The following is a 142990-nucleotide window of genomic DNA, read 5'->3' as shown; positions in this document are numbered from 1 at the left end:
TTGTATTACTTCATTTATCCTTGTAACTATCCTATGAGGATAGGATAGCTACGCACTCATTTATCGCCATTCACACATAAAGAAACAGACACAGAGGTGGAGAAAGTTGCCCATAGCAAGGAAGGGCAGAGTACGGATTTGAAGCCAGAAAAACCAGGCAAGTAGGTGTGAGATGCCCGACCCCTACCCCAAGATAAACAAATGGGGATCAAGGAGGCAGGTGGATCTAGGCTGGGGATGGAGTAGGGGGCTAGGGGGGGCACTCGGGCTGGAGGTATAGGAGCAGCCCCACACAGGGGAGGGCCTTGATTTGCCTGCAGCCAGTGCTGGTAGCAGGTACACACTGGGGGTCACTGTGTCCAGAAGGGGATCAGAGCTTTAGACCATGCCAGCATTTAGATGAGTTTGAGCAAACTCCAGGAGATAGGGAAGGACAGGGAAGCCTGGGGTGCTGCAGTCCATAGGGTCGCAAAGAGTCGGACATGACTTAGTGACTGAACACACGCACATCAGGGAGATTGAAAAGGCAGGGAAGGGGCTTTCCTGGTGGTCCAGTGGCTAGGTCTCCATGCTTCCGTTGCCCAGGTTCAATCCCTGGTCGGGGAACTAAGATCCCACAAACCGAGGGGCCAGTTTGTGTGATCTTAGGACAAAAGAAAAAGCAGGGCCAGAGGGTAGATAGGGTAGATGGGGATTCAAAATTCAAAACCTACAAAGGAATGGATGTCAGGTGACAAAGTTCCCTCGGGCACCTCTCCCCTTGTCTGTTCCCCTGGTCCCCTCCGTAAAGGCGGCCAGCATCTCCTTCCAGAGGCAGAAAAGAAAAAGTCACCATGTGGAATTTTGGAATTCACAGGAAAAAGAAATCTCAGAGTATGGAAACTGAAGGGGAAGGACGCCTTGCCAAGCCAGTGATGGAGCAGAGGGACACAGGAGCCGGGGGTCCCACAGGGAGCAGGGAAATTAGTTTTGGACGAGAACGCGTGTTTCATTGAATGGAACAAAATTAAATTGTCCTCCTGCTGCCAAGTACCGTGAGCTCAGCCTTCTCCCGGCTGTCAGGGCGCCCGCCCCCGGTGGCTGCTCCCGCTCCCCAGAGTCTGTCCTGACCCACAGCTGGAGCTCCGGCCCTGCCTTTGAAACACTCCACACCTGGCGGCCAAATTAATCCCGCCAGCTGCTCAAGAAACGTTTTCTGACATGAAATGAGAGGTCTGAAAGGCAGCTCAATCTTCTTTTTTAATTACTGAAACCAATTGGAGTGTCAAGGGCACATGAATGGAAGCTCTAGGGCTGAGGGACAGGAGGTGGCGGGGGCGGGGTGGAGGGGGAGAAGCAGGGCAGAGACCGGGCTGCCCACCCGGAAAGTTCCTGAAGCTCTGGCTGCCTGTGGTCTCAGAAAGTGAAGCTGCAACTGCAGGGCCATCATTCCCAGAGTTGCCAGGCCCTTCTCATGGTGAGTAGGGGTGTTTGCCCCCCTCACCTTAGCAGATCCCCCATTCATCAGGGGCAGGGGCTACACTGCTGGGAGGCCCAAAGGGTCGAGATGCACTTAGAGTTGGGGTCACTGTGTCCCCTAGTGCCTTCCCTCAGCCTCCTTCTGTGGCTCCCAGTGATGCCCCCCACCCACGGGGCTTCAGTCCTCTGGTTGTAGAAACTGTGAGTGGGGTGTACAGGAGAGCTGGCACTGGGTGACCTCTCATTACTTGCTTCCATCATTTTTGCCCTGACCATGTTGGACTCCCAGCATCCATCTCTATCTCTAGTGATGCCCTGGTGGCCACTTAGGACCCAGGTCACGGTCCATAGGACCCCATTGTCCAATACATTCCAGCATCATGGCACCAGAGCAAGGGGGCACACGGGGTCAGTGGGCCTCCCCAAAGACAAGCTTCTGGTAGGGTGAAGGGGTGAAGGCTGGGCCCTGGGGTCCTCCTAAACCTGGCAGGGGGTATATCCTTGGGGAGCCAGGAGTTCACAGGTGAGCCTTGCACAGCCTCACTGAGTGATGAGAGCTCCATCCAGTGTGGTCCCTGCCACCCTGGCAACGCCTGGTCCCCTATTCCTGCTGCCCGGAAAGTGGCTTTCCAGGGCCTCATTAAGTGCTGTGACCCCTGAGATGGAAGAACCTGAGAAACTGTTCCGAGGCACTAACATTTTTTTATGTACATTTTAAGCTTGTTTTGTTTTTGGCTGCACTGGGTCTTAGCTGTGGCTTGTGGGATCTAGTTCCCTGATCGGGGTTTGAACGTGGGCCTCCCCCATTGGGAGTGCAGAGTCTTAGACACTGGAACACCAAAGAAGTCCCCATGTTAGTATTTTTAACTGAAAATAAATACCTGCACAGAGTGAGTGCCCCGGTTTCCCTCCCCAGCGACCTCCCCTGTCACCCAGTTGTCATGAATCTTTGGGACCCTCACCAGGCTGACATCAAAAGGAGGGGAGTGGAGGGACTGGAGGTGCACAGAATGAGTTGACCCATCAGATGTGGGGTGCCGGAGGGAGGGCAGTGGGGTGCTTGAGCCTGGGCTCCCACCTGGGCTCCCATCAGTTCCTCAGCATTCAGCCTTCTTTATGGTCCAAGTCTCCTATCCGTACATGACTACTGGAAAAACCATAGCTTTGACTATATGGACCTTTGTCGGCAAAGTGATGTCTCTGTTTTTATTACACTGTCTAGGTTTTCCCCAGTGGCTTAGCTCATAAAGAATTTGCCTGCCAATGCAGGAGACACAAGAGACATGGGTTTGATCCATGGGTCAGGAAGATTCCCTGAAGAAGGAAATGGCAACCCACTCCAGTATTCTTGCCTGGAAAATTCCTTGGACAGAGGAACCTGGCTGGGTACAGTCCATGCGGTTGCAAAGAGTCAGACATGACTGAGCACACATGCCTAGGTTTGTCATAGCTTTTCTTCCAAAGAGCAAGCATTTCTTAATTTCATGACTGTTGTCATTAAATCAACAGTGATTTTGGAGCCCAAGAAAATAAAGTTTGTCACTGCTTCCGCTTTTTCCCCTTCTATTTGTCATGAAGTGGTGGGACCAGATGCCATGATCTTAGTTTTTTGAATGTTGAGTTTTAAGCCGGGTTTTTCACTCTCCTCTTTCACCCTCATCAAGAGGCTCTTTAGTTCCTCTTCGCTTTCTGCCATTACAGCGGTATCATCTGCATATCTGAGGTTGTTGATATTTCTCCCAGCAATCTTGATTCCAGCTTATGACTCATCCTGACATTTCTCATGATTTACTCTGCATTTCAGTTAACTAAGCGGGGTGACAATATAAAGCCTTGTGGTCCTCCTTTCCCAATTTTGAACCAGTCAGTTTTTCCATATCCAGTTCTAACTGCTGCTTCTTGAGCCACATAGTGGGGTGCAAAGTGGCCTGCTATCCCCATCTCTTCAAGAATTTTCCACAGGTTGTGATCCATGAAATCAAAGGCTTAAGCATAGTTAATGAAGCAGAAGTAGATGTTTTTCTGGAGCTCCCTTGCTTTCTTCGTGATCTAATGAATGCTGGCAATTTGATTGTTCCTCTGCCTTTTCTAATCCCAGCTTGTACATCTGGAAGTTCTTGATTCACGTACTGCTCAAACCTAGCCTGGAGGATTTTGAATATAACCTTGCTAGCATGTGAAATGAAAGCAATTGTATGGTAGTTTGAACATTCTTTGGCATTGCTCTTCTTTGGCACTAAAATGAAAATAGACCTTTTCCAGTCCTGTGGCCACTGCTGAGTTTTCCGAATTTGTTGACGTATTAAATGTAGCGCTTTGACAGCATCATCTTTTAGGATTTGAAATAGCTCAGCTGGAATTCCATCACCTTAAACTAGCTTTGTTTGTAGTGATGCTTCCTATGGCCCACTTGACCTCACCTTCCAGGATGTCCGGCTCTAGGTCAGTGATCACACCATCATGATTATCCGAGTCATTAAGATCAATGGTTTACATCAAAAAAAAAAAAAAAAAAGCCCATCGACACCACACTGCCGATTCCCAAACATCCAGCCTACCCAGCCCAGCACTGGACTCCACATCCAGGTAATAGCACCCACCTGATGTCAACTGTCCAACTCATGCTGAAATGTGGGGTTCATTCCCAACCCCAGTCCTCCCATGCCTCTCCTGACAATCAGAACCAAGTCCAGCCTGTTCAGTCTGGCTGACATTTCTTAGACCTGCCCCCTGATTTCCATCCTCACTGCCTGGTCCAGGTGCTATTCTCACTCTGTTTAGGACTGCAACAACCCCTGACCTCTGCCCCCAGGCTCACTCTGGCTTAAAACAATCTCCGCTGCTTCAAACAATCAGTGGCTCCTCACTGCTCTTAGAATAAAAACCCTACTGCATGATTCTGCCCTCTGCCCTCTTTTCCGGCCTCATTGCCCACTATTCTGCCCTTCACTCACTACTCTCCCACTACAAGGGCCTGTTAATCCCTCACATGTCATCCTCTACTTCCTGCTTCAGGGCTTTTGCGCTTGCTGTTTTTGCTCTTGAACTAACCTCCCTTGCAGGAGGAAATGGCAACCCACTCCAGTATTCTTGCCTGGAGAATCCTGGGGATGGGGGAGCCTGGTGGGCTGCCGTCTCTGGGGTTGCACAGAGTCGGACACGACTGAAGCTACTTAGCAGCAACCTCCTTTTGTGGTGTGTGTCTCTCTCTCATAGTCAAAGCTATGGTTTCTCCTGTAGTCATGTTTGAATGGGAGAGCTGGACCGTAAAGAAAGCTGAGCACTGAAGCATTGATGCTTTCGAACTGTGGTGCTGGAATAGACTCTTGAGATTCCCTTAGACTGCAAGGAGATCAAACCAGTCAATCCTAAAGGAAATCAACACTAAATATTCTTTGCAAGGACTGGTGCTGAAGCTGAAGCTTCAATACTTTGGCCATTTGATGAAAAGGGCCAACTCACTAGAAAAGACCCTGTTGCTGGGAAAGATTGAGGGCAGGAGGAGAAGGGGATGACAGAAGATGGGATGGTTTGATGGCATCACTGACTCAAAGGACATGAGTTTGAGCAAACTCCAGGAGATGGTGAAGGGCGGGGTAGCCTGGGATGTTGCTGTTCATGGGCTTGCAAAGAGCTTGCAACTGAGCAACTCAACAACAACTCTGTCTACTTCAACCTGCTAACACCGGTGAAGGTTCTGTCTCAGCTCAGACATCACTTCTCGGGGAAGTCTTCCTTGAAGGCCACTGTAAGCACCTGGTCTGTCTCCCTCATTGCTTATTTTTTGTAAGATTGCTTGTCAATAAGAGTCTTTTCCCCTGCAGATGGGATGCTCTATGAGGACCAGGATTGGGGCTGTTCTATTCCCCAGCATAGAGTCTATTTTCTTCTGTTGGCCATGCCACATGGCATGTGGGATTTTAGTTTCCTGATCAGAAATCAAGCCCCTGCCCCCTGCAGTGGAAGTGAGGAGTCTTAACCACTGAACAGCCAGGGGAGTCCCTCTCACTAAGTATTTTCTGATTGGCTAAATGTATCCAAGTGGAGATATTAACCAGCAGCCCCCCGTGCCAGGCAAAGATGCAGGAGATACAGCTGAAGATGCCAAACACCCTTGACCACATGGAGCTCACAAGCAAGTAGAGGAGACAGCCAGCGAACAGGCACACAAATAACAACATCCTTGCCTTCAGTGACCATAAATGTGATGACAAAATGCAGGATGAGGGCAAGAGGCTGTGACTAGTCAGAGTTTTTCCTTGCTTATGCGTTGGAGGAAGGGTCGGGCTATTTAGATGGGATAAGCAGATAAGGCCTGTCTGAGGAGTTGGCATTTGGTCAGAGATGTAAATGACACGAAGGAGTTATATAAGGACCCGGGGGAGGAAGTATGCCAGAAAGAGGGAGTATATTAGTTTGCTAGGGCTGCATAACAAGTACTACAATTTCAGCAACAGAAATTCATTGGCTCCCAGTTCTAGGGGCGAGAAGTCCAAGTTTAAGGCATTGGCAGGCTCAGCTCCGTCCCAAGGCTGCAATGGAGGATCTACCCCACATCTTCCTCCTGCCTCTGGAGGTTCTTTGGCGTTCTTTGGCTTGAAGACAGAGCCATCACCCTGATCTCCACTATCATCTTCACCTGGTTTTCTTCCTATCTGCCTATCTGTGTCTAGATTTCTTATAAGGACATCAGTTGCACTGGGTTAGGGGACCAGCTGACATCACTATAACCTCATTTTAATGTATTACATCTGCAGTGACAAATTTGGAGATGCTGGGGGCTGTGACATCAACACATGAATTTGGGGGGACTCAATTCAACCCATAACAGAGAGACTTTAGAACAAGGGACCTGCAGTCAGTCAGGCTTGGTGTGCTCCCAGAATGACAAAGGGGTCAGTGTGGCTGCAACAGAAAGCGAAGCTGGGGTGAGACAGGCAGGCACCCCAACCTCATTGGCGTTTATTCCAAGTGCAGTGGGGAGCATCGTGGGTCTGAGATGTGATTTCCGTTTGTAAAGGCCCTTCTGGGGACTTCCTTGGTGGCCCAGTGGCTAAGACTCTGCACTCCTAATGCAGGGGGCCCGTGTCTGATCCCTGGTCAGGGAAATGGATCCCACGTGCAGCAACTAAAGAGTTCTCATAGCCACAACTAGAAGACTGGGTGCAGCCAAATAAATATTTTAAAATATATATGTTCTGGCTGCTGTGTGGAGAGGGATGTGGGGGCCCTTTCAACCAGAGAGGGGGCAAGGAGGCCCAGCTGGAGAGCAGGGGGAGACAAGACACCATTACAGAAGGACAGGCTGCAAGTGTGAGCTGGAAGAGCCGGAAAGCCAGCAGCACTCCTGGAGTCAAGGGTTCTGGGGACCAAGGAGGAGACGCGCCAGAAGACCTGAGCCATCTGTGTGCACCCGAGTGGGGAGGGGACTGGGAGGCATCTGTCATGGTTGGCATCTGGGGGGCTTAGGTGGCTTGGCCTACAGCTCAGAGACCAAATCTAACCCAGAACTCAGGCAGAGAAGGAGGAGACAGTCCACAAGGCAAGGACACACGGAGGAGAGGAATCCAAGAGCCTTACCCTGGAACTCACCGCCAGAACAGGGCGCTGGATACAGGGAGAGAAGCCCAGCAAGGCTACTCAGGCAGGGCTAAGTGGGGCCCAAGGGGACACGAGAGGGTGGTCTGCCAAGCAAGGGAGCAGGAAGGTTGGAATGCAGAGATGAGGAGAGAATGGTGACCTCCAGGCTTGGCAAGCTTTGGGAAGCTTGGGGGGACCTCTGTGAGAGAAGCTTGTCAGGAGAGGGGGTCAGGGAACAACCAATTGAGAATGCATACACCCGCCACCCCGAGAAGGGAAAGCAGGAAAGGGAGAAGAGGGGAGGCAGGGGCCAGGGGGGCCCTATTGTCTAGAAAGTGAAATGTAATATACTAGTTTTCTGAGAACACACGTCAGGGACATTGAGCTAGTGGGGATGTGACAACTAGGGAACAGATGGGGCCAAGGGTGTAGGTGAGGGGATTATCATCAGACATGTGTTAAGTTCGACATTTAATTAAACTGCCTCTCTTCCCAGAAAGCTTGATCCCTTCTGTGTTCCTCTCCATGGTGATGGGGCCCCACGTAGGTACCAGTTTCATCTTTCATCATGGCTGGGGGCACATGTTCCCCACCTCCTGACACCCTTGCCCACTCGCCACGGTCGATAAAACCAATGAGTGCTGAATATATGTGTGTTCAGTGCTCAGTCGTGCCTGACCCTTTGTGACCCCATGGACTGTAGCCGTCCAGGATCCTCCATCCATGGGATTTCCCAGGCAAGAACACGAGTGGGTTGCCATTTCGTACTCCAGAGGATCTTCTCGACCCAGAGATTGAACCCACATCTCTTGTATCTCCTGCATTGCCAGGTGGATTCTTTACCACTGTGCCACTTATTTAGTTTTGTATTAAAGCTTAGTACACAAGAAGTACAGCAGGCAAATCTGAGGTGCGCAGTTCAGTGATTTTTACCATTCCCTTCTCTAAGAAATCTTCCCGACCCTGGGATCCAAGTCAGATCTTCTGCATTGCAGGCAGATTCTTTATCTTCTGAGCCACCAGGGAAGTCAAATGATGAACACATCCATGTAACCATCACTCAGGTCAAGATAAAAGCAATTTCAATCCCCTAGAGGTCTTAGCACCCACCACCCAGTGTGCAGTGTGGCCAGAAAACAGCTACAGCAACAAAGCTGTGGTACATCCACCAATGGAACAGTTCTCAGCAATAAAAAAAAGAGCAAATACTGAAACACACAACAACGTGGATGAATCTCCAGCACATTATGATAAGTAAAAGAAGCCAGAACCCAAGAGCTAGCCACTCTGTGATTCCATTTATATGATGTTCTGTAAAAGGCAAAAGTATAGGACAGAGAACCATAGTAATGCTTGAGGGAATTTGGGGAGGTGGATGAAATGTTTCATATCTCAATTATGGTTATGTAACTATATGTAACTACTATGTAGGGTGAAAGTGAAATTGCTCAGTCGTGTCTGACTCTTTGCAACCCCATGGACTGCAGCCTATCAGGCTCCTTCGTCCATGGGATTTTCCAGACAAGAGTGCTGGAGTGGATTGCCATTTCCTTCTCCAAGGGATCTTCCCGACCCAGGAATTTAACCTGAGCCTCCAGCATTGAAGGCAAACGCTTTTACCATCTGAGCCACTGAGCCACCAGGGAAGACCACTGTGTAGGGTAGTAATTACTATCCTGACTTCTCTATCACCCGAGAGCGGTTTTGCTTGTTCTTGAACTTCACATGAATGGAACTGGTGTATACAGTTTTGACAAATGCATATAGTTGCATAACCACCACCATAACCTACAATCCATAAGGTCGCAAAGAGTCGGACGCGACTGAAGCGACTGAGCATGCGCGCGCACACACGGGTGTGCGGTGGTTCCTGTCTTTTGCCTGTATTTTTGTTGGGCCAATTGGGAGGGTTTTGAGTGGAGGAAAGGCACGATCAGATGTCAGATATGTGTTCGAGGGCTGGCTGGAGGGGACCAGAGTGGATGAGCCTGTGCCCTGGCACCTGGGAGGAGTTGGCGCGTTGGATGATAAGGCCACAACCGGGGTGACTATGAGGATGGGGGAAGGAGAGAATCTGAAAGGGGTTTGAGTGTATTCAGGAGGGGCTGGTAAGCCTTGGCTGTTGTGATGCCCACTGACCTAGATCAGGGTCCCCAGAAGCAAAACATAGGATAAGCATTTAGAGACATATGGCTTATTAAAGAAGTGATCTCAAGACAAACTGGTAAGGGAATGGGGACGTAGGACAGGAAAGGGGAGGAGACCCATCTCAGATAGGTTCTAGAGTGGAGTCCTGATCCTCTGGGGAGTTCAGGAGGGTTAGGCACACGTCCAGGTTATCGCTTCTGGAAGGAAGGCAGCTGGACTTGCGCACGCGTGCACCAATCAGGCATCGGCTGAGGGGCTTGGGGGTGCAGAGTGGGGCTGGAGGATGGAGCCCTAAATCCCCATGCACTTTTGGTTCTTAATATCTGTGGGGTGAGTAGCTCCTGACGGATGCCTAAGAATAGTCACCCCCTAAACGCAACTGCACGTGTGAGTTGTGGGAAACCAGACACACCAAAGATGAGGATTGAAGGGCACAAAAAAAGCTGGTCAAAAGGGATCAGGAAGGATTCAGACAGAGTGTCCACACTGTCCAGTCCCAATGATGCATCATAGCACCGAGATCAAGGCAGGCACCTTGCCGATGCTCAACAAACCCTTCAGACTGAGTGAGACAGACGCTCAGGAAGAAGGGCCGATTCAAGAGGGAAAAGGAAGGGTTTGGCTTGAGGCCTGATGCCCCTGAGGCAGTGAGGGGGCAGTGGGTGCTTTTAACTAAGGGCCTGGTGCTCGGTTGGAATTCCAAATGGTTGGAATTCTCTTTATTTCAGCTTGCTAACCTGGTGTCTCAGTGGGTAAAGAATCCGCCAGCAATGCAGGAGACACAGGAGATGCGAGTTTGATCCCTGGGTCAAGAAGATCCCCTGGAGGAGGGCATGGCAACTCCAGTATTCTTGCCTGGAGAATCTTGTGGACAGAGGAGCCTGGCAGGCTTCAGTCCATGGGGTCACAACGAATCAAACACGATTGAGGCAACTGAGCACGCACGCACTGGTGCTCGGAGCTGGGCATAGGAAGGGGCGTGGAGAAAGGGGAGGCAGAAGGAAGACTTCACCTCTGGAAGTGCAGGGAAGAGGAGCCACAAAGGGTGAGAAGGTGGCCAGAGATGGGAGAGGGAGACCAGGAGAGATGTTGATGCTGAGGAAACCCAGGGGCGACGAATTTGAGGAAGTAAAGGTTGTCGGCCATCTGGGTTGAAGCCGCTGGCTGGGACCCCATGCACCGGGCTGATGACACCGGCCAGGAAGTTTTCACTTGCCTGGAGGACTTGGAGCGAGCCTGGAAGGGGCAGCCAGAGACAGGCCTGAGAAGGGGGGCGCTGCAGGCAGAAGGGGCAGGAGAGAGGCGGCTGTTGTAAGAGGGAAGAAGTAGGCGGGGAGGGGGGCGGGGGCGGGATGTTGACAGGATCCAGGCCAGGTGGCGGGATTAGTTTGAAACAATACCTCAGTGTTGGGCTGAGCTGCCTGAGGTGAATTAATTAAGTCCTCAGCAGGAAACTTTATCCCCGTGTCCTGGGTGAACTTCCTGGGGTCCCGAATCCTCCCGGGGAAGGCAGGTTGCATCCTGCCTGGGGTCTCCACTTAACTGTGACCACCGTTGGAAGCCCCTCAAGTGGGCAAGTGGGCCAGCGAGTCCCTGGGAGCCCTTGGGAACACCAACCCGAAGGGAAGAAGATGAGGATGGCAGACGGCGGCTGCAGAAAACAGCTCGCCCAGGAGGGCGAGGAGAGGGATCTGGGGGAGGCCGCGGAGGCGGCCGGGGGCTGTTGAGGATTCTTATGGGCAGAGAGAAAAGAGCCGATAAAGAGGGAGGAAACGGAGGAAGAAGAAGAAAGGGGGTGTGAAGGCCAAGAAGAGAAGGGCAAGGGACAGCTGACCTGAGTCGTGAGAAAGGTGCTGGCAGAGCGCTCCAGAGACGATTGGGAGGGGAGTTGGGGTGGTGGGGGGGGCCGGGGCCTCCACAAAAAAGCCTCTGTTTACTCCACAGAGAGGGAGCCCAGGTTGTCTGTTGAGCCTGGGGAAGAAAGGGGCACAGGGGTGGGGGTGGTTCAGGAAGAACAGCTGTTGCAAAGGTGGAAAGGGAAGGAGTTTGGGGACCACTTGAGGGGGTGCTGAGCTGCATTTAAGACCTAGCTAAGGTTGGAGAAAATGAATCTATGTTGGCGCCAGTCAGCGTGGTGATGTGATTTTCGCCTGTGATTTGGCAGCCCAGAGGTGGAATGGAGAAAACAGATGGTTTTCTGAGCTCCTGCTCATCCACCGTCTAGTTTAATCTGCGGGCATCCTTGGCCGCCTCTGATTTACAGATGGGGAAACTAAGGCCCAGGGAGAGGAGACCACGTGCCCAGGGTGTTACAAGGAAGTAAGGTTGAGCCCAGCCTGAGGACCTGGACCCTCTGCTTGGGGCAGACCCCCCAGTCCTGGTGCCTTCTGGTTTGCAGCTCCTTGCCCCCCACCACCCAAATACTAACTGAGCCCACTATGTTGTATGCTCAGAACTGCTCAGCTCAGCTTTGCTTGCTCCCTGAAACCTCTCTGCCAGGGACCAGGAGGAAACAGAGGCTCAGAGATGGCACATGATTAGTCCAGGACCACACAGTATGCGACTCAACATCAGTAAGATGTCTCCCCAAACTGATGTATAAATTCAACACACCTGCAGTCAAAATCTTAGTAGGCTTTTTGCAGACATTGACAAACTGATTATAAAGAAGATAAAGAAATGCAAAGAACATAGAATGGTCTAAACAATTTTATGAAACAAAGAACAAAGTAGGAGGACTTGTGGGGCTTCCCCGGCTTCTTAGTGGTAAAGAAGCCACCTGCAATGCAGGAGACCGCGGTTTGAGCCCTGGGTCGGGAAGACCCCCTGGAGGAGGGCAAGACAACCCACTCCAGTATTCTTGCCTGGAGAATCTCACGGACAAAAGAACCCGGCAGGCTACAGTCCACAGGCTCACAGAGTCAGACACACCGCAGTGACTGAGCGTGCAAGCACACATGCGGGAGAATTTGCACTACCTAATTTTGAGGCTTGCTATGAATACACAGAATGGACTATGTGTGGTTCTGTTCAATCAAATGGAATAGAATCACACATACGTAGTCTATTGATGTTTGGACAAGAGTGCTGAGACAATCAATGGGGAAAGGATGATTTTTCTCAAATGGTTTGGGAACAATTGGAAACCCACATGAAAAATAATTAACCTCAACTCTTACCTCACACTATGTTCAGAATACACAAAGAACTTCAAAACTCAATAATAAGATTGTCAAGCTTTTTTTTTTAATTGGCAAAGATCTGACCAGTTACTTCAACAAAGGAGATATATGAGTGGCAGGTAAACATATGATAACAACATCATTGGTTATTCTAAAGAAGTAAATTAAAACCACAAGGAGATACCGCTGCACACCCACTAAAAGGCTAAAGTTAAAAAGACTGACAATATCAAAGTTTGCAAGACTGGGAAACAACTGGAAGTCTCATGCACAGCTAGTGGGAAACATTTTGTCAGTTTCTTATAAAGTGAAACATGCACAAACCATTCAGTCCAGCAATTCCACTCCTATGCATTCATCCAAGAGAAATGAAAAATGTGAATACAGTGAAACACACAATGACCAGCTCACAAACTTTATTTGTAATAGCCTAAAACTAACAGGGGAAAACAAACTTTCATCAACATGCAAAAGGTTAAGCAAAATTTTATCTGTTTTCACATAGGAATACTACTCAGCAATAAAAAGGAAACGTATACATCCAACAACATGGATAAAATCTCAAAAACATTCAGTTCGGTTCAGTCACTCACTTGTGTCTGACTCTTTACGACCCCATGGACTGCAGCACGCCAGGCTTCCCTGTCCAACACCAACTCCCGGAGCTTACTCAAACTCATGTCCATTGAGTCGGTGATGCTGACCAAAATCAGTCAGATGCAAAATAGTACACACTATATGATTCATATAAAATTCAGGAAACTGAAAATCTAATCTATAAATGATGGAAAACAGATGATTGATTACTTGAGGTGGAGAATGGTGGGAGAGTGACTGTCAAGGGGCATTGAGAGGAATTTCTGGAGGGATGGAAACCTCTATACCTTGATTATAGTGATGGTTACATTGCTGTAATACTTTGTCAAAGCTCATCAAAATGTACACTTAAAATGGATGCATTTTATTATATATAAATGTTATACCTCAATATTTTATTATTCTTTATTATACTATATAAATTTTATATATTTATATATTATAATTTTGTTACAATATAAAAATTATACTTCAAAGTATTATTTAAATTGTCAATATGCAAAAAATTAGAACTCTGCAAACCTCATATTTACTTCATGGTTTTTCGATTGTTTTATTTATTGTCTGGGTAGATGAATCATATTTTTGAAGACCCTGAAGGCCTTAAGCCAGCCCTGAAGGCTGGGAGATGCCAGCACTGAGAGCAGGGAGTCAGTTCACCCAGGGAGTGTGTAAGGATTAGAGGAGGGGGAGGAAAGGAAGACACAGGACAGACAGACAGACAGATCTTACTCAGAGCTAACACATGCTGTTGTGGAAGGATAGATGGGCAGACAGATGGAGTGTCTGCTAGAGTGGCTGTGTGTGGGAGCCAACCCAGACCAGGCCTTGGAGAGACGGGACCCACTGGCAGGTACACACGTGACACACAGAGACACACACAGTGAAGCACACAGAGCGAAACTCTGCAAACTCCAGAAAGAGAGGAGTGAAGCAAGGGCCCCCAGACACACACGCACAGCAGGAATGATTCGCAAACAGAAATTCAATAAGGCTCCTCTGGAAAGCGGGAAGGAGAGCGAGCAGCTGAGCGAGGTGAAGCCAGACACAGCGAGAGGAGGGGGAGAGGGGCCCAGACACACAGACAGGCGAGGTTCCGACACAGCCCACGGGAAGAGCATAAACACAGACCCGCACATGCCAGCCTGCCCAGGCTCCAGCACCTGGAAGATGTCCGAGGTGTCCGAGGCCAGTGGATGAACTCACGGGAGGCGAAGTGGGTTTGAAGTCACTGAGCAAATTAGAATTAAAATGAAAAAACCCATAAGTGTGACCTGTGAGACACACAGCCACAATTGCGACATGGCGTGAGGACCAAATCTAGAAGGACAATGAGACCGTAAGAAAGACAGTGGGAAAAGGAAGGAGACTCAGAGTCAGAGGCTCAGAGAGGCGGATGCCTGCACACGGACGGACAGACGAACAGGTGCTCCGCAGCCTGACATGGGGACCCCAGCCAAGCGAGACACAGAGGGAGGCTGTGCGTAGAAGCCTGCCTGCCTTCTTTCCTTCCTTGCTCCCTCCCCCTTCCTTCTCTCCTTTCTTTCCTCCTTCTTCCTTCCATCTAGCTATCAGAATAATTCACAGCAATCTGATAATATGGATCCATATGGGAGAATATGTTAGAAACCAGGATTTAGGGTAATCCTTCCTGCAATGTTTTACTCTTTTTTTCAAGTTGAATGTATTCACACTATCACTGGATAATTAAAAATTAATTTTCCAAAGAAGGAGAATGAAAGAGGAAACAAAGACAGAGTCGGAGAGAGGAGATACCCACAGACAGATACGGCTCCTATTTGTCCATCCATCCTCCCCCCAAGCTACAAACATTCCTCAGCCTCTCCTCTGTGCTGAGAGGCAGTGAGAACTCAGAGTCCGTCCCTGCCCTCCAGATGTTCATGGTCTGATGGGAAAGAAACACGTGCCTCCAACACACCCACATGCCTTGTTGTTCCTGGAGACGTCTGTGATACTGTAACATGGGGGCTCTCAGGGGAGAGGGGACACTGGACTTCATCAAGAAGGATGAGATGCCCGAGTCCAAAGCAGCTTTGCTGTTTGTCTGGCAGACCAAGAGAAAGGGCATCTGTGCAGAGGGCCAGCTTGAGCAAAGATGGGGAGTTGGGAAACAGCCCGTGCCTTCCTGCCACTGCAAGAGGGAGCTTGCCAAGCAGGGCAGCTGGGGGTACCGACCCAGCATGGGTCAGGCCAGTAAGGGAGAATTTTGCCAAATGGGAGATTTAGGGAGGTGGCTGGGGCAACTGCGCCCAGTGTGGCTAGGAGGGGCAAGACTGGAGGTCGGCATTCAGATAAGACAGCGATGGACTCCTGGGGACAGAGGAGGGGCCCCGTTTGTAACAGAAAGGACCTGACAGCCCTATGGCAGGACTGGGTGTGGCCAGGACTCAAGAAGACGGCTGTGACTTACTCGGGACTGAGAAAACCAGTGTGGAAATGGCAGGGAAGAGTCTTCAGATGTCCATAAGGAGCCCCCATTGCCTACTCCCCTGCTCGGGTACATGGATGAGCAGGTTCCTGTTCAGGGAACTGAGCTCTGGAGAGCATCAGCACTGGGTGTGGGAGGGTAGGGGTAGATGGAGGAGAAACGGCGGAGAAGTGGCCCGAGGGATGGGAAGAAAGCCAGGCGCATCCAGTGTCCTGAGGAAAGACAGAGTGTCCGGAAGCAAAGCTAGGCACCACAGGCTGGACTTCTGATGGGCCGGTGGAAGTGAGTAGACAAAGGGGACATGGGGCTTGGCAAGCAGGAGTCTATGAGGGCTCACTTAAGTACCACGATGGACTCAGAGCCGCTGTGGTCAAGCGCAAAGGACTGAGTGGGGTGGGGGCGCAAATAGAGGCAATCAGATCCAAGGGTTCCTTTCCTGGCTCTTGCATGGCTGGAGAAAGAGAGGATGGAGCAAGAGAGAGAAACAATGGACAAGGTCTCTGCTCATGTTGGAGGAAAGTGGACCCCGAAAGAGGGGAAAGGATGGCTGTTGCCAGGGCAACCGTATAGGCCACGGAAAGGAAGAGGAGCCAAGGAAAGCTGAGAGACTTTGGAGGAGAAGCAGCCAGCCTTGAAGGATGGAGGCAGAGAGAGAGTAAGGCTTGGATTCTTGTTCCTAGGATGGAGGGTGGGGAGCATAGATGAGCAGTGGAGAGGATAAAGTCTGGTCCAGCTTGGTGAGCCTGTGATGCCGGCGTATGACTGAGTGGGGCTGGGTGGGGACTGCAGATGTATGTGGCTGGAGCTGAAGGATCTGGGAGAGGGGGAGGCCAGCACAGAAACGTGGGGCATTTGTGTAGAAGTCTCTGAGGTCATGGAGTGGACAGTGTGATACATGAGAGCACTTGGAGGGGGACACACAGTCCTGGGAAGGCTCAGCCCTGGACAGATACAGTCCCAGGGAGCACTGCTAGGGAAGATCAGGAGGAGGGAGGCGAGAGACTGGTCTGAAGAGGTGGCCAGAGCAGACCATACACTAGCATGCACACATACACACACACAAGAGTGATGCTAAGAGTGACTTAGAGACTTCAGAATTCCCCATCTCTCCATCATCTAGCATTTGATCACTGGTCTTTCTTCCCCTGGGATTCCTTAGAACTCATCCTGGGGCTTTGGAGCTCCCATCCTCAGAGTGCTCAGGTGCCTGATGGATGCCTGCTGGTGGATAGATGGATGATGGATGGATGGATGGCTGGTTGGCTGGCTGGCTGGTTGGTAGAGTCATCCAATCATCCGGGCACACGATGCCACAGCAGGGGCCGAGAGGATGGGGGACTTGAGGAGCCTCTTGGACGGAGAGTTGGCAGGGAGGGGGAGCAGATGGGCTGTGGGTAGCTAAACAGGAATATTCAGAGACAACTCAGGGCTCCTGGCTGCGGGACGGCACGGGAGAAGCAGCGACATTCTGTGTTACTGAGAACAGGAAAGAGGCTGGTTGGGGGGCATGGAGATGACGAGAGGAGTGTGAGGCACCTATGGTGGGGACCGGTCCACACTGGCTCCAATCTGTGGCTAGAGGGAGAGAAGGGGATTGGGCAGTCCTGAGGTGCAGGAGGAGATTGGGGTGTCCTCCCAGAGGGCAGTAGGTAAGTTTGGACACAGGCTAGGTGGTGTGAGAGGAGGGGCATTGAGGAAGGAGAGGAGGAAAGACCAGACAGACAGATCCTGGTCCAGAGGTCACCTGACATTCTGCGGACAGATGGGTGGGTGTGCCATCAGATGAGGAGTACATAGGAAACCAACCCTGACCATCTCTGCAGAGATGGGACTCACAAATGTATACAAGCACACACGTACACACACACACACACACAAAGAAACACAGAGAAAGAGCAAAACTCCACAGGCTTCCAGAAAGACAGAGAAGGAGCTGGAGGGGAAAGCAGCAGGCGTACATGTGCGTACACACAGCCACACACACGCGCAGAGCAGGAATGACAGAGACTCTCGAAGCAACATTCAGTGAGGCTCCTCAGGAGAGCGGAGCGAGCATGGCGGAGGAGATGAAGACGGAGGCGGGGGTGGAAGACATCAATAACAAAGTGAAAAGCTAACATGAAGCGGGAGGGTGGGACCCTCAGGGCGACAGAGGCAGCCGATGCGAGATACAGGCACACGTGTGTGCACACACGCGCACACCCGCACAGATGAGCAGGTGAGGGAGTGAGGAGTGGGAGGAAAAGCCTGCCATGGAGCCTGAGAGAGAGGGCCCCATGATCCTTGGCCCACACCGAAGCAGACACCACGTGTGACCCTCAGGGCAAGGACCAGATCTGGAAGGAAGAAGAAATAAGGCAGATGGAGGAGACAAGGAGAAGGGCAGGCCCGCGGACCTCCAGACAGGCAGCCATGTGCAAGCTCAGACAGACAGACAGAAAAGGACCCACCTACTGGGGTCATACGGACGCATCCTGGAGGACAACCCCGAAACCAGAAGAAGCGAAAGCAGCAGGAAGGGATGTCTGAGCACAAACTTCCATGGCAACTCTACCTGTCACAGTGAAAAAGAGAAAACAGCCTATATGTCCTTCCACAAAAGGGGAGCTTATCAGATGCATGTAACTGTATTCTGGATTATGCTCTGGAGCGGATTTTCAAAAGAGGATACATCCTGGACTGGGCTAGCGGACTAGTTCTCTGGGTGGGGGCGTGGAGCATTCCCAGTCTGTAGCTTTTGTTGATTTCTGTGGCATAAGTACAACTACCAAGGCCAATCTCAAGCTACGAAAGAGCTATCACTGGACAGAGTTGGGAAGAGATGGCTGGTGCTGGCCGTTGCAGCCGGAACAAATCTCCAGCACAGGGGCCATGGGCCAACGTGTTCATGAAAGAGCTCGAAGACTGGCCATTGGTTAAGAAAACTTGCTGGCGAAACCTGGGAATGGTAAATAGCACGTGTATTTTAAACACTCTGCCCCTCCTCCGCAGAGCAATTCCATTTTATGTAAGTAAGACGAAATGGGCAGCTGCACACAGACTGGGTCCCAGTGACTCCTCTAGAGCAGGCTGGGGGTGGTGGAGGGGCAAAGAGACTTCAGTCTTTCCCATCATGCTTTAAATTTTTGCAAAGAAGACACCTTCACATATCACATGTACAATTAAAAACTGCTAGGTTGGCCAAGAAGTCCATTCAGGTTTTTCCTTAAGATGTTACCAAAAAACTTGAACAAATTTCTTGGCCAACCCAGCATCGTTTTAATCAGAAAAGGAAGAAAACTGGGGAGGGGAAAAGGGAGAATGAGAGGAAGGAAGAGGAGGAGGAGGTATTGACATCTTTGGTCTGTCTGTCTGTCTATCCAACTACAGTCCTCAATCCCCTCCCCTGTGCTTAGACACAGAGAAATCGGATGCAGGCCTTGTCCTCAAGGAACTCACAGCCCTGGGAGGCAGTGGGTGAGGGTGCGGGGAGGTTGGGGGAGACGCCCAGATGGTTAGACACGTGCTCCTGTGTGCCCTGGGCATGTGGAATCCTCAGTCAATAAAGTGGGGTCCCCAGGGAGAGGCTGGCAAAGATTTCTGTAAGGAGGATGTGGGCCTCCTGGAGAGCACTCGAGACTCTGCTCAGCAGAGCTCCAGCGAGAAGGAGGGGTATTGGGCATGGTCAGCAGGAGGCCAGCCACCCAGGCCCTCCAGAGAGACCACCCAGGGGAGCAGACAGAGTGAAGGGCGAGGATGGGTCCTAGGAGAATGGGCACAGAGGGGTGGACGAAGCCGAGGAGGCCGCAAAGGCAGTAGAAGAGGCCCCCACCCAGCCACCCCAGTGAGCAGAATGACTGCCATGGCGGCTACAGAGGACCAAGGGCTGCGGAAGGGATAGGGAGGGGGCATGGCCAGAGCCGAGAGCCCCTCTTCAGCTGTTCCATGGATGAAGAGAAAGGGCAGGAGGGAGTGGGGAGCACAGTGCCAAGGGACAATGTGACTCTCAGGTGGGAGAGATGTGAGCATGTCCACCTGCAGAGGGAGCCCAGGGGAGGACAAGAGAAGGGGAAACTGTTGCCAGGGCAACCACATTTACCGGAAGGATGGAGATGGGACTTTGGGGTAAGAATCAGCCATAAGTTGGACATGGGAGGCAGATGGAAGGGAAGGGGCTAATCTACACTTTCGGACATGCAGGGAACACAGAGCTGGTAGCAGACAGTGAGTCGATGATGCTGGTGGGGTCTGCAATGCATGATACTTCAGAAGAGGGGCCTGGAGGGGACTTGGAGATGTGAGGGCGTCTCTTTCACATATAAAGCCACACACGCTGATACTCGGAGTGACAGGTGGCAGAGCCCCCTGTGCTGTTCGGTAGGCCCCTGTTTGTTAGATCCATCTAAACTATAGCGTGTGTGCCTGTCCATCCCAAAGTCCCTAACTAGCCCTTCCCTCCGCTCTTTCACCAGGAAACGTAGGCTCATTCCCTAAGCCTGGTGCGCTTACCCCTATATTTTTATTACAGATAACTGCTTCCTCGTGGACTCAGCTCCACCAGGATGTAACCTGGGTTGTAAAGTCTGTGTCCTCAGCAGAGCATCCAGCAGGTGTTCAGTTCATGCTTGTTGGATAGATGGATAATGAACGGATGGATGGACGGGAGGAAAGCAGGAGGGAAAGAGAGAGGGAGGGAAGGAAGGGAGAAAAACAGATGAATGGGTGGATAGAAGAAAGTGTGGAGATGCCTTGAGATGCTCCAGGTCTGCGTTGGTTTCAAATATGAAGCTGCATCTGGGCAGAGTCCAGGCGGTGGGAGAGAAACAAGGGTGTCAGCAAGAGGGGCAGGGCCAGGTCAGGGAGCAGCGGCCCCGTCCACGGGCAGAGCGGGGAGGTGGCCAAGAAGGAAATGTAAGGACAAGGACTGACCGTGCCTGGAGCTCAGTGAGCACTGTGTGTGCAGACAGGAAAATGGATGGACAGATGTGGTTTACATGAGGGACGCTGGCCACATCCTAGGGAGGGAATGGGTACGGACACATCCATAAACCACACACACACAGTGAAACTGACATGAAGTTAGAGAAAATACCACAGATCCCGAAAGAGAGGGCTGAGGGGGTGGGTGGCACGTGCGGACAGTCACACCGCTGGGAGGATGTGCAGACTCGGAGCAAAATTCACGACCCCTTTGGAGAGAAGGAGGGAGCCTGGCTGACAGAGATGAACACAGGGCAGAGAAAGGATAGAGGGCAGAATCCTCTGTGAAGCAAAGAGGAAGGAGGTGGCATGGATGTAGGAACCTTGGGGGTGCACACATATGGTGGCACATAGGAGGCGATGGCTGGAAGCGGATGGATGGATGGACATTTGGGGTGACAGGGGAGACAGAGTGACTTAGAGACACAAGTGGCTGACATGTGTGTGCCCAGACAGACAGACAAAAAGGGACACATGTGCAGTAGGCTAATGACAAATGCTGAGAACCCTCTAGAACTATGCTAGCACGGGTGTCAGTAGCCACATGTGGTTCTTGAGCTCTTGAAACGTGACTAGTCTGAATCGAGATCTGATGCAAGTGCAAAAGACACACTGGATTTCAAAGACTTTGCACCTTAAAAAGGTAAAATAATTCATTAATGAATATTTACATTGATTGCATGTGGGTGCAATGATGTGTTGAATGCATTGGATTAAATAAAATATTTATTAAAGCAAATGTCATCAACAGACTGGTTCCAAATAGGAAAAGGAGTACATCAAGGCTGTTATGTTGTCACCCTGCTTATTTAAATTATATGCAGAGTACATCATGAGAAACGCTGGGCTGAAAGAAGCACAAGCTGGAATCAAGACTGCCGGGAGAAATACCAATAACCTCAGATATGCGGATGACACCACCCTTATGGCAGAAAGTGAAGAGGAACTAAAAGCCTCTTGATGAAAGTGAAAGAGGAGAGGGAAAAAGTTGGCTTAAAGCTCAACATTCAGAAAACGAAGATCATGGCATCCGGTCCCATCACTTCATGGGAAATAGATGGGGAAACAGTGGAAACAGTGTCAGACTTTATTTTGGGGGGCTCCAAAATCACTGCAGATGGTGACTGCAGCCATGAAATTAAAAGACGCTTACTCCTTGGAAGGAAAGTTATGATCAACCTAGATAGTATATTCAAAAGCAGAGACATTACTTTGCCAACAAAGGTCCGTCTAGTCAAGGCTATGGTTTTCCAGTGGTCATGTATGGATGAGAGTCGGACTGTGAAGAAAGCTGAGCATAAAAGAATTGATGCTTTTGAAGTGTGGTGTTGGAGAAGACTCTTGAGAGTCCCTTGGACTGCAAGGAGATCCAACCAGTCCATTCTAAAGGAGATCAGTCCTGGGTGTTCATTGGAAGGACTGATGCTGAAGCTGAAACTCCAATACTTTGGCCACCTCATGCAGAGTTGACTCATTGGAAAAGACCCTGATGCTGGGAGAGTTTGGGGGCAGGAGGAGAAGGAGACGACAGAGGATGAGATGGCTGGATGGCATCACCGACTCAATGGACATGAGTTTGAGTAGACTCCGGGAGTTGGTGATGGACAGGGAGGCCTGGCATGCTGCGATTCATGGGGTCGTAAAGAGTCAGACATGACTGAGTGGCTGAACTGAACCTAACTATTTCTTTTTACTTTTTAAAAATATTTTTATTTATTTATTTGGCTGTGCCAGGTCTTATTTGACCATCTTTGTTGCAGCATATGGGATCTATCTAGTTCCCTGACCAGGGGTTGAACCCAGGCGCCCTGCGTGGGGAGTGTGGAGCTTTAGCCACTGGTCCACCAGAGAAGTCCCTCTTTTTACCTTTCCACGTGGCTGTTAGAAAATGCAAAGCTCTATACATAGCTCGCATCATATTCCTACTGGACAAGGCTGGGCTAGACCCTTAAAGAGGGAGACAGAAGAGGAGGCAAGGGACCTGGAAGTTGGTGTCAACCTTGTATGGAATGGTGATTAAGTGAAAAGAGTGGTAACAAGTTAAACCATCAACAAGGGATCAGCCAAGCAAACGCTCTTGTCAGAGTCCTCGGGACACTTTGCTTTGGATCTAAGAACAGCAGGGCCTCCCCATGAGCTGCCAGGGAAAGTAATCGGAGCTGGTCATCGAGTGAAAACCCCATACAGAACCGTATACACTTACAGTCACATTTAGATTTCAGGGTAAAGAACTAAAAACACTGCATTCCTATGAGCACCTAAGGAAAAGGGTCAGAGGACTTTCCCCCGACCCAACGATCCCTTCCATTCCCTGAGTGTTCAAAGAAAACAGCCTTGTCTGTAACATGTTAATATGTAAAAAGAAAATCGTTCAGTTGTGTTATTTCTGTAATGAAAAGTTAATTATTTTTTAGAGAAAGCGAGGGCAAGATGGAGAAACTAACATGGAAAGATGGAAAGCCGCAGGCAAACAGAACTTCTGTGTCGATCTGTCTGTTTATCCTTCTGCCCAAACATCCCACAGCCTTGTTGAAAGAATCACACCCTGCCCTCAGGAGTTCACAGTCCAGTTTGGGGCAAGACCTCCCCACACAGGTGTCTGGCCTTCCCGGGTGGTGATCACGCGGGCTGGGGATGTCGCCAGAGGAAAGGGGTCAGCAAGGCTCCTTCAGGGACGACAGAGTGCTGGGTCCCCAGGGATGCCAGGCTGTAAGTCAGACCCAAGGGAAAAGCATTCCTGGCCAAGATCCAGAATGAGGAAAGGCCCAGAGATGGGAAATAGGTTTTCTAAGGACTGTAGGTGGTTCAGGGAGCTGGGCTAAGAGAGCAGTGCCTCCAAGAGGCTCAGGAATGAGGGAACTGACACCTGGTCAAGGGAGGCCTTGCAGCTGGGCCAAGGGCCTGAGTGTGGTGGAAGGACCCTGGGTAATGACCAGGCTTGGGAGGGGCAAGCTGGCCAGGCATAAGTCTTAGAAAGGGTGCCCACTATTCACAGTAGCTGAGACATGGAAACAACCTCAATGTCCACTGACAGATGAATGGGTAAAGAAGACATGGTACCGAACACACACTGGTACTCAGCCACGAAAAAGAATGAATTTGTGCCATCGAAGCAACACGGCCGCAACTAGAAATTATCGTACTAGTGAAGCAAATGAGAGAGAGAAAGATAAATACCATATGATAAAACTTGTACATGGAATCTAAACTATGATACAAATGAATGTATCCACAAAGCAGAAACAGACTCACCAACATAGGAAACAGACTTGTGGTTGCCAAGGGGAAGGGGTGGGGTGATGAAATCGGAGTTACATACTGGGGCTTCCCTGGTGGAGCTAGCGGTGAAGAACCCGTCTGCCACTGCAGGAGACGTAAGAGACGTGGGTTTGATCCCGGGGTCAGGAAGATCTCCTGGAAGAGGGCATGGCAACCCACTCAGGTATTCTTGCCTGGAGAATCCCATGGACAGAGGAGCCTGGAGGGTAAGACTACATAGGGTCGCAAAGAGTCAGACACGTCTGACGTGACTTGGCACAACACAGCACATTGGTGACTCAGAGGGTTAAGCATCTGCCTGCAATGCAGGAGACCTGGGTTCAGTTTCTGAGTTAGGAAGACCCCTTGGAGAAGAGAATGGCTACCCAGTCCAGTATTCTTGCATGGAGAATTCCATGGACAGAGGAGCCTGGTGCAGGGTCTGGCATGACTGAGCAACTAACACCTTCACTTTTTCACTTTCATTAGCAGATGCAAACTATTGTATATAGGATGGATAAACAGCAGGGTCCTACAGTCTAGCACAGGAAACTGTATTCAGTATTCTATGATAACACCATAATGGAAAAGAATATGAAAAAATATACATACATGTATAACTGGATCACTTTGTTATGCACCAGGAAATAGACAATGTTGTAAATCAACTATACTTCAATTAGAAAAAAGTTTTCTAGAACGAGTACTCAGGTATTTGAGTGGGCATGGCAGGAGGAAACTGACCTTTGAGTTTAGGGATCAGGCTGGTGGCCTGATGGGGGGCAGTGCCAGGAGAACTGGGAGAGCTTTAAGTTACTCAGAGGGTAGAGAGGCTGAGTTGCAATGGGATGGATGGTGTAAGGGGAGGAGTAGCCTGGGATTCTGGACCAAATTGGATAGTGTTCCCCCAAATCCACATCCTTCCCAGAACCTCAGAATAGGACCTTGTCACAGAGAGGGAAGTTGGCCACGTGAAGGCAGAGGCAGAGACTGGAGTCTGATAACTCAACCACCAGAAGCTGGGAGAGAGGCATGGGACAGATTCTCCCTCTGTTGTTCATTCGCTAAGTGGTGTCCGACTCTTTGCAACCCCATGAACTACAGCACCGCAGGCTTCTCTGTCCTCCTCTGTCTCTCGGAGTTTGCTCAGATTCATGTCCACTGAGTTGGGTGATGCCATCCAACCATCTCAACCTCATTGCCTGCTTCTCCTCCTGCCCTCCATCTTTCCCAGCATCATGGTCTTCTCCAGTGAGGAGGCTCTTTGCATCAGGTGACCAAAGTATTGGGGCTTCAGCTTCAGCATCAGTCCTTCCCATGAATATTCAGGGTTGATTTCCTTTAGGATTGACTGGTTGGATCTCCTTGCAGTCCAAGGGACTCTCCCTCTGAATCCCCAGGAAAAAAAAAAAAAAAACAACAATCCTGCACACAACTTGATCTTGGACTTCTAATTTCCAGAACCAAAAGGGGATGCATCTCTGCTGTTTTAAGTCACCCAGGTGTGGTACTCTATTATAGCAGCCCTAGGAGATTAACATAGATTCTGACCAGGCAGGTGGGCAGGTGGGCAGGTGGGCAGGTGAGAAGGGGCAGGAGCGCATGGATTTGGGGAAAGGAAAGGATGAGGTCTGTGGTGGTCACACCAAGTGTGAGAAGGTGCGTGTGGATGTCCATAGTATTGTTCCATGTGCCGCTGGGGCTCTGCAGAGCGTCTGGAGCCGAGAGAGAGAGTGTGCACTCACTGGGAGGTCAGCATGTGGACAGGTAGTGCCACCTAGGGGGCGGGAATGTCCTGCAGGGGATCAGGCAGTGCATGAAGTGCAGAAAGAAGAGAATCAAGTCCTGGAGAGCAACACAATGAGGAGTGGACGGATGCAGAAACAAACAAAAAGGAAACTTAGGAGGGACTGCTCAGATATGGCCAGCTGGTGGTCAACATGGGTGCCAAGACAATTCGAGAAAGATTAGGCTCTTCAACAAATGGTGCTGGAACAAACTAACATCCACCTGCAATAGAAGGAACTTGGACCCCTATCTCATACTATATCCAAAAATTGACTTAAAATAGATCGTAGACCATAGCTCATGAAAGAGGCTATAAAACTCTCAGAGGGAAACACAGGCATAAATCTTCATGATCTTTGACCACAGTGATTTTCTTAGATATGACACCAAAAGCACAAGCAATGAAACATTATAATATCATATAAGAAACGAATCGCCAGTCCAGGTTCGATGCAGGATACAGGATGCTTGGGGCTGGTGCACTGGGATGACCCAGAGAGATGGTGTGGGGAGGGAAGGGGGAGGAGGGTTCAGGATTGGGAGCACGTGTACACCCGTGACAGATTCATATTGATGTATGGCAAAACCAATATAGTATTGTACAGTAAAATTTAAAAAAATGATAATAATAATAATAAAAAGAAAACACAGATAAATTGGGCGTCATCAAAATTTAGTATTTTTGTGCTTTAAAAGTCACCATCAAAAAGAGAAAGACAGCCAATGAATGAAAATGTATTTTTTGCAAATTATATATCTCACAAGGGACTTGCATCTAGAATATATATATATATAATTTAAAAAACTATTACAACTCAATAATTTTAAAAAGTTGAGTAGCCCAATTTAAGAGATGGGCAAAGGATCTGAACAGACATTTCTCCAAACAAGTTATAAAAACAGCCAGTAAGGACATGATGAGATGCTTGACATCATCAGTCATCAAGAAAATGCAAATCAAAACCACAATATGATACCACTTTACACCCACTAAAATAACTATAGTCAGAAAGAGATATAACAACAAGTGGTGGTGAGGCTGTGGAGAAATGACCAATCTCAGTGAAGGTACTGGAATCCTCAGCACCAGAAGGACTGCTGCTTTGGAGAACAGTCTGGCAGATCCTCAAAAGATCAAGCATAGAGTTATCATATAGCCCAGCCATTCAATTCCTGGTCTATACCCAAGAGAACATAACAGGCCCACACAAAAACTTGTACATGGATGTTCATAGCGGTATTATTCATTAAGAGCCAAGAAGTGGAGACAAGCGAAATGCCTCTCAACCAGTGACTGGAAAAATTGTATGAGGTCTATCCATGCAGTGCAATAGTACTTGGCAAGAAAGGGGATGCAGTGTCTGGTACCTGCTACAATGTGCATGATGTCATCCATATGATGATGGAAAGCGAAAAGAGCCAGTCACAAGGGACTACACATTGCATGATTCCACTTCTACGAAATGTCCAGAATAGGTAAATTCACAGGGACAGAAAGCAGATTGATGGTTGCCTCAGGCTGAAGGGGATGGGGAAGGAATGGAGGGGATGGTTGAAGGGGTGGGGGTGTCATTTTTTCAGTAATGAAAATGTCCTGAAGTTAATTGTGATGAAGGATGCACAATTATGTAAACATACTAAAAACCATTGAATTGTATCACTTTAATGGGTATGTAAATTAGCCTCAATAAAGTTGTTTAAAAAACAATAAGAGGTAAGGACTTCCCTGGAGGTCCGGTAGTTGAGTCTACCTTGCAGTGCAGGGGAAAGGAAAGGAAAGTTAATCGCACCATCGTGTCCAACTCTTCGCGATCCTATGGACTGTAGCCCACCAGGTCCTCTGTCCATGGAATTCTCCAGGCAAGAGTACTGGGAGTGGGTTGCCATTCCCTTCTCCAGGGGATCTTCCCAACTCAGGGGTCAAACCTGGGTCTCCCGCATCACAGGCAGATTCTTTCACCAACTGAGCTACTAGGGAACATGGAGTGAAGTGCAGAGCAGAGGACGTGGGTTCAGTCCCTGGTCCTGAAACTAAGATCCCGCCTACACAGGGCAACTAAGCCCACACGCCGCAACTACCGAGCCTGAGCTCTAGAGCCCACAGCACACAGCTGCTGAAGCCTGCTCCCCTAGAGCCTGTGCTCCGAAACGAGAGAAGCCAAGCAATGCAGCTAGAGAGTAGCCTCTGCTCACCACAGCTGGAGAAAGCCCGCGCGCAGCAGCAAAGACCCAGCGCAGCCAAAAATAATTACTTAATTTAAAACATGGAGCCATAAGAGGGAGTGCCCAAGAGGCGGGGTCGGGGTGGGGGGTGGAATGTGAGTACAGGGTGTCCCACAAGGAGGGAAGGAGGCAAGATAGGAAGGGCATCCAGATGTGAGGTTACGAAGGCAGAGGCCCTCGGTGGGCTGGGAGGTGAGTGGGGAAGCAGGGCCACGGGACCCCAGAAATGAGAGGCCGGTGGGGTTCTCCTCCCACACTGGGGTGGGCTCAGGACCAACTGCATGCACAGTGGGAAGGCTGAGGGGAGGGTGGTCCTCCCCAGATCCTCTGGGCCTGGGGGTGGGGTAGGGGAAGGGGGCAGGTGCCCGGTGGGACAGGCACTGGGGAGAAAAATTCTTTCTCCAGGAGAGAGTTGAGTGTTCATCTGGATGTTGGATGTTGCCTTGGGGACGGAGAAGAGAAAAGGACTCCGGGAGAGACAATCAAGGGAGGAGTTGGCAGGAAGACTGGAGGGGGAGGGGGTCAAGGTGTAGCAGGGGGAGAGTCTTGGGATTTCTTGCCCTGGAGCTGGGGCCACAGGGAGGCTGCACGGGGAACGAGAAGGCGAGGAGGCTGACTGCACTGGTGTGCATTGCTGGGGCTGAGGAAGTTTGCGTGGGTGTGCGGGTCTAGCGCGTCCTCCACCGGGGCTGGAGTGGACGCAGAAATGAGGCAGCCATCTCTGTGGGGAGAGGCTCTGAGAGCCGTGGGGCTGGACGATGTGGTCCCGCAGAAGAGGAGGGAGGAGGGCACAGTTCTGGGGAGCACAGTGTAATGGGAGTATAATGGGAAGATGGGGGAAAATCCAGTGAGAAGGGAGCAAGACAGGAAACAGGTTCCCCCTTTTCTCTCTTTTTTTTCCTCCCCTTCCCCATGTATGTACACACACACACACACACACACACACACACACACACACCTGCAGCTCAGGGTGACAAAAAGATTTGAGACTGCTTTATCACTGTCTTCTCATGGTGTGTTAACTTACCTGTGTCCTCTGGGGCTCTGAGGTCCTCAGCAAAGAACCCAGTGGATGCTCAGTTAGGTTAGAAGGAAGAAAGGAAGGATGGATGGATGGATGGATGGATGGATGGATGGATATAACCCAAGCATAAAATTCTTCCATCTGAGCTGAGGCAGGGGCTCAGGGGATGAAGAGGGAGTCTTAACCTGTGCTTTGGAGGGAGACTTGGCAGGAAGAGGGGAACAGGTGGGCCTTGGAAATAAGAATAGGAACAGTCAGAGCTGACTTGGGGTTCCTGGCTGTGGAGCCCGGGGTGATGGTGATGCACAGTGCTCGTGAGAACAGAGGTCACCAAGGAGGTGTAGACACAGTGCGTGGGCCTGAGGAGCTGGGTAAGGGCTTCCACAAGCTCACATCTGTGGCTAGAGAGAAAGAAAAAGAAGGTCTGGGCTGCCAGTGGGAGGAATCCACACAGAGGACAGTGGACAAGTGAGTCCAGGAATGTAAGTGGAGTGAGCAGAGATCCTGGGAGGTGAGAGAGCAGGAGGAGGAGGTGGGGAAGGACAGGACAGACAGACACTGCACTAATGAAGCAGTTTACGGATACGTAGAGGAGCCAGCTGATAAACAGACGAGGAAAGAGACAAAGAGGGTAGGAGCCAACTCCAGTCATGTCTCGGAGGAAAAGACGAGACCCACACGTGTTCACACACGGTGAGACGGAGCAGAGAAAAGACGTGGGTACTGGCGCCTGCTGCAGGGCGCTTGCGGATGATGGATGGGTGGCTATGGGCGGGTGGATGGATGGAGAGATAGATGGAGTAACTCGGGGAGTAAGAATAAAATCAGGTAACAGAGCCTGAAAGAGAGACCCATGCGTGGCCACTCTGCTGGTCACTCTCCTGATAGATCTCCTGTGGGGAAGGGGTGGGGGAACAGGATGGGGGCGATCAAAGAGAATATCAAGGCTTTAGAACAAAACTCCACAAGCCCCCAGAAGAGAGAGAGAGCTGCGGGGGAAGGGCAGGCAGCCCAACCACGCACACACATATCCACAGCAGGAATGACGCACAGCCTCAGAGCAAAATTCAATAATTCTCCTCTGGAGAGAGGGAAAGAGCAGAGATGAGCAAGACACAGTCAGATACAGGAAGAGAAGGGGGATTAGACATCAATAAGAAAGTTGAAACGAAGCGGGGGTGGCAAGACACGCGGGCAGACAGAGGGGGAGCAGGCAGAGACCAAGGCAAGGGCTCACATGGGCGCACACACACCTCACCAGGCACCCCAGCCCACTCAGGACTCGGGGAGACATGTCTGATGGTGGATGGATGAATGGATGGATGAGTGGAGGGGGATGGGCAGATGAATGGATGGAGCAACCCGGAGACCAGAAACAGAAGCTGACAAACGGCCCGGACAGAGAAGCATTTAGATGTCTTCTGCTGGCTCCTCCAGTTCCCCGCTCCACGCTTCTCTGCTCCAAGAGGCTGACTGCCCTGGCTATCGCCAGTGGCCTCCCTGCTCTCTGGGTTCCAGTTGGGTTTGGCCCCTGGGCTGCCCTGGTGGAGACTAGTGGAGGAGGAGAGAGATTCCCTGGGTCACCTCCTGCCTGCCAGTCCCTAGACTGATGTCGCAGCTCCTCTCAGGGCAGCCCCGCTTCAAAACTATTGCCTCCAGGTTCTGGTCGTTGCGCCCCCCCACCTCTCGCCCCCTAAAGAGCAGAGCTGGTCACAGCCTCACTGCGGTTGTCTCCAAGTCTCTGTACAATCCCTCAGGGTTTTTCTATGACCACACTTGGCAGCGTAGAGTCTCTGTAAATAAACTCTCCTCGAATGCTCCTAACTGTGAATGTTCCATTTCCTTCCTGCTGGGACCCTGACTAATACAAACCCACAACGAGAGCAGACAACATAAACGTGTATATATGTGAACACTCACATCCTCATTCACAGGGACACAAAGTAATGACACATCCAGAAGGAACAGGGAGATTGGAGAAGCTGAGCAAATGAGGAAGGCAAAGAGAGACAGTGACTCAGAGACCACGAGGCAGACAGAGAAGGGACGTGGGGACACGGATGTCCATGGTGATCTTGTTTTAATGGCAAAAAAGTATAAATCATCTAAATGTCTTTTATCAGAAGAAAGGCTAAATAAACGATGATATGGCTGTTCTCTGGGCTTCCCCTGTGGCGCAGCTGGTAAAGAACCCGCCTGCAGGTTCTTTACCTGCGGGAGACCTGGGTTCGATCCCTGAGTTGGGAAGATCCTCTGGAGAAGGGAAAGGCTACCCACTCCAGTCTTCTGGCCTGGAGAATTCCATGGACTATGGTCCACGGGGTCGCAAAGTGTCAGACATGACAGAGTTTCACTTTCACTTTCAAGGTTGTTCTCTGGGATACCACGCAGCTAGTAAAAAGGCTGGTGTACATCCTTAGGTACTGAGAGGGAAAGAGATCCCCTAGAATTGTTTAGTCAAAAATCTCATAGCTGGTGAGGGGAGGTCTTCCCTTGTGGCTCAGTGATAAAGAATCCACATGCCGATGCAGGAGACACGTGTTTGATCCCTGATCCCGGAGGATACTGCATGCCTCGGGGCACCTAAGCCCGTGCGCCACAACTACTGAGCCTGTGATCCAGACCCCTGCAAGCTGCAATTACTGAAGCCCACATGCCCTACAGCCCGTGCTCTGCAACAAGAGAAGCCCAGGCCCTGCACCTACAGAGCAGCCCCCACTTGCCACAACTAGAGAAAAGCCCGCACAGCAGTGAAGACCCAGCACAGCCAGAAATAAATAATTAAAATTATTCTTAAAAAGATCTCACTGGGAAATTCCTTGGAGGTCCAGCAGTTACAACTCTGCACTTCCACTGCAGGGGGTAAACGTTTGATCCCTGGTCCAGGGAGCTAAGATTCTGCAAGCCACCAGTAAGACCCCCAGCCACAAAAAATGTCTCACTGAACAATATACATAGCTCAAAATAATTTCTATTGGGAAAAGGGCCCTAAATTGAAACCTACCAAAAACATTTTCCATTTCCATAGGAAAAAAGCATACACATACATAGATACGTATCGTATATATGCATATGTGTGAATCTAGGAATGTGTGTATATGTATCTAGGATGGAATGATACCTGCAAAAGTAAGGACCTGTGGTCTCCCCTAGAGGAGGTGCTTGGAGAACAGGATGGGAGGAAGTTCAAAGGGACCCCTTGGCCTTATCTGTGAAACTTCATTGTTCATATGAAGATGATGTGTTCATACGTCACTTAGGTAATTAAATACTGATTTTAACAGGAGAGGAAGAAGCAAGGGGAGCAAGAGAACAAGAAAGCTGAAAGAAGAGAAGAGACCTCTAGACAGACACAACTTCCATCTGTCTGCCCCCTCATCCTCCCCTCCTGCCACAGCTATCTGTCAGCCCCTCCTCTGTGCGAGACATGGGGACCTTGCCCCAAGACATCCAAGCCCAGACTGGGTGTCTGGCTGCTCCAGATGCCCTGGGGGTGCTTCCCCCTGGGAAAGGTCAGCAGGCGTTTCTAGGAAGGACACAGGTCTTCTTCTGGATAGACATTGGGAGGGGAAGGGGAGGCCCGCGGTGGCCATGCCAAGGGGAGCCATTCCCTCCAGCCAATGGACATGGGGGGCCCGGCTCAGCAGGATGAGGCTGGACCACAGACACAGTCGTATGTGGCCAAGGTAGGAATGGTCCTCAGGCCCTGGGAGGCGGGGAACTGACCTGGAGGGAGCAGGCAGAGCAGACGAGGAAGGCAGGGAAGGGTCGAGGAGAGCAGAGATGGTGCATCCCAGGGAGGAAGAGAACCTTCCATCAGAAACGGAGCAGAGACAGCTTGAGAGGTGGGAGGAAAATCAGGACCCACGCTGTTCCCGGAGCTGAGGGAAGAGCAAGGGTCCAAACGGCAAAAACAGTCTCCAGAGGCAGGGTCCCTCTGGACTGGCAGGGGGCAGGGGGAGAAAAAATCAGATTCTGTTTAAAGGTCAGTGGAAGCCTCAGTGGAGCACCATGATGGGCTCAAGTTCAGCTGCAGGTGGTTGCAGGGAGGCGGGAGGATGGAGAGAAAGAGCCTAATGTTTTCTCAAACCAAGCTCTTTTGTGGACTTAAGGAGAGAGCAGACAGGAGGTATTGGGAACAAAAGGTCAATGGAGGGAGGTGATTGTGTTTGTCTCGGAAAAACCCAGGAGAGGGGAAACATGGTGTTGCCAAGGCAACCACACTGACCAGGAGTGATGGAGAGAAGCGAAAGGGAAGATGGGAGTGGGGGTTCCGAGGAAGAATCAGCCAAACGTAAGTGTGGGAGGCAGGATAGGAGAAGGGGGCTTCGATTTCTGTTCCCGGAGACTGGGGGTTCGGGGAGCGGTGCATGATGAAGTTTGGAAAGTCAAGGATTTCCTCCCATACTTCGGTGAGTTTGTGATGCTGGTGGGACACCCACGTGGGGATGAAAAGATGTTTAGATACATGGGCCTGGGTGGACACAGACATGAATGAGGGGAAGTTAGTGGCCCTCAATGTGGATGACGTGGCCCAGGGACAGGCGGTGAGTGGAGATGAACAGAAAGAAGAAAGCACAGCTTGGGGATGTGATACTAGAGAGGTACAGTCTGGAGAAGTAGACACCAAGAAAGACCCCACTACACCCCGAGTGTGAGACTCAGAGACCACAGCTGAGGGATCCTTTATTCCCCTCCTCATTTTCTCTCGATGGAATAACTGTTTTGTCTCCCCTGGACTCGAGTCTCCTCAGGTCGCAGCTTGGGACTTTGAGCTCTTTGCCCTCAACAAACCACACGGTAGGTGTTCCACTGGCATTTGTTGAATATCTACTGGGTATGTGGGTAGGTGGGTGGGCAGCTGAATGGGTGGATGACTGTCATCCAAGACCTTGGGTCCTTGCTGAGGCAGGGCTGGAGAATCAGGCAGGGGTTCTTGAGCAGTCTCCTGGAGGTTCACTTGAAAAGAAGGGGGGCCATGTGGATCGTGAGTGGTAAGAGAGAGAGACAGAGATCATTTGGGGTTCCAAGCAGGGGAGTGACATTCAGTGCTGATAAGAACATACAGCAATGACCCTGTGGGGTTTTGGAGATGCTGTGGGAATGTCGTGTTGCTCTGGATTTTAGACACCCGAGGGGCATCCCAGCCAGTGTTGGCTCAGAGAGGCTCACATCTCCAGGAGCACAGTGGGGGATGCACACAGGAAAGGCATGGCAAGACAGTCCATGGAATATGTACGGACTAGAGAAAGGAGCCACAGGAGTGGACCAAGGCACCACAAGGTGGGACAGTGGGTGGAGGAGGAGCAACAGTTAGAGAAGAACATGGCGAGACGCAGGACACCCTGGCTCAGAGCTCTCCAAGATCCCCAGTAACAGATGGGCGAGTGGATGGATGGATGGATGAGTGGATGGATAAATGGATGAGTGGATGGATGGATGGATAAGTGGATAGATGGATGGATGGATGAATGGATGGGCAAGTGGATGAGTGGATGAGTAGATGGATGGGTGAATGGATGGGTGAGTGGATGGGTGGATGGGTGGATGGATGAGTAGATGGACAGATGAATGGATGGATGGATGGATGAATGATGGGTGAGTGGATGGATGGATGAGTGGATGGATGGATGAATGAATGGGTGAGTGGATGGATGGATGAGTGGATGGATGGATGATGGACAGACAGGGAGACAGATGAAGCTGGACAGAAAAGGTGGGCATCAACTCAGACCATGAACACATATGTACACACACACACACATAGTGAGACACAGAGAAAGAAAGACCGCCCTCCCACCCCCAAGCCTCAGAAACAAGAGAGAGAAAGCTGCAGGGGAAGCAGCAGCTACATGCGCGCGCGCACACACACACACACACACACAGCAGAAATTATGCACAAACAGAGCAAAATTCAATCAGGCTCCTCTGGAGAGCTGAAGGAGATGAAGCTAGAGGCAGCAAGAGAGCCAACAGCAAAGTTTTAAAATTCAAAGAAAGGGAGCAGAAGCCCCAGGGAGGTGAGGCGGTGAGGGTGTGAGGCACGGACACACCAGTCCAGGACCTCCTCCTCCGAGGAGACGCTCACTTGTGTCTTCAGGGAGAGAGATGAACCCAAAAGGGCGAGAACCAAGCCTGAGGAGGGCCCCAGACAGAGGAAGACCCTGTGGCGCCCCAGGGCGCAGGGCAACTCCCCAAAGCTCCACTCTCAGCCCTCGGCCTCCTCCTGGCTCTCAGCCCCCAGGAGGCTGGGCTGTGCGAATGGAGGCAGTGCCTCCCAGCCTGGGACCCCAGCTTCCCTCTGAGTTTGGCCAGAGGGGCCATCCGGGGAGGTCGGTGTGTTCGGTCCCCTGGACCTCAGGCTGCTGTGTCCTCTTCCTCTCGAGGCAGCCCTCTCTACACAATTCTGGAAACTTCTCCCAGTGATAGTAACAATTCACTGCCACCATCCCTAGCTTCCTGCCTGGTGGTCCCCTAATCCACTCCTTGGTACCTTTGTCAACAGAGACTCCTCAAATTCCCTTCATTGTGGGGAGTCCTGCTGGGACCTGGCTGAGGCCAGGATGGGAACAGGGGTCAAAGGAGACTTCAGTCTCGTATGCTGTGCTGTGCTGTGCTTATTTGCTCAGTCGTGTCGGACTCTCTGCAGCCCCATGGACTGTAGCCCACCAGGCTCTTCAGTCCCTGGGATTCTCCAGGCAAGAATACTGGAGTGCGTTCCTCCCAACCTAGGACATCTTCCCAACTCAGGGATGGAACCCAGGTCTCCTGCATTGCAGGCAGATTCTTTACCAGCTGAGCTACCAGGGAAGTCTCAGTATTGTATAGGAAACTTTAATTTTTTTCTTTTACAACTAAAAATCAGTTATTTTATCACCTATGGAATTTTAAAATTATTTTCGAAAAGAAGAGATGAAGCCAGAGAGGAGAGAGAACAAGAAAATGGAAGAGGAGCCCACAGACACCTACCTGTCCAGCCTCCCTTCAGAGCAGACCCCAGGAGAAAGCCGGCCCAGCCCCAGGGAGCCAGCCACCCAGCAGGAGAAAGATGACCACAAGCGTGGGGCTGGGTGCTGCCCAGGGAGCACTCACTGAGCCCCCAGGGCCCCAAGGGAGGGGTCAGCAGGAGCCTCTCTGGGGAGGACCCTGAACCCAAGGCCTTTTCCTCTGCACAAGGTGGGAGTTGAGAGAAGGAGAGGGCCTATAACCCACTCCAAAGGGAGCCTCCCTCAGCCAGCATGGGGGTGCAGGCTGGGCAGAGTGGCCTGAGCTGGGCAGAGCGGCCTGAGCTGGGCAGAGCTCAGCACAGCCCCAGAGAGGCAGGAGCCGGGGAGGGCCCTGGGGAGCACTGAGACCCCACAGAGGCTGGCAGGGTTGTAGGGGAACCATCCAAAGGAAACAAAGGGGGCATGGCCTGAGAGGTGGGGAGAAACCAGCTGTCTTCGGTATGGGCAATGCTGGCCTCCAGCATCAGGGGCGGAGAGGGTAGCGAGTGAAACCGGCTGGCTGGTCATCAATGAGCAGATGGAGGAGGCCTTGCTGGGGGGCTGCAGGGTTCATAAGTGGGGGCCTAACTGCAGAGGACCAAAGAGAAAATGGCCAGAGCCTGACGTTCCACCACCAGCTCATCTGCAGATGGAAGGAGAGAGAAGACAGGAGGGAGACAGGACTTCTCTCCTCAGGTGGGAGGGAGGCAAGCAAGCCCACCTACCCAGAGGATCTGGGAGGAGGGGGAGAGGATGACTGTTGCCAGGGCAACAACACTGGCCCTGAGGATGGGGACGAGCAAGAAGAAATGGGAGAAAGCCTTTGGGGAAAGAATAGTGAAGAATTGGGGGCCGATTAGAGGTGGGGACAGAGAGAGGGGCTAGAGAGTCAGATTTCTGGCTTTGAAAATGAGGGGGGTGAAGAATTTGGTCATGTTTTGATAAATCTGTGATGCTGGTGGATGTACTTGGAGCCGAGGAGGGAACCATGGATATTTAGGGTCTAGATATTTAAGCTGAACAGAGGGCCTGGGTTGGGGGTAGGGAGGAGACAGGAGGTGAGGCAGCGTCTTGTGGAGGGGGCCCTCGAACTCCCAGGAGTGGACAACAAGGCCAGGAAGGAAGAGGTTGCAGCTTCGAGGAACATCAATGCTGGACCCACACAAGGAGGAAGGAGAAGGATCTGGAAAAGTGGCCAAGATACACACATAGACATACACACACAACAGTGCTGAGACAGTCATGGGAAGCCCTGATCATCCACGTTGCCTCAGAGTTCCTGGAGGATGCGGGCTTTAGGACCCGGGTCCTCAGTAGAGACCCAGTGGGTACTTAGGGCAAGTTAATGGTATAGGTGGATGGATGGATGGATGGATGGATGGATGGATGGATGGATGGTCCAGGCAGCAAAGAGCTGATGACTGTAGCTCTGAGAGGCTGAAGGGATGTGGGGGGAGGGAAGCGCTGAGCAGCCCCTCAGAGGGAGTCTTGACAGGAAGAGGAGACAGATGGGGGTGGACGGCAGTAACGAGCGAGTCAGGGATGACTCCAACTCCCGGCTGTGAAGCCCCAGGTGGTGGTGATGCACAGCGCTAATGAGAGCGGGGAGAGAAGCACTTTGGGAGGACTGGGAGATGATGCACCGGGTTTGCATGTGAGCCCAGAGTCGGAGGCAGGAGAGGGGAGAGGATGAGCAGGGAGGGGGCCGCAGGAAGAACACTGGGGTGTCCATGCCAAGAAGAACTCTGTGAACTCATCCAGGAAGCAGGTGAAAAGTAGGAGAGAGAAAGATCCAGGACAGGAACCTGGGGGTCTGCCATGTGAGGGCGTGTGAAGGAGGAGGACCCAGGGAGGAAAAACGGTCAGGACAGACAGACCGTAGTTCGCTCAGCAGCAATGTTGTGGATAGACAGACAGGTAGACAAACAAACAGTCGTGGAGGATGGCAGAGAGGGTGGGAGCCGATGATGACCCTGCCTCAGAGAGAGAAGCAGGACCCAAACACGTGTACACATGTGCCTGCTGCATACCCACGGGAAGACAAGGAGAAAGTAAAAAAACGTTACAAGCTTGAGAAAAAAGAGACGGAGCTGAGGGGGCGGGCTGTGTGCATGCGCGCACATACACATACTCGCAGTAGGAATGACGCACGAAGGCAGAGCAAAACTGGATAACGCTTTCTCAGGAAAGTGGGGAAGAGCATGGCTGAGAGACAGCGATCAAGACAGAAGCAAGAGGAACAAGATGCTGTGTAAGTTAGAAAGAAAAGAAAAAGAAGGAAGGTGAAACCTTCCGGGGACCCGCCGGCAAGCAGGTAGAGGCACCAGCACACGCGCCAGCACACATCCCCTGATACACACACTCTCTCTCCCTCTCTCTCTAAGCTCTGCTTCTAGAACAGCCTCCATGCGTCTTTCTGGATGGATGAGAGGATGGAGTAGCCCAGGGGGTGAGAACAAAACTTAAGAAAGTCCCCAGAGACAGGAAAGGTCCTCAGATTATCCTAATTTGATTGTGGCATCAATTTCCTGATGGGACCTTTACTGATCCACATACAGAGTGGGGAAATAGGCAATATGGAAATACACACACACACAGACACACACGCAACAACTAGGGCCAAGTCCAGAAAGAAATGGGAAAGATGAAGAAGAAACTAAGAGAGAATGAAGCAAGGAAGAAGGTACATAGAGCTCTCAGGGAGACAGGAGAGAGACGAATACACAGCCAAGATCTGGAGTGCCCCTAGGACCTGGAGAAGTGGGAGCCAGAAAGAGACAGCACAGGTTCAGTACGATCTCATCTGTAATGATGTGAAAGTGAAAACAACCAGAATGTCCATCCTTGGTGGGGAAGAGCAGCTCTTCTCAGGAATCCCATGAGCAGAGAAAGAGAACTGACTGCGATATACTCTCTAATAAGGAGAAGGAGCCCTCGGAGAACAGCTCAGTGTAAAAGCCCACAAGAGAATCATATGCACAGTACGAGACAACTTCTTTTAAAAACAAGAACAGCGACAGTATTTTGAATACTGTTTACCAAACTATTCTCTGAATTTCCTAAAGGAACATGCATGCTTCCATTTCCAGTTATTCACTGATTTGTATAGATTGACTTTGTATCTTGTGACCTTGTAACTCACTTAACAGTTCTCGGAGTCCCTTTGGTAGGTTCTTTAAAAGTTCGTATGTAGACAATAATGTCATCTGCTAAGACAGAGAGTTTTATTTCTTCCTCTACCATCTGTATGTTCTTTTACTTCTTTTTTCTTGCCATATTGCACTGGCTAAGACCTCCAATGGGAGGTGATAAGAGTGATAAAAGAGGTAATAAGAGTGAGAAAAAGAGGATGTCCTCGCCATGTTCTGATCTTAGGAGGAAAGAAGTCTTTCATCGCTGGGTATTATTTTGGCTGCTTTGGTACTCTGTGTGTGTATGTGTGATTTTTTTTTTTTTTGCACTACTTTGATAATGTTAGTTTCCGCTTGGGAAGGGAATTGAGAACCAAGATGTAGGCTGAGAAGGAAAAGGGAAGGGAATTTAGTTTTATATGTAGTGTCTTAATATTTTAAGATAATATATTTGTATATCACAGAAGAGACCAAAATGTAATTTTTATTAAAAGATAAAGTGAAGGGTGGCTGAGAGGGGAGAAGGAAACTGATGAAGAACAAGGAGAAAGAGGAAACTCACAGGTACAACTCCTATCTGTCCACCTCTCCTCTTTCCCCAGGCCTAATGTTCCCTAGCCCTACCTCTGTGCTGACATCCAGAGAAGAAATCAGATGCAAGGCTCAGTCTGGTGGGGAGAAAGCCACTCAAACCAAAGGCCTGCCTGGATATTCCTGGGATATGATGGGATATTGGGAGGGAGGCTGTCAGGGTCTTCATCAAAGAGAATATGATGCCTTATTCTTAGAGATGAGCTTGAGAGGGGAAAGGATCGAGGCCATTGCAGCCTTGCTGACAGTGAGGAGGGACCATCCCTGGGAGCCTCTCTACTGGGCAGATGCATGTTCTTTTTGCAATAGAATAGACTGCAGATCTGGTGAACAGGAGGTCAGTAGAGGGATCTGCCAAGCATCATGGTGGACCCAGAGGAACTGGAGGTGGCTATGCTAAAGCTAGGGCTTCCCAGGTGGCGCCAGTGGTAAAGAACCCGCCTGCCCATGCAGGAGATGGAAGAAAAGTGAGTTTGATCCAGGGGCAGGAAGATCCCCTGGAGAAGGAAATGGCAACTCACTCCAGTATTCTTGCCTGGAGAATCCCACGGGCAGAGAGCCTGGCGGACTACAGTCCATAGGGTCACAAAGAGTCGGACACGACTGAAGCGACTTGGCACACATGCACGCGTGCTAAAGCCAAGGTTCTGAAGATGGAAGGAGAGAGCAGCCAGGAGTGAGACAGGACAAGATGGAGTGTTTCTCCACAAGTTAGAGGAAAGTGAGCACGTTCCCCTGCTGCGAGCAGCCTGGAGAGAAGGCGAGCATGGCCGTTGCTAGGGCAACCACATTGGCCACGAGGATGGGCAGGAACAAGGGGAAAGGCTGGAGAGAGATGTTGAAGGAAGAGTCAGCAAGAAATGGGAACTAAATTGGAAATGGAAGGCAAAGGAAAAGAGAAGGTGATGTTTAGATTTCTGATCTTGAAGAGGCAAGGCAGGAACAAGGGAGAGGGTGGGGATACTGAGGAGCTTGGTCTTGTGTTGGTAAGTCTGTGATGTTGCCGGGGCATCCAAGTGGGACTGAGGAAGGAACAGCCAGTATGCACAAGGGAGTTTCTGCATGGAGGAGGGTCTCGGAAGCCCTGGGCATGGAGAGCACTTGGAAGGAGAGAAGCAGGAGGACACAGCCCTGGGGAGCACCTAGAGCCTAGTCTGGAGGGCTGGAAGGAAGAAGAAGGTCTGAAAAAGTGGCCAAGGCAAAAAAGACAGATGTCACCCCCAAAACACAGAGCGTAGTGACCAAAGTGACAGAAAATCCTGGGATGCTCCATCACACGTCTCACAGAGCAGTGGTGACTGGTCTGTTTTCCCCCTGGACTCTGATGAGCTCCCGCAAGACTTGGGCTGGGTCTTTGGGGTCTGTGTCCTCATCAGAGACCCAGAGGTGCTTGGGGCTACTTTGTGGTTGGATGTATGAAGGCAGTGGTCCAGGCTTCAGTTTTCTGGGCCCAGCTGAGGGAGGGGCTGATCAGACATTGGGGGGTGGGTGCTGAGCAGCTTTTGGAGGAAGATGCTACAGGAAAGAGAACAGATGGACTGTGGGTGGCGGGAGAGTGAGGATTCAGAGATGACTCGGGGCTCCTGGCTGCGAACCCAGGCAGGCAATGACACTCAGCGCTAATGAGAACAGGGAGAGAAACCCATTAGAGGTGAGGAAATGATGCGGTGAGCTTGTCATAGTCTACATTTGAGGTACCAAAGCCAGCTGGGAGTTGGCTTTGAGTTTTCAACATGTGAGCAAAATGGGAGTCTGTCCCAAGGGCAGGAGCCCATGATGAGCAGTGGGTGGGGCCCAGTACCTACACCTGGGGGCCCTGATTGCGAAGGCAGGTGGAGGGACAGGAGAGTGGGGGTAGGGCAGTGGACAGCAGACTGCCACGTGCTTACACCACACAGACACACACACACATCCCCGGCATGAAGCAGGTGTTTAATAAACCTCTTGTGGATGAATCAATAAATAGTTGGACAAAGTGTGAATGACAGTGACCTAAAGACTGGGAACCACCTAAGCCCCAGCCCCCAAGGGAGAAGATGTGAGAGACCAACGGATGTTCACACACACACACACACACACACACACACACAGAGTGAGAGCGTCACAAAGAAATGGCAAAACTACACAAGCTCCAGGGAGAGAGGGAGCAGAGAGGGAAGGTCAGCAGATGCTTGCACATACACACACACACACAGAATTGCTCACAGACTCAGAGCAAAAATTCAACAAAGCTCCTCTGTAGACAGAAAGGAAATGTGTCTTTGGAGTGAGATAAAAAGAAAGGCCGTGAAGGAGGGGAAAGGGGCCCTCAGACAGTAGGGACACAGTTGTAGGCACACTGCACACACACTCACATTCTCGCTGATTGGCACAGAATCCAGCACTTGTTAGATGATGGATGGCTGGATGGACGAATGGATGGCTGGCTGGCTGGCTGGATGGGATCAATAAGTAAATAGATAGGTAAGGGGATGGATGAATGGATGGGTAATCCAGAGATGAGAACAAAATTTAATAAAGGGCCCTGAATAGGAGTGATTCATATATGTCCACACACCCACATCACACAAATACATTGCCTAACATAGTATCCACCACAAGGTATTTAAAGATGGAATAACTAAATAAAGTAGTAAACTAACAAAGGAATGAATGAATGAAGCAAACCAGAAATCAGATTAAAGCTCAATAAGAATAAACCACAGTGAGACAAGCATTCCCAACATGGGTGTGAGTTCACACACACACACACACACACACACACACACACACACAGAGGATGATCCACTCACAGTGGAGGGCCAAACCTGTGGGGGCCTGGAGAGAGAACTCAGAAGCTAGGAGAGAATGACAAACACAGCAGAGCCGAGCAGGGACACCGAGGGGTGAGCTGGAGTGGAGGGCACAGGAGGAGGGCTGAGAAACAGCAGACTTGACAGGGATGTGGTCACCAATCGGGTTCATGCTCGTGACCCATGAGCATTCATGGAGCACCTACTATGTGCCAGACACTGTTGAATGAGTAGATTAAACAGGGAATTTCTAGTGTAGGAGACACAGCTCCTCTTCTCCCAGAACTGATCTTCTAGTACAAAAAGACAGGAAAAAGCCAAGTAAGTCAGTGAGATGTGAAAGTGTTAGTCTCTCAGCTGTGTCTGACTCTTTGTGACCCCATGGACTGTAGCCTGCCAGGCTCCTCTGTCCGTGGAATTCTCCAGGCAAGAATACTGGAGTGGGTGGCTATTCCCTTCTCCAGGGGGCCTTCCTGACCCAGGGATCGAACCTGGGTCTCCCACATGGCAAGCAGATGCTTTACTGCCTGAGCCATCAGGGAAGCCCCAGTAACTAACTACTAAGTCTCACGTGATCAGGGCCAGATCATGTTAGACTTCGGCTCAAAGCTTGGGTTTTACAGTCAATGCAATGGGAAGCCATTAGAGGGGTCTAATCAAGCTGTGGCCCAATCTGACTTATAAGATTCCTCAGGTTCTGCATTCAGGAGTAGAAGCAGCGAGCCCAGGAAGGAGGCGGAGCTATTATTGTCTCAGAGAAACGGTGGGTGCTTGAGTTAGGATGGAACAGATGGGGTGAAGAAAGCAGAATAATTGTGGGTCCTCTGGAAGTTCAGTCTGTGAGACTTAAACCAGTGAACTAACCGTGAGTATGTATGAATGATGAGGGTCACAAGGGACTCCTGGAGAACTTCCAGGGTTTCGGGGTGGGGTCACCTATTGATCTGGGGGAGAAACTGAGGCAGGAACAGGTTTTCAGGGAAGATGGGGTAGTTTCAGCTTTGGGGACAGTGAATGTGAAATGTGTGTTGGCCATCCCTGCAGAGGTGCTGGATGGGCAGTAGAGCCTGAAGTTAAGGGAAAGGTAGCGTCTGGGAGTCACAGAGAGTATGTGAGACTGTTGAATTGGAGCGACTGTGCAAATGAAGACGAGAAGCGGGCCATTTAGAGGTTGGGGGAAGTGGGAGGATCCAGCAAAAGAGACCAAGAAACCAAGAAATCAAAAGAATGTCATATCATGAAAGTCGAGGAAAGTGAATGTTCCAAGACTGAGGAAGGGTTCAACCATATCCAATACTGCTGATGGGATGGGAAGATGAGGACTCAGAGCTGACCCCTGGACCTGAAGATGGAGGTCGCTGTAGACACTGCCAAGAGTAATGGCAATAGCAAGGTGGGAGCAGAAAGCTAACTAGAGGGGTTAGAGAAAGAATGGTGGGGGATGATTTTCAAGGTCTTGCTGAGATCCGAGACATGCTCGAGTATATGAGATGGAATGACAACAGGTGATGAAGGCTTGGGAATAGGATGGCTTGAAGTTGGGATTTTGGAATTGGAGCTGTTGTTGCAAGGTCAAAGAGAGACCATGGTTAAAGTCGAGTGGAGGACAAGATTGTTGGCACTTGGGAGACCATGGTAATGGCTGCACCATCCATGGGCTTCCTTAAGGGGTCAGTGGTAAAGAATCTACCTGCAATGCAGGAGAGCTGGATTCAATTCCAGGGTCAGGAAGAGCCCCTGGAGAAGGGAATGGCTACCCACTCCAGTATTCTTGCCTGGAGAATTCCATGGACAGAGGAGCCTACCGGGCTACAGTCCATGGGGTCTCAAAGAGTCGGACATGACTGAGCAACTAACACACTCCCCATCCATGTGGGTGGTGAGGTCATCAAGGATGACCACAGCACTGGGGACAGAGAGAAGAACCAGGAAATACAATCCTCAGGGACTGAGAGGGCACAGTGGGAAACTGGAAGACGACCACCCCAATGAGAAATGCTGGTGGAGTGAGCAAAGCAGGACTGAAAGCGATATGAAGGTACCAGCCTCCATGACAGGACACATCCTGTTTGCAGACCCGGGGACCCCAGCCAGAGAAGGACATGTGGGGAAGATGCTGAGTCCACTTTGGGACACAGGGAGTGGCAGGCGCCTGGGAGAACATCCAGGTGGAAGCATCTAGAAAATGGCTAACCACACTGATCTGAGGCTCAAGAGAATGATGAGGCAGGAAGTTAAAACTTGAGAGTCATAGCGTTTGGGTCATTACTGAGATAAGGGGCAGGGAAACAGGTAGGAGGAGAAATGGGAAGAGCTGGGGACACGGTCTTGGCAAGGAGGGAGGGCAGCTCGTCGTTTTTTTCCGTTCTGGTGGTGGGTGTGTCAGTTACTGAAGTGAGGGAGGCAAGGTGGGGAGGGGGGTCAGGCTTGGGGAATGGATGTCAAGATCTCATTAGGAGCATGTTAGAGCTTAGTTGCCCGTAGACTCCCACATGAAGATGTGGGTTTGGTGGTCTAGGATTTGGGCTCTGGCTGGAAGTCATGAGCATAAGGCTTGCTGGGACTGGATAGGATAGGACTGGATGAATCAAGATTCCTAAGGAAGCAGGGAGAGAGAGACAGAGAGAGAAAAATCTCCAAAGACTGAGCCATGGGCTTGCCAATATGTCATCCACACTTACAAGGTGTTCTCCAGCTTTCTCCAGCAGCTAGTCATAAAGGACACAAGGGGCGGGGGGTGGTGTTGAATGTCCTATGAACTGAGAACGGCTATGAAATGTGGCAAAGACTAAAATTTAAATGTCCATTAAATCTGGCAGCAAGGAGGTCACACCAGTGACCTTGCTGGGGATGGATTGCTGATCCCAGCGGAGGTGGAGGCAAGGGCTAGCTGGGGTGGGGTCAACTCTTTACCCCAAGCTTTGCTGAGAAGAGAGGAGAGAGACAGAGCTGTAACTGGGGGAGAGATGGGGGTCAAGAGAAGGCTCTTTTGCTAGGATGGGAGAGAGGCGCATGCTGGCTGGAGGGATCCAGAAATGGAAGGGTATTCATCCTTCCAAAATACAGCCTGTGAGACAAGGAGGTGGAAGGTGTTACTGAGAGCAGGACAAGAGAAGGAAGGAGCAGCCACTGGGTCATTCATTCATTCATTCAGAAAATCTCTAATAACAACTATCCGTTTAATCCTTAATAACAGCTGTGGATGGTGAGCCTGGCCCTGCCGTAACAGCTTTTCAAAATTCATCTAATCCTCGTGACACCCCACGAGGAACGTGCTGTCAGCGGCTTCACTGGCAGAAGAAGGGACTTGGAAAGGTGACAGGTGTTGGAGCAAGAAGTGGAGGGATGAGCGCAGAGGTAGGGGGCCAGGGAGGGGGCTGCGCCGCAGGAGGGGGTACACGGGGGCTGCCGAGGGGCTCCCGGAGGGACAGGCAGCAGGAAGCCAGCAGATGGCTGTGGGCGGAGGGAGTTGAGGAATCAGAGATGACTCCAGACTCCTGGCTGCAGCCCTGGTGGGCACTAATGAGAATAGGAGAAAAACAGGTTTGGGGGCTGCAGAGACAAGGTGGTGGGTTTCAAGCATCCAGGGAGAGGCCCAGCCGGCACTGGCATCATGTCTTTACCCTTGCGGACTACAGAAGCAGGGGACGTACTGCCCAGCAAGAAGGGGAGAGTGAAGAGACAGCAGGCTCTGGGCAGGACAGGAGAAGCTGAAAAGAGAGAGATTTCAGGGCCCTGGAGAAAACTGCTGAGAGAAAAAGTGCTGAACACGTACCACCTTGTATCACTTAGAGGATGACTCTGGACCCAGGTAGCCTGGTTCAAATCCCACCTCCACTACTTACTTGCTGCGTGAGCTGGGACGAGTCACTTAACCTCTCTGAGTCTTGGTTTCCCCATCTGCAAAATGGGGATAAAATAGTATCAAGAATCATATTGTAAGGATTAAATGCGAAACACCTGTGAGGCATTTAGGACAGTTTCAAGCATGTAGTAAGCACTGTACAAGATGAGCTGTTATTCTTTCAGGCGTGGTTATATTCTGTCTCACTCTGCCCCTGAGCACCCACAGCCCTTCGGAAGGCAGATATACAAAAAGAGAACAGTGATGTGACCTGAGATTTTTTTTAACACCCACACTGGTGAGAGAGCCCAGGAAGCCACTTACTAATAGGGGATCAGGAAAGATGTTAGTGAGGAAGGGTCATTTGAGCTGGGCCTTAAAGGAGGCATATGAGTCTACAGATGGAGAAGAAAGGTTTGTTCATTCTTTTAGCCACTCTCCAGCATTCCCTAGGTGCCTCACTCATGCCTGGCCTTGTGTGAATGTTGGCGGCCAAAGCTCCAGAGAGGGGCTGAGTACCAGACCAGTTCCTCTCCGCGTCACGCCCAGTCTCACGGGGAAGGCAAGCCTGGGAGAAACAGATTGTGATCAGAGAACGTGGTACCAGCAGCCACAGGGATGTGCCCAGAAGGTTATGGGAGGGACACCATAAAGGAGCAGAGGAGAGAGCCAGGTAAAGGGACTGACAAGGGAAGGAGAACGGCAGCCCAGGCGGGGCGCAGTCACAGCCACAGCCTTCGAGGCGGGCACCCGTGTTAGGAAGGTCACTTGTGTCCCCAGCCTTCCCTCCCCCGTCCCTGCTGCCCACAGGCCTCCGTGATTCCCCGCGCTCCCTAATTCCTAGAGTATTTATTGGACAACTCAGAAGAAGCACTCCTGGGTGGGAGGGTGGGAGGGAGTGAAGGAAAGAACAGATAGAAGGGACCTATAGTGTGGGGTGAACTGCCCCAAACAAGAGACAGGATGTCAACACAGCGGCAGCAGAGCTGACCAGCATGCACTGGGCGCTGCCACATGCCCACCCGTGCTGAGCCTCCCTGACATGAGCCATCGCATGGAGCCTCTGAACGCCTATTGTCCCCATTCTGCAGGTGGGGACACCGAGCTCTGAGGACCAGTGTAAGATGTGAACAGGTGTCGAGCACCAAAGTCCAGAGGCTTGTTTATCTACTGTGTCCTGATGACAGGCAGGAGACAGAGGCAGAGCCCAGGGGAGAAGAGACGGCTGAGTTCTCTGAGCTGGCTGCAGGAAGAGGCTGGGAGGGTTCAGACTGCCCCACTGCTGCTGCCCTCATCCCACTTTCCGGCCCCCAGCCCCTGCAAGGCTGAAACAAGAGTGAGGCCCCTCCGTGCCCAGGCCCCGGGTCCTCTGCCACCCTCCTCTCCCCAGCTGCACAAGGAAAGCTTCTAGAAACTCCGTCCCGTTTCCCAGCTCCACTGGCTTGTGGAACCTGTGCCCTCCACCTGCGCCATCCACCCAACCCCTACCCCACCCACCAACTCTCCTACATTCTTAATCAAAGTCGCTCAGTCATGTCCGACTCTTTGCAACCCCATGGATTGTATAGTCCATGGAATTCTCCAGGCCAGAATACTGGAGTGGGTAGCCTTTCCCTTCTCCAGGGGATCTTCCCAACCCAGGGATCGAACCCAGGTCTCCCGCATTGCAGGCGGATTCTTTACTTAAGAAACCCAAGAACAAATGGACAGGCCAGGAAAAGGGTTGGTGGGACACAGAAGGGCCCCAGCATCCTGATGGCGGCAGCAGAAGAGAGAGAGAGAAGGGAGAGGAAGGGAGGATGGGTCTTTCTCTGTCTCTGCCTCCAATCTAAATGCCCCCTCAACTCCCTTCTATTTTTTTCTCTGGGTTTCTCTGTCTAGCTTCCTCTCCTCCCCCATCTTGTATACAAACACACACACACACACACACACACACACACACACGGACACACATCTGATAAAGCCCCAGAAGGAGGAAGGAGCGGAGGGAGGAGACTGCCAGACAGACAGACCTTCCCAGACAGACATTCAGACCATGCAGACCAGCTGACAGAGACACACGGGGGTGTCCCAGATGGGGACCCCCCCAAATGCTTCCGAAGGAACAGGTAGGTAAGAACAGAGTGAAACTGAATCTGCAGAGAAAGACACACACGGAGCAAAAAAAAAGGTTCACAGATACAAGGAAGATTGTGAAAAGATCCCCAAGTGTTAATAGTGGTTCCTTTCTCTCTAGGAGCTGGGATTACAGGGGATTTTTATTTCATATTCTTCTGCACGTTCTTTCTGGTATTTTCCACCTTCTCTGCGGTGAACACATATTACTTCTGAAACCAAAGGAAAACAATAAATGTCATTTCTGAGCGGGAGAAAATGTCCTCGGGGTGGGGGGAGGAACAAAGCCTGCCAAAGCTGCAGAGAAGCAGCGAGACCGTGGACCACACGCGAACACACACACTCCACACCAGCCTGCACACTCACGGGCTCACACACCGCCCCACGCCCCTTTCCCCATGGGGGCAGGTATCATTCACATGTACTGCCCCCAACAGGCACACACACAAGCCCATTTTTTATGCTCAGAGCATGAACAACCAGAGTGAAATTCCAGAAGTCTCCAAGGAAGGAAAAGGATGGAGAAGGGGAAGAAGGAGAGGCAGCCAGGGAAGCCCAGAGATGGACGGACAGACACACAGACACACAGACACACACACATGCACACACGACCCTCTAGCCCAGGACATGACTCAGCACGGCCACTGACAACAGGCCCCTAACACCTGCGTTACTCTGATGGTGGCTGTGGTTATAACTTCCACAAGGTTTTCTTATTACAATGGTAATAACATAATTTGTGTCGCTGGCAGACAATTTAGAAAAAAAAGATGCTCTATTTTTTGAATGAGCAAAAGAACTTATGAATGGGAGTGACCAACGGAGACACAGGGAGAACAAGCTGTGAGGAAACCACAGAGAGGAAGTGAGAGAGGCGAGAGCCTGCGGAGGGGGCCACACACATCCGCGAGCGCACGCACAAAACAGGGCAAGAACGAGACGGGAATTTTACAAGGCTGTGGAGCGAGGGCGGTGGCACGCAGACAGTCAGGCAGATGGGTGTCAGGGAGCCAGACACAAGGACACGAGCGCGACACGCCTCCCGCCCCCCCAGCTCACAGAGACTAGGGGTAAAATTCCAGGAGACCTGAGCAGTGGGAGGGGACCTGCCATCCCATAGACACACGCTCTCCGGGGCGTCTCCAGGACCGGCTTCATGAATGAATGAGCGTGGATGTGGGAGATACCTGCCCCCATGGGGAAAGCAGAGCCCCTGCAGACAGAGGCAGGCACCCAGAGACAGAGGAACGGACGGGAAGAGACAGAGAGGAGCTCTGAGTCCCACCAGAGACAGCAACACAGGCCGAGAGGGGCAGGGAGTGTGAGACAGAGGGGGCAGAGGAAGGGGCGCGGGGGCTACAGTTCGGCCCTGGGGGCGGGGCCCCGCCTCGGGAAATGGAATCAATAGGAGACTTCTACTGCTTTCTCTGGGCTTGTCTGTATTTTCTAATCGCTCAGTCGTGAAGATGGATGTATGACTTTGGGGATCAGGAGAAAACATGTGCCTTGAAAGAAAAAGAAACGAAAGAAAAATGGTACAGAGATTGAATGGAAATGAAGCTACAGGAACAAGCAGGGTAGTGATCAGACACGTCCACGTGCGCACACACACGAGCACACACACACCATCCCTCCCCATCCTGGAACTGAGGACAGCCCCCCCACCCAGCCAAGGGGAGCAGGGAGCAGTGGGGGCAGGGCAAACAGGCAAACTGAGGCTCCGAGCCCCAGACCTCCACACACATCTCATACAGGGAGAACAAACTCCTGGAGGAGATTGGAGAGCATTTATTGATCACCTACTGTAAGTCCAGGGTTCAGTTGGTCCCCTCAAGCCTGCTGCAGTCTTGGGGGGACATGTCTGGGCTGACCCCGAGGCCTGGGCAGGGAGCATCTCCCAGAGAAGGGTCCCAGAGCCCAAGAGCTCAAAGCAGGGTCCAGGGTGGGGTGGGGGGAGGAAGCAGAGTTTGCCAAACAGATGGGGCAGAAGGCCTGCGGTAGAAGGGGGCCTTGCTTAGCAGGCAAGGGGAATGCTTGAGCACAGGGCAAAAGCTTGGAGGAGCACAAGTGCCTGGTGAGAGAGAGGCAGAGACAGCAAAAAACAGAGGGAGAGAGAGGCAGAGACCAGAAGGAGGCGGCAGCGCCCCTGCAGCCTGAGCAGAGGGCCTGGAAGACCTCGGAAGCTGGCTTTGTTCTTTGCACGATGAGATTGAAGGGATTTGGGGTCTAGGGGTTGGGGGTTGTTTCTGATCCCTGATGGGAGCAGAAGCAGGAAGAACAGAAAGGAAGCCAGGGGAGCCTTCCAGAGAGAAACAAGGTGCCCTGACCAGGGAGGGAGAGGGGCGGGTGAATTGAGAGCTGCTTGGGGGACAGTGTCTACAGGGTGGGTTACTATGGGGGGAGAGGGACCCAGCTGACCTGGACAACTAGAGGAATGATGGAGAGCCCCAACTCCAAAAAGGCTTGGGAGGGAGGGGTTAGATTGGTGGCACCTGCCAGATGTGAGGGTGTAAGGACCCCATCAAGCATGATGCCCCAGGAGGTGGTGAAGTCACAGCTGGGGGTGCCATTGGGAAGACACTGGTCCCCAGGCAGGGCACCCCTGGGAGTTCCAGCAGGGGATGGTGGAAGGAACAGGAGACCCAGGTGTGAAGACACACTCGCGGACACACATCCGTTCACACACAGAGACACAGAGCCCTGGAGGGAGCAGAGCCCGTGAGGAGGAGGCTCACAGGGAAACACGTGGCATGAGACAGAGTCAGACATGGGCACATCTGGAAAAGTTGAGGAGGAAGGAGAGGGAGGCCAAGAGATGGACAAAAGGCCGAGTGTGGCGGGAGCAGAGAGGCAGAGAGGGAAACGGTGCTGGGCAGACGGGGAAGTGGGATGAAGAGCCAGCAACCTGGGAGAGACCCCGAGTTAACGGAGGCTGAGAGATGGACAGTGGGGACAGAAAGACCAGAGCGGGAAGGGAAGCAGGGAGGGGCGCCCCTACTCTTTCCACCTCCTGCTCCCAGAGCCCAGACAGACTCCACTACCGCCTTAGAGACAGAGAGGGAACCGGCTGGAGGGAGGGGAAGAGAGAGAGTCACACACACACACACACACACACACACACACACACACACACACACAGAGCCCAGCGAACAAGAGAGACTGGAGCCGTGTTGATTGAATAGAGGGCTGAATGACGGAGACTCACAGAATAAACACAAAAGCAAGAACCCTGCAGAGAGGGGGGCCGGGACGAGCAGGGGGCGCCTCTGTCTCTGTCTCTCTCTCCCTCTCTCGCTCTGTGTGTGTGTGTGTGTGTGTGTGTGTGTGTGACACACGTTCAAAGAATGACAATGACCCCCGGGGCTGAAGCAGACAGAAAGCAAGGAGTACAGTGTGGCAGGCAGTCATACGGACAGACAGACCAACACACACACACACACACACACTCACACACACACAACAAAGCATCTGATGCTTGAAAGGAGCATAAAGCCACCTAATGCTTCAGAGAGAAAGGTAGGAGAGAACACAGGGCAGGAGGCTCTCAGAGCAGTGGGCAGGGGTCCCCCCAGGGGGAGGCACCATCCTGGGCACAGGTGACCCAGAGCCTGAACTGACGAAGGGATGCCATCAGCACACAGTGGAGCAGGAGCTATTCAGGAAGCCCCTTCTTTCCTAAAGATACTCCACCAGCGGTAGGGGGGTTGTGGGGGAGATGACTTGGATCTGATCTCTGGAGCTCTGAGGCAGGTCAGGGAGCAACACTAGGGACACAGCGGTGAGAACTCCACAGGAGGGGTCTGGGCAGCTGGCGTGGGGGAGCTGGAGGAGTGACAAGGCTAGAGAGACAGTGGGAGCTGAGACCTGGACTTTGATGGCACGGGGGATGAATGATGCTGGATAGATGTGGGAGGACAGACGTGCTCAGAGGCGTGTTGGAGAAGGAACTGGTGTCTAGAAAGTTTGACCTGGGGGAACCGGGGATGGTTGGCCAGCCAGGGGGCAGCAGGAGGCAGGCTGGCAAAGGGGAAAGGCAGTGAGATTCAAGAGGTGGCCACGGTAGGCAGCTCAGGGAGGAGGAAGGGAGACATAGCCTGGGGCGTCCAGGGTGTGCAGCCAGCCCGGGGAGGCCCAGATCAACCGCAGGAACAGGAGGGCCAGACAAGTGAGGGTCAGTATCCCAAGACAAAGCAAAGTGAACAAGGTGTGGTCTCTCCTTACACTGGAATATTATACAGCCATAAAAAGGAACAGAGTCCTGACACACAGAACACATAACCTCAGAACCATTACAGGAAGTGACAGGAATCAGACTCAAAAGGTCGCATATGGGAGGGTCCCATTTATCTGAAATATCTGGATTAGATAAATCAGTAAAGACAGAAAACAGATTGGTTGTGACCGGGGACAGGAAGGGAGACGGGAAATGGAGAATAACTGCTTGATGGGCAGAGCATGTTCTTTCAGCAGGCGAGGGGGTGGGGGGTGGCGGTGATTAAAAAAAAATTTTGTAACTTGGTAGAGGTTGCACGAAATTGTGGAGATACTAAATGCCGCTAAATTGTTCACTTGAAAATGGCTCATTTTATACACATTTCACCTCAATAAAAAAGTTTGTTTTATTAAAAAATAAGGACTTCCCTGGTGGCCCAGGGGCAAGACTCCACGCTCCCCACACAAGGGGCCAGGGTTCGATCACTGGTCAGGGAACTAGATCCCACATGCTGCAACTAAGACCCAGTGTAGCCAAATAAATAAATAGAATTAAAAATAGTAACAAAAATAGTTCACCAAGCAGGCATGTGCAGAAAGGGATTTCCAGGTGGAGGGAACAGCACCTGCAAAGGTGAAGAGGCATGCTGCACGTGGTGGGGGTGGGAGGTGTGGCGGGGAAGGGGCTTAGAAGCCAGAGGAGAGGACAGGACAGGGCAGGGAGGCGGTGGGCAGATGTGGGGGGTTGGGGGAGTGGGGGGGGGCGGGCACGGGCTTGAACGCTTCTTGGAGGCAAGCACCATAGAGACCCATGAGGCAGGAGAGCACATGAGCAGAGCTGCTTTGCAGAGCTGTGACTGGTCCCCCAAGTGGGCAGAGGGGGTCCCCAGGGTAAGATCAGATCCTGGAGGAGACCAGAGAGGATGCGGGCATCAGTCACTCAAGTGGGGGATGATGAGCTCTGAGCAGCGGGCACTGGGGTGGAGGGAGGACTCAGCCAAGGCCCTGGGACTTGGGGACCAGTTAGGCACAGGTGACAGCTGATGGGGTCCCCAAGGCTGGAGCTGGGGCTGCCTCCCTGGAACTGGATGAACAAGAAGAGGCACTTCCCTGCATCCCAGCCAGGCAGGACTCAGACATTAGGTTGTTCAATGAGTCAGAGAACATGTACTGAGGGCCTTCCCGGGCTGGGCAGTGTTCTTGAACCTGCAGACACAGCAACGAACAGACAGTCCCTGCCTCTTCCGGGGGCCTACAGCACAGTGGCAGAGAGGATGGTGTGAGAGAAAGAAAATAAACCAAGTAATGCATGGATAAGATGATAGCTGCAGGACTTGGAGAATGAGCTTATGGTTGCCCAGAGGGGAAGGACAGTTGGGGTGTTGGGGATGGGCATGTACACACTGCCGTGTTTAAAATGGATAACCAGCAAGGACCTACAGTATAGCACATGGAACTCTGCTCGATGTTATGTGGCAGCCTGGATGGGAGGGGGCTTTGGAGAGAAGGGATACATGTGTGTGCATGGCTGAGTCCCTTTCCTGTTCACCGGAAACTATCACAACATTGTTGGTTAATTGGCTATGTGTGTGTGTTAGTCATTCAGTCGTGTCCAACTCTGTGACCTCATGGACTGTAGCTCATCAGCGGCTTCTGTCCATGGAATTCTCTAGGCAAGTACACTGGAGTGGGTTGCCATGCCCTTCTCCAGGGGATCTTCCTGACCCAGGGATCGAATCTGGGTCTTCCACATTGCAGGCAGATTCTTTACCATCTGAGCCACCAGGGAAGCTCCTAATTAGCTATACCCCAATATATATAAGTTTAAAATAAATAAAAAAATTTTAAAAGATGACAGCTGCAGTGAAGAGTGCTCTGAAGACAAAGACAGCAAAATAAGGTGAAGAGTGAAAGTGAAGTCGCTCAGTCGTGTCCGACTCTTTGTGACCCCATGGACTGTAGCCTACGAGGCTCCTCCATCCATGGGATTTTCCAGGCAAGAGTGCTGGAGTGGATTGCCATTTCCTTCTCCAGGGGATCTTCCCAACCCAGAAATCGAACCCAGGTCTCCCGCATTGGAGGCAGATGCTTTTCCTTCTGAGCCACCAGGGACACCCTAAAAGTGAAAGTGAAAGTGAAATAAGGTAAGGAAAGCTAAACTGGAGGATTCTGTGTGAGGCTCAGTCATCAGGGAGGCCTCTCTGAAGAGGAGACAATGGAGCAATGGCCTGAGAGGTGAGTGAGCACACAAATCTCAGGAGAGAGCGCTCCAGGCATGTGGAACAGCACGTGCAAAGGCCCTGGGGTGGGGCAGCACGTCTCAGTCAAGGAAAGGCAAGGGCAGGGTGGCTGGAGCAGAGGGGCAGCGGGCAGGGGCTGGGGGAGTAGGGGGTAGCGGAGCCATGCCTGCAGCAAGGCCATTCCTGTAGGTGCCAGTTGGTGCCTGGGTTTTGAAGGGGAGTGTCCCCCAGGGAGAAGGACCCTAATGAGAACAGGAGCAATAAGAAGGACAAGGAGGACCTGTCAGGCCCCAGCCCTGCTGGCTCTGCCCCCTGCAGGGTTGGTTGATTAAGACTTGATTAAATCCTTAAAGTTTCCCCAACAGACTCCCTTAACAGAAAAGCAACAGGAGGGGCGAGAGCAAGGTGCTTTGGAGAGACTCACAGAGACTCAGGCAAGACGCAGAAAGAAAGGAGAAGAAAGCTCGAGAAAGGCTCCAAGGGAGAGCAGGGAGGCAGAGGGAAAGCGGAAGCAGCCAGGCGAGACCCCCATGCCGCCGGGGGCTCAGGATGACGCGTGCTGCCGGCCCACGCGGCGTGAGGTGTGACACACAGCCCACGCTCAGGCCACCGGGCACAGACCGTGACGTGATAGCTCATCAAAGCCCCCAGGAGCAGGGATGCAGAGAAGGGAGAGGAGGGTGAGGGAGACACGCGAGCTGGATAGCCCAGCACTGGGGGGATCTGGGGCCAGACAGACAGACAAGGAGCCCCCAGACAGAAAGGGAAGGACACATGGACAAAACCATCCAGACAGACCCCTCCACTCATAGAGACAGGCCAGAGACACAGTGATTCTCACAACACATGGCGACACAACCAGGAAGGACTGTCCCTGAGACACACAGATGGACATCTGGCACACACGCAACGCCGCACACAGACAGGAGACACACACACACACGGAGACCAGCACACACTCCCATTCTCGGGGCAGAGACATTCAGAATTCCAGGTCAGGACACACAGACCATCAGATGAACACACAAACCCAGAGAGACAGATGTACATATACACACAAATACAGACACCAGACAGTCAAATAAATACACACACAAACGCATCCACAGACACACAGATAGGACGAGCAGATAATCACACACTCCGGTGCACGGGGACAAACAGACAGACCTCACAGGGAGAGATACACAGACCTTCAACCTGAGTCAGACGGGAACACACACACACTGACATGTGGAGAGACGAGAGGGACACCCGCAAGGGCGAGACGGAAGGACAGGGAGGTTGGTGGAGACGAGAAGATGGAGATGAGGCCAGGTGCCTGAACCGCAGCCTAACCAGGCTCGGGGGCTCCCCTCCACACCAGGGAGCCCGGCCACGGATACCCTTTTGACTCTAAGGTCTACCCCACAGCAGGGGGACTGAGGGGTGGAGGGGTCTTTTGTCTCCCTCGAGCGCCCCCCACCAACACCCCATCACGGAGCAGCAGCCATGTTTGTTGACCACATTATCCTGCAGTCAGATGCAGGCTGGAGCACGGCAACAGGTGACAGGGGACAGGACCAGACACGGAGAAGGAGTCAGCAGGGAGGGAGGGGTAAGGTCAAGCGACGCGGTGTCCTCGGGGTTCAGAGAATGGGCTTGTCTGCACAGTCAGACCCGAGTTGGCTGGAGAGTGGGAGAGGCCACAGCAAAGCCATTTCAGGGGGTCAGGAACACAATGCTGACAACCAGGGAATGAGAGGGAGGTGCACGGAGAGAGCTCTGGGACGGGTGCTCTGTAGGATGGGGGAGACGGATCAGTGGTGGGGGGACGGATCTGGGGCTCAGCTCGGCTAGAGACCCCGATGGCAGCTAGTTGCGGAGCAAACAGAGTTTGCAAAGAGGTCTGGGGAGCTTCGAGGGGCAGGATGTGAGGGGGTTAGGCCAGGCACACACACACACGCACACACAGCACTGGCCAGTGCTTACCCACCCTCCGAGACAGCGAGGGAAGAAAGGAGAGAGAGAGGGAGAAACAGAGCCAGGCGCACCTGGAAAATTCTAGATGGAGCCCACAGGAGTGGGAGAGGAGGAGAGAGAGGCAGAGGTGGGGGAAGCAAGCAGGAGAGAGGGGGAGGTGGTGGGCAAGCAGGACACACACAAACACACTCTCACGCACACATACACTCCTGCAGTGACGCATGGAACAGAAGCAGAATTCAATAATGACTTAGAGCGAGCGAGCGGGAGGGAGCAGCCAGGGGAGGGAGGGAGGGAGTGGGTTAGACACACACAGCCCGTCTCAGGAGGTATTCAATAACTGTTGATCGAATGAAGGAACAAAGATGAGGGACTCTCAGAAGGAAAGCTATGCCTGAGAAAGTTCCGAAGCAGATAGACAGAATGTCACATGTATACACAGTGAGGAAAAGAAAAAATTCCCAATCGCGTGTTGGATTTAAAATAATGAGAATAAACAGTAAGAGAGTCAGAATAACCGGTTCGCTTGGCAGTTGGCGGTGATCCTGAGCGAGAAGGGGGCTGCTGGGGGCTGAGATGATTTGTTTCTTGCTCTGGGATGTGGATCCACAGGTGTAGACCCATGTAAAATTCATCGAGGTTTTTCATTTAAGATTTGTACATTTATGGTATGCAAGTTATACCTCAATTTTTTCTAATGAGAGAAAGAGTTTATGGGAGAGGGAAGGAAAGATGAATGTCAGACGACAACAGAGGAACAGATGCACGTGCGCACACACGCTCGCACACACACACACACACACACACACACACACACACACTGTAACAATGTCCAGGTAAGAACAAACCTGACAAAGTCTGATGAGAAACGGATTAAAAAGCTAATGTGATGGAGAGAGAAAGCCCAGTGCCTAAACCCTCACATGGAAGGAGAGAGAGACCCCAGAGAGACCCAAATTGGGAGCAGGGTCCCCAGGGCAGGAAAGAAATCGCCAACTTTGGCCCTTTGAGCTGGAGGCGCCAGGGGTGGGGGCTCCCGGAACAGGTGTCCACCACTGGCTATGAAACGGCCTGGCCAGGATGGGTCATCGGAGGTGGGGTTGAAGCAAGCAAGTGGGGGAGAAGGAGGCGAGGAAGGTGCTGAGTCTGGGGTGGACTTGAGGGGTGCAGGGGCCAGGCTAACTCAGAGGCCGAGAACGAGGTGTGGGCACCGAGACAGCCCAGCAGGACAAGGACCACAGTAGAGCCAGGCATGGGGGTAGGTAGGAAAAGGGCCCAGAAGTAACAATCAGACAGGCAGATGGATAGATGGACGTGCTCAGGCACGGAGCGAAAGGAAACTCTGGACAGTCTCAGAGGCGGATAGAGAAGGAGAGAGAGAGCTATAGAGCGGAGTGGGGAGAGAGACAGGTCAGCATGTGTGCAAAAAGCAAAATGGAGCCGGAGAAGAGGGGGAGCAGAGAGCAAGGGGTGCAAGGGAATCTGTCACATACACTCACTCACACACACACTCACACTCACGGGAGGTGTTCAGCGTGTGCTGACCGAAAGAAAATACAAAGGAACTACCCCTCAGCGTGGGAGCAGAGGATTCAGGTAAAGTGGCCGAGGGGACACAGGGACAGATGGCTTGTCACACACAGATACACACACACACACAACCTCTCTCTCTGCGAATCCACAAGCAGGACCAGGGCGGCTTTCAGAACCGCCTTAGAGACTGGGCAGCTACACACTCACACCCAGCAGAGTGCTGGCTGAACAGAGGGGCAGATGCAAACCGCTCAGCGAATGAGCACAGAAGCAAGGACCCGAACGGGAGGGGCCCGGGCAGGGGCGACTGGGCCCCGGTCAGTCACTCCGTGTCTCACGCATACCTGCCAGGGAAGGAGTCATCTAGGAAGAGCCTAGATGTGAAAGGAAACAAAGCCCCCTCCGACGGCAGGGACCCCCAGAGTAGAGTGAGGGAGGCGGCCGCCCACACTGGGAATTCCGCAAGAGGTTCAGGGGTCAGACGAGTTAGAGCCTGACTCGGCCACACAGACACATGCACAAGCCTGAGGGCCCCGCACACGCGTTTGGGGAAGGGTGGTGGGTAAGTGAGTGGGGGGATACGTCTTGGGACCCAGACACACAGGCACACAGACAACCATGAAGTCACATCTTGGCAGAAAAAATGAATTAATGTGGGTAACACAGAGTTAACCTAAAACTCAGAGGATGCAGGGAACGTAGAGCATGCGTGCTCGGTCACTTCAGGCGTGTCTGACTCTGCAGCCCTGTGGACTGTAGCCCAGCAGGCTCCTCTGTCCATGGATCTCCAGGCAAGAATACTGGAGTGGGTTGCCATGCGCTCCTCCAGGGTATCTTCCTGACCCAGGGATCGAACCTGTGTCTCCTGCATTGGAGGCAGATTCTTTCTCCACTGAGCCACTGGAGAAGCCCGGGTAACATGTAGAGCTAACCTAAAACTGAGAGGCAGAGACAGAGAGAGACAAAGAAAGAAGAAAGCAAACAGAAAGCCAGAGACACAGAGGCAAAGACAGGAAAATAGAGAAAAGGAGAAAGGCACCGAGGCGGGGTGTGGATGCAGAGGCGACCGACAGACACGGACGCAAGAGGGGCCCAGACGCCATAACCAGAAGAGCAGCCCAGAGCGGGGTTGGAAAGAGAAAACGGAGATGGGGGCCAAATGGAGGAGGAGAGGAAGGTCAGCAGGAGACGGAGAGGTGCCGGGCCACCAGGGCGGCAGAAGACGCAAAGGAATGAGTGAGAGAAAGCCGCCTGAATGGACGGGAGGGACCCTCAGCACAGCCCTGGCGGGCTTCAGGGGGCGGCCAGGGGGTCAGCAAGGGAGGCATGTGCCACACCACACACACACACACACACACACATCACACCATAAAACACATCACACACCATACACACACACCACACCATAAAACACATCACACACCATACACACACACACATATCACACCATAAAACACATCACACACACACACATCACACCATAAAACACATCACACACCATACACACACACACACATCACACCATAAAACACATCACAAACCATACACACACAGACACACATCACACCATAAAACACATCACACACCATACACACACACATACACATCACACCATAAAACACATCACACACCATACACACACACACACATCACACCATAAAACACATCACACGTGACACACACCACACCACACACACATCACACCATAAAACACACATCACACCATAAAACACATCACACGTGACACACACCATACCACACACACACACCCCATACCATAAAACACATCACACACCATACACACACACACACATCACACCATAAAACACATCACACACCATACACACACACACACATCACACCATAAAATACATCACACATGACACACACCATACCACACACACCACACCACACACACACATCACACCATAAAACACACATCACACCATAAAACACATACCACACCATAAAATATATCACACATGACACACACCACACTATACACACACACACATCACACCATAAAACACATCACACATGACACACACCATACCACACACACCACACCACACACACACATCGCACCATAAAACATACATCACACATGACACACACCACACCACACCCCCCACACACACACATCACACATGACACACACACCACACACACAGATATACCACACCCTACAACACACATCACACATACCACACACCACACCCCACACACCTCACAAATACTACACCATATAACACATCACATGCTGAACTACATACACAACACACGCATAGCCCATACACACCACACAGGTGTGTGAACATATGAACAATCGCAGGAAGCCCAGAGAGAAGACGAGGTTTCGAGAAGTCCCAGAGAAGCGGGGAGGGCAGGGCTCCGGGCGCCTCTCTCCCCTTCCTGGGGTCGATCTGTAAGTCTGTCCATCTCCCTCTCACTCACTCTCGGCCCCTCCTCAGACTCCCCCCCCAGCACACAATCACACTCTCCAGAAAAGGGGCAAACCAGGGGCAGAGAAAAGAGGGGCTTGGTGACTGTCCTGCCCCCGGGAGCGCTTCCCCTTCCTGCATCTCCTCCCTGGCTTCTGCACCTGCTGCCCTGGGACCTCACTCAGCCCCCTCCTGGGGGCGCGGTGCACTCTGAGCCTCTGTTCAAGCTCCGGACCCCAGCTCTACTCTCCTGGGGGCGCGGTGCACTCCGGGCCTCTGTTCTAGCTCGGGACCCGGGCTCTACTCTTCGCGGACAGTGGGCCTTTCTGCATCTGCTCTGCTCATCTGTCCTTCTGGACACTAAGTGCCTGGTCAACAGCTGCTCCACAGCAGATTTTTCTCACCCCTGAACCCCAACCCCCAACCAGGATCAGGCACACAGTAGGTGCAAAGTGGCCACGTGTACAATGAAAGCTTACACACCTGAGTGACAGCAGAGCTGGAAGGCGTTAGGATGAATGAGGAAGGGAAAAGCCAAGGGTAAAAGAGGAGGGCAGAGGGAGTGAGAGCCCTGGGTGGGGGACAGAAAGATGTGGCAGGCACATCTGGAATAATCTAAAAGGAGGTACAGGGTATGGCGGAGCCCTGGAAGCTGGCGGGCAGTGGGTGAGGGGTGAAGCACTTGGTGGGTACAGGCTAACACACGCACGCACGCACACACACACCCAGGCAGGGCAGCTGCTTCATGACAAGTGCTTTATGAAGAGCCTAAAGAGCCCAGGGAATGAAATGAAACACCCACCCCCAGCACTCAGCAAAAGGGGGGCTGCGGGGAGAGAGCCCACACTGGAAATTCAATAAGCCTGTAGATGTGGGAGGCAGTTGGCCTGGGGGACAGACAGGGAGCTAGACCCCTGCTCCCTGGCAGACACACAGATGCCAGGGCCACGCATGTTTGTTGGGGGAAATGAATAAATGAACAGGGGACCCCAGAGCAAAAGACAAACTTGTCAAGGTGAGAGAAATGGACAGGGAGGGACAGAGACTCAGGGGGCAGGGGTGCTACACGTACCACAGGGCTTTGATGCTCTCATATGGAAGTCAGGGGCAGACCTCAGGGGGCAGGGTGGAACCCATAAGATCCAGAGAGGGTAGAAGGTGCAGAGGACATAGAGCCTGCCAGCAACAGCTTTTGCCCAGGGTCAGCACAGAGAGGGCACTCAGTACATCTACAGCCCACAATACCTTTAGGAGCCCATGAAAAATGTTTTAATTTCTTTCAAAATCAGGAGAAAAAATGAACTTTAACACAAAGAAAATGTTTTCATAGATAATGTTAACATATTCCACTTTATATCAATGTTGTAAAATACTTTTTTTTTTGTATCATTATGGAGGAAAGGACCCACGAAGGCAAAACTGACCAGGGCCCATGAAGTCATCATGGAGCCCTGGTTGAGTGCCCAGCCTGGGATGGGGTAACACGAGGCAAAGGCTAGGACAGACCCTACAGAAGGGAGTGCTGGAGCCAAGGGAACCCAGGGAAGGGGCAATCAGGAAGGAAGGAAAGACATGTCAGGCAATCATGAGGGAGCTGAGGCTTCCTCCACCAGAGACAGGATTCTTCTGAGCAGGGCCAGAAGTGGGAAGAGAAAATGAGGGACCACAGCAGAGGGAGGCTGAGTGATGGCTGAGTGGGGCGCAGGATCAGGGAGGGAGCAGACGGGAGTTGAGTTGAGTTTGGAGTGGAGGGTGCAGTGTCCTGGGGATGGTTGCCTGGGAAACCGTCAGGGAGGCCGTGAGATGGAGGCTGGAGGAAGCATGGGGTTGAGTCTGGGGCCAGGATGGGGAGCAAGCAGAAAGTGACCCTTGAAACCAAGTCCTAGGAGCCCCAGAAAGGGGAAAGGGGGCAGGGGGAGGTTCATTCATACACACACACACACACACACAGAGAATGACTAGAAAGGGAAGAAGAGAAAGATATTTAATAAATCTGCAAGGAGATGGAGGTGGGAGGTAGAGAAAGAGACCCACTGGCACAGAGACCCAGCCGCAGATACACGGACACACATACACACACACGGGGACAGGACAGTCAGAGAAAGAGACAGGCATTTAATGACACCTCAGCAAGGGGGAGGCAGGGCAACAAAGGCAGACACACAGACGGATGGACAGATGGGCAGAAGGCAGAGCCCTGAGTCCCCCTGGACATGCTCTGAGGGAAGCACAGGTCTGGCAGTGGGTGGTAAGAGCCCCAGTGAGAGAGAGCTGGGGAGAGTGGGATGGACAGATGGACAGAGCTTCATCTCCCCTCCAGATACCCCACCACCACAGCACCCTCCACCTCCATCGCTCCATCTCTGTGTTTCTCTCCCTGCAGGTCTCTCTCTGCCTTCCTCTCTGCAAACCAGAGCTTTCTGAAGACCCGGAGAGAAAAATGGGAAAAGAAGACAGAGATGGGAGAAAAAGACGAGGGACCTTGTGTGTGTCTGTATGTGTGTGTGTCCAACACAAGGTCTGGTTGGACTTTTAGGAGCGAGGGGATGAAAGAAGATGAGCAAAAGGACCAACAGCAGATTGGGGGGCGGGGCGCAGCCTGGAAGGATCAGGAACACACAAGCCTCATAACACACCACATACCGCACACACCACACACACACTGCACACACTGGAAGTGCAATACATGGGAAGAAGGTCAATGAAAACATGGAGAATAAGAGGCAGCGTGTAGCGGGTGTGTAGAGCTGAGACAGATACACAGGGGACTGCCTGCACTCCCAAGGCTGCCTGGCAGGACTGGGCCCAGGGTCCATCTTTAATGTAAGTCTGAAAGACTTACATCTTTCATCTTTAATATGAATGTCTGAAAGAATCAAGAATCAAGCCCAAGAGCCAGTAACAACAGGTCAAAGGATGAAGAGACAGAGAGAAAGAGACAAGGAGACACTGAAGCCAGAGGGCAGAGGGCAAGCAACAGTCCCAGATGGATACACACCCGGAAACATGTTCCACCCTCTCTAGGTGGTGAGCATGGGTACACAGCGCAAATTACCGTGTTGGTTTTTTTATTCCTGCTGCAGGGCGAGCAGGATCTCATGCCCCCTGCAGTGGAAGCGCAGAGTCTTAACCACTGGATCACCAGGGGAGCCCCAAATACCACCTCTTATTGTTCATGCTTTTCTGTATCTTTCCTACCCTGCTGTAAGGAATGTCGTTGTTGTTGTTGTTTGCAAACATCTTATTTTTCTCAAAAAGAAAAAAAAAAATTCATGCAGAACGAGAAAAACCACTGAAACCTGGATGGAAAGGCGGAGGGGTGAGGAGGTCCCAGGGTTTCCAATCCCCTGGCGAGAGCTGGACGCTGACGAGGGCGGCATAGGAGGAGCTGGCAGTGGGGCGGAGAGACGGCAACCAGCAGTGAGCGTCAGGAGGCTTTTCACTGTCTCTCTCTCGAAGGGTCGAGAAAAAGCAAATTGAACAGAAGCCTAGGGAGTCAAAACCAGAGAAGGAACCAGAGACAATAGGTGGGAGAGACAGGCTGAGCCTCTGCCTCCCTTCCCTGAACAGATGGCACCTCTGTGGGCCACATTCGGGTGCCTCAGCCAGAATTTCCCCAGCCTGTGAACCACTGTGACAACCTCTGCAAGTTCCAGGGGCGTCAAAGAGAGCTTCCAGAGGTGACCTGTGGCCTCTGAGATATGTTTTGAAGGATGAAAAGGAGTTTGCCAGGTTGCAGAGAGGCAAGAAAGGGCATTCTCAGTGGTGGAAACAGCCTGGACAGACGCACCGAGTGGCCAGAGGGCTTGGGGAAGAACCAGAGGCTTTGAGAGACTGGTTAAAAAAAAAACAAATCTGAGACAGAAACACACAGAGACTAGAGGAATAGAGACAGCCGCAAGACACACAGAAAAAGAGAAATTAGCAACAGGGAGAGACAGACACATACAGACACACAGACAATCAGGAGCGCACAGGAACACAAAGAAAAACACCAAGAAGAGAGCGGTGGTGCTGTGGGGGGAGGGTGGGGGGTTAAGGAAGGAAAAGAAGCACAGAAAACTGTCAAGACAGCCAGAGAGAGAGCTGGAGAGACACAGATAAAGAAACACAGATCACTGAAACGCATGGAGAGAATAGGGGCTGGGGCTTCTCCCGGATTCGACCCTCTGCCCAGAGCCGTGCTGCGCAGGCACACTCCTGACCCTCATCCCGCTGAGGATGCCGAGGACAGGCGCTTCGTCCCCGCCGGGGGCTGGGGCGCATCCCGGGCTGCTCACAAGTGTCCTTGCACCCCACCTTCCTCACCATGTGTGTGGGCCCTGGCCAAGCAGCTGGCATTCTGTGCATGTCCTGAGCCCACAAGCATCCATGTGAACATACACGATGCACCGTGCAGACAAGAGGAGCCCTGTCATTCAATTCGGGGTCCTGGCCCCAGGAGCCCACAGATTGAAGCAGAACCTCCTGAAGTGGTATCCATGTAGTACTCACAAATCGCACCCACATGGCCGGAAAAAAGCAGGTTCACACATTTGGGCACACAACCCCAGGAGCCCGGACTCACAAGCCACCTGGACACACGCCCACACACCAGCACAGGTGTTCATGAGCAAACAGGCACACAGGCGTACCCATGTGAGCACAAAGACACTCTCACACCCATGCTCCTACCTCTGCTTCCAAGACACACGCACACCCATGGAGTCTCCAGATGTCCTTTCAGATCCGGACATTGTGGTGTTTGGCATGTGAACATAACAGCAAACAGAGAAACATCCCGATTTTGAAATCTGTTTTTAATTAAACAGATTAAACAGTGTCATTAGGCCAGAGGTTACTCACATGGATAGGTGTGTGATCTGATAAAAAATACATTTCTTCCTATAGGCTGTTGCAAATGAATTTCCCAGGCTGTGTGCCCTGGTGAAGGGGACAAGGGAACAGAGGAAACTTTGGAGTTTTCTCCAGAACACCCAGGGCTTTTGCTGACCCAGTCTCACCACCTCCACCCTCCCAGGCACTCCTGGGAAACACACAGCATACACACAGCCACAGCTCCCTGTGGGGATATCCACAACTCTACAAGGGCATGACGGCCCCCCATGGGGCCCCCAGAGTGTCAACTGCCATCATCCACCCAGGGCATCTGAGTCCTCAATTGCTCACACTTGGGAGAGTCCTGGGCTTCACCCAGACACAAGCAAGGTTGCTGCCAGGCATGGTCACTCCCCAAACACAGGAACAGATGTTCACACACAGCCGCAATCCAGAGGTCTCCAATCTGATTATGTCCCTCCCTGGCCTGAAGCCGTCCAGCCACTGGTGCTGCCTGCACAAAGGCTCCTCTGACACAGCCTGTCCTCCCATCCCACCCCCTGTCACGCTCCAGCACACAATAGATACTCAAGAAACCACTGGCCAAACTCTGAGGTCTGTTTGTGTTTAATCAGACAATATGCAAAGTATTTACAACCAATTCCAAATTCCCCCCTCCCCCACCCCAGGCCTGGGCCATGGAATGCGGGACCCCCTGGCCCTGCCCAGAGCCGGGGTCCCCTAGGCCTCTGCATAGTCATCTGAAAACTACAAAACACTGTTTGCTTTTAAAAAAAAAAGGACAGTATTAGGATACCTTACACAAAGGGCGCTGGGCAGTTGGAAGGGGATTTGAGAGCACGCTGGAGTGAACCCAAATTTTGACTGGGACAGACAGGAGAAGACTTGGGTAATACACATGTATGAAAGGAAAAATTGAAATTTCATAGGCAGGCACCACTTGGCCTCCTTCCCCACTGGCAGGGCCTGGCTGGCTCAAGAACCCCTGGCAGCAGGAACGTTATTGCTATGATGAGGGGCTGGGGGTGAAATGTACATGGCTGGGGGACAGAGTAGGGGACATTTTTACATGTTAAATATGGACACACATGGAGGAACATACACGTGCACACACACACATACACACACACAGGGGCCCTTGGCAGAATGCCTACAAAACTGTCAGCTGCCCCATTTAAGAAGGGCATGATGAGGCCCAGGGAGAAGCCACCACATAGCCCAAGGGCCAAAACACGGTCTCTTGATGCCACGGGCTGGACTCACCACGTGATGCCAGGCCATAGGGTCTGGACAGGAGTGCAGAGGCCATGGCCACATATGGAGGCAGACACTGAAGCCCAGAGAAGCAGCAGGGGCTGCCTGAGGTCGCACAGCCAGTCCTGGTCTGTGGCAATAGACAGTCTGTCCTCTCTCACCCCAGCCCACGCACTCCTTCCCCTACTCGTGAGTTAAGGGTGCCAACTTGGAGAGGAGAGCAGGGGACAGGCATTGAAACAACACAGGACAAACTGGGGGAAGGAGGACCTGGGGTTCCGTCCTGAGGCCAGGGTCGCAACCACTTGATCTTCTACTTCTGCTTGATTGCCTCCAGAGCCTGTGAGCTCCCTTTCATGATTGGCTAGTGCCAAAGATAAAAAATCACCCACATTCTGATTAAAACCTGCTTCCCTATCCTTATACCCTTCATTTCTAGCTCAGCCCCACATCCACCTCCACTCTCTCCCCCCACCACAGCCCCACTGAGCGAGCAGTGGCAACAGGACTCTGCCTGCTATCTCTGAGCCATTCTCAGGCCCCTTGTCCCCTGGGCTGCCCCAGTTGGTCCACAATGCCTCCAAGGACAACGGCATTGGTTCCTGAGGAAGACAGAGGGAGCACCGGTTTCCAATTCCATCTCAACCCTGAAGTGCTCCGCTGCCTCGGGCAAGTCACATCCTCTTTCTGGATTCAGCGTCCCCATAGGTAATACGGGGACAAAGAACTGATGATCTCTGAGGATTCCTCAAGCCTAAGAAGGGCAGGGTTTGAGGAGGGTGTCCACCCCCACCCACGATCATCAAGTCAAGCTAGGCCTCACCAGCCTGGGAGCCACAGCAGAGGGCTGGACCCAGGAGCCTTCCGCAAACAGGCGATTCAGAAACGGACGGCATGGGCCAGGGCGGCGGGCAGGCCAGGGACCAGAGGCCCATCACTCCTCTTTGGAAAGGCTCTTTGGCCAGCTCTGCAGACAGACCTGGGGTGGCGTGGAAGTGGCAAGGAGCCAGTGCGTTGGGTGGGCTGAGGCTAAGACAAGGGCACCCTCAGCCCCAGCCTTTCTTCCTAGGGCCTCCCGCTGAGACATCCAGAGCTCCAGGAGAGAACGCAGGGAGGGGGCGAGTTGGTGGGCGGAGCCAGGACGGCAGCCTTAGGCCCCGCCCCTAGGGTGGCCCCAAGCCCCGCCCCACCACGGAAGAGGGCGGGGCCTCGTCACTGGCAATTCCACAGAACGCGGGCAGGCAGAGGCAGGCAAGACCCCGCATCAGGGGCCACCCCGCCCAGGATCCAAGCCGAGAAGGCAGTCTGGCCCGGTAGCCCCGCCCTATAGGTTCTCTCCGGGCTGGTACTGGGGCTCGGTGGACGTGAAATAGTCCTCCAGGAAGGCCTGCAGGTACTCGAAGGTGGGCCGTTCCTCCGGGTCCTTCCGCCAGCACTGGCACATCAGGTCATGCAATGACTCGGGACACTCAGGCGGGCAGGGCATCCGGTAGCCCCGCTCCACCTGGTCCAGCACCTCCCGGTTCACCATCCCTGCAGGCAGAGGGAGGCGTGAGACGCTAGGGGAGGCAAGTGGAGCAGAGGGACGTTGATGGGGACAACCAAGAGGGGTTCCTGCTTAGGGGCAGGGTGGCTGTGACCATAGGTAAGGCCCTCCCCAAGCCTGGGAGCCCTGAACAATGACAGAACCTAGGATCAGAGGGTCACCTCTTTGTTACACAGATGGGGAAACTGAAGCCCAGGAGGGGCTTTTACGTGCCCAAGATCTCCTGAGCAGGGGCGTCACCAGGGCAGGGGCAGAAGGACTAAAGATGGGCGGCGGGGAGTTCTCTTACCAGGGTAGGGCACCCGTCCCTTTGTCGTGAGCTCCGTCAGCAGGATCCCAAAGGACCACACATCTGATTTGATGGTGAACCGGCCATAGAGGGCAGCTTCCGGAGCCGTCCACTTGATGGGGAATTTGGCACCTATAGGAACAAGAACGGTCAGGGGAACTCAGAACATCATTACCTCTCTGTCGGGCACCATTCTGGTCCCCACTTGACAGAGGAAAAAACAGGCTCAGAGAAGGGGTGTGACTCCTAACAGCCACATAGCATCTGCTGGGACCCTGCCCACCTTGCCGGGCTGTGTATTCGTTGTCTTCAATGAGTCGAGCCAGCCCGAAGTCAGCCACTTTGCACACGAGGCTCTCTCCAACCAGGATGTTGGCAGCCCGGAGGTCTCGGTGGACATAGTTCATCCGTTCCACATAAGCCATGCCTGAGGCAATCTGCAGGCAGAACCGGGGAGCCTGATTCAGAGGCCCTTCCCAGATCACAGGGCACATGCCCAGGAATGGGGTCATCCCCAGGAGTGGACAGCCAACCAAATGCCCTGCCCTTCCCAGTTTTTCAGGCAATGAAACCAGTTTACAGTAAACCCTGTTGGCACAAAAAGCGGAACCAGTGCCTGGCCTAAGGAGAGAGCACAGGGCAAAGGGGAGGCACAAGACAAGATGCAACCAGGGAAGTGGGGTGACCATGTAAAAGAGACCCCAGATGCTCCCAGAGACACAGATGAGTACCAGATCCTGCCAGTTGTCCCAAGTCCCCTTTCTGAGCCTCAGTTTTCTCATCTGTCAAATGGAATAATAGCCATCCTACCTCCTCTGACTGTGATAAGCATTAAAAAGTGGCTGTTGAGCACTGCCTACAACAAGCAAGTACTAATACACGTTTGATGAGTGTATTGACACTTGACAGAGAAGAAAACTGAGGTCTGAGGTCCCATAGCATGTCAGTGACTCCTGATGCCCAGGTAAGGGCTCTTTCTTCTGCCCAGAACCACCACTCACAGCATCTGTAAGTGGTCCCAGTAATACATAGGATGAGATCAGTGAGGGAGGGGGCAATCAAGGCAAGTTTCTTGGAGGCGGCACTCAAGAGGCCAGATGTGTCAGAGCCAGGTGGGTGGGAGAGCTCAAGGCCAGATGTAGGAGGTGGGAGGGGCTGACTCACCTGTGCAGCCATGTCCACCAGCTGAGGCAGCCGCAGGTACTTGCCTGTCTCCCCCTTGAGAAAGTCCAGCAAACTCCCTGGGCAGAGAGAAAGCAGCTCTAGCTCCTGCTCTGTCCTCCCTGAGCCAGGAAGCAGTGATTCCCCGATCTTGTCCACCGGGGCAGGCCAGTCTTGCTTTAACCATACAGCAGATTTTACGTAAACCCATCTCTGAATAAAGTCTGTTTGTCACTCAAAAGGCAAGCAGGATGGGAAACAACCAAACGTTCACCTCTAGGAGAACAGAACTGTGGTACAGCCGTACTATAATGGCACAGCCATACTATAATGGAATACTACTAAGCAATACAAAGGGAAGAAACTACTGATATACACAACAAGATAGAAAACCCTTGGATGTAAAAGATTTCATATATGAAGTTCTAGAAGAAAGAAATCTATGAAGACAGAAAGCACATCAGTGGCTGTATGGGTTTGGGACTGTAGCGTATTATCTGCAAAGGAATACAAAGGTGTTTTCTGGGGTGATGGAAATGTTTATCTCGACTATGCTAAGAGATACACAGCATATCCATTCATTAAAGCTCACTGAACTGTACATTTTAAATGGGTGGTTTTTTTTCCAAAGATTTTTTAAAATGTGGACTATTTTTAAAATCTTTATTGAATTTATTACAATATTGCTTCTATTTTATGTTTTGGTTTTTTGGCCATGAGGCATGTGGGATTTTAGCTTCCCAACAAGGGATCGAACCCACATCCTCTGCACTGGAAGGCAAAGTCTTAACCACTGAATCACCAGGGAAGTCCCCTAAAATGGGTGTATTTTATCATATGTCAGTTATACCTCCAAAAGTGGAATTTTGAAAAATAATTATTTTCAAAACTAAGTAAAAGTCAAGCCAGGAATTTGGCCCAGATGTGGCTCAGCTTGGAGGATTCAGGGAATTTTCCTTCCGGCCCTAGAAATGGCAAACAGCTTTACAAAAGCAGCAGACAGGGAGACACTGGTGCACTGTGGGACATCACTAAAAACAAAATGAACTGAGAAAGGCAACCTGCAGTTTAAGGTTCCACGGACATGGGAAGCTGATTCTTTTCATGCATTTCAGCTTTAAAGGCATGCACTCTAACTCACTGGGGGAAAGGGACAGCTAGGGACTTTGGGAAGGACATGTACACACTGCAATATTTTAGATGGATAACCAACAAAGACCTATTGGATAGAACAGGGTACTCTGCTCAATGTTATGTGCAGGCCTGGAACCAGGTGGATGGGAGGCCTGGGGCAGAAGGGATGCATGCATATGTATGGCTGAATCTCTTTGCCTTTCACCTGAAACTGTCACAACACTGCTCATTGGCTATACCCCAACACAAAATGTTTTTGGTGTTAAAAATAAATAAATAAAACTTTTAAAAAATAAAGGCACACACTCATTCTAGATGTGGTGGGAAGTGAAGCGCGTCCCACCTGCCCTGTTGCAAGGACCCCCACCAGGGCCCTCCTGGCTTCCCTCACCCTTGCTCATGTACTCCGTGACAATGTAGATGGGCTCTTCGGACACCACGGCGTACAGCTGCACGAGTTTCTCATGCCTCAGTTTCTTCATGACCTGGGCCTCCTGCAGGAAGGCCTCCGGAGACATCGTACCAGGCTTCAGGGTTTTGATGGCAACCCTGGTGGTGCCGTTCCAGGTACCTGTGTGGAGAGGTGTGCAGGTTGCCTCAGGGGAGGACCCCCATTCCCATCTCACAGGGATGCAGGATCTGCCTGTCTGGGTACCAATGTCAGCTCTGACCTCCCAGGCCAGGTGAGAAGCCCAGCCAAGGCCCAGCCTCTTTCGGAGCCTCAGTGTCACCATCTGCAAAATGGGCAGGATGCTCCTCACAGGGCACGCTCAAGAAACAGAAGCTGTTCTTAGGACGCTTATGATTAAAAATGTCCCCAAAAGCAGCACATTCGTCAATTCAACTGTCCTCCTTGGGGTGGTCATGTTCCTTCTAGGTAACACACCAAAAGGTGGCCTAGGTGTCCACAGATGGTGCGTGTGCACTGGTGGGGGCTGGGGGTGAGACAGAGCTGGCCTCAGAACAAGAAGCTGTCTCAAGCTACACTCGCCAAGAAGTAATTAAGGCCTCACACCAAATACAAAGACTCAGAGGTCAGACTGGCAGGAGTTTGGCTCCCACCTCTGCCCACTGTCAGCAGTGAGACCACAGGTGAGTCAGTGCCCCTCTAAACCTCAATTTTCTCATCTGGAAAATGGGGATGCTATAATATCCATCTATGGGGCTGCTAGGGCTAAGCCCACTGTGAGCACACAGTTAACAGCTGCAGCTGTCATTTTATTACTATCTGGTTTTTCAAACTGCGATGCCTCAGGGAAAGCTATGTTTTAAACCAGTGTGTTTAACCCCAGTTTGGTCCCAGCCAGGCTTGAGGCTCCTTTGATGAGTGGCCTTGGCCCATGCCGCACCATCTCTGGGCCTCCATCTGTGGGTTGGGGCTCAGGCCCATGTCCGCGGTCCTCCAGCACAGGCCCTCTGGAGATATGTACCAGGCTCTTCTCTTCGTAAGTCTGCCTGGATCATCCAGGGAGGAGCAAGAGCCTCCTCCACTGATTTCACCACACAGGCAAGCCAGGAATGAGTTTTGCAGCCACCGGAATGGCTGATGCTGTCTCCATTTTGCTCAGATTCTCTCTTTTTTAAATATTGATTTATGCATTTGGCTGCGCTAAATCTTAGTTGTGGCACATGGGATCTTTGTTGAAGCATGTGAACTCTTAGTTGTGGCTTGTGGGATCTAGTTCCCTGACTAAGGATTGAACCTGGGCCCCTGCATTGGGAGCATGGAATCGCAGCCACTGGACTGCCAGGGGAGTCCCATCAGGTCCTCTGTGCCTGTGCGTTGCATCTCTATCCCCTCTCCCCAGCTCAAAGCCAGCAGCTCCCCTTTCCTGACCTGGCCTGACCTCCAGCCTGTAGGCCTCTGTCCCTGCAATGAGCCTCCCAGGAAGCCCCTCTGCTCTGCTCCATCATCTCTTCCTCTGAAGAGAAGGAAGTGGAGGCAGTGATACACCAGAGCTCAGATGGAACCACCTTGAAAACTGCACACGGTCATCTCCCCACTGGACACGCAGGCTCACAACGACCAGGCCTCCCTCACCATGACCTCTGCAACCCATGTCCGCAGAGACCAGTCAGCAGAAGGGGGCCTGGGTTTGGTCATGGCTGCACGGCGTTTGTTTTCAAAGACGGTTTGGCCATTTCTCCAGAGTGAAACAGGAGATCATTAACAGGCCAGGAGCACTCTAGACTCTGCACCTCCCAGAGCTCCATCTAGGAGCTAAGGTTTCTCTTCCCACAGCTGAAGTTAACATGGGGACACATGTGGGGCCAGCATTCTTTCAATCCCCCAGGGGGTCCTATTACGCCCAGCCCCATTTTACAGGTGGGAAGATCAAGACTCAGAGGGAAGCCACCCGGCCCAGACAGGGCATGTCACTGGGGAATCACAATGCCCAGCCCCAAGCAGTTCTTGGAAAACAGGTACCACAGCAGCCGGAGGCATGGCTTGCTGGGGCCCTAGCTTGCTGCTGCCCACCACTGGAGGAGTTCCACGTTGAGAGTACGACCCATAGTTCACAGAGGTGATGAGATTGTGGAAGCAAGTTTGGGGGATTCGTGGGGCCTGGAGCAGCCACATGGGACAGACATCTGCCTGGTTCTCAAGTGGGGACAAAGCAGGGGCGGGAGCGCCGGGGGCATGGCCTTACCCATCCACACCTCTCCGAAGCAGCCCTGGCCCAGCTTGACCTCCAGCCGCAGTGACTCCCGGGGGATCTCCCAGGCATCCTTGGCCAGGCCTTGAGTCTGCGGCTTAGACGTGGGGCACACAGTGGTGAGGCGGTGGCAGAGGCCGTCAGCGTGTTCTGAAGACAGAGATAGGGCGGTGGAGTTCAGGCCTGGCATCCGCGCAGGGTTGCCGTGTCCCACGGTGTGTGTGTGTGTGTAGACTCACACACTGCATGCACACAGGCTTTGGGGCCACACAGGACACCCTCGAGGCCAGGCGTCCATACCTGTGTATGCACTGCCTCCAACACGGGCCTACACTGCCTCATGCATCTGTTCCCCAAGTCATTCATTCATTCATCTGACTTTAGGTGGGTGCCAGGGAGCCAGTGGGAGCCTGCCCCCATGGAGCTCCCAGTCCAGGGGGGCACCCAACTTTCCCATATCACCTCCCAGGACCACGAGTGTGACAGAGGAGAGCTGTACATGTAATAGCAGGTGGGTTGGGTGGAATCCTGGGAGGCTTCCTGGAAGAGGTGGCACCTGGGCTTATATCTGCAGGAGGGTGAGTGGTCAACTAGGGAACAGCCCTCTGGGCAGAGCGCACACTGCCTCATGCATATGCCAAGGCCCTGAGGGAGGAACAAGCCAGTGGGTTAGAGGAGCCGAAAGGAGGCCGAGGCGGGTGGGGAGGGCTGCCACGGAGTGAGTAGGGGAAGGAGGGCCCCAGGTAAGGCGTGGAGGCCAGTTGGGTTTAGACCACCCAAAACCTGAGGCCACATGGGGGTCTTTCTCCTAAAATTCTAAGGTAACCCCTGGAGTGTTTTGACCTGGGGGAACCGGGTTCAGAATAAATACAGCGGTGGCCAAAGGGATGGAGGTGGACAGTGGCAGATCCTTGAGGGGGTCAGGAGGCTCAGCTGACAGAGAAGGAGGTGGTGCTCTCAGGAAAGGCCACACGTGAAAGGCTGTGGCCACATGCCAGATACCCAGGTACCCACAGGACTGTCCACATGGGAGCACACAGGCCATGACACCACTGGGGTCCACCCAGCCAGCCCTGGACATCCAGATGGACTGGCCACAGCCTTGCACACACGGCCTAACCCGCGCCCACAACCTGCGCCTGTGAGCTCCCCGCCTGCCACTCCCTCGCCCCTTCTCTGCTGTGATCGATCTAGCCGCCCCCTCCTTGTCTCCCGGTAACCAGTTCCAACCGGTCCTAAGGCTGCAGGGCCAAATGACACCAGTCTATGCCCCTCTCCTTCCCGGCTCACTTCTCCAGGCAGCCCCCTCCTCATCAGGCAGCTTCGGAGGAGGCGAAATAGGATGGAGGGGTGGGAGGGGGTGGGGTGGGCAGAGGGAAAGCAGGCAGGAGGGCACAGGAGGAGGGGAATGCGAGGAGGGAGAAAAGGGGAAAGGAAGAAGGGGGAGGGGAACAGGAGTCCTGGACCTGGTTGGCTCCAAAGCCCCCAGCTCAGGGTCTGCAGTATGGATGGAGACCACCACCCCCAGCCCCTCCAGGGGCCTCCCCTCCCCTGCGCCTAGCTGGCACTCACTAGAGTAGTAGGCCACCAGCTGCTGCAGGCTGGTGAACTGGGTGCGGGAGGTGATGTAGAAGCCGCCGCTGTCCAGCTTGCGGATCTTATAGTGCTTCACGTTGAGGCCCTTGGCATTGTCGAAGTCGGACACCGAGAGGCAGTAGGCGCCTGCAGGACAGGCCGGAGAGGGGCCGTGACCACCACGCCCACTAACCCACGGCCGCGGCGCTGAGCACACCTACCTGACACGGGACGGAAGGCAGGCACGGACAGAGCCAGGTCTGGTCCAGCCTGTCTCTGAGCACCCAGCCCCTGGGTGGCGGCTGGGGCAGAGTCAAGTGACAAAGGGCACCTGACTCAAGAGTCTTTCCATGCACCTTTGACCTGTGAAGCCCAGATGTGCATCCCAGCTCTGTGACCTAAGCAAGTGACTTGCCCTCTCTGGGCCTCAGTGTCCTCCTCTGCACAAGCAGGCTACTCCCCAGGCAGCTGGGCAGACTCAGTGAGACCACATATAAGAAGGCCGGGTACACAATAGGTGCTCAGTAAATGTTTGTGGGGAGCCTCATAGGACAGCTCCAGGTAGCTGTGTGTCCCTGGCCTAACTGCCTCTCCTCTCTGGGTCTGCCCACTGGAGTGGTGTCCAGGCCCCGCCCCTCCCTGAAGACTCCAGGCTTAGGCAGGAGCCAGTGGTTGGCTAAGGCAGGGCTGCCCTGCGCAGGAGACCACATACTAGGCGCCAAGGCTCAGCTGGGCCAGTCCGGGTGGCCCCTCCCTGTTGCCCTGGAGCCTAGAAAAGCTTTGGGCTCAAAAAGTTTCCTTCTGACCAACAGGCCTGTTAACCTGAGCCCAAGAGATGCTTGGGGTGGCATCAGGGAAAAAGGCTGAGCCCCAGAGGTGAGGGAGAAGGCTTCAGTGGCCAGAGAAAGCCCTTCTAAGTAAACAGCATACAGGCATCATTCTAGAAGCCCAGGCCCCTCAGCCCCCACAACCTCTGGATAACCCTCAGGTGGGGTTTACAATATCCAGTGTCAAAAAGGGAAAATGTACCTCCCTGCCATTGATCCTGGCTTTTTCTCCAGCTGGAGGATTCTTCCCATCCCACTCCATATACCAAACTCCTATTCATTCCTCAATACCCAGCTCAAATAATCCACAAAAGGTTCAGTTCCCAGTAGAAGCACTCATACCTTTCGTGGTCTCGCTTTCTCGCACTAGGAAGGTCCCTCTTGGGTTCTCTGCATTGAGCAGTAACCGCTCTGACTCCCGTCTGGTGATCTTGCCAAAGTACCACCTGGGGTGGGAGGGAGGGGGATGGTGCTGGTGGTCCAGGATTCCCCCCACCCACCATGCCTCTTCCTGGGACGTGGCTGGGGCAGCCAGACCCCCAACTCTAGCCCAGGAGAGAAGCTCTGAACCAGCAGCGATGATGGTGAGCAAGCAGGAGGCCAGAGTCAATACTCACTCTTCAGCCTGGATGGAGTCAGAGGGTGCCACATAGTTGCTGGGGATGTAGCCCGTCTGTCCTGTGCTGAGCGAGTGGGCCAGCCACCAGTCTCCCTCTCTGAGCAGGGGGAGAGGGAGGGAGCAAAGGAGAAGGAAACCATCAGCAATGGGCCCCAGGGCGTGCAGTCTTCAGAGGTGCTGTGCTGGGGGCTCGCGAGGCTGAGTGAGGTGCAGGGAACACGGAGATCAGGCCACTCACCCCTTGCCAAGCTAAGCTGGCCTGGGACTCCTCCCCTCCCTATCCCAGAAGCCTCCTGGCCAAAGCTGACTCAGACAATGAGGCCCAAACTCACAGGGGCAGAGTCCTGAGACGGGAAGTGATCGGCTGGCTGCCCTGCAGATACCCCAAGCTGTCTCAAGATGCCAAGAGCCCGCCTTGCGATTCAGGGAGGGAGCTCCCTGTCTCTGGGGAGCAAGCAAGTTGTAACAGGAGAAGCTTCCTGCCTGAGATGGATGGCGAATCAGACCTTCAAAACCTCCCCAAGCCCTGAGATTTGGAAGCCCAAGCTTGGGAACTGGCGAGACCTGAGTGGAGGCAAAGGGTGGTCTTTTGGGGGCTTGGTGACAATCCAGGCGCTCTCTGCAGAGCTGCCACTGCAGCTGGAGCAATGCTTGCCTTTCTCACAAATCACGGGTCACACCCATCAGGCTCCTTGATTGAAAACTACAGGCCTCCTCCTGCAGCCTACCCAGCTATGGGGAAACTGAGGCCAGAGGGGGCTGGGACTTGCCCAAAGTCACACAGCGAGTCATGTCAGAGGGAGCTGAAGTGGCAGAGCCCCAGTGCCCAGGGCCCTTCTACACTGATTTCCCCATGAGGCAGGGAGTGTGATGGGGACAGGGTGAAGGGGCAGGAGAAGCCCCCAGCAGGGTGGGTCCCCTGGGTGTGGGGGGGGAGCGGGGAAGGGGCAGAAGTACCTTTGCAGCCATCTGAATGTGAACCAGGTCTGGCTGGAGCGGGGGTCCAGAGACACAGAGGAGGGAGGAGAAAGCGAGAGCCCAACAGGAAAGAAGAGGCAGAGATGGGGGTGGTGAGAGAGAGAGAGAGGCAGAAAGAGCAAGGAAGAGAGCAGAGTGCCAGGCAGTGCTGGGGATGGGGGAGGGGGGACAAGGCGGCAGCCACAGAGGCCTTGCATCCAAAGCAATCAGTGGAGGCAGGGAGAGGGTGGATGGGGAGGGAGGGGAAGCCGATGGGAAGGGCTGCCTGGGAAATAGGGCCCAGCCCCCTCCAATTCCCACTGTATAGATGGGAAGACTGAGGCTAGAGACGCAAGGGCCTCTGCTCACGGTCACACAGCCAGGCCCAGGTTCCTAACTCCCAGATGAGGAGGAATCCTTCCCTATGGGGAGCTATAGAGCTTGACACCTTGCTGAGCTTCTCACCCCAAGGCTGCCTTTGACCTCATCACAGCCCTGGAAAGACACACAGCCAATGGATGTGCTCCCTGCTGCCCATGATCGGGATCCAAAGAGAAAAAGGCCCTTGCCCACAGCCACAGTCTGAACTTGAACCTGAATCCCTGGCTCCGGGTTCTTCTGAGCTGCCCCTCCTATGCTCTTCAGCCCATTTTGAAGATGGAGAAGTTGAGGCCAGGAGAGAGTGGAGCTGGGGGAGCTCTCTGAGAACAGATGAGTACAGGTGAGCATCCCAAAGTCAGCCAGGTGAGTCCAGGCTCGACCAGAGCGTTTGAGTCCCTTCTGGATGGAGTGAGATTGGCGCTGTGTGGGCTGACTCAGCTATACAATCATTGCATGCGTGCACACTTAGGCAGGGGCACAGGCTCACATGGGAATCTTGGCAGGAGACGGAGGGCCCCAGAGTAAGGTGGCGATGCCCTCCTCAAGGCAAGAAGCCTGGAGGTGCCCAGGACCTCCATCTACCTCTCTGTGTGTATCCACAATGGATGGGGGCGCCCACATTGTCTGTCCTATTTGACCCTCAAAACCACCCTGCAAAAAAGGCAGGCCTCAGCCCCTAGATGAAGAAAAGGTGGCTCAGAGATGTCTAGGGGCCAGCCCAAGGACACACAACACCCGGGATGGAATAACCCAGCACTTTCTTTGTAGAGTTGGTGAAAATGAGGCACAGAATGGGGTAGAGACTTCCCCGAAGCTAGCAGAGATCTAGCCTGAAGCCTTCATTTCACCAAGGGGGAAACTAAGGCACAGAGAAGGGCGATGATTTGCCCAAAGACACACAGCGAATCAACAGCAGAGCAAGGGTGAGAACCAGGGTCCCTGTGTGCCCACAGCCAGTCTTGGCCGGCCCCCTGGACCCCTGTGCCCTCCCCAGGCCCCTCAGACTTAGAGACCCTCAGGGAAACCAGGGGAAGATAGAGGAGGAGGCAGCAGGGCTGGGGGCAGGGGACCGAGTCAAGGTCTAGGTCAGAGACTACCAAATGCGGCAGATGACACAGCAGAGTTTGCAAGCTGGCTGGCCTTGGGAAAGGCCCCAGCCACCTACTCACAATGGAAGGCTGGCAGCGGCATGTGCCCAGAGGCTGGCCAAGCATGGCCCCAGAAGCCCCCGAAGCAGGGGTTCAGCTCTGCTGACATTACCCAGACTGGGCCAGCTGAGCCTCCAGCTCCCCGACACCAGCCCATGTGTGAGTTTGGGCTCACAGTCCAATTTGGGGGGTTTTATTTCACAAGGACAGGGATGGAGGTGTGCTGAAAGCTCACTAAGGATCCAAGGTCCAGCTTCAGCCTGGCCCTGGTTTGAGAGGTTTCGAAGAGCCTGAGCGCCAGAGTCCAAGCATCCCGGCGCCAGCCCAGCTCAGCACTTGCAGGCACAACCTTGGCCCTACCTCGATTTCCTCATCTGCAGGATGGGGAAACTCAGGCCTCCCTCCGAGGATGTAAAATCCCAGCACTATGCCTGGCACACAGTAGGTGCTCACTGTGCATGAGCTGATAGTATCCTGATTTGGCTAAAAAAAGAAAAAGAATGAAATCCGCATCTCTATGGTACCCCTCCCCACTCTCAACACGGCTTTAAAAACCAGCACGCAGCTCAGTTCCAGTCTCCGATAAGGATTTGCTGTGTGACTTTGGGCAGGTTCCTTACCCTCTCAGCACCTCTTTAAGAAGGAGACAATAGTCACAAAATCTCCCTTGCAGGCAAAGTGTGTACATCAGCCGGCATCAAGCCAAGAAGTGGATTACTGTGATTATCATCTGAGCCTCAGTGTGCCCACCTGTGAAATAGAAATATCAAGCCCCATCTTCCGCTGCCAATGGTCTGGAAGGTTCAAACCTGCCTCAGGTGGCTGTGAGCTGGCTCTGTGGAGCGCCAGGGACTGCCCTCACAATGAGGGGCCCCATAGCGTCCCAGATCAGTCCGGTCTGGTGGGGACTCTGATCTGAGCTCAGAATGATGGTGGTGTGAACCTAACATGTTGAGCACATTTACTGCATCTCACACCTTTCCTGGGGCCTGGGGCCCATTAGCTAGGCAGGAAAAAGGGAAGGAAGGGAATCGCACATTCCCTGCCTGACCCCTCACCTTCGCTCACGTGGCCAGAGAAGAAAGTACTGGACCAGGAGTCCCCAAACTACGATTTTACACCCCAAGTGCTGTCACTAGCTGTGTGACTTCAGGCTACTGACCTCACCTCTCTGAGCCTCAGGATCCTCTTTTTAAGAGCCTAATCCTTGTGGCTAATTCAAGCAGGCATGTGGATTGGGAGGGTGGCAGCTTTGGAACCTGGGGAATTAGGGCAGCTTGCATCATTCTATTTAACCCATTTGGGCTGTTAGGACTGACCAGAGAAGCGATTTGGAGCTTGCAGGCGAGCCAGGGCAGCTGGGCACAGCTCAGACAGTCAAGTTTCCGAGCCCTGAGGCCTGGACCCCTGCTTGGTCCTTGGGGAGAGAGCAGGGTGAGGCCGAGGCAGATCGTGCGAGGAGGGCAGGAAGGGGTCCCTCGCCCCATGGTGGGGAGCGGAACCGAAGAGCCCAGGGAAAGGGGGCAGAGGTCAATACTTGCTGGAGAAGCTGCTGGAATAACCTGGGTGGGAGCAAACGGCAGTTGGGGAAGCACCCCAAAGTCAGACCAGAGGAGCTCTGGCTCCTAGAGGACCGGGACAGAGGCTTAGGGCGGTCACCCCCCGGATGGGCTTCCTCCGACCCAAGGCCACACAGCACCCAGAGCTCTAGGTCCAGGACCACGTGGCATGGAGATCCAGGGAGCAGAGTCTCCAGGCAGCTACTGTGAGGACTCCAGGCCAGCCAGCCCTGGCCCGGCCCCAACAGGCTCGGCCTTAAGCTCTCCCTCCCCGACTCCCAGCCCAGCCACAGGCCAGACTCAGAAAGTCCGTCACTCTTGCAGGGTGCGCGGTGGGTGCAGGGGGCTTACAATAACGGAGCTTAAGCAATAATGGTAGAGGGACAAGCAGGGTGGTCCCGGGGTGAGGTATGAAACCCCACGCTTGGGTAGCCTATGTTCCACTAAGGGAAGCAGGACAAGGATACTCCCCTGCCCCATCCCTGACCCTGTTACCCCTCCTCTTCCTCTAATGCCAGCTTCCCCCAACTCCACCATCACCTGACTTCTAAGGCAGAGGAGCAGCTGAATACTGTGATATGAGGAAGGGCTCCCGATCCACCCCCACCTTCCAATTGGGGCACCTCACTGCCCCTCATGGGCTTCCCATGGACAGGTCTCCATCACTTCTGGCCCTCCAGGCAACCCCCAGCCCATCCTGGAAGACAGGAAGAAGGAAAGAAAGGGGCTGGCAAAGGACGAGTGAAAGAGGCAGGATCAAAGTTTCCAGAACTCTCCTCTGGCCACACCTTTGCTCAAGCTGTGAGCCCCCTGAGAAGCCCTTCCCATCGTTGCCAGTTGAGAGCTCCCCAGCACTTCAAAGTCTCCTCCAGCCTGAGGTACCATCCTGCCCAGCTCAGGCCCCTCCCTCCTCCCAGCTCCTCTGCACCTGCAGAGCACCCCCTCCAAGGGCTCAGGGTCATGCCTACCCTCCCACGGCCCCTTACCCAGCTCTGTCACTACTAGCTGTGTGACCTTGAGAAAGTCATTTCACCCCTCTGGCCCTCAGTTTCCTCATCTGTAAAATGGAGCCAATAAACATTTCCACTTCCCAGGACTATGGTGCCTTTTAAATAAAACAGGGCAACTGAAGTGGTCAGCGTGAGCACAGGCCCACAAGCAGGGCACAAGAAATGGTGCGCCAGTACCACCTGGGTACCCCCAGTGGGGTGAGGAACATGGGGTGATGGGGGCCCCAAAATGGGGCAGGCACAAGAGCAGCCCTCAACGAGTTTCCAGTTTAGGGGTAGGCAGATGGAAACAGCTGGAACCAGAAGAGAACTAGAGTGGCATTGGGACTCAGACAGCAGGGGTTTGGGGGAGCTGGGAAAGCCCCCTCCCCTTGGGAGAGCAGCTTAAAGAAGAGTGCTGCTGCCCAAGTTCCAATCCTGGCTTTGCTACTTGGTAGCTGTGTGACCTTGGGCAAGGGCCTTTACATCTCTGAGCCTCAGTTTCCTCATTCAGTGCCTCAGTTTCCTCATTCCATATGAGGAATCAATATGGCGATGGTCCCTCCCCCATCACTACAGCCCTGGTGGAATGGCAGCAGAGTAAAGGACGTGGGTAAAAATGCCTACCCCTCTTTTCCCCTTTGCCTCACAAGGAAGGCACTTCTGAGCTGGATCTTGAGGGATGAGTAGGAGTTTGCCAGACCGATGGGAGAAGGGGCCTTTCACACAGAGGGAACAACATGCATAACAGCAGGCAGGCACCAACAAGCAAGAAATGCCTAGAGACGGTGGGGATGTCCAACCTCCTTAGCCAGGCCTTCCAGGATGCTCTGGGATCAACCCCACTCTACCCTCTAGAACCTTCTCACCCTTCCATAGCCCTGAAGGCATGTAACCCCCTCCAGCACTGCACCCTCCCAGGAGCTGCCCTTCTGAGGGGGGCTGCCATCCATCACCTCCCTCCAGCAGCTCGGCTTCACTGTGCTTCCTTCAAGGTCCTGCTTGAGCCTCCCAGCCCCTGGTCACGACCAGAGGTGGGCACACAGCACAGCCCCCTAAAGCCCAAGCTGATCCCAGCCATGCCCTGCACAGGCCACGGGGCCCGGACTAGGGCCAGTTCCACTATACTCTGGCCCCAGGAGGACGTGGCCTTCTCCACCCAGGCCTCCCTAGGCCCAGCGCTGGCCCTGCATGCAGCTGGCACTTGGGGGGAGCTGAGCGAGCAGGAGGTGGATGGGGAGGAGGTGTGATGGGGAGTGACAGGGGTGATGAGAGGACCCTCCCCATTCTCAGCCTGGGGGTGCAGGTCAGGATCTGGTCCAACTCTAGGGTGTGAGGACAGAAGCTGGGGAAGCCGGAGGGGGTGCAGCCAAGGGGGTGCAGGCGGAAGCGCATGCAGCCCCACCCCCACCAGTGAAGCACCCCCACCCAGCCCGCCGCCCTGGGAGCACGTACACACCTGACATCCACCTTCCTCCTAGGGCCAGCGAGAGAGAAGCAGAGAGGGAGAAGCTGAGAGAGAGCTGGAGGGAGCAAGCACGGGCCAGGAGTGGGGCAGGGCATCCCCGAGGCTGCGGGGGAGGGATGGGAGGTGGCAGAGACGGGAGAGCAGGCCGTCCAAGGGCAGGAAGGCAGCTGGTGTGGAGCTGTGCCCCGCCCTCTGTCGGCAGCTCCGCCCCCACTGTGATCACCCCAGGGCATGGCACCCAAAGCCTGCACTCCCCACCCCCCACGACAGATGCTGCACCCCACTTCCCACTGCACTCTGGGCAGGCGGGGAAAGGAGAGGAGGAGGGAGGAGAGGAAGGCCCCCACCCCCTGACTGAAGCCCCACCCCTCTCATCAGTTCATCACTCACAGGGGCCCCAGAGTCTGGCAGGGTCCCCTGCTCCCCCGTTCATCAGCTTGGCCCTAGGATGCCCCATGACAAGGCTGGAGTCCCTGGAGGGGGACATGGATGCCACCCTAGGGTGCCCTGCCTTCCACATCCTATGCCCCATCCTCCCCATGCCCTATCCTGACCCCTCTCATGTTGGGTCCCTAATATGGGTCCCCCAACCCTGCCAATGTAGGGCCCTCCCTCTACAGCTGAAGACTCACTTTCTGGGCTGCCCCAGGTGCTCCAGCACCTCTTGGGGCACAGCCTTCAAGTACAAAGGCCCTGCTGTTTGTAGCCCCGGGTCCTGGGCCCAGTCCTACTCTGACCACACGCCCCTCTGCGGGTGCTGGGATCTGGAGCACCGTGCTCTGTGGATCAGTTACCGAACCCAGATCCCTGTCCCTGGAGCCCTCCCAAAGCCACACCCACCTCATCGGGGTGCCCGCCTGATCACCCCCACAGACCCCAGGATGCCCAGGATGGGTTCCCTGGGCCTCGGCTGCCTTGACGTCCAGCCCCGCCCACTGCCCATCAAGCTGGCTCTGGGATGGTCAGAAGTGGCTCCAGCCCAAGACCAGATCGGGGTCCCCAGGGGGCACTCACGTGTTGTTGACAATCTGAAGCCGCTCCCCTTTCTTGAAAGACAGGTCAGTCTCTGTCCGCGACTCATAGTCATAGAGGGCCACGAAGGTGGTCACTCCGCCTGCTCAGAAGACGGGCGTGTCAGAAGGCCCGGCCCTGGCTGGCAGAGGAGAGCCCTGCACTCTGGGGGTGGGGGAGGGTCCCCCACTGCCAGCCCGGGGGCCTGCTTTCATTTACAGAGACGGTGGGCTTCTGTGCATGTCCCCTGTGTCTATGTGTCTGGCACACCTGTGAGGGCACGGAGGAGGCACGTGGGTCTCTCACGTGTGTCTGAGCGGGTTCACATGATGAGCCCAGCGGGCTCCAGGTGATGCTGGGTGTTGGCTTCTGTTTGGTATCTGTCTTCCCCCCAAGAACCCGAAGCCCCCAGTAACAGGCATCTTTATTTTGTTCCTAGAGTCTGGCGCATCGCAGGTGTTCAAGAAACAACCATGGGGTGAGTGAAGCAGTGAATGAAGGAAAACTGCCCCTGGGGAGGCGGCTCTGTGACTCTCTGTGTGACTCTGGGTGCTTCGGGCCATCAGGGACGATCCTGGCTGCGGGTGACTGTCCCTCCTGAAGCCCTCTCTGTGCCCATTTTAAGATGCAACCTCCACCCACACATCCCCCAGCGCCCCTCCCTGTCCTCCGTGTTCTTTCAGAGCAGTTACCACCCACAAACGCAGGGCACAGTTTACGCAACTCGCTCTTCGCCTCTCTTCCCCAGGAGGGTTTTGTCTGTTTTACACACTGCTTGTGTTCCTGACACCAGAAGAGACCTGGCACACAGGAGGGGCGCCACAACTGTCTCCTGAACAAATGAATGGCTGTGTTTGCGGGTCCGTCTGTCTCGCTTGGGTGCGTGTCTGTGTGTTCTCACTGCACGTGTGTGCATCTGCGTGTCCATGGGTGCTAGCTGAGCATGTGTGCGCTTCTGAAGGGCTCCGACTGCACGCGTCTGTGTCTCCATCTGGGAGTAGGAGGCGCTTCTGCGTATGTGCTTTTGCATTTGTGTGCATCTGCGGTGGGTGTGTGTCTGTGCCTGGAGGGTGCCCATTCCTGTGTCCCTGAGTGTGTCTCTGTGTCCATGGTGTGTCTGTGTTTACGCTGGCATCTTCAGCCTAACATGTGCACGTGTCCTATTTGGGTGTCTCTGAATGAGTTGCCGACTGTGTGTGTGTGTCTGTCTGAAGGTGTCCCGGTAGAAATGCCCGTGTTTGTGTGAGGGCCTTACCTCTCCAGAACCGCATCTACTTCTCTTACTAAGCATCACTCGCCCGAAGCGGCTATACCCCCTCAATACCAGCAGAGGGCGCAGGGGCGCATCTCGTAGGTCCAGCCTCTGAAGACCCGAGCGCTCTCTCTCCTTCTAAAACCTGCCCCGCCCCCTTGGCCACTCACCGCCTCCAGTCCTGATCCATCTCCAGGCTAACCAGAGCGAAAAGCAAAGCCTCAGACCTGGTCCTCGGGCCTCCCCAAGAAGCCCCCGGCTCTCTGGGCCTCAGTTTCCACCTGCAGCCCTTTATCTCTAGGGCCCTTTATACTGCACATCAGAATTCAGCCCTAAAGGCAATGGCGTGTGCACCACTCTTTCCAGTTTATAAAACCTCCAAAAAACTCCCAATAGCCCCTAAGACCAAATAACCCCTAGACTCCTCCCCGTCATTAAGAGAAAGAAACAGCAGCCCAGAACGCGGGCATCGCTGCCCCCCAGGGCACACAGCCCAGGGGGCCAGGGCCACCCGGCACTCACTCCCAGGCACACTGACCAGCCAGGGGCCCCGCCCTCTGCGGGGAGGTGACTGTGTCAGAGGAGTTGAAGCCTCCGAACAGCTTGGGCTCAGCGGCTGCAGGGGCGAAGGCCGTGTTGGGGCCACGGTGGCCATCAGAGGAGGCTGGCTTGCTGGGGGTCTGTGAGGAGGGGAAGGCACCCCCACCGCCGCCTCCACCACCGCCGCCTCCGTGGGTATTCTCGGCAGGCTCCAGGCTGCGGCGCCGCTGGCTGGCATCCTTGGGCTTGCTCTTGTTGCTGCCCATGGTCCTGTAGAGTAGAGAGGACCTTGAGGTGAAGGACTCTGGGAGCAGACAGGGCTACCTGGGCCCCTTAGCCCGCACTTCCACCCATTCTACAGATGGGAAAACTGAGGCCCAAAGAGATATCTTTGGGTAAGTTACCTTTCAGAACCTTAGTTACTCCATCTATAAAATGGGAATAGTGATGGCATGCATAAAGGGCTTCCTTGGTGTAGGGTCAAGCACAGAAGAAATGCCTCATAATCAGCAGCCCTAATTGCACCCTCCCTTCCCCTGAGACACTGTGTCCATCCCTCCTGGACAGGGACAGTATCTGAGGCATGTGTGTGTTCCAGGCACCCAGAAGAGGGCTGAAGGTTTGTTGAGTGAATACATGGTTGGCTGAAATTGTCCTACACCAAGGAAAGAGGTGCTAAAAGTTGCAACCAGGGCAGGGATATAGTAGGCAGCTGGAAGAAGGAGAGATGGCTGATAGCTCATTCCAGCCCCAGGGCCTTTGCACATGCTATTCCTTCTGCCTGAATGCTTTTCCTTGACTATTTCAGCAGAGTAACTCATGTGTTGTTCAGTTCTCACCCCAAAGGCAGCATGTGGGGAGTGGGAGGGAAACGTTTAGGGGTGATGGATTATCTTGACTATGTGGATGGTTTCATGAGTGCACCCATGTGTCAAAATCTATCAAACTGCAGACCTTAAACATGTGCAGTTTACTGTATGTCAACTATACTTCAATTATGCTCTTAAGGAAAAAAAATTCACCTCCTTTGGATGTGCTCCCAAACTACTTTCATTGGTTTAAGTTCCCTTCCTTTTGTGCCTCTTCTTGATAACATGAGGCTTCCCTGGTGGCTCAGACAGTAAAGAATCTGCCTAAAATGCAGGAGACCCACGTTATGTCCTTGGGTTGGGAAGATTCCCCTGGAGAAGGGAATGGCTACCCACTCTAGTATTCTTGCCTAGAGAATTCCATGGACAGAGGAGCCTGACGGGCTACAGTCCGTGGGGTCACGTGACCCTGTGTGTGTGTGTCTGTGTGTGTGTGTGTGTGATCATATGATTATTTCTATGGGCTTTTGTCCATCTAGACACATTGCTGCACTCCTAGTACCTAGAAGTGGCACATAGTAGGTGCTCAATAAACAGCTGAATGAATGCGTGAATGTGTGACTACTGAAGAGTTAGGAGATGTCTAAGCCAGGAATTTGGGTGGGCTAGAGATCAGGAAACACAAAGAAACTCAAGCTGCAAACTCCCCAGTGATGACCATCACTCCACCACCCCCTTTTGCTCCCTATGTCCCCATCCACAGGTGCTGACTCCCACCAAGCCTGGCCAGGGTCTCCCCACCCAATATGGCCACCCCTCGCAGCTCCCTCATCTTGGCAGCCCCAATGGGTCATCACCTCACCTGGTGAAGGCAGGGGCTATCTCAGAGGACCTGGGAAGCAGCCTGAGGTCACAGCACGAACACCAGGTATGGAGTCAGGGGTCGTGGACTAGAGGCCCTGCTCCACCTCTGCCTGCTGTGTGACCCTAGGCAAGTCACTTCCCCTCTCTGGGCCTCAGTGTCCTCATCTGCAAAGTAGGGATAAAGCAGACTTCTCAGGACTGTTGAGGGGATATGATTAGAGAAATCAGGAACTTCCCTGGTGGTCAGTGGCTAAGACTCTGTGCTCCCAATGCAGGGGGCCTGGGTTTGATCCCTGGTCAGGGATCTGACCCCAGGTTCAGAGCCTACATGCCACAACTAAGAACCAGCACAGCCAAACAAATAAAGATTTTAGAAAGAGAAATTGCCAAGGCTCTGACACTTGGGTCACGATTTATCTGGCTCTGACTCTGACAGGCCCAGTGCTAAGTGCTCCCCAGACCTGAAAGATCCTTCATTCTTCTCAAAGCAAGAGAGAGAGTGAGGCCGGGTATAGCATGGTGGGCTCCGAAGCCAGACTCCCCACTCTTGGATCCCAGCTCTGCCCCTAACTGGCTGTGTGACCTCAGGAAAATGACTTAACCTCTCTGTGTGCCCCATTTCTTCATCAGGAAATGACTGTGACAACTGAAGGCAAAGCAGAGTGCTGGGAACACAGTAGATCACCCTGCCACACCAGCTATTACTGACACTGTGATTCTGGACACACTGGCGACGTGAGCTCCAATTACTCCCTTGGGGAAGCTGCAGGTCCTGGAATCAGTCCAGAATTCCTCTCGGAATCCATGAATGGGGAAAAGTCCCCATGACTGGTTGGGGCCTCGGGCAAGACTGTTGGCCCTAAGCACTAAGCCCAGCTATGCGATGCTCCTCCCTCGGTGAATGTTAGCCAGTGCCTCTAGCCCTCTGGGACTCAGGCTGCCTATCCACACAACAGGGGTGTGGCCTGCATGCTCCCTGGGGGCCAACCAGCTCAGAGAATATGGGGCTGGGAAGGCCCTGGGGAGACCTGCTCAAAAGATCACCAGGGGAGCAACATGCCAATGGGCCTGGGAAAGCTGATTTCTATGGCAACTCAATCCCTTGAGGTCATGATGCCCAGCAGCGCTCATATGGTTGCCATCCTGTGGGACCTACTGACCCAGTTGCCCACAGCCCCAGGCTTGATGGAAGCTGAGCCCCAATCACCATACCTCCCACTCACCTGCTCCCTGGAACAGTATTCACAGCACCAACTATGCAGCAAGCCCTCTGCCCGTCACCACAGGGGGACACAGAGATGGACTGGCCAGATCCTGTCTCAGGGGGTGCATGGTCTAACAGTGGACTTGTTTGCAGGACTTTGAGAGGAAATAAAAATATAAAAGTACTTTTTTAATTTTAATGAAGAACTTTCTAAAAGCCCAAATTTTCTTTAGAAGGAACTAAATGATAAAGAATGAGCCTGCTGTCACTAGAAGTAATCAAGGACAAGAAAAAGGGTCCTTTGACTGACATGCCATGGAGGGCGAGGGACAGCCAGGGCTGCACCTCAGAGGCCCTTCCGGCACCAAGAGGATGCATGTGCCCTCTTGGGAAGGAGCAAGAAAAAAAGCTCCTGGCCTGTAAGTTCTTACACTGACCAAGAGGACCACTCCCCATTGAGGCATTCAGAAAAAGCATAAGAGGGCCTTCAGGACTAAGGTGGCCTGGGGCCTCTAACTGCACTGTTTGGGGTTTGGGTTTTTGTTATGCAATGATTATACAAGTGCCATGTGCTTGGAGAGAGGTGGGCGGGTTGAGGTCAAGGGCAAGAACACTGGAGAAGACCACCTGTGTGAATTCCAGCCCTACAAGCCCAGTGTAGGACCCTGTGCCTCAGTTTCCTCCTCTGCCAACTGAGGATAATACCAGTAAGTACCATGTCGTAGGGCCACTGGGAGGATCCATAAGGAAGTACACAGAAGATGCTGGGGACACTGTGGCCCACTGGCAACATGCTGCCAGAGGGCCAGCCCCTGGGCATGGCGGTGGACTTCCTTCCAGTGTCATAGAAACATAAGACTGAATCCAAGGACCCAGCTAGTGTGCTTGACTCCAAGCTCCCTCCAGGCAGGACCAGGTCAGATCTATGTCCTTATCCCCACTAGGTATTCTGAAATATTTGTGGAAGAAATAAAAGACTAAATGCAAAGACGAAACACTTTGCATCCTGCTTTGTTCCTGCAATGCCACATTGTTGAGACCATGTATCTGAGATATTCAAACTCTCCGGGAGCCTGGACCTTGTACTGGGCCCTGCTCTAAGCATTTTGCAAATATCGACTCATCAAATCCCCATGATAATCTGGGAGGTAGACATTAGTAGTGTCCCTATATTATTGATGTGGAAGCAGAAGCACAGAAAGGTTGAAGCACCTGCCTGAGGTCACACAGCGAGGGGGAGACTGAAAAGAAGTGGGGACATGAAGCCACATTGGGCAGGTAGGAATCAGGGATTGCTCATGGGGTCCACCTCCTGCCTTCCGGACCTCTCCTTCACACGGCCAGATAGATGCCCATGGCAGATGGGGCATGACTGGATAAAGCAGCCTAGCCCTGTTCCTCCAGAAAGACCAAGATTTCAAATTTTTTAAAAATATATTTTATTTATTTATTTGGCTGCATCGTGGCTCTCAGTTGTGGCACGTGGGATCTAGTTCCCTGACTAGGGATCGAACCCAGGTCCCCTGCACTGGGAGCATGAAGTCTTAGCCACTGGACCACCAGGGAAGACCCACGATTTCAAGCTCTGACACAGCAGAGTGTGCTAGAAGGACAGCACATTTAGGGAGAGGTCCAGTCCCTGCTAGGCTGTGTCACCTTGGGGCCGACCCTCCTGGACCATGGTCTCCTTTCTCGAAACAGGACTCTGTCTCAGGGCCCAAACGCTAAGTCACCATGAGCTGCCCATTTGAGAAGGGCTAGCTCCACACATCTCTTCTGCCACTTGCTCACTCCCAGGCAGAGATAGATCCCTGGGGTTCAAGAGGAAGTGGGGAGAGCTCCATACTGGGGATGTGTGAGGCTCCCAGAGGAAGGCTGTCCCTTTCCTCCGGGGACCTGCTCCTGACCACAGGCTCAGGACAGAGGATCTGTGCTATCAATACCGCGACAGGCCCCAGGATGCCCTACAGCAGTGGTCCCCAACCTTTTGGGCACCAGGGAACAGTTTCATGGAAGACAGCTTTTCCATGGACCACAGTGGGGAGTCGAAGATGGTTTTGGGATGATTCAAGCCCATTACATTTACTGTGCACTTTACTTCTAATATTATTACATTATCTCTATCTCAGATCATCAGGTATTAGATCTGGGAGGTTGGAGACCCCTCCCCTACAGCACTTCCCCATCAGTGTCCCCAGGGCTTCATGCTCAGTAGGCCCCAAACTGACTTAGCATCCTCCTCTAAGACTGCCCCACACTCCACGTTTCCATCTCAGGGCTGGTTCATACATCCTTCCTTCCAGTTTTCCTCATACACATCCCTCCCTTCATCCTGTCTCTATTCCCTCGAGGCCAGGCCCTTGTCATCCTGACCTGGGTCAGCAGTGGGGACCCCTCCTCCAAAAGCCAGCGGCATCTCTGTAATCCACACAAACAAATGGGGCTTTTGTACAACACTGTCCACGGAAAACCAGAAATGACCTAAGTGTTTATCAGATGGGGGCTGGATAAATAAGGGACGGTCCATTCACCGAGTGCACAGCTGCGCAGCTAAATAAACGGAATGAGTGCTCCGTGTGGCCTGGGAAGATGCGCATGACACACACTATTAAGTGAAAAGAGGAAGACGGCAGTGTAGAAGGTCCTCTGGGCCATCAGGGGCCTCAGTTTCCTCATCTGGAAAATGGGAACAATACTGCTACCTAGGTCAGAGGGTTGGTGGAAGGATTAAAGACACAGTGCAGGCAAGGGCTTAGCGGGGTGCCTGGCGTGTAGTACACAGAAACTCCAATCATTTCTGTAAAGAAAATTCACATGTGAATGTGTATGTGCGGATACACACACACGTGCTATAGAGCTTTAGAGAAAGTTTTGGAAGAAGTCCAAGTTCTTCACAATATTTCATCCAAAGGGTGTGAAAAAGGGAGAGGAAAATCCCTTCTTTATGTTAAGTGTTGTATCACTTGGCTTCCCTGGGGGCTCAGTCAGTAAAGAATCTGCCTGCAATGCGGGAGGCCTGGGCACGATCCCTGGGCTGGGAAGATCTCCGCGAGAAGGGAATGGCAACCCACTCCAGTATTCTTGCCTGGAGCATCCCCAAGGGCAGAGAAGCCTGGCGGGCTACAGTCCCATGGGGCTGCAGAAGAGCTGCGCACGACTTAGCAACTAAACAACAAAAAGAATAAAACAGACATTTTCAGACAATTAAATACCAACATGGGCTTCACCGGTGGCTCAGACAGTAAAGAATCTGCCTGCAATGCAGGAGACCTGGGTTCGATCCCTGGACTGGGAAGATCCTGTGGAGAAGGGAATGGCAACCCACTCCAGTATTCTTGCCTGGCGCATCCCATGGGCAGAGGAGCCTGACAGGCTACAGTCCATGGGGTCGCAAAGAGTCAGACATGACATTTAGAAATTACTCTCTCATCATTGTTTTTGCAATGAGTCTTAAAAAAACATATAAGCGCTTCCCATCATCCTCTCTGGATGAGGCCTAAACCGTTCACCTGAGTCCTCGCGGCCCCTTGAACGGGGGCTGCGGCCCCGCCCCCCAGCCCCCACAGGAGGGCACCACACTCTCTCACCTCCTGGCCTTTGCGTAAGCTGTGCCCCTCTGCCACGTACGCAGACACAACATCCAGAAGAGTCCAAAACAGACTGCAATTCAGTCAGGACATACTCACTGCTTCCTTCCTGACTGAAGAATGTCACCTCCACCTCCTCTAAGGGTGGAAGGAAGGCCAGGAGCTTAGGAATTGAGAGTGAGGACCCCAGTCAGACCTGGATTCAAATCCCAATGGAGCCAGCTCCACTATCTACTAGCTAAATCTTCTCGGGCAAGTCACTTCACCTCTGTTTCCTCATCTTTAAAAGGGAGGTAGGACTTCCCTGGTGCTCCAGTGCTTCAGAATCCATCTTCCAACGCAGGGGACGTGGATTCAGTCCCTGGTCCAGGAACTAAAATCCCACATGTCATGGGGCAACTAAGCCCACGTGCCACAATGACTGAATCCACACGCCACAGCTAGAGAAGCCCGTGCGCCACAACAAAGACAACACAGCAAAAATAAAATAAATAGATGAGCATCGTCAAAAAATAAAGTGGGGTAGTAATAAACTTAACATCTGGAATTAAGTGAGAGAGTCCATGCGCCAGGCGGAGAATAAGTGCTCAATAAGTCGCTCAGTCATGTCCGACTCTCTGCAACCCCATGAACTGTAGCCCCCCAAGGATCTGTCCGTGGAATTCTCCAGGCCAGAGTACTGGAGTGGGTAGCTGTTTCCTTCTCCAGGGGAATCTTCTCAACCCAGGGATCGAACCCAGGTCTCTTACATTGCAGGCAGATTTCTTTACCATCTGAGCCACCAGGGCGGCATGGCGAGTCTGGACATAAATACTTTTCAAAAAATAAAATAAAATGGGGGTAGTAATAAAGTTAATATCTGAGAATTAAGTGAGAGAGTCCATATGCCAGGCAGAGACTAAGTGCTCAGTAAACAGCACTCACTGTCGTTTGCTGTTATTACCATTACAAGTGACGAGAGGACGAAGAGCAAGATGAAGCAAGAGTAGACGGCAGGGCCCTGAAAGCCAAGCACAGAACTGAGAATTCTGCTTGCAGTCCGTACTCAATTGTCCCCTCAGGACAGTGAAGAGGGGACTGTAACTACGCCTTCTTTACAGATGGGCTCAAAGCTCAGAGAAGCCGGAACTTTGCCTGAGGCCACACAGCAAGCGAGTGTGGCTGAGTCGGGATGCTCGGGTTCAGGGAAGTGCAGTCAGAAGAGAAGGTACCTCTGGGGCCTCGCGGATGCTCTGACTACCCCAGGCGCACCCACCACTCCATCATCTCCACCTCCTTAACACAGAGGCAACTCGGGTCAGAGGTCAACCCCTGACATCACCATCCATATCTCTGGATCCTCCAGGGAAGAAGAAGCATTATGGAAGGCCTGGAGCCAGAACGCCAGATTCAGAAGCCAACTTGCCACTTTCTAGTCGCACAGCCTCCAGGGGGCCTCAGTTTACTCCTCATCAAAAATGGGAATCTATAATTGCACCCACATGATTAAGCCTGAGAAGAAATCATGAGGTCATACTCATACAGTGCCTGGAACACAGGAAGTGCTTCCTAAATACTTGCCATTAGTATCATTACTATGGAAGATTTCTTTTCATATCCTTGCTCTCTTTTCTAACCACTCTTATAATTAGGCAACGGCTTCCAAAATTCCTACTATGTGCCAAGCCCTGTGCATGACCCTGGACAGAGCATCTGGCAGAACTGATTGGAGCCAAGGCTTACAGAAGCCACTTCATAGGGAAAGAGTCCAGAAAAGACAAGCATGTCTACAAGTTAACTTTGCTCTACAACGCTTGCCAGTGCAATGAGCTAAGAAAAAGAAATGGAAGGAATAAAGAGAATTGGAAAACAGAAGACGAGTTTCATCATTGGCAGATGTTATCAATGTATATCTGAGAAATCCAAGAGAATCTGCTATAAAACTATTGAAGAAAAAGTAAATTGAGTAAAAAGGAAGGAAATTAAATGTAAATATCCCGAAGTCAATAATATAGCTACACATCAACAGCAATCAGGAGATAAAATGAAAGAAAGCTTAGCATTACAAAAATATCAATTCTTCCTAAGTAAATCTAAACATTGAATGTGATCTCAATGAAAATCCCAGCAGGATTTTTTTTCTAATTAGGCAGGTCAGTTTTCAAGTTTATGAGTAAAGGTATAAGAATAGCCAGAAAATCATAAAAAGAAGAATAGCGAAGAGCAAATAGCTCAACCAGAGAGTACAACTTACTGAAAAGTTACATACGGAAAACTGTGTGATATCACCACAGAAAGAGACAAATTAATGGAGCAGAACAGAGGGGCCAAAAATTGTCCCCAGACACATGGGAATTTAATATATTACGAAGGTGGCATTTCATAACAGTGAGAAAAAGGTAGGTTATTTTTAAGACGGAGTTGGAACCCACGATCTCCCTTCAGGAAACAATACTGGAACTCGATCTCACTCCACATGCCTATAAGTTCCAGATCAATCACATTTAAACTACACAAAAATGGCATCCAGATTGACAAGGAAGTAAAACTATTCATAGATGTCAGAATTTTGTATATAAAAATTCCTAAGTACACTAAAAAGATTAGGAGAACTAAATTAACAAGTTCAGCAAGTTGCAAACTACAAAATTAATGTATAAAATAAAAATGTATACACTAGCACAATAAACAATCCAAAAATTAAATTAAGAAAATAAATTATAATATCAAAAGAAGGCTTAGAAATAAAATTAACAGCAAAAAAAAAAGAAAATTAACAAAAGAAATGCACAACTTATACTCTGAAAAACACAAAAATTGTTGAAAGAAATTAAAGAACTAAATAGACAGGATGAGAGCCCACTTTCGTGGATCAGAAGACTATGCATTTTAAGATGGTATTAGTCCTCAAACTAGTCTATAGAGTCAACACAACCCTTAAAAAAAAAAATCCTAGCTAGCTTCTTTGCAAAAACAGACAAACTGATCCTAAAATTCATGCGGACGGCCAAGGGACCTAGAAAAACCAAAACAATCTTGAAAAAGAAAAACAAAGTTGAGGGCCCACACATCTCAGTTTCAAAACTTGCTGCAAAGCGCTGGTAATTAAGACAGTCTGGTTCTGGTATGAGGACAGATTTAGAAATCAATGGGAGCGAATTAAGAGTCCAGAAATAAGCACTCACATTTATGGTCAATTGATTTTTGACAAGGCTGCCAATATAATTCAATGGAGAAAGAAGACTTTTTTCAGTTAAGACTTCGGGAACAACTGGATACACTCAGGCTGAGCACCTTCCTCAAAACCCTACACAAAAATTAACTCAAAAAGGATCACAAATCTAAATGTACAGGGTAAAACTTTAAAAAATCTTATAAGAAAATACAGGCATAAGTTTCAACACCTTGGATCATGACGGTTTCTTAGACATGACACAAGCAACCAAAAAAAAACACAGATAAGACTGGATTTCATCAAAATTAAAAATTTTCGTGTGTCAAAGGGCACCATCAACCATAGGTATACTATGGCTGCTCATGGTGATGTTTGGCAGAAACAAACACAATATTGTAAAGCAATTATCCTCCAATTAAAATAAATAAATTTAATTATTTTTAAAAAGGCGGGGGTGGGCACCAGCCAGAAAGATGGAAAGATGGGAATTCCCTGGCGGTCCGGTCGGTAGGACTCCATGTTCTCACTGTTGAGGGCCTGGGTTCGATCCCTGGTCAGGGATCCCAAAGCTGCATGGCATGACCAAAAAATTTTTAAAAAGAGAAAACAGAGAAACAGACTTATGGACACTGTTGGGGAAGGGGGGAAGGGATGAATTGAGAGAGTAGCATTGAAATAAATATATTACTATGTGTAAAACAGATAGCTAGTGGAAAGCTGCTGTACAGCACAGGGAACTCAGCCTGGTGCTCTGTGACAACCTAGAGGGGTGGGATGGAGTGGGAAATGGAAGGGAGATTCAAGAGGGAGGGGACATGTGTATACCTATGACTGATTCACGTTGATGGATGGTAGAAACCAACAAAAAAACGCTGTAAAGCAATTACCCTTCAATTAAAAATAAATTAATGTTAAAAGAGAGAGAGAGAAAGTAAAAAGAATCCACCAAATGGGAGAAAATATTTGCAAATCATGTATCCAATAAGGGACTTGTGTCTAGAACATGTAAATAAGATTTACAACTCAACAAACAAAAAAGAGAAATGACCCAATTTTAAAACGGGCAAAGGAGTCAAATAGACATTCCTCCAAAGAAAATATACAAACAGTCGATACCTGCGTGAAAAGATACGCAACGTCATTAGTCACCAGGAAAACGCAAATCAAAACCACAATGAGATATAGCTTCACACCCACCATGGCTATAATTAAAGACAGAAAACAAGTGGTTGGAGAGGATGTAGAGAAATTGGAAACTTCATACATTGCTGGTGGGAATATGAAATGGTGTCACTGTTTCGGAAAATAGTCTGGCAGTTCCTCAAAAGGTTGAACAGAGTTGCTTTATAATCCAGAAGTCCCACTCCTAGGAATATACCCAAAAGAAAAGAAAACATATATCCACATAAAAACTTGAAGGTGTCCATAACAGCATTGTTCATAATAGCCAAAAAGTGGAAACAATCATATGTCCATCAGTTGATGAATGGATAAATAAAATGTGGTATATCCAGATAACAGAATATTATCTGGCAAGAAAAAGAAATGACGTACTGATACATGCTACAACTTGGACGAATCTTCAGAACACGCCAAATGAAAAGAAGTCAGACCCAAAAGCCCACCTATTACATAATTTCATGGAAGATTCAGAATAAACAAATCTATAGAAACATAAAGTAGATTGGTTATTGCCTAGGGCTGGGGGAGACAGGTTTGAGGGAGAGTGGGAACTGACTAAATGGGTTACACAGTCTCTTTCTTGGGGGGAGGGGTAATGAAACTGTTCTAAAATTGATTGCAGTGATGGTTGTAATTGTACACTTCCAGCCGGGGATAAATTGCAAATTGGGACTGACATACACACACTACTATATATAAAATAGATTACTAATAAGGACCTGCTGTGTAGCACAGGGCACCCTATCCAATCCTCTGTAATGACCTATACAAGGAAAGAAGCTAAAACAAAGAGTTGATATATCTACAACTGATTCACTTTGCTGTTTAACAGAAACTAACACAACCTCGCAAATCAACTCTACGCCAATAAAAATTTAAATAAAGACACAAACTGTACACTTTAAATAAGTGAATTGTCTGGCATGTGAATTCTATACCAATAGAGAGAAGTGACGGAGAAGACAATGGCACCCCACTCCAGTACTCTTGCCTGGAAAATCCCATGGACGGAGGAGCCTGGTGGGCTGCAGTCCACGGGGTTGCTAAGAGTTGGATACAACTGAGCGACTTCACTTTCACTTTTTACTTTCATGCATTGGAGAAGGAAATGGCAACCCACTCCAGTGTTCTTGCCTGGAGAATCCCAGGGACGGGGGAGCCTGGTGGGCTGCCATCTATGGGGTTGCACAGAGTCAGACAGGACTGAAGCAACGCAGAAGCAGCAGCAGCAGAAGTGAAAGTCGCTCAGTCCAGTCCGACTCTTTGCGACCCCATGGACTATATAGTCCATGGAATTCTCCAGGCCAGAATACTGGAGTGGGTAGCCTTTTCCTTCTCCAGGGGATCTTCCCAACCCAGGGATCGAACCCAGGTCTCCTGCATTGCAGGCGGATTCTTTACCTGCTGAGCCACCAGGGAAGTCCAATAGAGGTGTGATATTAGAAAAACAAAACACTACACCAGAGGCCATCTATTAAGTTTCATCTGTTAGATTGGCAGGTTCCCAAATTCTAGAGCAACCTGTGTTGGTGACAGCTAGGGGAAGCAGAGGGTGGTGGGGTGCGAAGGGCCATCTGGCCACATCTACCAAAATTACAACTGCATACATTCTCAGACCCTGCGATTGGGACTATCTGTGCTCCTCACACAGGGCCACTAAGTGTACAGTGGAAGGTATGCATCACAGAATGATCTGAAATAAGCAAAGCAATCCTCACAAATTAAATAAAGCAGTCTCCATCCACACAATGTACACTATGTAACCAGGGAAAAGAAAGCAGTAGCAGAAAACGATCTCCAAGGCACACTGTCAAGAGCAGTCAGGTGTAGACTAGAGGATACACCATGGGTGATCGTTTGTGGAACATACATGCTTCCGTATACGCCCTGGAAGGACATACTGGAAACGCCTCCCCATGGCTGCCTCTGGCAAGGAGATCTGAGTGCCAAAGAGGCTTCGCTTTTCCCTGCCTTCCTCTATACTGCTTGAATTATTTTTTACTGTGTGTGTCAATGCTTTTTCTTTCCTTTTTAAGAAAAAAGACAGGCTTACCTGGTTTCAGATCCTGGTGTCGCTCTCTCTCATAGCTGGGCAAGTCACTTCTCTGAACCTCTGGATTCTGCAAAGGGAGGGCTAATAATAGTCTCCACCTTGCAAGGTTGTGGTGAAGGATTAAATAAGACAAGGCCCCACAGGCATGCACAGGGGCCCCACTGTTTCTGTGTCTGGCGCCTAGTGGTAGATGTGTGGTCCACGTTGGTTATTAATATGTCACTATGGACACCAAGGTGGATTGTAACAGGTGCCACCAGAGAGCCTCAGACCAAGTGTTCAGAGCATCAGCAATCCCCTCCGCCTGGGAGAAACCGGAAGGGCTTCCTGGGAGAGGCAGCATGTGAAAAGGACTTCAAAGTCGAAAAGGAGGTCCACAAGCAGACATGACTGGGAATGGAGCATCCGGCAGAGAGTCGCGCAGGCCGAGGCCTGGAAGTAAGAAAGCCCTGGGTGTTTGCGCAATCGTGCGTTCACTGAGTCCTTCAGCAAGCTCAGCTGAATCCTGGCTATGCACCAGGCATTGTCATGGGACAGACACACAAAGCCAAGTAGCTGGACCAGCCGAGGGAGGAATTAGAGAGTGTGCGGAGACACGGGCCGGGGCAGAGCCACACCCAGGTCCAAGTGCTCAGAGAGCAGACCAGGAAAAAGAGGCTCAGAGAGGGACAGAGGCCACCTAAGATCACACAGCACCTTCTCCACTTCCGGAAAGGGCCTCTCCCAGCTCCACCCTCCCTGTGCCTCTGGAGAAGAGGAAGCTCACAGGGGCCATCCCATGGTGCGCTCAGCAAAAGGTAGATACAGATGCCATCACAAAGAGGAGGGACAACTGGTTCTCAGATGATAACAGCACCTGGCTGATGGGTAGAGACTCCTGTGTGCCAGGCACCAGGCTGAGAAGTACACACAGCCCACAAGCCCAAGTGAACCTTCTGCAGTCCTACATGGTCACTCCCATTTTGCAGATGAGGAAACCGAGACCCAAGAGGTCAAGTGACTAGCCTAAGGTCACACAGCTCAAAAGAGACCGCATCAGCAGGCAGATCATCTGGGCTCTGTAATCTCATGTCCCAGGGCCTATCCCCCGAGGGAGCCTGTACTGCCAGGGCCTGTATCAGCAGTCACACTCCTTCTGAAAAGGACCCAGGGTATAAGCTGTTCTCAGCCAGTCCAGGAATGTGTCCTGATAACAGGACCAGGGGTGGGAGGGGTGGATGGTGGAGGTTGTGCGGAGAAAGTGGGGGTAGAGGAGGGGGAAGGCGGAGGAGGTAGGGGAGGGACACAGCCCATCTCAGTTGTGCCTCTGGAGGGAAGGGAGCAAAAAAAGCTCCATCGGGTACCTGCCGGAGCCAGCTGGGTGGGGTGCAACATCCTTGTGAAGAGGGATCCTGCCACGACCCATGGGAGGGCTCCGAGCAAGTCAACCAAAGCCTCCTTCAGTACCATTGCTATTGTTCAGCTGCTCAGCCATGTCCGACTCTTTGCAACCCCATGGACTGCCCCACGCCAGGCCTCCCTGTCCTTCACCGACTCCCGGAGCTTGCTCAAACTCGTGTCCATCGAGTCGGTGATGCCATCCATCCACCTCATCCTCTGTTGTCCCCTTCCCCTCCTGCCTTCAATCTTTCCCGGCATCAGGGTCTTTTCTAACGAGTTGGCTCTTCAGTACCATGGAGACACCCAGAGGATCCCGGGACAGTTATGAAGGCACAGGAGCTAACCGCGTGTGCCCCGGGTACACAGGCCATGCTGGATAAACGGGGCTCCAACCATCACAGCTACCGTACAGTTTCGATTGCTACCGTCGAGCTCTCCAGTTCTCACCAGGACCCTGCTTCACGGGGAAGATCAGCCCAGCCCCCGAGACGAGGCAACAGAGAGAGGCTCAGAAAAGCCAAGCCAGGCACCAGGCCACCATCCAAGATAGCAGAGGACCAGCTGGGGACCCTGGCTCTCCTGGCCCCGGGCCACTGTGGACCCCCTCCCCAAGGGCACCGTCCCAGCTGGGCTCTCGCAGGAAGTTATTACACCAGGGACTTAAGCAGGGCCCTCAGCCAGTCCATTTCCAACTAGAGGAATGGAGGCCAAGACATGGGGAATGGGCCTGTCCACACAGCCCAAGAAGAACCCTTATTTTGGAATGAAACTCTCAGCCCTCTGAACCTCCAAGGCTGGGTCCCCAGCTGATGCCCCCTGCCTCCTCACAACAGCCCTAGGCGGGACAGACACCACCAGCACTGGCCGTGTCCACAGGGGAGGAAGTTGAGTCTGGGGGAGCCTGGGAGAGGGGCCAGCCCTCATGCCCATCTCACAGATGGGGGCCGCCACCCCTGCCTTCCTCCCCAGAGACCTCCCACATGTGGCAAAAATCTTCTCATTCTCTTTTTCCCTTCAGCCTTTCAAAAGAATGACCTGCTCACCTGAGGTGTTTTTGAACAAGCAGATTCGGAATATAGAAAAAAGTCCTCCTTCAGAGAAGGGAATATGAATAATGACACTGATAAGATAACAGCAGAAGCAATAGCTAATATGTATTTAGTGCCTACTGTGTCCTATGTTTTTCAACCCATTTTACAGATGAGGAAGTGGAGGCAGAGAAAGGTTAAATAATGTGATTAAAATCCCACCTCTTATTAAAAGAAAAACAAAGAGGGAGGGAGGAACTTCCTTGGTGGTCCAGTGGCTAGGACTCTGCACTCCCAATGCAGGCTCCTGGGTTCCATCTCTGGTCAGGGAACTAGATCCCATATGCTGTAATTAAGAGTTCGCATGCTGCAACTAATGATCCCCACGTGCCACAACTGACCTGGTGCAGCCAAATGAATAAATATATATTTCTTAAAATCCCACCTCTTGGGACTTCTCTAGCAGTCCAGAGGTTAAGATGCTGCACTTCCAAAGCAAGGGGCACAGGTTCAATCCTCGATCAGAGAACCAGGATCCCACCTGCCTTGCAGCGCAGTCAAATAAGTAATTTTTAAAAATATCCTGCCATCAGCTGTTCCAATGCGGGCTGGTGGGGTGGGACGAGGCGTGCTGATGGTGATGTGGAGACCTACACCGGGGGTTCATGTCCTCCCACTTGGGGTTCATGTCCTCCCACTTGGGGTTTACAGTACTCCTTCCATACTCCCAACAGCCCTGGAACCACTTTACATGTCACTCACTTTACATGTCAGCACATGGGGGGCTCCAGGAAGCTGCCCCAGCCAGGAAGGGGAGAACCAGGGTGCCAAGCCAGGCCCAAGGATACCAAAGCCCTCCCTCTCTCCACTGCACCTGCAAGGAGGCATGGGAAGGGCCGTGCAGGAGGCAGACACAGAGCAAGCAAAGGCCCTGAGCCAGGAGGGTCAGATGTGCAGAGGGTTATTGAGTGAGAGGTCTGGACTGAGTGGGTTCCAGCCTAACTGGGTCACTGCAGGCTTTTGGCCCAGGCACGAGGAGGTCTGAGGGAGGCCCCGAGAGGGACACGTCCAGCAATTTAGGTCATAAAGACCTGAAAAATTGAGAGGGAAGCCCATGAAGGTTTTCTCAGGCCCTGGAGCACGCTGAGTGGGATGGGGGCTGATTATTGAGACTTCATCCTACAGCGATCCTGTCAGAGTACAGGGGTCTCCAGCTCCAGAGGAGGCACCTAAACCACGGTGGACTTCCAGGAGGAGTGGACATCTTACTTGAGGTCCAAAAGTAAGCAGTTTATGAAAAGAGGAAGGGGAAGCATGATCCAGGCAGAAGCAATTGCTTGGCCAAAGGCCCAGAGGTGGGACCACTGAAAGAAAGGCAAAGGGCCAGGTCAGTTTAAGTCATGTGGCCTCAGTTTCTCCAGGAACAAAATGGGGGGAAAGAAGGGCACACAGTGGGTGCCTCCATCTCCCCCACCCCCACGTCCTACCACCTCCCTTCTCCAAGGCCACTGCCCGAGAGGAAGGGCACTGGCAGCTGGTCCTCCTGCCATGGGGGCATCTTTGAGGCTGGCAGGATTGGGAGGCTTCACTGACCGCCCCCTACCCTTCTACCCTACAGGTCAGGCCAGGCTGCCCAGCAAGCGGATGGAGAGGGCAGCTGAGGGGCCAGGAGACCACAGTCCCAATCTCAGAGAGCTTTGTAAGAGATCTTCATTCACAGATGTGGAAGCAGAGGCTCAGAGAGGGGCACACTCAGCCTCAGGCCACACAGCACGGTAGAGGTGGGGGTTCGAAAGAGGGTGTGGGACGGGGCTTGGACTGAAGATTCTTGGCACGCCAGGCCTAAGGGCACTGGGGTGAGGAGGAGCTGGAAGAGAGATGCTGGGCCCCCAGGACCACGCATCAGGCTGGTCACAGGGACCCAGCCAGGTACCGCCTGGCCTGGCCACTAGGCTAAGCAGAAAGCCTCCCTCCAAATCTCCATGTGATCTCCGCAAATCACACCCACTCATGGGCCTTAGCATCTGCACCTGGGCAGAGGCCCTGGCATGCCGAGGATTCTTTAACAGACGCCCCCCACCCAGCATCAGAGTGACCCCAGGGAACACTGAGGTGACGAGTTTTGCTCTGTCCCAGCTTCGCCAAGGTCATGCCTCCCAGGCACCCCCAGCCCCGCTGGTTGATGGCTGACAGGTTCCTGGGGAGACAGCTGCCAGCCGGCCCCTGCCCACGGTGCCCGCTACTCCTGCCAGCAGCTCTGGCTGCGTCCCTGCTCTGGGGACACAGTCTCCCTTCCTCCCCACCCCCGCCCCAGCCCCCGCAGGGACGCGGGTGGGCAGGAGCAGCTGGCGGCCAGGCCCCTCCACACGGCTGGCCCTGAACTCAGCCCTCCACACTGGAGCCCGCAGGTGCCACCCAGGACGTGTAACCTCCAGAAGGTCCAGGCTTCTCTTTACTCACCCATGAAACGGGGACCTCTGGGAGGTCTCTGAGGGAGAGGGCGTCCGAGCCTGAGGCCAAGGACAGAGGTAGCAAGATGGCCGAAACCCTTAAAGCTCCTACGATTTGTTCATGGGATCAAGGCCAAGAATGGGGTGGGGGGTGGCTGCTGCAAGCTCCCTCCTCCCTACCCCTTGACCCTCCCTGAACTCAGAATTACGCTCCAGCCTCCAGACCTTTGCACCCTGCTGTTTCCTCCTGAAGCATCACATCCCCGGCCCCAGCCAACTCCAGGAACTCCAGTGCCCTCTTTGAGCCTGACCACAGGCCATGCCCTGCCCTCAACTGAGAGAGGTACCCTCTTTTTCGGGGCTCACAAGCCTCCATCACATAGAGGTTAAGAGTTGGACTGCCTGGGTTCAAAACCCAGCTCTGACCCTTCCTGGCTGTGTGGCCTTGGAAAAGTCACTCTACCTCTCTGTGCCTCCGTTGCCTCACTTAAAAAATAGATATTAAAAATAATCATTGTCGGGACTTCCCTGGTGGTCCAGTAGTTAAGAATGTTTCTCGCAATGCAGGGTACATGGGCTCGATCCCTGGTCAGGGATCTAAGATCCCACATGCTGTGCGGCACGGCCGAAAGAAAAAACCAAAAAGGAAGACGAAAGAAAAGAATACAAAACGATGTCTGAGCCCCTACCCCTTGCCATGAACCGCCCCCAGGCGAGGCCAGCCACTGTCACACTCTCCACTCACCAGACCAATGCAGCAGTCTTCTCTCTGGTCTGGGGGCTCCATCCTCAGTCCCACAGTCTGCTTCCCACACGGCAACCAGATGCCCTCAGAAAGCCTCCTGGAGCCCCATTTCACTGGGAGTAAGAGTCAACGTCAAAAGGATCCGGAGGCCCTCCCTGACCTCCATCTCTCTGTCCTTTCCTCCTGCCATTCTCCCCCTTGCTCACTCTGTTCCGCTGGCCTCCATGCTGTTTCTCCAACACTCCAGTGCACCCCTACCTTATGGTCTTTGCACTGTCTGTTCCCTCTACCTGGATTCTCTTGCCTCAGGGAGCGACCTGTCTCCTCCCTGCCCTCCGGGGATGTGAGCTTCTGGGAGAAGTCTTCCCCACATGTTCCCATCCCTCACCATCCTACGTAATCAGCTAATCACAATCCATTCTCTATCCCAGCCAGTCTTCCTAGCTTTATGTTTGACCCATGACATGCTGGGAAAGATTGAAAGCAGGAGGAGAAGTGGACGACAGAGGATGAGATGGTTGGATGGCATCAGCGACTCAATGGACGTGAGTTTGAGCAAACTCCGGGAGATGGTGAAGGACAGGGAAGCCTGGTGTGCTGCAGTCCCTGGGGTCACAGAGAGTCGGACACAGCTGAGCTTATCAAGTTCTTACAGACCATGTGTGTATTTTCCTTATTTGCTCTGCCTTTATCTCCCCAACTAGAATGTCAGCTTTGTGAGACCACACATTTTTGCCTTGTTGCTTCTTTGCTGAATCTCCAACCTCTAGAACATTGTTTGGCACAGAGTGTGTGTTAGTCACTCAGTCGTGTCCCCATGGACAGTTTGTGACCCCATGGACTGTAGCCTGCCAGGCTCCTCTGTCCATGGGATTCTCCAAGCAAGAATAATGGAGTGGGCTGCCATTTCCTCCTCCAGGGGAATCTTCCCGACCCAGGGGTCAAACCTGTGTCTCCTACGCTGCAAGCAGATTCTTTACCATCTGAGCCACCAGGGAAGCCCCCCGGCACCCAGCAGTGCTCAGTAAATATTTGTGGGAGGGAGGGGTAGATGGAGGGAGGGAGGGAAGGAGGGAGAGATAGAAAGAGGGACGGAGGGAGGAAAAGAGGGAGGGACGGATGAATGGGTCCTATCCAGGGCCCCCTAAGATAAAGAGATACAGGCCTCCGTCCCAGGTCTGCCCAGCCCTACAACCTATGCCCCAACTACAGCACTCTCCTGCCTGGCCTGTCCCCAGGGCCGAGCCTCTGACCTCCCTGGTTACACAGGTCAGTGTGCAAGGGTGAGACAGCTCTAAGCCCTGAGCCCCGCCCTGCACGGCTCAGGCACGGACTGGGTACCAGGGATGCTTGCTGCATGAGCCGGGGTAACTGAAGCATGAGCCAGGGGCCATCCACGGGCCAGGGCAGTCAGGACATGTCTGGTCCTGTGTTCCCGGCGCAAGCACACGTACAGCTGTCAGACTTCAAACCGGCTCCGCCAGTGCGGCCGGGGCGGGGTGGGCACTGCAGGCTCAGGCTGGCACAGCGGGCAGATGGAGGGGCGCTGCCTGAGCCAGGACACACCGCCCCGGGAGGATGATGGTTCAGCAAGCGGATCTTGCTGCTCCCACTAACCCCGGCCCCGTGGAGATGGAACTGTTCCAGTCCAGGAGGCTTTTAGGTTTCTTTCTGGACAGGAAGGAGACCCCCTTTCCAGACCCTAGGCCCTGACCTGATCTGTAAAGGGCGGGGTCCGTTCCTGAATCACCAACAGCCCAAGAGTAAGGACGATTCTTCCTGTGCCCCATGAAACCCAGTTCTAAGCCCTAGGACCTGTCCGAAACAGGGAAGGAGGCGATGTCAGAGCTCGACGAGGCAGCAGGCAACCTGGTTAAAGCCCCGCTCCGCACCCAGGTGCAATACGGCCCTTGGCCAATCCAGGTGGGTCCAGACCATTTCCCCAGGGGAAAAGCAGCGCTAGGCATGGGTTCCAGGGACTTTCTTCCATCCCAACCTACGGAGTTATCTACAAGAGGCCACCTTGGAGACTCCAGCCCTCCCCCAGAGCCCACCCCTGGGGTGGGCGTGGCCAGAGCCTAGACTTGCACACACGTCCTTACTCCTCACAGAAGCAACAATAACAGACCCGCTAGTTACTGAACACTTTACTCTGTGCCTGCCACGCCGGCTCTACAGGCACTGTTTCGCCTGGTCCTCCCACCAATACTGTGAGGTAGCGACCGTTACTGTGCCCATTTCCCAGCAGAGGAAACTGAGGCCCAGATCACATGGCAAGCTGGAGTCCAGGTCCCCACCCCCACCCCTGAGGTCACACGGGCAGCCTCTCTCTCCCCAAGACAGGTCAAAGTAGGGAAGAAATCTCAGGTACCCCCTGAAATCTATAGCTGGAATTGGAGGAGGTGGGCAGGGTCCATATTTCCGAAATCCATAGGCCTTCCTGAGTCCTGAGAGGCCAAACCCTAACCCTGCCCCTATTGTGTAACCCAGGTCATGGGTGTACCACTCTGAGCCTCAGTTTTCACATCTATAAAATGGGTAGGATCCTGCCAGGTTAGCCTAAGGAATACCACTGCTTAAAGCCACAGAAGGGAGGAACTTTCCTGGAGGTCTAATGGTTAAGACTTCAGACATCCACTGCAGCTGGCATGGGTTTGATCCCTGGTCTGGGAACTAAGATGCTGCATGGTACAGCCAAAATATTTTCAAAACTAAAATAAAATTTTAAATAAATAAATTTCCTCTTCTAATAAATAAAAAATAAAAAAGCTTCAGGAAGCCAGTGGTGTGTGGTGTAGACTCAGCCCCGCATCACCAGCAGCCCAAGAGAGGAAGGATGATGCTTCCTGTGCTTCACGAAACCCACTTCCAAGCCCTGTCACTCCCACCTCCAAACACAGCCTGACTCCACCTCCTTCTCTCCCACCAGAGTCACCCCTCAGGTCAACCCCCCAGGCTGGCCAGTTGCCTGCAGAGTGTGTCTCTGAAACGTCCATCTGAACCCATCCTTCCTGCTTAACGCCCCTCATAGCCCACACTCCAAGACGAAAGACAAAGTCCTCACGGCGGCCTCCAAGGTCCCCCAGTGGACACTACCCGCCCCACGCCCCTCCCCTCCTCCTGCTCCGCCCGCACCGGCCACTTCCCCTTCCCTAAGAACCTGGTACACACTCGCTCGGAGCCTTGGCACTTGCTGTTCCCCCCACCAGCGCCTACTTCCTTCGGGGGCTTTACTCAGACGTCTCCTGCTCAGAGGCCAGTCCTGACCACCGGTTTAAACAGCAACACACTCAGCCAATTCTGCTCTCTCTTTGAGTCTCATTTCAAAAGCCACCTCCTCACAGGAGGCCTCTCTGACCTCCCCCAAGTGAGAACCTTCAACTTCTCCTTCCTAGCGGGGACCATAGCTGTGATGACATAACACACTGGATGAGTATGTCTGAGGAGGAGGACCGGGGCCACTTCTGTCTCACTCCCAGCCAAATACTCTGCAGTGGGTGTAACACACTCACAGCCGGGATGCTTGGGGCCATCCAGTCAGAATGGACACTGGCCAAAGTATAGGGCCTAGCATGGAGTTGGTACTTGGTAATTACTGGATGAATGAACAAATGGATGGATGGATGGAGGGATGGTGGATGGATGGAGGGATGGTGGATGGATGGAGGGATAATGGATGATGATGCCTAGATGGATGGATGGATGGATGGATGGATGATGGCTAGATGGATGGATGGATGAATAAGTGAACACACTGTGGGCCTGGGACTTACCAGAGATGCCCAGGGCTCTGAGAAGGTGGGCCAGAGAAGGGAAGGGTCTGCCCTAGCTCACCAGCCAGGGTCTGCAGCTGGAGTCTCTGCTCCTGCACAGCCCGACTTTCATTTCCCATCCTCTCGGTCTAAGGAAGCTCCTTCCCCCCCACCCCGGGGAATGAGTGAGGAGGAGGGGCAGATGGGCCCCTGGTTCCCAAAGAGGGGGGCACTCCCAGGCTCCATCTGTCCCACCACAAAGGGGCTTTGTCCTCAGTGCTGAGAGCCCGGGGCAGACCGGAAGCTGCCCCTCAGCCACCCAGCAGGTCCCAGCACCCCCGGTCAGCTGAGCTAACAGCTCCAAAGCCGGATCCCAGGGGCTGGCATGGTACTGGGCACAGCCTTCTAAAATCTCATTAATCCTCCCTGGGAGCCCTAGGAGGGAGGTTCTAGGATGACCCCCATTTTTTTATATGGGGAAAGTGAGGCAAAGTCACTTAGCCAAGGTCTCCCAGCCAGCAAAGAGCAAAGCCAGGATTCAGACCCAAGCCCACCTGGCACTAGCATCTTCAGCCCCTGCTCGCAACTTGCCCTGTCTCTGGGTTCAGAAGGGTGGGGGTGCCTTTTTGGAGGCACAAGTGGGCAACCACACCTGGTCCTCCACCCTTAGCAGAAGATCGCTGTCTTTTGGAGGTTTACCCAACAAGGGAAGGGGGGTCGGGCTCTGAACTCAGAGCCTTTGCTCCATGCCCAGCCCATGCCCCAGGTGTCTTCGCAATCTGCTGGCCAGGCCCCAACATGTTTCCACCACTTCCTGCCAGGCAGGCGTCCACAGGGAAAGGCTGGGCGGGCAGACAGACCAGGGGGTAGACTTCCCCCACCCCTCACCCGCCGCTCCCCTGTCAATCACAGACCTGCTATCTGCCTCCCTGGCACCCACCTTCTCTCCAGCCCCATCTGCTCTCAAGGCAGTCAGCAGGGCCACTTCACCAAGGCCACAGTGTCAACGGGACACCTACCCTCAGTGGGCACTAACCACAGGGCCAGGCAAATCAGTCCTGTCCAGCACCATCACCACCCCCGCCTCTGTGGCTTCTCCTTGCTGCCCAAGGGTAGTGTGTAGACTCCCCAGGGAGGGACTCCCAGGCCTCCATTGATTGGCACCAGCCACCTGCCAGGAGAAAACTCTGCGGTTCCTCTGAACTCCAACAAGAGTAGAGCTACTCACACTGCACCTTCAGGCCTTTCACAAGTTCTACCTGCTCCCAGAGAACCGTTCCATTGTCCCAAGGACGTCACATGTATCACTTCCTCCAGGAAGTCTTCCCTGACTCACTTCTCCAAGACCCCAGACCAGCCCCTCCTTTCTGTTCCAGCTAAGGGCTCTTGATCACTATCTTGAACCCCAGCCTCTGTGGGATGCCTTCATTTGGCAACAGTAACTGAGCACCTGAGCCCAGCCTGATCCTTCTCTCCGCCCTCCCTTCTCACCTTCAGCAAGAGGCCAGCCCTGTGCCCAGAAGTCGCAGTCCGAAGCCTTGCCTGACCAACCTCATCACGGTCTAACTGCCCTGGATCTGACCTCCCCACTTCCCCAGAGCTTTGCTCACCCTGTCTGATCTTGCTGGCAGGCCCTCACCCTTCTCTTTCCCTCATGAGCTCCTGCTCACCCTTTAAGCTTCAGGCCAGGTATCACCTCCTCTGTAAAGCCCTTCTGGCATCGTAACAGCTGCCCCAGTTCATATGGTATCTACCTGGTGCTGGGGCCATGATCAGGGTGTGTCTGGCTCCCCTGGGGTGTAGGCTGCTCCTAGAGTGCCTCTTTGGGGTCCCCAGCACCCAGAACAAGGCCCAGATCTCACCGGCAGATAGTCCAAAGGCCAGCTGCCAACCCCCTGCCTGGAGAACCCACTAACAGAAGCCAGGAGCAACTCCCAGAGGCAGGACTGACTCCTATTTTGCCCACACTGCCCACAGAGCTAAGGTAGGGGTGGAGTGGGGGAGGGGGGCTTTCCACCAACGGCCAACTGGTAACCAAACCCACATCGTTTCTAAAACTAGGGCACAGGAGAGAAATGGGAGCAGCAGAATTGTCCCCAAATAGAACGGTGGCTCATCTGGTTCCAGGGCCTCCGGGAACACCTGGTGGGGGTGGGGGTGGGGAGGGCAGGTGGCTGCTCCCAAGGCTGTGAAGGGAGATCTGAAGTTTGGAGAACGGGGAGGCCAACACCACTGCAGCCGGAGATGGTGGTGTAGAACCCCGCCCACCTCCCTCAGGGTTAGTCCCAATCCAATCCCACTTGCCCCCACCTACCAACCAGGTGCTCCCTAAACTGTCCCACCTCCCAGCCTTCGCTCACTTGCATCCTCTGCCCAGAATGCTGTCGCCCTGGCTGTCGGTCAGAATCCTGCCCCTCCTTGGCATTGTGGCCACAGACTGGGCACTTGGTATAAGCCTGACACTGGTGGGCACCTGGGGGGAATGAGCTTATCGAATCTTCCCAACAGTCATATGAAGAAAAGACTCCTGCCCCCATCTCACAGATAAGAAAACTGAGGCTCAAAAAGAGAAGCCATTGGCTCAGGACACAGAGCAGAGGAGGCAGGTGGACCAGATGGAAGGTGGTGGGACCTGGGTGGTGGCAGCCAGAGGACCACCCAGGAGGCCTGACAGGGCCTGGTTCACCTTTCTGTGTCAGCCCAGCCTTGGGGACTTGGCATAGCTCACGGCCAGAGGACCTCACTGGCCCAGATAGAACAAGAGCCCCTACATCTTTCTGACCTTCCCCTTAGAGTGGCTGAGGACTGAGAAGCCACCCTGGGGCAATGTGATACAACTGTCTCCCCTCAAATATGCACAGACCCACCACACAGATGAGAAAACTGAGTCCTACAAGGGGACAGTTTCCCCATCTGGGGAGTGCTATGTGCCCCAGGAACTCTCTGGCTGTGATATTCCTCTATGGATTGACCTGGTGAATACTATTTCCTTTCTCTGAGTCTCAGATTTCCTATCTGGAGACGGGAGCTGTGATTCCTCCCCATGTATGCTAAGTTGCTTCAGGCATGTCCGACTCTTTGCAACCCTATGGGCCATAGCCTGCCAAGCTCCTCTATCCAAGGGATTTTCCAAGCAAGCATACTGAAGTGGGTTCCCTTGCCTTCCTCCAGGGGATCTTCCTGACCCAGGGATCAAATCCGCATTTCTTATGTCTCCTGCATTGATAGGCAGATTCTTCATCACTTTTCCAGGACTACCTGGAGAGCCTTGATACAAATTATAATAAAGAAACAGCCAACACATATTGAGTGTTTCCTACATGCTTCCATTACTCAGAGCATCACATAATGCCTCACTTGATCCTTAGAACAAGTCTATGATGCAGACATTACCATCAGGCCTGTTTTTCAAATGGGGAACTGAGGCACGGAGCGGTGAGCTGACTCACAAAGTCACACAGCAAGCATGGAGGCAGAGGAGAAGGCTGTGGGGCTGGAGACAGCAGGGGGTGGGGGGGCTTCCCAGGGGAGTCTCCTGCCCTTCATGCTGCCCCAGAGGAACAGTGGGGAGGGGGCTGGAGGAGAGGTCAGGGGTCAGGCAGGAGGAACACAGGACAGGGCAGGGCAGGCCTGCAGTATTCAGGAGGCCCTGGGTCCACATCCAAGCCACTGTCCTTTTGCTCCTCTGAGCCTCTATTTGGTAAAATGGGGCCAGAACTGCTGTCTCGCAGAGACACTGTGGGGACGGGACACAGACATTCATCTGCCACTGAACGAGAGCTCAACTGTGTGCTCAGGAAAGAAGCCTCAGTGCTGGGCCAACAGCTCACTGCTCCTCCAGGATCTGGGTGGTATCTGATTCTCTGCTCTGCAGCGGCAGGAAGGCGGGGGGGGGGGGGGGGTGTACAGCCTACCTCTTCCCTAGTGGGAACCCTCCGAGCTCTGCCAGCTTTCCAGGCTGTGTGACCTCGGACAAATGACTTCACCTCTCTGAACTTCTGGCTCCTCCTTTCGCTACTAAATCAAGGCTTTCACAGGGCCCTGAGGAGGAGGTCCTCCTGGAAGGACTGAGAGCATATGCGGGGAAGGTGGCTCAGTTCAGCCTGCCTATGCGGAGAGAGCAGTGCCTGGCATGATGCTGCCTTGAGACCTCCATGTCTTCATCCTGCCAAATGAAGTCTGCTGGGTTTTTTATTTTGGCTGCGAGGCTTATAGGATCTTAATTTCCCGACCAGAGATTGAACCCCTGCAATGGAAAGACAGAGTCCCAACCACTGGATCACCAGGGAATTCCCCAAATGAAGATTATTAGATGGTCTGTCTCCCTTCCAGCCCTGCTGGGATGATCAAAGGCGATGGTGAAAAGTGCTTGGTAAACTGCAAAGCGTGGCACCCTTGAGAGTGATGACGATCACTGTACTCCCTTAGAGGCAAGAAGAATCCTGTGACTTGCCATCTAAGGTAGAATGTGCTAGAGCCATGAGGGAAGGCAGAGAATGGGGGTTGGGGGACACAGGAGCTTGGAAAGTGTAGACGTGGGTTGGGGCAGAGGGTGGTCAGCCAGAACTTTCCAGAGGCAGAGACATCTCAGTCACATGGAGATGGTGGGAGAGGGCAGGAACGCCTGGCAGTGGGACCCGCAGAGTCAAAGCATGGACGCTAGACTGCCCGGGGCCGGCAGGAAGGCAGCCGATGATTCAGAAAGGTTAACAGGTCACCTGAGTGAAAGGGGAAAGTGGAAGGCGACAGGGTGGAGTGGAGTGGAGGGAAGAGCGTGGTCCAGACCACCACCACGTCCAGGAGCCCTTGCTGTGGGCCCTCGGCTCCTCCAGCCTCTCTCAGCTTCAGCTGTGCCTCCCCCAAAACACACGAGCAGTGACAGTCCCTGACTCCAGGCCCAGCAGGCAGAGATGCAAAGCACGCAGTGCTCAAACAGCAGCCACTTTTGGAGAAATGGACCCATTCAGTAAGGGAGTCCTTGAATGCCAGGGCTCGGGACACTCAAAGGCCTTCACAAGCCACAGGAGGGCAGGCGCTGAGGCGGGAGGTGGGCTCAGGGAGGCTGGAGGGAGCTGGCAGCTTGCAATTGGTCTGGCCACCAAACCTGTCTGTCTATAGTTAACCTCCCCGCCCCCATCCCCGCCCCAGTGGACAAGCCTGGACACGGGCGTCCAGTCTCAGGCCTCAGGGTTCCTGGATTCACTGGCCTGCAGAGACCCAGAATTCCCACCTCATCAGGGAATTACCTTCATAATTACAGGCACTCAGAAATCCTAAGCATGGACTGCGTGGGGGCCCTGCGCCAGAGCAGACACATTCTCTCGCCTGACCCTCAGGCCACCTGGCCAAAGCCGCACTGGCTCTGCCATCCTCACTTCAGAGACAGGGAGACTCATGCTCAGAGGCACCATTTCCCGCAATCACACACAGCAAACAAGGGCACAGCCAGGACTTGAACCCGGAACCCATTCACTCCAAAAATTTGAGTGGAAGTAGTGTCCGTGGAGCACCCATGTTATGCTGATCCTGGGAGCTGGGAGATCCCTGCAAGGGCCAGGACTCCAGATCTGAGTGGAGATCCACCAGCCAGAGCCGGAAGCCCAGGGAGGCAGGATCGCCTGTCAGCCCAGCCACACACCCATGCTATTTTGGGCAAGACCTCAGCTAAGCTGAGCTCTCACTCAGTGGGACTCAGATGCTACACATCAACCAGAAGCCAGAAATCTGGGCTCACACTCTGATGGGTGATTGTGGCTCCAGCTCTTAGCCCCTCTGAGCCTCAGTTTCCTCTTCTGTGTAATAAAAACAAAAATTCCTCCCACCCCCAGATAACACAAAGGATGGAATGAGTCACCTTGCTGTGACCCGGACATTGACATCAGATAGAGTAAAAGTCAAGACCGAGAATTTGGATAAAACAGCCAGAAAGAGGAGCTCCCCAGGTGGTTCAGTGGTAAACAATCTGCTGCCAGTGCAGGAGACCTGGGTTCGACCCCTGGGTCGGGAAGATCCCCCGGAGAAGGAAATGGCCACCCACTCCAGAAGAATTCCACGGACAGAGGAGCCTGGCGGGCTACAGTCCGTAGGGTCACAAAGAGTCGGACACAACAGCAGATCTTGACAGAGCAGACCAAGCTTCCGGACGGCACTCCAACCCCGACTTCCATCCCATTGCCGCAGGAGTCCACCTGCACCAGCCTCACAGCCCAGCAGGTCTGAGGACCCCAAAGACCCATCCCCACAGTCTCTCAACAGCCCCCAGCCCCACTGACATCCCCAGGCCCACCCAGCATCAACAAGGACACGGCCGGAGCCAGGCCCTGGAGACCCCCTGCTAGGATCCCTGTCTCAGAACCTCAGGAGGGAAGAGCCCTCACCAGACAGTTGAGGAACCCAAGGAACAGAGCACAAAGAGGCCTGGACAAGATCACTGGACTACTTCTCCTCTCTGGCTTCTCATTTTGTTCTGGAACTTTGCTGGACAGTTTCAAGAGGAGGAGAGGAACTCAGGCCCAGGTTGCAGGGGAAGTCACTTGCTCAAGGTCTTGCAGCAAGGAGCGGGGAAATTGGGGTTCTGACTTCCAGCTCTGGGATCTTCCCCAAGCATCTACTCCTTGACTCAGCCTCCCCGACCCCGGCATTGTACTGTGGGGCTGTATTGCGAACAAGCTGGCTGGGTGGGGAGAGCCCTGGATGAGAAGATAGGAGATGTGCATTTTTCACCCTGCTTGAATACTATGTCCTGCGTCTTTCTGGCCTCAATTCCCCCATCTGTAAAAAGAGAAGCTCAGAATAGATCAGGAAAGACAAACTCATGGCACATACACAGTGATATCTAACATTATTAATCTATCACAGCACCCTTTCCCGTGAAGCCTCAGACTGGGCCGCAGCATGTTTTTTAACAGAGCAGTCCAGGTCTGGGGGATCTGAGTCCCAGGGCCATCCCTAGATTGGGCAACATATGAGTCCTCCCCAAGGGAGGGGAGGGTTTCCCAGGTGGCGCTAGTGGTAAAGAACCCAACTGCCAGTGCAGGAGACACAAGAGACATGGGTTCGATCCCTGGATCTGGAAGATCCCCTGGATGAGGGCATGGCAACCCACTCCAGTATTCTTGCCTGGAGAATCCCACGGACAGAGGAGCCTGGCAGGCTACATCCATAGGGTTGCAAAGACTCAGACATGACTAAAGTGACTTAGCATGTGCGCAAGGGAGGAGAAGGGAGAAAGAAAGACGTAACATTTACTGGACATCCAGTAGTTTCAAGTGCTGAGAGACATTTGTTGATTTAATCCTAAGGAGGGAGGTGACGTTCAGAGAGGCTGAGTGATCTGCCTTTGGACAGACAGCTGGGAACCCGGCCTTGAACACAGGGGAGGTACCTCTGGGGTCACCCCCCCCCCCAGGAATAGTGATGCAGAGCCAGCCACCAGGTGAGAGCCTAGGTTATGGCCTCACCTCGTCCTCCTTTTGGACCTACTAAGTGCAAGCCCCATGCCCATTTTACAGCATTAGAAACTGAGTCACAGGAAGGGGGTGTCAGCTGCCAGAAAACGATGGACTTGACCATGTATCTAGCTGTTCCCACCATTCATCCAGCTAATGTAAACGCTTTATTTCAGTCCCCTTGGGACACCGCAGGAGCCATGACTCATACCATCCCACTTCATAGATGAGGAAATTGAAGTGCCCCCAAAGGAAGCGGTCCCCAACCCTCTAGGGGCTCAAGTGGAGACCAGAGTGGTTTACCATGGAGATAAGTGGGGAGGAGCAGCGGAGGGGAAGTAAAGGGCTGGGGGAACCCAGGAGAGATAGAGGCTGGGTGGCCACACAGCTAAGGCAGGAAGTGAGGCTCTGGTCAAAAGGCCCAGGGCAGGGGGCGGAGGCCTCTGAAGGGTCTCTTAGGACTAGGAGCCCAGAGCCCCAAGCCTAGGTTCAGCTCTGTCACTTGGCAACTGGGAGACCCTACCAAGTGTCTTCCCCCTCCGGGTCTCAGTATTCACAGGTAGAAAAATGGCTAATATCACTGAAGGCAAGGTTTCCAAAAGTTGGGACAAGCTGGACCCATAGAGCTCTCCCCAACTCAGCCTCCTCACACACAGGGCAAAGCAGGACTCCGGTCACCCAGTATATGGACGGCCTTGGCCACCAACATCCTTTCTGAGGCCAGCACCTTCAGAATTAGTGAGCCCATTCCCTTGAAGCCTTCATGGGACAGCTGCAGAGGGGTCAACTCATCGAGGCAACTAACCCTCCCAGTGTTCACACTGCACAGGGCAGGGCCCACTTCCCTGAGGACCTGCTGGTTCCAAGCATTAGGCTTACAGCCCTCCTTGAACCCTCACCCCATAGGGAGATATTTACTGTTCCCATTTTCAAGACAAGGAAGCTAAGTCTCAGAAAGACAGGATGAACGAGCCAAGGACACCTGGCAAGCAGGCATGGTCAGAACTTGAATGCAGGCCTGTCTGACTCCTGAGCCCTTACTGTACCTTAGTCTCCAGCTCCCCAGCCAACTGCTTCCTGCTCCCAGCCTCCATCCAGCCACTCTGCATGGCACTGCCCCTACCCTGGCTCTCACCCTCTCCTGCTTTCCTGCTACAGAACTCCTACTCTACTTTCAAAGCCCAGCCTCCAGTGCCTCCTCCTCTTGACACCTGATCTACGCCCCCACAGAATACGTGGAGTCCAGCCCACAGATTTACTTCTCCCAGGTGACTTGGTCAGCTCAGACCTCCCTGGTCCCCAAATTGGAGCTGTTCACACAGGCGACACCAATTGGCGCCTTGTGCGAAGATGGAAGCCAGACTCCTTCCCAAGGCCCATGTGGCCCCACATGGCTCAGCCCTGCTGATAACATCCCCTCGTTTCACCTCTCATCTGCTCGTCTTAATTTTCTGTGCTCCAGACTCACAAGCTCTCCCATTGTTTCTCCAGAACAGCACACACTCCCCACCTCAGGGCCTTTGCACATGAGTTCCCTCTGCCTGGTAAGCCCTATCCCCAGCTCCACGCCTGGCGGACTCCTCTATGCTTCTTTCACGACTTTTCTGCACCCCACACCTCTCTCTCAACCCTTATCACATCTGTGATTATATATTCATTTACTTGGTAACTTGTTTGCTATTATACTTGGCTCACCCTCTAGACTTACATTTCTGGGCAGCCAGGACTGTTCACAATTCCCCAGCAAGGACCCACCCAAACTGACCACTCCCACACATGTCCCAGAGCCTCCCCCAGGGGCCCTGGGACATGTCTGAGCTGAAAGGAAGAAAAGAGTACTGTGTCCCCTTCTTTGTTGAGGAAAATGTTGCTCCCCGCCCCCCGCCCCTGTCACCACCTCCTGGAAGCCTCCCAAGGTCTCCTACAGCTCCCACTGCTAACCCATCACACACTGCTCAGCTCAAGATCAAAGCCCGTAGAACATCATAGGTACTCAACACAGGGCCATGGATGCTTGTATCTCGGCAGGTTTGGGAAAATGGGGTCAGTTGAGGTTCAGGGAATGGGTGGTTGGTCACAGGCCACTGAGCCGTCTCCTTCCTGGCTCCTGGGGTTTGAGGGAGCCAGACAACCTCCCCCCACCCACCACCCCACCACTCCCAGGTCAGGTCACAATCAGGGTAGAAGCCAAAGCAGGAACTGGCTATGCACTGGGGATACTTCACGCCTGGGAAGAGGCTAGGGGAGAGGAGGAGAAAGCTGGGAGGCCTTCCTGGAAGAGGTGGGCCTTAAACGAAGCCTTAAAGAGCAAAAGCAGACAAGCAGCTCTTAGAGGAGAGGGCACTCCCGGCAGGGAAACCCTCAGGAGCAAAGGCCCTGGAGTCACACAGGAGGGCCTAGGCAGGCAGTCAGCTGAGAGGTGACACACTGTAAATCATTTCCTTGGGTGGAAAGACCACATCACCACAGCACACCACCTCACCCAAAGGGCCTCGTGGCATCCACACAATCACTCATCCGAGTCTCTTCCAACACTGTCGTGTGCCTGGTCCCATACTGAGAAACACCCATTCCTCCATCACGGGAAGGGAACAAGGACAGCCCGACCGGGCACTCTGAGCTCTAGGCTCTCATTCCAGCTTCAAACTATGTGGCTCGGTCAAGTCACTTCCGCTCTCAGAGCCTCAGTTTCTTCCCCAGCAAAAAGGGGATACACAAAAGTCCCTACCTCCTAGGAGGTACTCGATAGATGTTAGCAGCTATCATTCTCACAAGCCCATTTTATACTGAACAAACCTGAGGCCAGAAGGAGAAGCGAGTTGTCTCAAGTGCTGGGTGGCAAGACTGCACTGAGGCTGGTTCCTCCTCAAGGGGTTAGGAGGTGGCTTTGGGGACACCGATCCACCCTCTTCTGGAATAAGCCCCACAAGAGCCAGCCATCTCATCTCATGCCCATCTTTTTCAGGCCATTCATCCAGTGCCATGCTCATTTATTGAACACCTACTACATGCCAAGGCCCTACCTGCAGAAGTGCCTACAGGTTTCCCCTGGGGATCCCCACCGCACACAAGCAGACTCAGAGGGGCGGTCCTTTGGCCCAGGTAGCCCAGTGTGACCAGAAGCCGAGGTCTTGTCTCTCCAGCCAGAAAGCCAAGATGAGGGTCAGCAACAGCGTCAGCCTGCTCCATTCTTAAAATCAAGTCTGATCTCAGCTGACTGAAGCCAGGCCTGGAGTCACCCCAGGTGATCCAGAGACCACTGCCCCAACTGGACAGAGTCCCTGAAGCCGGGGACACCTCACCCAGGGCCCCACAGGCTCTGCCGACTCTCAAGTCCGCCTGAAGGCCCCAGAGGTTGAACTGCTACCCCACAGGTGAGCCCCTTCTGTTCACCCAGTCCTTCCACCAGCCCAGTAGGCTCAGCCAGGCCCACAGCTGGACCTGACAAGGGCCCCCAGCTCAGAGAGGGCAGGCAGTTGCTCAAGGAAGCACAGCAGGGCAGGAAAGCGGAGCCCCCACTGGGACTCAAACCCACCACCAACCCCAGCCCAGGCAGGCAGATGGACCCGGCCTGGGGGCCAAATCTTAAACTTTTGCCAACTTCTGAGCAGACCGGAGGTAGGGCCTGCCCAGAGAGGAGGCTGGGGGCTGTGGGCAGCTGGGACCAACCACAGTTTGGCCCAGTCCTTTCCAGGCCGGCAGCACCAGGCCCTACCCAAGGCCCCACGAGGACAAGGAGATCCTGGTGTTCTGGCCCGGCACCCCCTGCCCGGCGCCCCCCCAGGCCCACCCTGCCGGCCCTTCTCCACCTCCCATCCCGGGCTGGGGGCGCCAGGCTGGGTAGCGGCGGCCAGAGGCGGCGCCGACTGGTTCAGATTTCAGATTTGGCCTAGACCTGGCCTGGGGGCTCGGGCCCGGCTCGCTGCTCTCAGGGGGCCCGCAGAGGGAGCATGAGCGGGAGGGGGGGGTCCTCGCGAGGACAAGACCCCTACGCCCCCCACCAAACCCCTCCCCCCCCCCCGCGGCATCACAACAAAAGGCCGCGCCAGACAAGTCCCGGTGCGCCCGCCCTGCGCCCCGGGATCGCCGCTTGGCTCGAGGGGTGAGGTTTGGAGGGGGGCAGGAGCCCCCGCGGCCCAGCGATCGGACGCCAGGGTGGTCCCCGGGCGGGGGGCTCCCTCACGCGGGCCGGGAGCCGGGGCCGGCGGAGGGGCGGGGGGCGCTCACCTGGACCGGCAGGCAGACGGACGCACCGGGCAGACAGACGCACTGGAGGACGGACCGCCGGACGGCCAGGGGTTCGGGCACACGGCGGCCTGGCCGCTCCGGCTCCCGGGCCGGAATGGATTCCGGGCCAGGAGAGACAGATCGAGAGAGAAAGGGAGGCGGAGGAGGAGGAGGAGGCGGCGGCCCGGGGAGGGGAAGAGGAGGGAGGGAGCGCGCGAGCAGGGAGGAGGGGCCCGGCAGGCCGCCGGGAGGGGGAGGAAGAAGGAAGCGTGCCGGGACGGGTCCCCGCCGGTGACCTGGGAGAGTCCCGCGCGCGGCCTCCCCACGCCCGGGGTCCCGGCGGCCAGGGAATGGAAGGGCGGGGGCTCCGGCCACGGAAGCCCCGCCCCCTACCCCGCCCTGAGAGTGCTCCCTTCCCATGGGGCACCCACCCATCAGCTCTCAAGCCAAAATACCCTCCCCAACTCCTCCCAACCCACCCACCCAACTGACCCCAAGTCTACCTCTCATGAAATTATTACTGATAATCAGTAACAGCAGCACTGATGGAGAACTCATTCCTTACCCGGTGCCATGCTAAGCTGTTCAGGTCAACTTTAGGATCTATTCCTACCAACCAAGTGGGCTGGGCAGGCCAATGATCACCCCCATTTTACAGATGAAGAAACTGAGGCACAGAGAAGGGACTCACCTGACAAAAGCCAGGTCTTGGACCCTGGCCTTAACCTGAATTTCCCAAACTGGGGACTGAGACAGGCAGGACAGTGTGGTAAGGAGCAGCATTTTTATCTTAATAGCTATGCATTCATTTTAAAGTGCATCAGAAGAAAAAAAAAAAGTAACTAAGAAGCCAATAAGTTCCAGATAAGGAACTTATAAAGGGCTTCCAGTAAGCCCCTTGCTGCTGCTGCTGCTAGGTTGCTTCAGTCGTGTCCGACTCTGTGCGACCCCACAGACGGCAGCCCACCAGGCTCCACCACCATCACTGGGACTCTCCAGGCGAGAACACTGGAGTGGGTTGCCATTTCCTTCTCCAATGCATGAAAGGGAAAAGTGAAAGTGAAGTCACTCAGTTGTGTCCGACTCTTAGCGACCCCTTGGGCTGCAGCCTACCAGGCTCCTCCGCCCATGGGATTTTCCAGGCAAGAGTACTGGAGTGGGGTGCCATTGCCTTCTCTGAGTAAGCCCCTTAGGAGGGGCCAAAGCAGGTATTCAGTGGCAATTATAGTCAGTGGTAAAGAACCTGCCTGCCAGGGCAGGAGACGTGGGTTCGATCCCTGGCTCGGGAAGATCCCCTAGAGAAGGGAATGGCAACCCACTCCAGTATTCTTGCCTGGAAAATTCCACGAACAGAGGAGCCTGGTGGCAGGTTTCAGTTCATGGGATTGCAAAGAGTCAAACGCAACTGAGCACATGTGCTAGTCCTGCCTTTGGCTTTTCACAGGTCCTCCTGGGATTACTGCACAGGGGAAGGTGGGCCTGAATCCAGCTTTAAATGCCACCATCTGCCTCTGTTTTCCTTCTCTGAAAGTTTTCCCATTTCACAGATGGGAAAGTAAAGCCCAGTCCAGGTCAAATGGTAGAAGCCTGGACTTCTCCTGAGAGGAGCAGGGAGGGAAACTCAAGACTGTGGGAGGCAAGGGCCTCAGGGTACAGTACAGTACCTGGGAGACCAGGAATGAGCAAGGCCTTAAGCTGGACTGATCTGGGTTCAAATCTAGACTGGTTGCCCAGCTGCTGTACCTTCTACGAGTCCATCACCTTCCCCAGCCCAGGTCCCCTCGCCTATGAAACGGGAGTAAACATGTCCACAGACAACTTCCGGGAAGGTTAGAACTGACAAGAGTGAGGGTGGCGAGGTTGTGCTCAACAAAGGTAAAGCGCTTATGGTCCGTAAACTGAGGCCAGAAGGGGAAGGGGCTGCTTGAAGTCCCACAGCAAGTCAGCAAGAGAGCCAGCACCAGAAGCCAACCCTGGCTGGTGAAATGGCTGCAGGTATTTGCAAGGCTGGTTTAAAGATTAACCCCAGCTTCCTAGGATATGCTGGGCGGGGCCCTACCTGGAGGAGCAGGTTTCTCAGCCGTCATTCACTCCTCAGACAGGCCTGCAGGCCTTTACTGGGGGGCCTGGGCTCAGGGCGGGGTGTTCATCCAGTGGTGTGCTGAAGCTGGCTCTTCTCTCGTGCAGAAGCAGATTGGGTTCATCTCTTCCCAACTCCACATTCAGTGATATCATCCTGGTAGCTTGACGTCAGCAGAAGTGGAACTTTTAACACCGCAGAAACCAGCAGACACGACAAATCAAAGCTTTTTTTTTTTTTTTTAAGTCCAGAGAGCTAGTTGTTAAATATTTACCAGCCCATCACTAAATTCATCCCCAGGAGTTCAGTCGAAAGTTCTGGGCTTCTTCTAAAGCTTGGATAACAAGAGTGCTTAAAAGCATAGACTTCAGACCCACAGACCTCGGTTCAAGTCCCGTCTCTGCCACTCCATGGTTACCTCTCCTTGAGGGGAGCAGAGTTTCTCTGAGCCTCACTATGCCAACCTGCAAAAGGAGCTAAAGAGTGCGCTCCCCTCAGAAGACTCACGTGAACGTGAAATGAAGCGATGTTCCCTCAGTGTGTCTCAGCCCTTTTCACACCCTACCACTGTCTTGGAGGAGAGGGGGCAGCTGGGACCCCTCTTGGCTCTGTGAGCGCATATGTGGCCTTCCACCTGGAGCCACCAGTGGCTTGGCTCAGCCACTGAGGTTCTCAGGAGGTCTTTTGGGAGGATGTGGCCAGCACGGTGGTTTCATGATTAAGCGTTGGAAGAGTTCGTTATTTTCAACCACCCCTCTGGGTCTTCACTCAGGCTGTAACCCCCACCAGGAATGCTCGCCCCACCTCTCTAGCTTCCCGACCCTCGCTGTCCATCATGGTCCTAAGTAAGTGTGGCCTCCTCCAGGATAAGTTTCCTGACAATCCTCTGCTGGAGGCACACCCCGAGCCATTTGGGAGTGTCTGTCCCCACCCAGAGGGCAGGGACTCTGGCCTGTCCCCTGGCACAGAGCAGGCACTGCCAAGCGACACTCTCTGGCCAAGAGAGCGCTGGGATTAGGGATATACATACAAGAGTTCTAACTCTTTCATTCATTGACTATGTGATCCTGCCCTCTCTGAGCCTCAGTTTACTCATCAATAAATTGGGAGCAATACCCTTACCAGGATTATGCAGGTGCAAGAGCTGCTTGCTGGTCTGGCCTGGGGAACTGGTGACTGACTCTTTGTATATTATTTTGCTTAAAAGATTGTTAGTAAAACAGCAGCTCATTGCTTCATACCTGCCAATCATTCATCTTTGTCCATGAACGGCAAACACTGGTCACCGATAATATACCCAGCCCTGTGCCAGGCCTGGAACACCAAGAGGGATAATCTCCCAACCCCAAGCACCCAGCAGATGACAGATGTTATTGATGTCAACACCGTGGAGATGGTGAGCACCAGCTGTATACAGTTCTCTGTCTCTGGAAACCTCCTCTCTTTTCCTCCCCCCAACTTGGGTCAAAGCCACAACTGAGGGCAGGATAAAGCATATGGGGTGAGGCCTGTCTCCTCACAGCTGGCAGCAGACCTGTGGCAAGAGTTTTCCCATGCGATGGGATCAGGGCACTGCCTGCACCTCCCCCAGGCTATTCGCCTCACCCACCCTGAGCCCAGCACATCCTTGGAAAGCCACTGGGAAGCTGACCCATCCCAGGCGCTGGGTGGGAAATTCCAGACCCGCCCTCTCATTCCCTAGATAGTCTGCTGCAATTCGAAGAACCAGGCTCAGGGCTACAGGACAAGGTGGAAAAGAAGACAGACTCTGGCCTGAGGCTGTGAAATGGGTTTGGCACCTCTCCTGGCGCTACAATTTACAGTTTACACAGAGATGTCCAGTGCATCAGCCTCGCTAACTGCTCGGGCCTTTCTTGGGAAGCCTCAATCAGTTCAGTTCAGTTCAGTTCAGTCGCTCAGTCGCGTCTGACTCTTTGTGACCCCATGGACTGCAGCACACCAGGCTTCCCTGTCCATTGCCAACTCCCGGAGTTTGCTCAAACTCATGTCCATTGAGTCGCTGATGCCATCGAACCATCTCATCCTCTGTCATCCCCTTCTCCTGCCTTCAATCTTTCCCAGCTTCAGGGTCTTTCCCCATGAGTCAGTTCTTTGCATCACATGGCCAAAGTACTGGAGTTTCAGCTTCAGCATCAGTCCTTCCAATGAATATTCAGGACTGATTTCCTTTAGGATGGACTGGTTGGATCTCCTTGCTGTCCAAGGGACTCTCAAGAGTCTCCTCCAACACCACAGTTCAAAAGCATCAATTCTTCAGCGCTCAGCTTTTTTTAGAGTCTTAACTCTCACATCCATACATGACTACTGGAAAAACCGTAGCCTTGACTATGGGAAGCATGACTTTGACTATGGGAAGCCTGCCTCCCTGTTATCACAGCAGCTTGTTCCACCCTGAAGCGCCTGCTCTGGTCCGTCTGCCTGGAATGCCCTCTCCCCTCCAGCCCCTGGCTAAGCCTTACTCTTCCTTCCTCTGGTCAGTCAATATTTACCGAGCGTCTACTGTGTGCTAGGATCTGTGCTCTGCACATTCACCTCTGGGATTCAGTAGTGAACAAGCCAAGTCTGGTCTCTGCCTTGGAGATGTTCACAGTCTGGAGGAGCGGGGAAGAGTGGTGGTGTGGTGGTTGGCACAGTGATGGGCAAGCATTGGGGGGTGGAGGGAAGGGGCTCTGACTCTGCATGTGTGATGGAGTCCAGGTGAAGGAAGGAGGATGTCTATGGAGACTATAGAAGCCGAAGGAAGTAGTTGCAGATGAAAGATGGGCAGAGAAGGCGTGAGCAAAGACACAGAGGCTGAAAACCCTGTTTGGAAGCAAGCGCAGGCAGAGCTAAAGGAGCACAGTGGAATGAGCAGTGGGCACCTGGGCTGGGGGAAGGGAGGTGGGAAGGGAGGCTGGGGGAGCCATGAAGGTGCTTGAATGTCAGGCTTGGCTTCTGTCCTGGAGGCAATGGGGAGCCATGGAGGGTTGGCCCAGAGGTGCTGTCCCTGAGCAGGGAGCAGATGGAGGGGTGGGAGGAGCAGTCTGTGGGGCTCTGGGCTGATGGCAACTACAGCTGAGGACCAGGGGAGATGGAGCCCCTGGCTTACAGGGTGTATGTGTGTGTGCGGAGGTGGGTGGGGGCACAAACCTATATTCCAGGGAGTGAGGCCAAACTGGCCCGAAGGCCTAAGACCCAGGATGCCAAGGGAGTGCCCCCAATCCCATGAGAGCTGGGAGCAAGTGAGCATACGTGTCCTCAGAGGCCGAGCTCTGGAGAGGTGGTCAGCCAACTGCAGGCTCCTGCAGCATCTACCCACCTCCAGGGAGGGATGGAGACAGTGAGCACCTGAGCAGATAGAGCCCAAGCGAAGACCAATGAGTGACCGCACTGACCTCTGAATGCCACCCGGCACACCTAGAATCCTTGTGGCCCACCTTCTGAGTCTGTACGGTCACTTCACAGGTGGAAATGTGTGATTTCAATTTCTATTCTCAGCCTGGAGTCTGGAGACAGAACAGAGGCTGCCCATGTGAAAATAGGGGAGACTCTTGTCCCCCCCCCCAAGAAACTCAGCTATTCATCACATCACTCCCATCAGTTGAGGCCCAGAGAGGGACAGACACTCTCCCAAGGTCACACAGAGAGTTACTGGCTAGCAGAACCTGCCCTCCTCCACCCCAAGCCTCCTTCCGCCATAATCTCAGAATGTTTGTGAGAAAAGATAAAAGGAACCAGGGCCCTTGATCTGCCTGGCCTGGCAGGAGGGTAGAGGGCAGGGCGGAAATCTGCAGCCAGAGCTGTGACCCCAGACATCAGAGGGGGTGAGAAACCTGCTGAGCTGAGAGGAGTCAGTCTGCAACAGGAGGGCTTCAAAGAATGCTTGTGAAAATAATCAGCATCGCAACAGCCCACAGTGACAGTGTCCAGAGCCCCCTGTTCTGGGGTCTCTGCATAGCAATGTGCTTGTTCTTCACCGCACTACAGGGTGGGAGCTATTGTTATTCCTGTTTTACAGATGAGAAAACTGAGGCGAGGCAAGGCGATGTGCCCCGGGGAGGGAGGACAGGACCTTAATCTCAAGCCCTCCTGAGTCTGAAACTCAGGCTCTATGGTTCTGTCCCACCCAGACCTTGGACGTATTTCACGTCCAGTAGGGAGAGGCGGGACCCACAGAGCTGGACGCCACCCCTGACCCCTCCTACCCTGAGCCTCCGCTTCCATCTCTTGGAATGTCTCCATCTCCCACATTTCCCAGGTCTGTTGGATAGATGGAACGTAGCAATGTTCTGTGGGAGTACTTTGAAAAGTAGATACTAAAGAAGAAAAAAATGGTAACTCAAGGAAGGGTGCATAACTCCCAGCTCATCAGATGGGGGGTGCTCACCGCGCCTTCCTTCCTCCGAGAGAGGACAGCATGGGGTAGGAGGCAGTAACAGTACCTTGGAGAGACCTGACAAACACTCCCTCATCCAGGTGGTCAAGATCTACATCAACAGAGATAGGTCACGATGATAATATGTGCCCTTGATATGATATGACGAACATAGCACTTCACCTCTGTGGTCTTCCTCCCCCAAATCCCCAATCTCAATGTCATCATGAGAAAGACATCAGACACAGTCCAAAGACATTCTACTAAACAGCAGACCAGTTCTCCTCTAAACTGTCAAGGTCATAGAAAACAAGGAAAGTCCAAGAAATTTTCACAGCCAAGAGGAGCAGAAGGAGACACGATGACTAAATGTAATATGACATCCTGGTTGGGATTCTGGAACAGAAAAAGGACATTAGGGGAAAACCTAGCACTCTGAGTGAACTATGGACCTTAGTTAACGATAGTACACTGAGACTGGCTCATTCATTGGAACAAATCTACCATCCTGATGGAAGATGGCAGTTATAGGGGCAACCAGTTGGGGAATATATGCCATGTTGGGCTTCCCTGGTGGCTCAGCGGTAAAAAATCTGCCTGCAATGCAGGAGATGAGGGTTCGATCCCTGGGTGGGGAAATCCCCTGGAGAAGGAGATAGCAACCCATTCCAGTAGTCTTGCCTGGGAAATCCCATGGACAGAGGAGCCTGGTGGGCTTCAGTCCATGGGGTCCCAAGAGTTGGACATGATTTAGTGACTAAAACCACTGCCACCATATGCTACGTTATGTTCTTTAACAAAGGACAGAATTTTAGGATAGGCAGGAAGCCAAGAGAGTTGCCACTAAACATTTCCTTTTAAAACTTGGAAAACCAAGGACTGGGGAATGGAAGAGATTTTCCTAAGGTCATGTGCAAGTTCATGACAGCCTGAACTAGGATCAAGTGTTCTGGATGGCACAGGTATTTATCAAACACCTACTGTACACAGGACACCAGCCTAGGTCCTTGAGAGTTTCAGAGTTTTGTCCGTAGGTCAGCACCTTCCCTGGGCTAAGTGTGCAGGGATACAGACCCTGCCCATTGAGGGCTCTCAAACCAGAAGGGGAAACAGATACTGAAACACCCTGAGCAGGAGAGCCAGAGAGCCATGAACTTCCATGTTCGGAAGATTCAGCCCCACCATCTGCAACCCACGTGATCTCGCTAAGCCTCATGATGCTGCTTCATGGAAAGGAGCTGGTAATGGAACCTTCTCTCTGTGATGCTCAATGATGCTAAGAGGAGGCAATAAGGTGTTGGAGCTCTGGGGGATCTAATACAGCACTTTTGGCACTGAAATTTCTCAACAAACAATGATTCCTTATTTTCAAGTGCAGTCTGAGTGCTGGAAAGCTCAGAGAGGGAGCGATTTGTCAAGTCGCTTTGGTGGGGCTTTCTTGAGGGCTTCCTAGGTGAAGGACCTTTCAATTGGGTCTTGAAGGATGGGAAGAAGTTTGCCAGGGAGAGAGGATGTGGAAACTGCAGCCCCAGCCACCAGAGTTCACCACCTGGTCTGGCAGAGAAGGAAATGCATCGAGCAGCTCCCTGAGGGCATTCCCACGGGACGGGACTTCCCCATTTCTTGGTCTTGGTGCCTCCTTCCTGACCTCCCCTGGGCTTTCGGGTTCACCACTGCCTTGAATCAAGGGCAGAGGCAGTGGGGATGGGCGAGGGTGGGGGCGGCCACCAGAGCTGAACAACTCCAGGACTGTCTGGAAATGAAACCCAGCCCTGCCTCCCACTCACCAGCTGAGCGTCGCTTATACAACTTCCTCCTTCTGCTCTTGTTCAGGAATTACCCCGGGGCCGGGCTCTGCTGGTTGGGGGGACTGCCCCAAAGTCTGGGCTCGGAGCCTCCTGGGGTCTGCTCTGGTCACTCAAAGACTCAGACACTTGGTCTCGTGTCCCGCCCCTGCCCTCCAAAGTATACTTTCTCCTTCCTACCTCCATTCATCTGCCCGTGATTGCCCTCCCTCTCCCCTCCGCTGGTCCAAACCCCAGTTGCCCTCCTCAGCCCATCCTAAGCTCCTCCCAGAGGGCTTCTGCGTAGACCCCTCCTGGTCCCTGTATCCTCTCTACCCATTCATGCCTTCTGCCTGGCAGGCAGATCAGCAGCGAGCAAGACTGGCACGAACCCTGTCTTTGCAGTGGGGGCCTCTAGGCTCTATGTCCCATGCATCCTGCAGGTTCTGTCCACACCTGGGGTGGGGAATCGGAAGTCTGGTACAGCCTCTGCATCATGTGATCTTGGGCAAGTCCCTTCTTCTCTCTGGCCAGCATTGTTTCCATAGCTGCTGAGGGGAAATGTTCAATGCCACGTCTAGGGAGCCTTAATTAAGGGAACAGGCAGGGGAGATGGGAAGGGTTGCCCCACCAACCCCCATTCTGTCGACCCCAATACAAAGCTTCCCTCTGAGTGGAACGGGCAAAAGGCAGACTCAGAGCTTCAGTTTATCAGAATTTATGGGGGCCTGGGAAAGGAGCCTACGAGGTGGCCAGATATCATGATTAAGAGCAACTATGAAGACAGGACTTTGAATCCTGCCTGGATAGTTCTGTGGCCTTGGGCAAGGCACCTGACCCTGTCATCCTCACTGGTATCATTTGTAAACTAGGGGTAACTGTACACATTTCCTTTGGTTTTTAGTGATTAGCATGACACATGCTGCTGCTTCTTATTCAGTCACTCAGCCGTGTCCAACTCTTTGTCACCCCAGGGACCGCAGCACACCAGGCTCCCCTGTCCTTCAGTATCTCCTGGAACTTGCTCAAACTCATGTCGATTGAGTCGACGATGCCATCCAACAACCTCGTCCTCTGTCACCCTCCTCTCCTCCTGCCCACAACCTTTCCCAGCATCGGGGTCTTTTCTAATGAGTAGGCTCTTCATATCAGGTAGCCAAAGTATTGGAGATTTCAGCTTTAACATCAGTACGTATTGAATATTCAGGCCTAATTTCCTTTAGGATTGAGTGGTTTGATCTCCTGGCTCTCCAAGGGACTCTGAAGAGTCTTCTCCAGCACCACAGTTGAAAAGCATCAGTTCTTTGGCACTTAGCCTTCTTTATGGGGCTATGACACATACTAGATGCTCAGTAAATGGATATTATTACTGTTGTTGTTATTATTATTTCTGGTGTAGCCAGTTTACAGTTCCATTACAAAAGTGGACAGCTGTAACAGTCTTAAAATTAGCAGTGTACATCTATGTATTTTGCCCTGGAAAGAGTTCATACTCTACTAGTACATTTAAATGTTATAGTATTAACAATATAATCCCATTTCTGTTTTTAAAAAAATGTGGGAGTAGGGAAAATAAAAGGAATAAACACTACCATGTTTCGAGCAGTTGTCCCGGGGGTAGGGTGTGAGGGGGCAACTCACAGATGAGCTTAATGATTTTTTCTTCTGTGCTTATCTTTATGTTTTAAATTTTCTAAAATGAGGTCATGATTTTTGTTGTTGTTCAGTTGCTCATTCGTGTCAGGCTCTGCAACCCCACGAACTGTAGCACACAAGGCTTCCCTGTCCCTCCCCATCTCCCAGAGCTTGTTCAAACTCATATCCATTGAGTCAGTGATGCCATCCAACCATCTCATCCTCGGTCGTCCCCTTCTCCTCCTGCCTTCAATCTTTCCCAGCATCCGGGTCTTTTCTGATGAGTTGGCTCTTGCATCAGGTGGCCAAAGTATTGGCACATCAGCTTCAACATCAGTCCTTCCAGTGAATATTCAGGATTGGTTGAGGTTGTGATACGGGGGCAATAGAAAGTGATAGAGATTATCTGTGACTTGACTGGCTGCCTCACTGGTCTGGACGCCCAGGGCCAGGCCTGGTCGTAGACTCCACAGCTCAGGGTTCCTGGGGCCAAGGTCCATGAGGGTGAGCTGGCCCTGCACCTGGCCTCTCCCTACCCACTCTGGGTGACCTACCCCCACCCTCCACCCCCAAGTGCCTCCACCTGGGATCCTGTGGCTCATTTTGCTCCTGGCCCCACCTGATGAGGAAGAGCCAGGCTCCCAGGGGAAGTGCTTGGTTCTCTTCCATGATGTTCTGGGGCCCTGCTATTTCCCTTTCCCTTGACCTTGGCTCACCCTGTGTATGTCCACAAGCCCTTGCAGGATGGGGCAGAGGCAGGTAATGAGGAGGGGGTGCTCCTTGGCCCGGGGCCTGGGTCTGGGGCCGAGGGCACAGCCCGCAGTAGCCCAGGAGGAGCCCACAGTCTACAGGCTCCCACTCATCCCTGTCTCGGTCCAGTTCTCCCAAAGCAGAGCCTGAGGCCGCAGTCCTCTGGGAAGGGATCGCAGAAGCTGCAGGGAAGGGACAGGAAGAGACACGGAAGAGGACAAGCCAATAAAGGAGGCTGATCCAGGTCACTGCCGGAGGCCACAGGCGCTCCAGTTCCTCTGAGACCTCAAATGAGTCTCAACACGCCTCCACAACTGTCCATCCTATGGGGATTTTGTCCCTCACTTCCGACTCCCTTTGGCTTCAGGATAGCCCCCGGGCTGTTAACTCCCTCACATTCCATGACCAAGCCTGCTCCCTGCCTCCAGAGAGCCAGAGGGAGAAGAGTCCAGAAGGGAGCACCCAGCCAGCTTCACCCCAGCCCCACTCCCATGTCTTGGTCTCTCTTTAGAGCTTTGGACCCGTCTGTCCATCATCCTCCAGATCCTTCCCCAGGACACGCTCCCCTCCCCCACTCTGGCATCCTGGATACTCCCCCACCCCCGGAGCCCAGGTGGGCTTGGAGCATCCAGACAGCATCCCGGCCTCTTCATGATCTCCCGGCCTCTGGTCTCTGCATCCCCCACTCTTCCTCTAACAGCCCTCACTTTCCTATTTTCAGAACACAACTCTGTCCTTCAGTGGCTCCCCTGTGGCCTCAGGCCACAGCCCATAAAGGAGGCCACACAGGGCCGGACAGCCTCTCCAGTCCTGTCTGCATCCTCCCCAGGGCTGAACTGAACCAGCAGCACTGTCTCACCTTTGCTCTCTGTTCCACAAGGGATGATCCTTTCCCCGCCTCTCCTCCCAGGTTAATCCTCTTCATGCTTTGGCCCCTCCCCTGACCCCCCGCTAGGCTTCCCTGGTGGTTCAGTTGGTAAAGAATCTGCCTGCAATGCTAGAGACCAGAGTTTGATCCCTGGGTCTGGAAGATCTCCTGGAGAATGGCATGGCAACTCACTCCAGTATTCATGCCTGGAGAATCCCATGGACAGAGGAGCCTGGTGGGCTATAGCCATGGGGATGCAAAGAGTCAGATACAACTGAGCCACAAATACGCACACATGGTGAGTCCCCCAGGCTGGGTCAAAGTTTCACAAACCTCATCTGCCTGTCTCACAAGCAATGTTCAGTTGACCATTCCCCCCACCACAGGCCAAGAGCTCCAAGCGGGTAGAGTTTGGGCCGGGGTCATCCTTGTACCCCAGCACTGCCCCCCCTTACCCACAGGGCTTGACACTGAACAGGCCCCAGGCTTGTCAGGACAGGAATCTCAGGCCTGGATTTCCCAGCTCCACAGAAACACTGCCAGGCCTGTCTCGGCCCCTGCCTGAGGCTAACACATTCTCTCAGCCTTCCACACCAGGAACTGGGCCAGCCACTCAGGTCACACTCCAAGTCTGGCCTCACCTTCTCCCCGTACTCCTGCTGGCTCAGGGAGGGGCTTGGGAGGGTAGGGGAGCCCAGCAGGAGCCAGAGAGGAACCCGGCCTTCCCTGTCTGATGCCTCTCCCATCCCAGTGACGGGGTCTGGGGACGCACCTCCCCGCAGCCCCAGGTCTCTTGCTGTCTCCTGTCGCTGTGGTCTGTCCTCAACTTCTACGGCATCTTCCTCCCAATAGTTAGACATATTTAATCACCCCCGGTGGCTCAGACAGTAAAGAAGTCACCTGCGATGCAAGAGACCTGGGTTCGATCTCTGAGTCAGGAAGATTCCCTGGAGGAGGGCATGGCTACCCACTCCAGTACTCTTGCCTGGGGACTTCCATGGACAGAGGAGCCTGGCAGGCTACAGCCCCGGGTCACAAAGAGTCAGACACGACTGAGCAACTGAGGACTCGCAACCATCCAGCAGGTAAGAGAGCTCCCGGGGCCTTGAGCCTAGCTCCCCTCCGGCTTCTCATTCCTGGAGGTTCTGGCATCTGTGTTTTCAGGGCCTCGAGGGCAGGGCTGTTTGACTAAGTGCCACTCAGTAAACACTGTGGAGCACTGTCTGCAGCAGGTGATGGTGCCAGCCAGGCTGCCTCCCTCCCCGCTGCACCTGGGGCCAGGACGAGGAGGAGTCCGGTTACCTGCTGGGCACAGGAAACCCAAGGCCCAGACAGGGTGAGAGACTTCCCCAAGGTCACAGAGCCCAGGAGCAGAGATCTGGTTAAGGACTTGGGAGTTGATTAAATATTTACTTCATCATCTTGTGGGTACACAATGGTTGATAAAATACACACAGCCCCTGCCTGTGTGAAGTTCACCGGTTGGTGTGAGGGGTGATGGATAGAAAACCCAGAGCACAAACCGATAGAAAGGCGGGTCGTGCTACCTGCTAGGGTGAGAGGAAGCCCAGAGCGTGATGGGGAAGAGTTGAGGGCGCTGAGGACAGCAGGTCTGGCAGAGCTTCTCAGTGAAGTGAAGTGAAGTCGCTCAGTCGTGTCCGACTCTTTGCGACTCGTGGACTGTAGCCCACCAAGCTCCTCCATCCATGGGATTCTCCAGGCAAGAATACTGGAGTGGGGTGCCATTTCCTTCTCCAGGGGATCTTCCTGACCCAGGGATCGAACCCAGGTCTCCCACATTGCAGGCAGATGCTTTAACCTCTGCACCACCAGGGTTGAATTTTAGCTTTGAAGTTTGAAAGATAAACAGACTGGCCATACAAGGATTTGGGAGGAAGAGCGTTCAGGCAAAGGCCTTGAGGTGAGAATGGGCTTGAGTTGGTCTGGGTGGAGCAGTTAGTGTAGCGGGGGGGCAGGCAGAAATGTGAAGCTGGAGCCTGGAAAAGGGCCTGGAGTTTCCTGGGCTGTAGCGAGAGCCTTGAACTTTATTTAAATGCGCTGGAAAGCCTATAGATGTTAAGCAAGAGGGAGTGACACGATTCAATGTATGTTTTTGAAATATCCCCCTGGCAGCTGCTCAGAGGGGGATTACAGGGGGGCAGGTAGGAGCAGAGAGGCGGGCGAGGAGGCTGGGATGCCCTCTGGGGGGGTGGTGGAGGTGGCTCAGCCCAGGGGCGGAGATGGCAGGGGGGCAGGGGAGATGGCAGGGGGGCAGGGGAGGTGGAGAGCATGATTCAATTGCATGTGGAGGAAGCACCCACAGTCCTTGCTTGCATCGGGAGCGTGGGAGCACAGAAAGGGCAGAATCGAGATGAATCCCCAGGCTTTTGATTTGAGTGGATGGAGTTGCCATTAGCTGAGATGGGGAAGCCTGGGTAGGAGCCAGCTGAGGGCAAAAAGTCACAAGTTCAGCGTTGGCCAAATTATGTTGGAAAAACCTTTTAAGTATCCATGGTGATGTGGAAAAAATGAATACTTCAGCCAACACTCATTGCACACATTCTGCATCAGGCAATTTAATCCCTTCATCAACTCCTAGGAATAGGTACCGTTATTATGCCCATTTCCTTGATGAGGAAACTGAGGCTTGGAGTAGGCTGTAGCGTATAGGATGAGAAGAAAGCCAGGCAGTCTCAAGAAGCCCTCATGTCTAAAAGACCATGGGCGGGGGGTGCCTCTGAAGGGAATCCTGGGCTTCCCAGAAGATGGTTCTTCTGGGTCATCCTGATGTTGCCAGGGGTCACCTGAAGGAAGGTTGGGATGACAGTGTCCAGGGGATGGAGACACAGCGTGGGTACAGAGGAGTAGGGGCTGGGAGCTGGATCACAAGAGGTCCGGAAGGAACGGGAAGGGGAGAGGAGGATAGAGAAAGTGGCCTCACATTTTCCAACATCCAAGTCTAGCTGGGGAGAGCAGGAGAGGTCTGTGGGGCGCCCTGGTGCTCCCTGGGGACTGTGGGCCCGTAGGGGACCAGGGTGCTCAAATGCCAGAACAAGCAGCCTTGCCTGGTTGCTGGACTAGGCGCCCTCCACGTTCAGAAACTTAACATCAAGAGGAAGTGGGGCGATGGGGAGGACTCATTGGGATTGACACATGCATACTATTGATACTATGTATAAAACAGATGACTGATGAGAACCTGGGCTTCCCTGGTGGCTCAGAGGTTAAAGCATCTGCCTGGAATGCGGGAGACCTGGGTTCAATCCCTGGGTTGGGAAGATCCCCTGGAGAACAAAATGACAACCCACTCCAGTACTCTTGCCTGAAGAATCCCATGGAGGGAGGAGCCTGGTAGGCTACGTGAGAACCTATTCTATAGCACAGGAAACTCTACTTAGTATACTGTGGTGACCTGAATGGGAAGGACCTCCAAAAGTGAGGGGATATATGTATATGCATGACTGATACACTTTGCTGTACAGTAAAAACTAACACATTCTAAAGCAACTATATTCCAAAAAATTTAATTGAAAAAACAGAAAGAGAAAGAATCTAGCAAACACTTTCCCCACTTCAGAAAGTCCAGAGTGACCACAGCTCTCAGCTGAGTTAGCCATCCCCCTGGAAGTATGCTCTGGGGAGTTTTAGGCCCAGGGTAGGGAAGGGTCTTGCCCAACACCTCATTCCATTGGTCAACCCCTCCTTCATCAGTGCCACCAGATGCTAATCCTCTGGCATTGTCACCTCCTCCTAGAAGCTTTCCCTGATTCTCTTCCAGGCTGGATGAAGGACGTCCCTTGCGTTCCCAGAGCCCCTCAGGTATCACATCACCAGACTTGCCTATCTGATTGTCTATCCAATTGTCTGCATGTCCACTTGGCTCCACAGATTGAAGGCAGAGGCCACATCTGATCCACAGCAGTGCCCAGCTCAGGGTCTGCACAGAGCTGAGGTGTGGGTGTGTTTGTTGAACGGATCTCATCTGAACCGAAGCCAGCGGTGCCTTGTGAAGGGCCACAGACTTTGATCCTTCTCTGGCTCCCAGGCAGAGTACCACATTTTGGGTTTAGCGTCCCTACCAAGTGGACGTGCAGAGGCACAGAGGCCCTGAAAGATGGAAAATGAAAGGGACATCGGGCTTCTCGTGCTCATGCTCCAGGGGAGGAAGCTGAAGCTCAGAGCGACAAAGGCACGGTCCATGAGCATCACGTGAATCACGCTCAGATGGTCCTGACCCTGTTCCATGGCTCTCCTCCCAGAAATGCTAAAGCCTAGGTTTCCTCATCTGCAAAACTGGGCTACATGCAGCAGCCTCTGGAAGCTCAGCCACGGTCCAGTTCTGTGAACCCACAGACGCCAGGCGCCAGGCAGGGGAGGAGGGATCATTCCAGAGGCTGTTTATCATCTTGTCGTACCCCCTTGAGCTCTTGGAGCAAAACATTCCCAAGGAGCAGGGTGATTCATCACAACACCATTTGCCAGTTCCAGAGAAAAGACAGACCATGAAATACATTCTGCAACTGTTAAACAGGAGACAAAGAAATGTTAAGATTAAGTTTCTCTTTAGCGGACAGAGACAGAATTGGGAGATATATATATATATATATTTACTTTTTTTTTTTTCCTCCCAGAGATTCAGGCTTTGAGGAAAGGAAACTATCATGGTTTGAGCCAAACTGTCCCAAAATGCAAGGTGGCATCCTCAGTGAACGCCAAGGACAACGCTGCTCTTTAAACAGCATGGTGGACTGAACCTGACAACAGCCACTGTGAAGCCTGACTGATTGGATGTGAGTTAAAACCAAATTAGGTTGGCTGCTTTTGTTGTTCTTGGCACTAATCCATTCCAGAACTCTGATGGTCAAAAGGAAGATCAGCAACTTATCTTGCTTGCTCCACTTAAATTAAGCAAAGGAGAGCTTGCTGGATGGTTTGGACAGCTTGTAACTCAAGAAGACACAGAGGGAGGTAACAGGTGAGTCTGGTTGGGAGATCTAGGGGGAAGCATGGTTTAATTGCAGCGAACTTGAATGGTGAGCTTCCACCATTCACAGAAAACCACCGGAACTGCTCCAGCAGTGCAGGGACAGATGGATAAACCCATCTCTTATTTCGAAGTCACTGGATATCTAGGCCCTGAGTTTGTGTCTCTCATAATACAACTGTTATATTCAACTCTTTAAAAAATGGTACTTTTTGTACGTTGGTAAATGCCAGGGGTCAGGGTAGGGGGTGGGAGGGAAGATGGGAAGTTAGTGGTTAATGGGGACAGAGTTTCAGTTTAGGAAGGTGAAAAATCCTGGAAATAGATGGCGATAAGAGTCGTACAGTGTAAATGTACTTAGTGCCACTGAACTATACACTTAAATATGGTTAAAACAGTATGTGTTATGTGACTTTTACCTCAATAAAAAAAAATTGGGGGGTTATAAATGATCTTTATTAAGAATGCATATTCTCATGATTCAAATCCAAATACTTCAAAGAAATGGTATTCCTAATAAAAATTGACATGAAAGTGTTTTAAAATTGTAATAAAAAGCAAACATTTAAAAGACCTTTGTCTCTAGAAATACAGACTTTAAGGATTAAAAGTAACTCCAAACTGTCAGAATTAAAAGCTCACATCGCAGAAACGCTTAATAAGTACCGACCAACAGATTACAACAATGGCGGTGGTTTAGTCACTAAGTCGTGTCCGGCTCTTGCGATCTCATGGACTGTAGCCTGCTAGGCTCCTCTGTTCTTGAGATTTTCCAGGCAACAATACTGAACTGGCTTAAAAAAAATTTTTTTTTAATTGTATTTCTCACTCCCATGCCACGACTGGGCAGAAGTGGGAGTGAACTTGACCTCTTTGCCCAAGTGAGGTTGTGTGATAACAGTAAGAAATTTCCAGAGATATGGCTTCTAATTTGACTCTGATGCCAAGAAGCTAAGTCTCCTCACAGGGACTCAAGTTTCCCCAGCCATAAAATCATAGGGAAGAGAATGGGTAGAGTGAAAAGAGAGGACCCCTGAGTCATGGGCTTTGAAATCACACTACCTGGATTCTAATCTCATTTTTCTAGCTGCATGTCCTGAGGAAAGTTGCTTAACTTTTCTGAGCCTCAATTGTCTCATCTGTAAAGCAGAGACAATAACATCTACCCATGGGATTTGCTGCCAGGTTAAATAACATGATGTATACAAACCGCATAGCTTAGTGTTTGGCCCATATGAATTTTCTCTTTTTTTATGAAGGTGTGGTTTACACATAGTGAAATGCTCAGATCTTCAGCATTTAACTTTGATGATTGCATAGCAAGATACAGAACATTTCAATCACTGCAGAAAGTTTTCTCGTGCCCCTTCCTAGGTAGCCCTTCTCCCAGTGGGGGAAAAAAACCAGATCTGATTTCTATTACCACAGGTTAGTTTCACCTGATTTACAATCCCATACAAATAGAACTAGGCAGTATATATTGTATCTGTGTGTTTGTGGGAATTTTTAGCTTCTTCAGCGTGACAGTTTTGAGGGTCATTCCTATTACTGTGTGAGTGAGTAGGATGCTTCCTTTATGGCGTGTAGTATTTTATCACATAAATGCTGTACAGCTTTTCCACCGTACTGGTGATGAGCCTCTGGGCTAGTCCCCGTTTTTGCCTATGATGAGGAAAGCTGCTATAAATCTTCTCATTAGAATTTAGTAGAAGACTTTCATGGACAGATATTTTCATTTCTCTTGGGTAGATACCTGGGAGTGGAATGTTGGATCATCGGGTAGATGTATGTTGCACCTTTGAAAGAAACTCCCAAATGACCTTCTAAAGGGGTTGTACCGTTTCACATTTCCATCAGTGATGTATGAGCATTCTAGTCACTTCAAACCCTCGCCAACATTTGGTGTGGTCAGTCTTATGGATTTTGGTCATTCTGGTATCACATCATGGTTTTAATTTGCATTTCCCCATGACTAGTGAATTCCTGTCATGTGCTTACTTAGAAGATTTTCCAAGGTAGTTCCTCTCCCCTTTGCTGCCATGTAGCTTTCACCCTCTATGATTAGAAGGACTGATGAACAAATAAGAAGGGGAACACTGATGACCAAATCTACTGAAAATGTAAACAGCTCTACAAATACAAAATCAAACATAAGCTCAGCCCTGGAACCCCTCCGCTGACTTGGGTTTCCCAGGACTGGGGAGCTAAGGACTTGCTTTTCTTGAATGAATTGGGGGACAAGATCATGGCTGACTTGACGTCAAATAAATTTTTTTTTTTTTGCTGGACCATGTAGCATGCGTGATTTTTAGTTTCTCGACCAGGGATTAAATCCCTGCCCCCTACAGTTCAAGTGCAGAGTCTTTTTTTTTTTTTAATTGTAGTATTATTTTGAGGTTTCCCAGGTAGCTTGTGGTAAAGAATCTGCCTTCAATGCAGATTCAATCCCTGAGTCATGAAGATCCCTTGGAGAAGGAAATGGCAACCCACTCCAGTATTCTTGCCTGGGAAATCCTAGGGACAGAGGAGCTTGGCGGGCTACAGTCCATGGGGTCACAAAGAGTCAGAGACAACTTAGCTGCTAAACAAGTACTATTTTTAATTTAAGGAAGCTCATACTATTTCACACAGTGACTGTACCAATTTATGATCCCATCAATAGTGCACAAGGGTTCACTTTTCTCCACATCCTAGCCAACCCTATTTATCTATTTTTGATAATAGGCAGACTAAAAGATGTAAGAAATATCTCATAGTGATTTTAATTTGCATTTCGGCAGTCCACTCCAGTTCTATTGCCTGGAAAATCCCATGGACAGAGGAGCCTGGTAGGCTTCAGTCCACGGGGTCGCAAAGAGTCGGACACGACTGAGCGACTTCACTTCACTTTAATGATTAGCCATGTTGAGCATCCTTTCATGTACCTGTTGGCCATTTGTATATATATATATATATATATATATATATATGTATATATATATATAGTGTGTGTGTGTGTGTGTGGAAAAATGTCTATTCAGATCTTCTGCTTATTTTCTAATTGGATTACTTGTGTTTTGTTACTGAGTTATAGGCTTTCCTTACATATTTTGGATATTGATTCATTATCAGACAGAGGACATGAAAACCTTTTTAGCTCTTTGTGCGGCGAACACGCGCAGAGTGAAGATGGTCCTCCGGCGGTTCGCCAGTCGTCTCCTGTGGAACCTTACCCAAACCAGGGGGAGGCTGCAGCCTGCGCCGTCTTTGCACAGCTGCCGGCTTGCAGGCTCCTGATTCTCGAAGGAGGGTCCGAGGCACCACGAGGGAGTTAAAACGTCCACCGGTGTGTTATTCTTAAAAGAAGGCTTGAAAGCTTTGGAAGCCCAGACAGGGCAGTACCCCTTCACAGAGATTCCAGGCTAACCTGGTGACTGAAGGCCTAAGGTTTAGAATTCTCTTGGAGAAGCACCTTTGGGGTGGCTGGGATGTCCAGGTGATGGTTCCTGCCACTTCAGCAACAGGCTGTGGCAAGAAGTGGAGAGCAACAAGCATGCCTTCTACCTGGGTACTGTGTTTTAGGATTTTGCTGATGCAGAGGATGTCCTACCTGGTGTTGGTCAGATCCTTGGAACTTCACATGTTTCCTGCATGAACCTGTGTGAGCAGCTGTCAAACTCCAGTGGAGAGGGGGTGGGCTGCTTAGAAATTTGGGGACCAAAATCAATTAGGTGACCTTTATTAGAAAGATTGCAATAAAATGTTTTAAAGCAAATAAAAATAGGTGGGTCTGAGTAAAAACAAGAGGGTACAGAAAGGTTTAGGGATGTGAAAGTGAATGAGCATCAGTTGACATCTAGCTGCACCTCTTTCCAGCTACATTACAAAAAACTAGAATTAGGTTTGTCATATATTGACACCAATGTTGAGGATTTCTAGGTGGAGTACCATAATATTTTTAATCTTTGAGGTTTTAATTATACTATTAACACAATCATCCAGTGTTCTTTTTGATGAATTGGTGAAAACATAGTTTGGATATATTTCTAGAAGAAGAATAATTCTGGTGGTTGTCAGGAGCTGGGAATGAGGACGTGAAGAAGTATTTAATGGGTATTTCACTTTTACAAGGTGAAAGGGTTCATGGGGATGGATGGTGGTGGTAATTGCTCGATGTTATGAACAGTTATTACCACTGAACTGTATGCCTAAAAGTGGTAAAGATTTGGGGAGGGATAAATTGGAAGGTTGAAACTGATACATACATACCGCTAAGTATAAAATAGATAACTAATAAAGACCTGTATAGCACAGGAAACTCAGTCCTCAGTAATAGTCTATAAGAGAAGAGGATCACAAAGTGTTTGTATGTATAACTGATTCAGTTTACTGTATACTTGAAACTAACACATTGTAAATCAACTATACTCCAATAAAATTTTTTTAATGGTAAAAAAAAAAAAAAGAAAACCTTTTTAGACAGTTTCGCAGTTGCCTCCTCCTTTTGTTGTCTCTTTTGTAGTGCAGAAGATTTTTGATACTTTTCCTTTTTGTTGGTTGTTGGTAGTGTCAATGATTTTTTTGGACAGGAAGCAGGGAGTCAACCACTGGACCACCAGGGAAGTTCCCAGAATGTTTTAATGATAAACTTGTCCTTGACTGAGTAATCATGCTCACTGCTGCCATTTATGAACTGCCTACTCTGCTCCAGCAGTACACGGTACATGTATTTACACACAGTATGTGTATTTTTACAATAACCCCACAAGGTTGTTACAGGGTCCATATTCGGTGGTCTCTAAACATCAGGTATGGATTTCTTTTATTTATTTTTGGCTGCACTAGGTCTTCCTTGCCACACACGGGCTTTCTCTAGTTACGGTGATCAGGGGCTAGTCTTCATTGCGGTGCACGGGCTTCTCATTGCTGTGGCTTCTCTTATGGAGCACAGGTTCAAGGTGCATGGGCTTCAGTGGTTGCAGCTCACGGGCCCTGGAGTGCAGGTCAGTGGTTGTGGCTCACAGGCTTTAGTTGCTCCACGACACGTGGAATCTTCCTGGACCGGGAATCAAACCCATGTCTCCCGAATTTGCAGGCAGATTCTTATCCACAGAACCAGCTAAGTCCAAAGATATGAATTTCTTTGCCTAACACCACACAGCTACATCTCCATGGGGTCTAGATTCAAAATGCAACAGTGGCTCCAAAATCTCACTCAAGTTGCTTTTTATCCAGCTATGAAAAGGAATGTGAACCTCAGAAATATTGGGCTAAGCGAAGGACAGCAGACATAAATGGTCACCCAGCGTGTGATTTCATTTATGCCAAATATCCAGAAAGGGTAAATCTACCTTTAGACGGATAGCGAGTAGGTGGTTGCCTGAGGTTGTGAGGAGAGGAGAACCGGAGAAATTGTTTAATGGCTGTGGGCTTTTCTCTTGGGGTGACAAAAATGGTTTGCAACTAGATGGAGACGGTGGTTATACAACACAGCAAATGTAATAAATGTCACTGAACTGAACACTCACACATTTTTTTTCCTTTGCACCAGGTCTTAGTCGCGGCATGTGGGCTCTTTGATTGGCATTGTGGCATGCGAAATCTTTAGTTGCAGCATGTGGGATCCAGTTCCCTGACCAGAGATCGAACCCGAGCCTTCTGCATTGGGAGTGCAGTCTTAGCCACTGCACCACAAGGGAAGTCCCTAAAATGGTTAATTTTATATGACTTTTACCTCAATAAAATTTTTTTTAAAACCAAACACTTCACCCTGCCGTCTTTTCCTCATTAATGAGGATAATCTTACTACGAATGATTAAGTCCTTGGCGTAGTAAAGTTCCCCAGCACCTGGTCCCAATCTTTTCTCTCCCAGAGTATCCCCTGCTTGCTTGAGAATTTCAGGGAGGAAATGGCAGCATGACCCAGAGAATGGGCCCTAGAGTCAGCCTGCCTGAGTTCAAGCACAGGCATCTCCATGTTCTCATCTGTAAAATGGGGCTGCTAATGCTACCGGGCTCATGGGGTTGTTTGAGATGGACCGGTATCAGTCGTGCAGTGTCCGGGCACAGGGAGGGTTTAGAGGCGCCGTTTACTCGCCAGGCTGTGCTGTCAGGGCAGACCACCTGCTTCTACCGTCACCCGTGCTGCAGATGTTTAATGAGCGCCTGCTACCTGCCAGGCACTCCTGCAGGCCTCAGGGATTCATTTCTAAGCAAGAATAAAATTCCTTTCTTCTTGGAGTTCACACTCCAATTGGGGTATAACAGTAAATAGACAAAGTAAGTAAAATACATAGTATGTTGCATGCGGGTGTGTGCGGGCTCAGTTGTTCAGTCATTTGCGACTCCATGGGCTGTAGCCCACCAGGCTCCTCTGTCCCTGGAATTCTCCAGGCAAGAATACTAGGGTCGGTTGTCATTTCCTTCTCCAGAGGCTCTTCCCGACCTATACTAAAGGAGAAAAGATAAAGGGTGTAGATAGGAAGTTTGGGGGGAAACATTACAATTTTTTAATTGGGTGGCCAGAGGTTTCCCTGAGTAATTGGGCCCACCTGGATAATGTTCTGAGGGCAGTGAGGTGTTTTCATCTCTTCTTGCTGCTATAGCGAGTTAACACAAACTTAGTGGCTCAAAACAACACAAATGTAGTATTTTACATTTCTTGAGTTAGTTCAAAATGGGTCTCATGGGGCTGAAATCAAGGTGTTGGGGGAGCTGTGTTCCTTCCAGAGGCTCCAGGGAGAATCCGTACCTTGCCTTTGTGAGCTTCTAGAAGCTGCCCGCATCCCTTGGCTCATAGGCCTGCATCATTCCAGCATCCAGCCCTGTCATCACATCTTCTTCTCTTTGACATTTCCTACCTCCCTCTTTTCCTTATAAAGACCCTTGTGGGGCTTCACTGGTAGCTCAGTGGTAGAGAATCTGCCCGTCAGT

At 52.4% G+C, this 142990-nt stretch overlaps 1 protein-coding gene and 1 long non-coding RNA gene across 11 annotated transcripts; one reads left to right on the top strand and one right to left on the bottom strand.

Moving 5' to 3' along the window:
- Positions 1 to 65942: 65942 nt before the first annotated feature.
- Positions 65943 to 119954, bottom strand: SRC (SRC proto-oncogene, non-receptor tyrosine kinase). 9 transcript variants are annotated; one of them, XM_042230367.1, is made up of 15 exons: positions 119603 to 119954; positions 104176 to 104288; positions 98573 to 98639; positions 88616 to 88751; positions 85718 to 85989; positions 83931 to 84030; positions 76413 to 76511; positions 76138 to 76241; positions 74966 to 75115; positions 73388 to 73543; positions 71128 to 71307; positions 69606 to 69682; positions 68725 to 68878; positions 68442 to 68573; positions 65943 to 68139 (listed from the first exon to the last, which is right to left on the bottom strand). In XM_042230367.1, the coding sequence occupies exons 2-15, from the start codon at positions 104215 to 104217 to the stop codon at positions 67931 to 67933; spliced, it is 1878 nt and encodes a 625-aa protein (XP_042086301.1). In that variant the 5' UTR covers positions 104218 to 104288; positions 119603 to 119954; the 3' UTR covers positions 65943 to 67930. The 9 variants fall into 9 exon arrangements, with proteins under 9 accessions (XP_042086301.1, XP_060253771.1, XP_060253772.1 ...); XM_060397788.1 differs by lacking the exon at positions 104176 to 104288 and adding an exon at positions 87391 to 87557; XM_060397789.1 differs by lacking the exons at positions 88616 to 88751; positions 104176 to 104288 and adding an exon at positions 87391 to 87557.
- Positions 119955 to 131770: 11816 nt separating this feature from the next.
- Positions 131771 to 140533, top strand: LOC121816260 (uncharacterized). Of its 2 annotated transcripts, none has more exons than XR_009596105.1 (3): positions 131771 to 132179; positions 134873 to 136069; positions 139152 to 140533. It is a non-coding gene; the product is annotated as an uncharacterized LOC121816260 (long non-coding RNA). The 2 variants fall into 2 exon arrangements; XR_006055774.2 differs by having other exon boundaries at positions 131777 to 132179; positions 135726 to 136069.
- The last annotated feature ends 2457 nt before the right edge of the window (positions 140534 to 142990 follow it).

Source organism: Ovis aries, chromosome 13, assembly GCF_016772045.2.
Source record: "Ovis aries strain OAR_USU_Benz2616 breed Rambouillet chromosome 13, ARS-UI_Ramb_v3.0, whole genome shotgun sequence".
NCBI classification, from domain to species: domain Eukaryota; kingdom Metazoa; phylum Chordata; class Mammalia; order Artiodactyla; family Bovidae; genus Ovis; species Ovis aries.
The sequence above is the reverse complement of the archived record's forward strand: the minus strand, read 5'-3'. Positions and strand labels throughout refer to the sequence as shown.

What these genes read in the sequence shown, in the direction of transcription:
- SRC (XM_042230367.1), bottom strand. Translation starts at nt 104,217, where the DNA reads ATGGAGCCCCCAGACCAGAGAGAAGACTGCTGCATTGGTCTG. An exon ending in GAGGGCGGGGCCCCTGGCTG is followed by an intron (nt 84,031 to 85,717) that starts GTCAGTGTGCCT and finishes TCTTCTGAGCAG; the next exon opens with GCGGAGTGACCACCTTCGTG. An exon ending in CGAATACACAGCCCGGCAAG is followed by an intron (nt 68,574 to 68,724) that starts GTGGGCAGGGTC and finishes TTGTTCCTATAG; the next exon opens with GTGCCAAATTCCCCATCAAG.